The sequence below is a fragment of the Necator americanus genome, chromosome III, assembly GCF_031761385.1.
Source record: "Necator americanus strain Aroian chromosome III, whole genome shotgun sequence".
Taxonomy (NCBI): Eukaryota; Metazoa; Nematoda; class Chromadorea; order Rhabditida; family Ancylostomatidae; genus Necator; species Necator americanus.
In genome coordinates, this window is record NC_087373.1 from 24,693,297 (window position 1) to 24,834,915 (window position 141,619).

The 141,619-nt window shown below is 41.5% G+C and overlaps 17 protein-coding genes across 29 annotated transcripts; 5 read left to right on the top strand and 12 right to left on the bottom strand.

Moving 5' to 3' along the window:
• Nucleotides 1–543: 543 nt before the first annotated feature.
• Nucleotides 544–6,825, top strand: RB195_010808 (uncharacterized protein; the record flags this gene model as incomplete). Its single annotated transcript, XM_013445878.2, has 7 exons — nt 544–600; nt 1,026–1,097; nt 1,255–1,366; nt 2,516–2,675; nt 3,709–3,821; nt 4,287–4,388; nt 6,575–6,825. 7 exons carry the CDS (start codon nt 544–546, stop codon nt 6,823–6,825), a joined length of 867 nt encoding a protein of 288 aa, XP_013301332.2.
• Nucleotides 6,826–8,827: 2,002 nt separating this feature from the next.
• On the bottom strand, nt 8,828–10,472 carry RB195_010809 (uncharacterized protein; the record flags this gene model as incomplete). Its single annotated transcript, XM_064191964.1, has 3 exons — nt 8,828–8,885; nt 8,939–9,066; nt 10,386–10,472. 3 exons carry the CDS (start codon nt 10,470–10,472, stop codon nt 8,828–8,830), a joined length of 273 nt encoding a protein of 90 aa, XP_064049547.1.
• A 342-nt stretch (nt 10,473–10,814) lies between these two features.
• Nucleotides 10,815–16,261, bottom strand: RB195_010810 (uncharacterized protein; the record flags this gene model as incomplete). 2 transcript variants are annotated; one of them, XM_064191965.1, is made up of 11 exons in its annotated part: nt 10,815–10,907; nt 11,118–11,249; nt 11,313–11,450; nt 11,505–11,621; nt 11,774–11,867; nt 11,921–12,018; nt 12,105–12,266; nt 13,032–13,107; nt 13,168–13,234; nt 15,940–16,021; nt 16,100–16,261. In XM_064191965.1, 11 exons carry the CDS (start codon nt 16,259–16,261, stop codon nt 10,815–10,817), a joined length of 1,221 nt encoding a protein of 406 aa, XP_064049548.1. The 2 variants fall into 2 exon arrangements, with proteins under 2 accessions (XP_064049548.1, XP_064049549.1); XM_064191966.1 differs by having other exon boundaries at nt 16,100–16,243.
• Nucleotides 16,262–17,967: 1,706 nt separating this feature from the next.
• Nucleotides 17,968–23,747, bottom strand: RB195_010811 (uncharacterized protein; the record flags this gene model as incomplete). Of its 3 annotated transcripts, XM_064191967.1 has the most annotated exons (13): nt 17,968–18,156; nt 19,432–19,518; nt 19,748–19,811; nt 19,865–19,994; nt 20,048–20,096; nt 21,471–21,596; nt 21,660–21,768; nt 21,844–21,947; nt 22,004–22,095; nt 22,237–22,315; nt 22,375–22,500; nt 23,439–23,529; nt 23,665–23,747. In XM_064191967.1, the coding sequence occupies 13 exons, from the start codon at nt 23,745–23,747 to the stop codon at nt 17,968–17,970; spliced, it is 1,329 nt and encodes a 442-aa protein (XP_064049550.1). The 3 variants fall into 3 exon arrangements, with proteins under 3 accessions (XP_064049550.1, XP_013301334.2, XP_013301335.2); XM_013445881.2 differs by lacking the exons at nt 17,968–18,156; nt 19,432–19,518; nt 22,237–22,315; ... (1 more) ...; nt 23,439–23,529; nt 23,665–23,747 and having other exon boundaries at nt 19,736–19,811; nt 22,004–22,078; XM_013445880.2 differs by lacking the exons at nt 19,748–19,811; nt 19,865–19,994; nt 20,048–20,096; ... (6 more) ...; nt 23,439–23,529; nt 23,665–23,747 and adding an exon at nt 19,624–19,662.
• Nucleotides 23,748–23,832: 85 nt separating this feature from the next.
• RB195_010812 (uncharacterized protein) lies at nt 23,833–27,397 on the top strand (the record flags this gene model as incomplete). The annotated part of the gene is made up of 4 exons (XM_064191968.1): nt 23,833–23,940; nt 26,713–26,753; nt 26,811–26,948; nt 27,361–27,397. The coding sequence occupies 4 exons, from the start codon at nt 23,833–23,835 to the stop codon at nt 27,395–27,397; spliced, it is 324 nt and encodes a 107-aa protein (XP_064049551.1).
• A 1,651-nt stretch (nt 27,398–29,048) lies between these two features.
• Nucleotides 29,049–40,072, bottom strand: RB195_010813 (uncharacterized protein; the record flags this gene model as incomplete). Of its 3 annotated transcripts, none has more annotated exons than XM_064191969.1 (6): nt 29,049–29,099; nt 29,163–29,329; nt 29,387–29,524; nt 29,776–29,875; nt 32,175–32,286; nt 39,963–40,072. In XM_064191969.1, 6 exons carry the CDS (start codon nt 40,070–40,072, stop codon nt 29,049–29,051), a joined length of 678 nt encoding a protein of 225 aa, XP_064049552.1. The 3 variants fall into 3 exon arrangements, with proteins under 3 accessions (XP_064049552.1, XP_064049553.1, XP_064049554.1); XM_064191971.1 differs by having other exon boundaries at nt 39,963–40,042; XM_064191970.1 differs by lacking the exon at nt 39,963–40,072 and adding an exon at nt 34,157–34,215.
• A 4,906-nt stretch (nt 40,073–44,978) lies between these two features.
• On the bottom strand, nt 44,979–55,573 carry RB195_010814 (uncharacterized protein; the record flags this gene model as incomplete). Of its 2 annotated transcripts, XM_064191973.1 has the most annotated exons (25): nt 44,979–45,037; nt 45,102–45,124; nt 45,750–45,816; nt 46,242–46,375; nt 46,467–46,979; nt 47,078–47,191; nt 48,339–48,442; nt 49,098–49,253; nt 49,343–49,549; nt 49,608–49,716; nt 49,784–49,890; nt 49,943–50,041; nt 50,102–50,219; nt 50,308–50,379; nt 51,413–51,524; nt 52,425–52,554; nt 52,627–52,719; nt 52,771–52,854; nt 52,918–53,047; nt 53,249–53,359; nt 54,029–54,152; nt 54,217–54,284; nt 54,729–54,900; nt 55,276–55,371; nt 55,435–55,573. In XM_064191973.1, 25 exons carry the CDS (start codon nt 55,571–55,573, stop codon nt 44,979–44,981), a joined length of 3,141 nt encoding a protein of 1,046 aa, XP_064049555.1. The 2 variants fall into 2 exon arrangements, with proteins under 2 accessions (XP_064049555.1, XP_064049556.1); XM_064191972.1 differs by lacking the exons at nt 44,979–45,037; nt 45,102–45,124 and having other exon boundaries at nt 45,737–45,816.
• Nucleotides 55,574–56,937: 1,364 nt separating this feature from the next.
• Nucleotides 56,938–57,999, top strand: RB195_010815 (uncharacterized protein; the record flags this gene model as incomplete). The annotated part of the gene is made up of 2 exons (XM_013445885.2): nt 56,938–57,171; nt 57,364–57,999. 2 exons carry the CDS (start codon nt 56,938–56,940, stop codon nt 57,997–57,999), a joined length of 870 nt encoding a protein of 289 aa, XP_013301339.1.
• Nucleotides 58,000–62,528: 4,529 nt separating this feature from the next.
• Nucleotides 62,529–86,084, bottom strand: RB195_010816 (uncharacterized protein; the record flags this gene model as incomplete). Its single annotated transcript, XM_013445886.2, has 8 exons — nt 62,529–62,663; nt 62,728–62,791; nt 63,774–63,887; nt 64,124–64,210; nt 64,416–64,537; nt 64,639–64,704; nt 65,869–65,933; nt 85,970–86,084. The coding sequence occupies 8 exons, from the start codon at nt 86,082–86,084 to the stop codon at nt 62,529–62,531; spliced, it is 768 nt and encodes a 255-aa protein (XP_013301340.2).
• A 24,157-nt stretch (nt 86,085–110,241) lies between these two features.
• Nucleotides 110,242–116,179, top strand: RB195_010817 (uncharacterized protein; the record flags this gene model as incomplete). Its single annotated transcript, XM_064191974.1, has 3 exons — nt 110,242–110,302; nt 110,371–110,582; nt 116,111–116,179. 3 exons carry the CDS (start codon nt 110,242–110,244, stop codon nt 116,177–116,179), a joined length of 342 nt encoding a protein of 113 aa, XP_064049557.1.
• A 1,964-nt stretch (nt 116,180–118,143) lies between these two features.
• On the bottom strand, nt 118,144–119,016 carry RB195_010818 (uncharacterized protein; the record flags this gene model as incomplete). The annotated part of the gene is made up of 1 exon (XM_064191975.1): nt 118,144–119,016. The coding sequence occupies one exon, from the start codon at nt 119,014–119,016 to the stop codon at nt 118,144–118,146; it is 873 nt and encodes a 290-aa protein (XP_064049558.1).
• A 160-nt stretch (nt 119,017–119,176) lies between these two features.
• On the bottom strand, nt 119,177–119,609 carry RB195_010819 (uncharacterized protein; the record flags this gene model as incomplete). The annotated part of the gene is made up of 2 exons (XM_064191976.1): nt 119,177–119,281; nt 119,487–119,609. 2 exons carry the CDS (start codon nt 119,607–119,609, stop codon nt 119,177–119,179), a joined length of 228 nt encoding a protein of 75 aa, XP_064049559.1.
• A 31-nt stretch (nt 119,610–119,640) lies between these two features.
• RB195_010820 (uncharacterized protein) lies at nt 119,641–120,534 on the bottom strand (the record flags this gene model as incomplete). The annotated part of the gene is made up of 1 exon (XM_064191977.1): nt 119,641–120,534. The coding sequence occupies one exon, from the start codon at nt 120,532–120,534 to the stop codon at nt 119,641–119,643; it is 894 nt and encodes a 297-aa protein (XP_064049560.1).
• An 89-nt stretch (nt 120,535–120,623) lies between these two features.
• On the bottom strand, nt 120,624–121,332 carry RB195_010821 (uncharacterized protein; the record flags this gene model as incomplete). 2 transcript variants are annotated; one of them, XM_064191979.1, is made up of 2 exons in its annotated part: nt 120,624–120,926; nt 121,036–121,332. In XM_064191979.1, 2 exons carry the CDS (start codon nt 121,330–121,332, stop codon nt 120,624–120,626), a joined length of 600 nt encoding a protein of 199 aa, XP_064049561.1. The 2 variants fall into 2 exon arrangements, with proteins under 2 accessions (XP_064049561.1, XP_064049562.1); XM_064191978.1 differs by lacking the exon at nt 121,036–121,332 and having other exon boundaries at nt 120,624–120,902.
• A 3,883-nt stretch (nt 121,333–125,215) lies between these two features.
• On the bottom strand, nt 125,216–133,842 carry RB195_010822 (uncharacterized protein; the record flags this gene model as incomplete). Of its 5 annotated transcripts, XM_064191982.1 has the most annotated exons (8): nt 125,216–125,636; nt 125,689–125,783; nt 129,990–130,101; nt 132,723–132,895; nt 132,949–133,161; nt 133,226–133,363; nt 133,568–133,670; nt 133,775–133,842. In XM_064191982.1, 8 exons carry the CDS (start codon nt 133,840–133,842, stop codon nt 125,216–125,218), a joined length of 1,323 nt encoding a protein of 440 aa, XP_064049563.1. The 5 variants fall into 5 exon arrangements, with proteins under 5 accessions (XP_064049563.1, XP_064049564.1, XP_013293791.2 ...); XM_064191981.1 differs by lacking the exons at nt 125,216–125,636; nt 125,689–125,783 and adding an exon at nt 129,898–129,927 and having other exon boundaries at nt 132,723–132,835; XM_064191983.1 differs by lacking the exons at nt 125,216–125,636; nt 125,689–125,783 and adding an exon at nt 129,898–129,927.
• Nucleotides 126,985–128,844, top strand: RB195_010823 (uncharacterized protein; the record flags this gene model as incomplete). The annotated part of the gene is made up of 10 exons (XM_064191984.1): nt 126,985–127,053; nt 127,104–127,208; nt 127,260–127,349; nt 127,711–127,740; nt 127,806–127,910; nt 127,972–128,079; nt 128,146–128,217; nt 128,268–128,429; nt 128,494–128,625; nt 128,683–128,844. The coding sequence occupies 10 exons, from the start codon at nt 126,985–126,987 to the stop codon at nt 128,842–128,844; spliced, it is 1,035 nt and encodes a 344-aa protein (XP_064049565.1).
• Nucleotides 133,843–134,699: 857 nt separating the features above from the next.
• RB195_010824 (uncharacterized protein) lies at nt 134,700–141,326 on the bottom strand (the record flags this gene model as incomplete). Of its 2 annotated transcripts, XM_064191985.1 has the most annotated exons (13): nt 134,700–134,753; nt 134,827–134,886; nt 134,963–135,017; nt 135,153–135,251; nt 135,310–135,366; nt 135,430–135,569; nt 135,624–135,757; nt 136,546–136,615; nt 138,114–138,203; nt 138,259–138,328; nt 139,003–139,164; nt 140,945–141,077; nt 141,140–141,326. In XM_064191985.1, the coding sequence occupies 13 exons, from the start codon at nt 141,324–141,326 to the stop codon at nt 134,700–134,702; spliced, it is 1,311 nt and encodes a 436-aa protein (XP_064049568.1). The 2 variants fall into 2 exon arrangements, with proteins under 2 accessions (XP_064049568.1, XP_013299673.2); XM_013444219.2 differs by lacking the exon at nt 141,140–141,326 and having other exon boundaries at nt 140,945–141,048.
• Nucleotides 141,327–141,619: the final 293 nt, after the last annotated feature.

Sequence of the window (141,619 nt, forward strand, 5' to 3'; positions counted from 1 at the left end):
AACTCAGTAAGAATGTAGCTGAGGGGAAAAACCAATGGATTGCGAAAGTCGCTACTTGGAGTTAACACGAAATTGAGCGGTCCTACTTCATCAACGCTGGAAATGCAGAATTCGAAGAAATACCATGGTGGCAGACCTAAAAGATTTCGAGAAGAAGAAGAAATACAAGTTATAAACACAGAACGCGCTAAATTGTATGATTGCGTTGTCTTCGCACAATAAACGACATTGAATCAGGAAAACTCAGTTTTGTTTTCTAGATATATAAATTTCCAGGTGATTTAGATCGTTTTCTTCGCTGTTGGCTCCTTCTTGGAAGCATTTTGTGACTTTTGACAAAACTGTAAAGCAATGAGCACCTATCATAACGATAAAGATCGCGTAAAATGCGACGGCGCTCATAAATCCCCACAATTCGCGCATTCTCGCAACGAAAACGACAGATGGTTGACGTTTTGGCAGTGAAAGAAACGCAAGTGGCAGAAATGAAACACCCATTCACTTTCCCTACTCATTCATTACGGGTGGAAGTTTTTCCCAGCGATGAATCGAGGTTCCACGGCTGTGTTCTTACTTGTGTTGTGTACTGTTTCGGAACAGGTTAGTGCTGTTTCTAGTAAAGACTACTACGTCCCAAGGGGTGTACGGTAGCCAAGAAGATCTCCTTGGGAGTTCTTCGAAAGATTATCAACCTCATTTGACAACATCTCCTCTCATTTTATAGTTTGTGTCACTATCTGCACCACACACTCAGTAATTAAGTATGTCCTCGACATCATCTGCGCAAGGATCTGACAAAGAAGATTTAAACTGAGCAAATCCGACTAGATTTTATGTTCAGAGCATTTTTTCAGACATTTAAAACCAAGTAATCACCATTTGTCAAAGTGAATGCGCCGATTCTATGTTATTAAGCCTTGTTTAGAGAAGATTTTGAAAACTTCAGGAAAAAAGATCCCCCAAAAGTGTAAGAAGTGAAAAACGGTGCTCATCGAAGTGGAGAATTGATCGAGATTTTTTTTCAGAGACTACTCGATTGCTATTCTGAGGATAAAATTGAGTGCAAATGCGAATGGAAAGGAACTCACAAGATTGTGGTACGAAATCAAGTAGCATAACGACTTCACTAGGTCGAAAATAGTTCGGAAGCGAAATTAACTCCATTATAGTATTGCTCCTCCTAGTAGTACATTAAAATTCTATTTGAGGGCTTAGCTTTGCTAGAAAAAACCTAACAGCTATAACGGCTTTTAGCTGAAAAACTGCACAAGACAAGGAGGCTGGTCCTCGTGGACGGAATGGTCCTTCTGTGGACGGCGGAATACACAACGAAGGAGACGACGATGCGACAGTCCAACACCATTAGGTGAGCGGAACGCTGTGCTTGCCCATCATTCACTGCCATTTTCTATATAACGGCGAAGATGACGCGCTAATACGACGTCATGAATGTTGTTTCAGAATAGATGTATGGGGTTGCTGACGCACGCAGATGTATGCGTTCTTTACGCAGCAACGACTATTTCCGAAAGTTTTTCAAAAAAAAGGAAGAAACTGCAGCGAGTTCGTTTGCATGTGCTTTGTTCGTGAATCTATTTGCAAGTGAGTCGCAATGACGCAAATCGGGACTGACTCATCCACGAACTTCAACATTCACATTGCAATCGAAACATGTGAGGGAGAATGAGAAGGAGAGAGGGAATCTTTCCTTTCATGCTGCTTCCAGTTGCGATATCACAGCTAAACCCAACACATGCATTTAAATGTTCACTCTGGCAACGGTAACACTGGAAATTCCACTAGATTTCTCGGAGATTATCTAGTTGCCGCTTTTTTTTTTTTTTAGAAATTTAGGGGTTTACTGTTTTTCGCTGAGGTAAAAAAGACACAATCAATCAACATCAACATGCAAAAAGTAAATATCATAACAAATCCCGCGTAAGATATGGGAATTGTGCGAAAACAGCTGCAATTTCGCGAAAAAAGTGCAAAAATATTGTAGGCGCTTACTATCGGTGCTAATGCCCCATCAAAAATTCGTGTTCTTTTCTATGACGCTTTGGAAAGTTCTAAAAGGACGCATTCGCGGTGGGACTCCAACTCTGCTGCTTTGGAAAGATACGCATCCTTATTCGCTCTGATGATAATGATGTTGCAGGATCTCAAGGACTGGGGTGTCCTGTAAGTAAGTGTTTTCGTGTTGTGTGATAAAGCAAAAAGTTTTGATCAGGCGGTACATTCCCTTCATATCACGACGAGAGTTGTGCCTTCTTGTGATTTTTTTCTTTAAACTTTAATTCGCGGAAGGGGGAAAAAGAACACGAGCTGTGCAGATCATTCTATCTCACAGAACGCTAAGGATTTGATGATACCGAAGTGCAAGACGAGGTACTACTCAACTACGCACACAAAAAATACTATATGTGTACAGAAAACGAGAATCGCGCACACCTCCGTTGGCAAACAAAAGAATCTGAACATTCACGACCCATTGTGCCAAATACATCGATTTCAGGTAAAAATTGCGAAGGGGAGCACTTACAGTCGCAAAAGTGCAGCCATAGCGAGCCGGTAACGAACGCTTCGCAACTGAAGCTACCAGAATTTCTGTGGGGTTCATGGAGCGACTGGAATGAATGGGGGATCTGTTTATGTCCAGGCAACTTACGCAAAAGGTAGAATTATTTTCCTAGCCTTTGGATAGATATTTCTTCTTATCAGATTGGTTTTAAGAAAAAAATTATGCAAAAGAACCCATTGCCGAGCACATTCTTGTTCCAGTCCTCATACGAAGGCAAATTCCATCTCAAATGACCCATAATTAGTTGTTCTGAGGCTCAGTACCTCTAGAGGCATTCATTCCTGCCCCTTATTTATTTGTTTTTTAAATTATAGATCGCTCTACTATAGTCATTTTTCGCTAGTTTACCGCAGGTTTCTAAAGGCGTCGTTAGGGATTAGGTTAGGAGATGTTTCGGAGACCCCTGGATTCTACTCTTTCTATTTTTAGGAGATGTTTCGCATCTTCATTTTCATTCACGAGAACCATGCTCCGATTCCTACCTATTAATGGAGAGAACCCCCTCCCAGTTGCTGCGTTGACGCTGTAAGATCACTTCGGGAGAATCGTAGCCCCTGTCTCAAATTATCTGCCACAATCTTGTAGAGGAACCACCTCGAAGGGTGAAAACCACGTGAAGGAGGTCGCTGTTCTAGATAAACAGTTCTCCAGAGTACATCATCGGAGCTGACTGTGTTTTGAGATATACTTTGTCAACACAGAGAACAAGTAATTGTATAACAGCATCCGTGAAAGCGACAATAAAAAATTTGTGCAGTGACGCTGAGTGTATTTTGTAGTTCTGAAATCTTACGTCCTCTGTGTTTTCCCCTCCGACGGTCCACGGAACAATAATTGATTGGCGTTAGAGGTGGGGCTGAAAAAAGGATTTTGCTATGTCCCAAAGACTATGCTATGTATGACCCCAAAGCAGTAGTGGGCGTAACGCGCCAGGCGGACACAAAAGTTTCAGCCGCCATTGTATGTGGCGATAGATGAGATCAGATCTGATCGATCTAAGGAAGGCTATATTTGCAAGTTATCTCTCTAAAAATAAGAGGGATTCGTTGAAAAACTTGTGTAACTCTCTCAGACCTTGTCTCGCTGAGTTCCTAACAATCTCTACACATTTCCTAGAAACTGTTCAGAACTCGCCACTGTATTGGTTGGGAGTGTTCTGGATGCGGTGTCGACCATGGAACATGTGAACGACGCTGTGTAACTGAGCGATGGTGGAGTGACTGGAGCGAATGGTTCAGCGGTTGGTTTTTGCGATAATCGGATTTGTAGTGATTGTTTTGCAGCAGTAGTGGGTTTGAGTGCCCAATGAAAAAGCCTACAAAAAAACTAACTGGAATTTGCCGTCAGAACTAGGGCGCATCAAATTTATTTCGAACATCTGACTTTCTTTCTTGATTAATGGAGAGCTTCTTAGCAAATGCCGTCGTTTTATGACGTGGCCTGTAGTCCACGAATTTCACCTCTCACGCATGGATCTCGTCACAATGACCGTTAACGAACCCTCCATTTTTCCTCTAAATATACCATTATTTCGATTCTAGACTTAAAACCCTTTTTTCTTGTAATATCCGAGTATATTAGTTATTTTTATTATTTTCTATGAAACTATAAGGGGCTCTACGAACCTTATATGTTCTTGTTCTTATGAAGAAAGTCACACATGTTGAGATCTTTCCAATTACTCATCACATTAACAACATTACAGGGGCCTCCAAGGTTCGTCATCGTTCCTGGTGTTCGCTTGGAATTGATGGCAGATCTCTCGTCACAATGACCATCAACGAAACTCTCCCCACAACACCTTCGGGTAAATTTTTCTGTTGCAGAAAAGATTGTCAGGATTCTTTAGTCAATCTTTTTTTTTTTGCTCAGACAGCGTTCCAATAGCACTAAAAGAACGAACATTTGTTCGAATGTGTAGGAAGACATCCAAAACAGTACTCACAGTCGTCACCGAACGCGTTCAGCCGGACTGACGCGACGCGTCCGCTGCGGAAGGCGCCGGCTGGCTGCCTCTCTGACAAATCCGCAGATCGATCCTTCTCCGCGCACGCAGGCGCGGAGAAGGTCGCGTTAGAGCTTGAAGGAACAACACTATCGATCTTAAGCGCGTTCGGTGTCGATTGAAAACATGTCAGAGATGTTCAAAGGATCCTGATAGGTTGACCGTTATCTCTACTCAGTTTGTTTCAGTCTATGAATTAGATACTAAAAAAAAATCAAAGCTCAATAAAATCCAAGAAAACTAGCAGATAAGTGGACTTCTTCCAACTTAGCGAAATTACTTGGAAATTTGTGTGAACTGCACTGACTTGATTGGAACAAACAATCTTTTGAGGTGAAACCGTGTACAATTTCTGAACTCCACAACCATTTATCTACGAAAAATTGGAGCTACAGTTTCGTTGCGTTCATTGACTTTTAAAGGACATTCAATCATTCAGTTCAATCACTAAAATGTTGTTCCCACCATTAAATGTCCTCAATTTGCGGTTTGCGTTGCTTTCAGGAATTTACAACGTTATGAAAAAGGTAGTAACGTTCAAAAACTAACACTAAATCCTTGATCCATATAAATTTGAAATTGGAAAAATCCGAGTCCTTTTCCAGAATGTCGACGTTGAGCATGATTAGAACAGAGTAAGAACTGCCGTAAAAGGCAAGGAATCTCTCTGAGTGCTGCAATAAAATCTCATCCGGATTTCAATGTGAATGCACATACGTCAACTAACGCAAAATGCACGACCAGCCGTTGTTGAGGAATGGACAAAGGGGTTGAGTGAGCTAAGGATCGAAACTCCCCCGCTCGATTTTCATCTGATAATCAGCCCGAAAATCGATCGAAATCAAGTGCCCATAATTTCTTTTGTACTGCCCTGAAAATCAATAACCCCAGTTTAAATTCATAAGGGATGCTGTACCTTTGTGTCCTCCTCATTACCGAGCGTCCTCTGCATCATCTTATTTTTGATTGTTTCAAACATCCACTCAAAATCGTCGTCGCAGAGTTCTTGGTTTTGACCTCTTCTCATTACTGGGTATGATTACAGACGCAGTTTGCAAGTAGTACTGCAAAAATGATAAACAACACTAACAAAACCCCAGGACACCTACGGCACGAGCTATAAATTTTTTTCTTTTTTTTTCAATGAGACAATTCTTTAAATTCACCGGAACTTCCTCAAGTGTGGAGTTCGGGGAGGCATTTGGTGTCAGATTCCTTTCACTAATAAGTAAAGCTTGAGAGTTTGTTTTCAAGGGTTACAAAAGCACGAAATAAAAGAATGAAAGAAAAAGTGGACGGCATTGGTCAATCCCTACGGGAGCGCGCCTGCGCGTTCGACTCCAAAGCAGAATTTGTTTAAGATTTATGGACACGCTTGCAGCTTTGCAATGACTTGCGGGGCTAGTCGATGTATTATTCTAATTCAAGTTTCAGTTCAAGGTTTTTATGCTCCCAGCAATCCTGCTACCAATTTATCAACCCTGGAGGGATGAAACGCTTACTTGGCACCAAGGCAGACTCGAACCTCCGATCGATCGTGCAGCCACAGCGGAACCTCTTGCCGACTACGCTACACCCGTCCATAAAAAAAACATGTTCTATAAAACAAGGGATCGGATGTTTTGTGTGCAGCAGAGGTCTCAGTTTATTCGAGAAAGCAACTTTTCATACCTGTACGAGTGCTGAGATGAAAATATGTGAACCGAATTTCATCTCTCTTAAGGATGCAAAGAGTTGGGTCGTTAGATAAACTGACCCCGACTCTCTTTATAGATTTGTAAAGATTCTCTCTTACGCACTATGGATGTGATTCTTGTAAACCTCATTATAAATTGAGTTATTACCAAAGGGCAAACGTTGCTTTAACATCTCGGTCCCGGGAAATACAATGAAAAATAGATAACCGAAAGATCCCTGACAACGAGTATGATGAGCTCAGCTGTATCAGCAGAGAATGAAATTTTGGAAAGGAACTGTTTGCATTGCAGTGAAGTCAGCATGGAGCGAGTGGGAACTTCGGCCTGGTGTTGCCTTCCGCTACAGAGTTCCGGAAAATTGGATTTTGGACAATGGCTCTCCCAATATTCAGCACCAGCTGATAGCTTATAATTCATCGACTCATGTCTCTTTAACGTTCTGCTTGTATTTGAGCACTGTCACGATGATATCAGGCTTTGTCGCTCAGTGCTTCGTCTCTAGAATGTTCTCCTTATGTGCAACTAGGAAGCTAAGGTATTGAAGTCTAAGGTGAAGTGAGAAGTTGTGTCTAATGTCTCAGATTTCACAGCGGGACGTATCCATCAAGATTACTAATCAATAAAATAAGAATTAAATTTTTATTACATTCTAAGCTGCCGTGAAGCGATTTGTATCAGAGGTGGTTCAAATCACTAAAGAAGGTAAAGCAATTTGGTGCTGGTAAATCCATTTGCGGTGCGCCAACTCGCCAACCCAGACAAAACTGATACCGACTTAGCGACCGCTGAGGAATGAAATGAAAGGCTTAATTGTCTTCACGAGATCTCAACGAACGCAATATCGAATCTGCTTGAGCTCTGGTAACCTCTTACCATACCTCTTACCATGTCACTACAAGCTGCTGCTCAGGATGCTGACATCTATTAAACGTGAAATACTAATTTCTACTTATGTCGATGTAGACTTCCAAAGTGTTTCTACCAGTCCAAGATCAGCAGCATTCTTTAGATTACGAATGATCAACGCAACACAAACAAACAAACAAGCAAACAAACGCAACACAAACCACAAATAGGATTTATAAAGGAATGTCAGAGAAGTACGAGCCCCCTACAAAGTTCACATTTCCGAAAAATTTTTTAGCAATGGGAATTAATGTGGACCTGAGATCACGAATTCGCAGTTAACACTCTTTGACTGATCAGATTCTTTTGATTATTCTTCTTCTACGACAGAACAAATGAGGAGAAAAACAAAAATAATGAAAAAAAATCTCGCTAGGTCGTAGACTGAAGTTCTGCGGAGAAATCCATAAGATTAAAGGCATCACCCCACGAATCTGAGGTGCTACGGATTTCAGGTGGAGTATTCGTATACGGGATCGTAGATTAAGGAGAGGGGGTGGGGGGAGGGTGATTCCATCCATTTCTTTCTAACTGCCGTAAAAAACGGCCAGGAAGATACGGCTTCGGCCGTTCCGGCGTGCTATTTTCTGCAAGGAGTTTGATTGGAGCGCGCCAGCCTTTTGCACGCGCTGCATCTTCCGGGCTGTTTTTTACGGCAATTAGAAAGAAATGGACGGAATCATCCTCTCTCTCTCTCCTTAATCTACGATCCCGTATATGAATACTCCACCTGAAATCCGTACCACCTCAGATTCATGGGGTGATGCCTTTAATATATTATTCGTTATGCTACTCAAGTTATAGGAACCCAGGCAGGTCCCTAGACTGAAAATACTAACAAAAATATGTAACACTCTGAAGATATGGGATCAGAAGACCACATCTCTTCCAGGTGTTGCGTTATTTGATCTTCTGTATAACTTTAGAAAGCCAAAAAAGGTCCCACGGAGATTCACATCTATTCGCTTATGAACAGATCTAAATCTCCGTAAGATCTCCAGATCTGATCTTATGGTAGGTGAGGTCGTTTAGCAGCCACAGTATCGGATCGGTCATAAAACCTAGCATGGGCGTTCTAGTTCCTCTTTCCAGCATCTCAGTTAAAAAAGATGTAAATAACACATCATCTGAACCTACGTCAAATTCACGGAAGTTTTCTGGAAACAAACTTTATCGAGGAGTCAACGCTTAAGGTTAAAACGTCTGCGAAGATAAGAATAGTAACTTGATACGTTAGTTTGCCTTCGTAAGTCATTATAGACTTTTCATTAATGCTATGATTCTGAACTGAAGCCGAACGCATTGCCGTACGGCTAAGGAGCCGATTTACACCGTGCACTCCAACGTTCATCCTTTTATAGTGGCGAGAGTATAGTTTGGTCACAACGAACTGAAGCTCGGTTCAGTTGCGTGGGCGGTCGCCCTCGAGCCCGCGCTGTTGGACTAGTGGTATCGAGTTGGCACCATCGCTAGCTTCTCGAACTGCAGTTCAAGCGCAGTTGCACGGAGATTTGTCTCGTTTTGAACCGACTATACCACCCAAAGTTTACAACAACAAACTTGGTCCCATTTTATCAAAATAATAATGATAACACACAGGTTTTATCTACAAACACAAGAGATTTTGAGATCAATAGTTCAGTGGTGTCGATTTACGTCATTCCAATCCAAAGTCATCATAATTGTATCAGCAGTTCTGAACGTTTATCCGCATGACAGTGACCGACCGTAAAGAAAAAAGCGAGATACCTCAGCACTGCGCTATCCATAATACCAATCGGTGTTTTGAGTTGATCGACGATAAAATGACTGCCATCTCCTTTCATCGCCACCAGCACGCCGTTCACACTCGTCTTCTCATGCATCAACACAGTCACCTGATTAAACATTCTTTTTGCTTTGTGCAGTTCCTTCATGTGATTAACGGAGGTCTACGTCTGTGATTTCAGTTCACTCCCAGTTTCTAACGGAAACAGAATTCCTACCTTATTCACATGGAGATGAGCTCTAGTCATATTATTGGTTCTGGCACTAGCAGAATACTTACGCGGGGGCTGTGCTTGAAGCAGCACGGCGACACCAGCAGTTTGATGGGCCATCTCTACCTGTGCAGTCCGAGTGGAGTTAGCAAAGGTTAAACTCCAACCACAAGTATCACACTATTTGACAAAACCACCTGAAGCGGGATAGAAAGTCCAGTGAGGAACTAAGACTGTGAAAACCACGAAGGAAAATCACTTATTACCTAACTCTCTCGAAACTTCACACTTTCATGTTAGCTCGCACTATAGTACCTTTATGAAAAAGTAGACAATCCTTTGTCGATTACAAAATGAGCAGGTAAAATCCCTGCAGCACTTCACGACGTCAAAAATGTAAATAAATGCTCGTGACTTAACTTTCTTAATCACTGCATCAACGAATGTTTCTTTTTTTTTCAGATTTTTGGTTGCTGCAGGTAGGCAAAGTCTAGGATTTATCTTGCGTGGATTACGTACAGTTCCGTCTTTATTCAGTAACAACATTAGAAGTACGGTAGGGTCAAAACGAAATAAAGCAGGGTGCAATTGCGTAAGCACCATTCAATGACCATTCTTCGCAGCAGTTCGCGGTGGTCCCACTTCTCCAACTGTTTTCTCAATCGCACCGTCACGAGCGCACCCGCTTACGCAACTGCGCCGTGCTTCATGCCGTTTTGAGCACCGTACATACTATATACAAATCACGTCGGAAATCCGTACTCAGTTGTAGACAGCCGTGGTGAACATCTGCAATGGAGTGTGAATAGTATCTAACCAGGGACAGAAGCACTCTATGTTGTGAAGGAAAAAAAAACCATCGATAAAAACTACTCTACAAATGCTACAGCCTTCATACTTAAAAAAGCGCAAAAATTCCGACGTTTCCAAAGACGAAGGTGTTGAAGGACAATACAAAAGAAATTTAGAGTCACATATAAATGTGATACAACAAACATCATTTCCCCCATGTTCCAGTGGAGTCTTTATTTTGCATCAACACCAACATCGCCAAACTAATCCCTGCCTAAAACTAGATTTACCCTCTCCTGTCAACACACATTTCTATGACAACATAAAAAGATGTACCATGGCAAAAAGAGAGAGGAAACATAAGTTCCAAGTTTTCATATGTTGACCAGTCTAATCACATACAGTGAAGAAGTCCAAAAACTAACATTACTCCCAGCCGCATTTCCCATGAAACGAAGGTACCGTTCTCTAGCTTCAGCAACGTCTTCACAATTTTCATTTGTGGACGTCATCACATATGTTTCAATAGGTCTTGTAAAAGGCCTAAATCAATTAGTAGTCTTCTGGCAGAATTTGGAAATTCTGATTCAACATGAGCAAACAGTTTCGAGATTGTTTAAAATCGTCACGCATGTTAACAAATGTGTCGTTCTACACACATGATTTCAAATGAAGAACACCGTCTATCAATAAGAAGTCTTTCATTACTAATATATTACAATAAGGCACGGGACATAATGTAACAGAACAAAAATAAGCGAAAAGACCGGTCTACTTCAACTATATCTAGGATGCCATTATAGAAACTACTCTTTAAAAAAGCACAACAGCTGACTGGAAGCCGGAGACATGAATTAGTAGGCGTGTTTTGCAACGAAAAGAGATTCAGCGGCAGCACCAGCAGCATCTTCTCCCTCATATTTTCCTAGTGCAGCCATTCCATTTGCCTAAAATAATAGATATCATTGAAGAACAGTTATAACGACCTTGGATACAGAAAGCACACCGCAAGATTATAATAGAGAAAGACATTTTTGAGTCTACAAGCCCATATCAAACTTTGTTGCCCAACCTTTGAAAATTCACCAACTTCAAGAAAATCTTCAGGCGCAAGTGTTCCGAAAAGGAACGCCACCGTGAGAAATCATGGCCCCTACCTGAGCCCTGTGTAGTAGAACTTTTTGCGCGGCTTCAATATTTTCGTCCTTGCCTTGCCATGCCTTCAAGACAGATGCTTGAAGAGCACGTCCATAAGAGAACGTCAGCTTCCATGGTCTAAGCAGTTTCACCTAAAATATTCAAACCACCAATACATTAGACTATTAGTCAAAAGATCTTTTTAAGAAACCAACAGTGTTGATAGCGTTGAGATTTGCAGTGGCATCAAGTTCAGATTGACCGCCAGAAAGGAACGTAACTCCAGGGACAGCAGCAGGGACTGTGCGTCGAAGTGCAGTGACGGTTGCCAAACCAATTTCCTCAGGAGTGGCCTGGAAACCATCGAAATGAAATAAAAACAGGGAAATGATGGTAATTAGCGGTACCTTGTGGGGGCAGCTTTGTCCAGGAGTGACCATATTTGGCTTAAGAAGTGTTCCTTCAAGGTAGACATGATGGTCAGCAAGGGCTTTGTAGACGAAAGCCAACACTTGTTCGGTAACCTAATTTTGACTCTTTTATTTTACGAAATCAAAGTGAAAAAAATTAAACTCTAAACGATAGATTCTCTGGTCTTGCTTAAGTTTGATTACATCAACGTGTACCATCGGTGTCAACGTCATTACAGCATAAGATATGCGTAAATCGCTTCTACCTTTTGGGCTCTGTGAATATCGTGGTCTCCATCGCACAACACCTCCGGCTCCACAATAGGAACAAGACCTGCAGACTGGCAGATGCTAGCATATCTGAAAACACCTTTCTTAAGCATCGCACTTACTTAACTACATTCCTAACATACCTAGCCAGAACGTTGGCGTTCTCCAACATTCCTAGGTACGAGGGAGTGTGGGGTCCGATGGTCAAAACGCACCGCCACTTGGCAAAACCGCATCCTCCCTAAATATTTATTTATTATTTATTAAAAGGGCTTATGTTAGTAAAAGGATTTTTCTAAAGAAAAATGCACTCAGCTTCATTCCCACCTTCTTAAAAGCAGCTGCTCTCTGCGCTAGATTGTCCAGTCCTTGTGTGGTGCCCTCACCAATGGTTCCAGTAAGAGGAACAACACCTAGATCGACTTTGATCCCTGGAACCACTCCTTGCTTGATGAGAAGATCGACGAATCTTTCGCCTTTGTCAGTGGACTGAAACTGCATCATTCAAGACCGTTCATTCTTTACAAATGTATAGGAAGGTGTGTAAGTCGAAATTTAATCCAGGTTTGCAAAATCCTAGAGCAATCATCCTAACAGACACCGAACACTATCAAGTATAATCAAATACTTCACAGCATAGAAGAAAAAACAAATTCGGCACAAGTGTTTTGCAAATGTCAAAGCACAAAAACTCCACTAGCATGGATGGTACAAGTGCACCTTCCTGATCAATCAATTGCAGGGGAAAACAAGAGTGGATCTTTGAAACCATTTACTCTTTTTTTTTCACAAAAACGTGGAATATGGAGAGTAACGTACGCTAAAACACCTAATAAATGTGCCAGAACGTGCTATTTTACGTGATTGTTTACAGCTCAGAAAATCGGGAGACGCAACTAGTAGGACTGTTTTCTTTTACTCATTATTTGGTATCCTTAAAATTTTTGTCATTTTATCTATTTTACTTGGGGTCAAAGTATTGAATATGCGTATTTATTTCATCCAAAAAGAATGACTATTTTAGAAAGCACTCAGTGGCGTGCATTTTACTGGTGTTAGTAAAATGGCAATTCCGTTGATGTTTACACCACCGGTCTTATCTTATCGATCATACGACCAAATGAAAAGTAAACACCAAGTAGAACCATAAAAAAGTAGGAAAAAATCCAGCAAAAAAAATTCTGTGAATGATCGTCTACCACGAATGACGCTGCTGCATTATTGTGTTGTTACAATAGCAACATTATCACAAACCTGATTGAACGTTTCTTCGAAAAGGATCACTCCGGAGATATGCTCTCCAAGGCTAGGTGTGGTGAAAAGCAGCTGCCTATGAACAGAAGATAAAGATTGGATGTCGAATCTGACCACAGTAACAAGACAAACATACCTATACTTTTGCCTGTTTGTCTCGTTGTTTTCGAGGTTGACGGCAGCGAGACGTTTTCCAATAGTTCCTAAAGTTCACAAATTGAGACACCGAAATATATATTTGAACAGCACTTTCCTTTAAAAGCGGTCCTAACAACAATCACTGACTATAAATGGGAGTCTAATAAAATCAACCATTCCCGTGAATCTAGTCGTAATTCGTATCGTAATTGCCTATATGGCCGCATTTGCACTACATTGAACTGCAAAATATATCCGGATTACAAAGGTGACCACATGAGTTCTGTTGTTGTTTATTTAATTTCCGGAAGAGCTATGACGAATATATAGAAGAGACTGCTAGAGCCCTATGTGTTCGAGTTAAAGAACACCTGGACGGCAAAAGGAAATTACGTAACTCCACAGCATAAGGTCTTAGGGTACGGCGTCATAACGGAGAAGATATTGGCGCTGAAACCGTTTTGGATACATTCCTAGAGCCCGAGTATGAATCGCATAGAGCAAGGCCTCTATATTACACGAAAACTTCCTCTTTGGTTGCTATTTTGAGTGTGCTAATCATCTCAGACGGGTGTCTAGCCGAGACAAGAAAATCCTCACGACATTAAGGTACGCTTTACACTTCCGCTGGTACTATGAGATTCAACAGTAGGCTTAAGATTTTCTTTGTTGGGCAGATAGGGGTTTGAAGGGATAGTCACATTCAACTTGGTCTTTTCAAGCTCTGAAGAAGGCGATTTCGAAACATTAGCCAGCAATTGAGGGTTGTAACAACCTCGCGTACGGCTCAAATTAGGAACAGATACTGAATCATCATCATGCCGAGGTTAATTGGAAGTCGCACTAGGAGACCAGCATGAATCGTCCAAATCGAAAGTCTCTCGAGAATAATATAGAGATTTCTACTCTCAGAGGTCCGGTGAACTGTGGTGTGACCAATTGCTGTGGTAGAAGGACCCAAAAACATGACTGGCCTACCCGTCTGTTGCTACTATAAAATTCCAGATGACGTCTGTGACTAAATTCTTGACAACAGCAAAACCGCACGTAGCATACGGTCAGCCAACCTACGAAAAATCACTACACCAGACTATATATATATGCGTTTTCACGCTTAAAATGTTGTAAAGTATGTAAAGAAATATGCGAATTGCAGAGATGGGTGGCGGTAGCGAGGACCCTCACACGGTCCCAACCGCTACGCTCTACCGCTCCGCCTCGAGCGCAGCCGTCTGCGCAACTGTCTGTGCTTCATGTCGTTTTGACCCAACCATAGGAGAAGTAGCGGATTTAACATCGATGATCTGATTCAACGATTTCAACGATGAACCGACTCTTATCTACCATTTTGTTCCTACTTTTCCCTAATATTTTGTTTAGTCATCAGCTTTGCTCTGATTTTAAATCTCGATCATTTCGAGAATTCTGCTCAGATAATCGATGAATTCAGTCACGAATGGGATGGGTAAACATGATAAAGCATGCAATCAGAGCTGGCACAAGCTTACAGCGTTCTCTTTACTGAGTTTGACATTCTCTGCGCTCTTGCGGCTGTGCAGTGGTGTCAATACACTCGATAAGCGTCGTACATGCAAGTGTTGTGAGCGCCAATCAACGAAAGGGAAAGTGATTGATGCATGTGCAACGTGTTTTTAATTTTCGCCAAATTGTCTAAGCATTCCCGTTTTTGCAATGACGATTTAAGTGTCAATATCAACGGATTTCCCTGGTGAGAACGCATAGTTTACGAATTGATTCTAAACAGTTCTTCGTGAAATTCACGTCAAAATAGAGTGGTGTGCTCGTACTCAAGGAGGCATCAGTTGTTTTGGTAAAAGGTCAGCACAACGTTCGCGCATCTTAATTCGACACGCCCAAGGCCAAACAAACCTTTCATCCCTCCGAGGTCGATAAAAAGTCACTGGCGTATCAATCCACTTGGGATGCGCCAACGCGTTTTACTGGCATTCGTAATCGTTGAGATTTTGGAACGCGTGTTGGCCTATACAATAGGGCCAGCTGATCATCAAGTCAGCGTTCTTATCCTCCCAGACAAGTCTGGTACCAATCTATCGACCCCTGAAGGATGAAAGGGTTGGTGTGCACTAGGGCGGCGAGGTGCTATATTTGCCTGGAGATATAACAAGAAAGTCTAGATCACTGGTGAATCCAAGAAACTCACAAAGTAGCCTGCTTATGTCGACATCTCAGTCAACCCAGGACCACATATTCTTTACTAAATGGGGATGGGTGTAAGATCACTTGTTGACAAAAACTATTACTATTCTTCTGCATTTTGCATCGTAATTTTCCACCCTAACAGAAAAAACTTTCGTTGACAGTTATCTGCCAGGTCAATACTACACTCAAACCGAAATAAGCCAAAGAATTCGTTGCAAAATTTTATGAAAGACTTATGGGCAGCATGCTCAGTCGCACACTGCCTTCTACTAACTGAAGAAAGAAAATCTATAGGTTTATTCGTCATTCATTCAACTGGCTGGTGGTTTCCTCAGCAAACTCACTGCGCCGCCGTGATAGGCACATGTGCGATCTTCTCGACGCTGCCAGAAAAACAGTTGCTGTCGATAGCCGCTTAGTCAACTCAAAATATGCTGTTCACTGGATGTCTACCCAAACATTTGTTTTTCAATGAATCATGATAGACGAACAATTTTTGTCAAATCTTTCTAATATTAACAAAAGTTCTAATCGCTTTTGTTACGCTGAAGTGAAATAGATAACGACCTTATATCGGAAGATAGCTTACCAGTCGACTCGTCAGCAGCAAGGATACCCTTTCCATCGGCTACGATCTTTAAAGCGATCGCATGCAATTCATCTTTCAGTTCCTGAAACTAGTATTTCCGCTAAGAATGTTTCTAAAAACTCTAATAATCTCTAACTTAATATTTTGCCAACAAACAAACCTGAGAGAGAGAGTCCTTGTATGAGCCGCCAACCTCTGCCATTGTGTGCGTTACACTGTTACATCCATCCGAGGGGCAGGTATCGGCACCAGCCACATTGATTGATGGGAGGGGCGAAACGGAGAACAACGTGAGCAAGATCATGGCCGTGCCGCTCCTCATTTCGATTGCCCCTAAGTTGTGCTAGCTGGACAGTGTAAATGGTAGAGAGGTCGTAACAAGTTAATAAGTATATAGAGCTAAACGAGAACGAAACCAATCGAAAACGCAGTCATGTAATCCGCACAAGATTGCGAAATTTTGCTCGCCGGCATTGTTGGCATACATCCGGCGCGCAGAGAAAATAGCATCCCTTGCAGTAGAATTCGTTTTCAGTGTCTTTCACCGTGCAACACAGCCACAGTGAGTTAATCCCCATCATAGTTAATATATACTCGATGTACTTCACTATTTATTGAGATAGATTGCGCCCACTCGAAGGAAAAAACACTCAATGAACGATGCGGTCAGAGATTTACAATGTTACAACAATTAAGTCCCACAAATTGCTTACCAAACAGTTTTAATTTTATTCACATTGAATTGTACGTTCATAACTGTTCGTCCACATCATATAGATTTGGGAGCAAAAAAAAAATTACCAGGTGTCCATCAACGAATTGAGAGCATTTCCCATTTAAGCAGGTAGACGATGGCGTTAGACGCCAGGAGACTTCAAGGAATGATCAATCCTATCATATGTGTCATATATAAGAGGGAACCAACGTCGCACATCTATACACTGTGATGTCTATAGAGGAATTATTCAAGTTCACCAAAGCTTTAAAAGACGTTTGAATCAATTGTAACGACGCTTTTGTCTATGGCTAATTAGAATTATTATGTGCATAAAAAAGCCGACGTATTGAGTGTCAGCTTAATATGGTTCAAATATCAAAAACTTAAGTGTTACGCTGTTCTTCAAAATCTCTTTGAGTTCCCAACTCAAGTTCCGCATTCACTCTGCGGAGTGATGGAGACTTACTTGTAAAGTGGTCGTGTGATGAAATCTGTGATGGACCAACAGAAAAAAAAGAGGTGAAATGAATATAGAATGAAATAAAAATAAAAGGAATATTGAGGTAGATGTTAGTCATTAAATGAAAAGAACGTCATCATTAACGCATAAGTAGAGGGTGTGTGGTCACCGTTACTACAGTTACTTTGCACATACTGCACGCAGTATTTTGGATGCACTCTTGGAAATTGTACAGAAAAAATACAAAACCGAATCGTAACAATCATATAGGGGCGGGTGTGGCGCAGTCGGTTAGAGGTCCGTTTGTAGCCACACGGTCGAGAGTTCGAATCCGCCCTAGTGCTCACCAAGCCTTTCATCCCTCCGGGTTCGATAAATTGGTACCAGACTTGTTTGGGAGGATAAAAACACTGACTTGATCATCAGCTGGCCCCCACAAGTCATTGTATAAGCTAACACGCGTTCCAAAACCTCAACGATTACGAATTCCAGTAAAACGCGTTGGCGCATCCCAAATGGATTGATACGCCAGTGACTTTATCCTTTATCCTTTTAACCATCATATAAAATCATTTCTGTCTTGTTAGTTTCATTTTAACTTTTACAATTCTCTTCATTTTTAACTAGCGAAAACAATGGTTTAATAATTCATTTTAATACAAATCAAAGTACACCAGATCTGCACACTACTATTGCGGATTTCAAAACCTTCAACAACAAGCAGGAAAACAGACTACGGATACAAAAACACACCCATCACAGAAATTGTGGCTGAATTATCATGAACGTTTCAACAATAGCGTTCGCATAGAAGTAAGAAACAAAACTTTTGTTCACCTTATAACAAAAGCTACGAATGAACTTTCCGTTTAACTACAAAGGTATATTTTCCACTCTGTGAAATTGTGTAGAAATGATCTGGATAGGAAATAGTGAGTTGATTGAACTTGGTGTTCGGTAGCATGGTTGTATTCGGAACCCCTACAATCTTCTCGACAACGTGCATGATGCCTTCTCGATTGCTCAGATCGCCATCGGACTACAAAAATAACATGGTGTACAGGATGAAAGCAGCGTTAGAAACGAACTATATATGATCATTTGATCTAGACTCAAATTAGCTTTACACACTTCCCCAACCAGCATACAGTCCGGCAAAAGTAACCTGACTTTTGGTGCAAATGCGTATGCGGTTGCTCGCGACCTGCAGAAGTCAGGTCATTTTGACCCGAAAATACTTCAACTGCTAATAAGATTGTCAAAAAAAACGAAGAACAACAGGTTTTCTTACAACAGTTTTAGTGTTTCATCGAAAGAAGTAAGTAAAGCACAACTCTCTTAACTCCAAATGTGTGAAAAATCCACCTTCCATGACGGTCATAAAAAATAATTTTACATCCTTGGCAGAGCCACACATATGAACGGCGACGAAGCCGACGACGCCAAAACGTTAGTCGCAATAAAGATTGGTAACAATCCTGCTCTTACTTCATATTTTTACCAGCATCTTTCCAATGTTATGTCAAGGTTCAAGAAATGTCGAGCTTCCACGTTTCTGATACGTATCATCTCCTACATAGCTCGCGAAGGTTTTCTTACACAATCATACTATTTGAAGGTAGATTTGAAATTAGGTAAGATATCGGAATGCTTTTTCTCACTGACGCGTCAAAGAAATCCGACTACTCATGCCCCAACAAAAAAAAATAATTAATGCCCTGCCTTGATGTCAATTGAAACGTGACTTGCACGAAATTCAGAGTACAAAAGAATGCTGTGTATTTACTGCAATGTTACACTCGGGTATACAATAGACACCACCTTCTAAACACATCTGAACTTCACTTGCAATGGAATGCCTCGTCTTCCAAGAAAACTATTAAAAACTGAAGAAAAACCGATGTTCACAAGAAATGTAGAACATACCTTGATCTGACCTTCTTTTCTTGTCTGTCTTCGCCAATTGCAGTGTTGTCCAAGCAAGCAAATACACTGTGTCATGGGACAAAGTTTACTGTCTTACAACCCTTCCCAAACAAACTCTTGCCACGTGACAAAGCAGAATTTTTGCCCAAAAATGACTAGTCGAGTTGCTCATTCTTTTTGCTGCATGGCAAACAGAACAAAGAGAAATCACGTTTAAAGTGAAATTGTAGATTCACCCTTGAAAAAATAACGAATCGACACAGAGACAACAAACACGCCTACCATCCCCTGTCCAAAAGGAAAGAGTACAATTAACCAAAAATGTTAATAATCTGGTTTGTCGTGTTTGTATTCCCAGCAATGAAAGAAGGAAGAAAACCGGGATTACCTTTACAACTGCACCATCAGCGAAGACCAAATAGCCACACTGATCGGGAATTTTCGAAAGAAAGGAAAAACTGGTTTCAACAGTCATCTGAAATACCACGGACACGAATTATTGAGAAAATGCAGTGTTAAACACGCGACTATCCAAGACACAAATGGTTAATTAACTGCCAGTACTAGCGACAAAGCATACTTGTAAAAATTTTATGACTTTCCAGAGCAGAAACAACATTTCATAAAAATTATGAAGTGAAGAAACATAATTGTACATATCAAACTCTCTATTAGCACAATTTTTTATCGGACTATATGGTGACCGAACTTGAGTTCTTGTCTACCCGCTCTAGAAGAGATTTGAGCCCTTCTTCAAACTTGGAGCACCTGAAATGTAAGGAAATAAAATAGAATGCGTACAGTTTCTTCTTTTTCAGTACCTGATAGGCATATCAATGGCGTAAAAAGGATTTTTTAATGCATAATCTGCGTACAACTCGTAGAGTTTGTTAAGAAGCGATTCAACAGGAATACCAGTGGAAGGAGTTGTTACAACGACAAATTTCACCCCTGCAATATTCGCATTGAGCATAAACATTTCTAATGGAGAAAATCTTTCTTACCAGTCCGGCTTTGCAAGCAAGAAAGACGGAACTGACTTGTCTCCATGATCTGAACATAAAAGACAGAATCTAAGAACGACGATGACACTGCTGCTTATTTTATTGCCTACGCAAAAAAAGGTGTTCATGTCGTTGCATTGTTTGTGCTTAAAGGCATCATTCCACGAATCTGGCGTGGGGTGGATTTTCGTTGAAGTATACCTATATCGCCTCGTAGACTATGAATAAAGGGGACTAAGGGTGGTTCAGCTCATCTTTCCCTGCATCACTCTAAACAGACGGCTTCGGAACGCAGTTCCTGAAATGGATTATGAATACAGAGGAACTACCTCTGTATTCATAATCTACGACCCGATATAAATATACTCTAACGAAACCATACCCTTTAAGTGCGCTGCAATTGTTGTAGTTGTTTGCGGTTTGTAGAACCCACATAAGATATGTTTATCAGTTTCTAATAGCGTGTTGAAGCAAAGGAATGTGCAAGCCATAATATTTCAGTGAAGAAAACGAAAACAGGGCACTTGACTGGGCAGATTACAAGAAAAAAGCGCAGTTTCAGGGCAAGTCAGCCAGAATGATACGATTTGGAGGCAGTGGTGCTATAATTGTTCAAAAGCACTGGAACGTCCTTATCCAGATAAAGATTCTCTGATCATTTCTCGACTACTGACTGAACAGATACTGTATAAGGTCAGAAGAATGTCTAGCAGAACAACATTTAAGCTGCTAAGATCAGTAAGTGCATCTTAGTTGTGGGAAGCCATCCACGTATCCTAACTAAGACAACACAAGACAACATAGAGATTCCGGTACTGTTGTTGCGGTAATACGACGATGCTCATCAGCGTCTGGTGAGCCAAAACGATGACCGTGTCAATCTGTTATTTTCTTGCACCTCATTTACATACGTTTCAGTCGCTGGACGACACGAATGTTGTAGACGTGGATCTCGACTCTGAGGTTGTTCGTGACTAAGTGCGTACCAAAACCCGCATTTCCGGTGGTTTGGTGGACGCAAAGCTAGTTAGGCCGTGGGGTGGGTGACTCAACACTGGCTTTTCCATTTGAGAAGCCGATAGCTCATCAATCGATTGTTCAACGCTGGAACTGAATAGCCGAGTCAGCCGAGGCTCTACAACCTACGCATTAGTCTATGAGGATCTAAAGCTACTAAGAGAAGAAAGGAAGATAGATCTGGAACTATTAATGATTTAACTTCACCGAACTCTCAAACAGCCTTAATAGGAGTAAATAGCTGAGCCATATCATGTAGTACATTCAATGATTAAAAAAAATAAAAATGAAAGTGACCTGAGAGATAGTTTTTCCGCAATCCGCAGAAAAATCTGCTCCTTATCAGCGACGATATAACGACTTATGCGCAAATTAAAGAAAAAAAAAAGAAAAAAAAACTACCCACCTCGATTCCTGAGCTCCTAGCAGCTGGGCTCAGCTGTACTGCTATAGTGAACAAGGAATGAAACATAGATGACAAGATAATTTTTTCGTTCGTCGATACAGAAGGAGGCGAAAACCGTATGCTCACCTGCAACAAGAAAAGAAAGAAAACACTCTCAGAGAAAAAATCCGGAAAAGAAAAGAGACTTACAGGATAATTCGACTCATCTTCTAAATATTTGAAAATGCTGTGCTCAACACCATTCGAAAAGAACTTAGTTCCAGAGACTTTAAAGCCATTAACACCTGTGACGTAGTACCTGAAAGTGTAGTGCCAGTGGAAATATAGAGATAAATGAGAATGTTTAGAAACTGGAGTAGACAGACAAGTTAACCTCAATTTGACACCGTCCTTTTCTCCGAAAACCACTACCGCCTTCTGGTCAATTTCTTCCAGAATGATATCGAGTGGGTACTCGCATATCCTCTCTACCTCAGTCTGCAATTTATAAGTTTAAAAAACGCGGGGCCAAAGAAATATAGTTAGACACTCACCACATCTGACTTAGCCTCCCAATCGTATATCAAACTTCCAGCTCTACTTATAATGAAGACCTGTTGAATTGACATCAAACTGATCGAAATTTCTTGAAAGATGAAAGATGATCCAACCTATCACAAACTAATTTTATGTGATTTCTACTCAATAAAATAACGGAATAACACATGTGTCAGGCAAAACAAACTGGGGGGAAGAAGATTTATCCGAAAAGTTAGTTCAAACACACGATCAACGTAACAACTTGAGATCAATATCTTTGAAAAGTGGAACACTCCTACGTATTGATTGGTTTGAGCTCGAATCCCCTGGAATGGAGATCCTTCGAACATTTCGCTTTTAGCGCCGTGTTCAATTCATCCCTGACTTGCTTATTAACAAATGCGTAGTCATCTTCTGTCTTGTTCATCGAATCTTGAAGGATTTTCGAGCAGTCTTGAGTTGGGAACTCCATCATGAGACTCTCTGTGAGGGATATCCATGTGGTAGGCTCCTACAATAGATTATATATATATATATATATTATATAACACTGACAATTTATCGAATGTACGACAAAATTCAAATGTTTCAGCAAAGTCAAGACCATGACGAAAACTATACTCTTCGGAATATAATTACTTACTGTTATAATTTAATTAATAGTATAAATCTCATTCTGATGCGAGAATTACTTCGGTGTTCATGTTTGTCACTCTGGGATCGCATTGTGTTCGCAGAAACTCGCCCATTTTCTGTCTATCCCGTGATATGTACAATCGAAAGTCAAAACGAGCTGATCATTCATTCGAATTAATGTGTTCGAGCAACTCAGTAGTAGAACAGGTACTAAAGAAGTAGGAAGAAAAACTACATCAAATTGGAGTGCTATACCTCCTGATTATGAGCAGGATATCCCATCTGTTTGGGCATATACGTATGTTCTATTTTATTCTATGCTAAGGGCGAATGATTTAAATTGAATAGAACATATGAATACTTTACATACATATTACATATAAAACATTACACAGCAAAAATGAATGTAGAAGGGATAAAGTTACTGGCCAATCAATCCACTTGAGATATGCAACCGCGTGTTGGCGCATAAAATAACTTGCGGGCATAGCCGATGATCGAATCAGCGTTTTTATTCTCTCAGATAAGTCTTGTACCAACTTATCGACCCTGGAGGGATGAATGGCTTGGTTAGCACTAGGACGATCTCGAACCATCGACCGTGTGGCTACAACGGACCTCTAACCAACTGCGCCACACTCGCCCAAAATAAATGTAGAACATGGATAATCACTGTGGGGGTTCCATCAGCGCTAACGGCATTTTTTCGTAAAGAAATCTCCATCCTTATTACATTATTATGGCATTGCCCAGAATTGAAATATCCTGTATCATATTCAACCTTTATTTGTAAGTTACAGTTCAGAGCATTACCTGACGAGGATTTTTGAGAAGCCGTGATGCCTCTCGAATTTTCTGCCTTCGGATGTCCAACTCGATAAGCTTGGAAGTGTTATCCTGAATTCTGAAACAATTCACTGCAATGACCTTGATCACACGATAAAATAAAAGAGCAAAACCTTTGTAGTTACTATATTCTTACGAACGAAATGGGTTAGTTCAGAAATGGATACAAAAGAAGTACTAGGAACAACAGAACCTTTCTGAGGCCAGGCAAGAGTCTTCGAAACTTCGGAATACAGCAGAAAGGTTGCTCACTTCTCCACTAACCGTATTTGCCATTCCACTCACTGACAACACAAGAAAACTTGCCCTTCATGAATGACGGGGACCAGCTGCAACTGAGGCGCATTTTCTGCAATAGAGCATGAGAAGTGCTCGAGAGACTGCTGAGCACGATTTGCAGGACTTAGCAGGATCGGACAACATTCAGAATGGGGATCGTGGGACGGTGCTAACCTCAAACTCCATTAAAGTGAGGGAGCGAGAGATCAACGGAATGCGTACATAGCACTATCTTGAAAAGTAGATTCCTGATAGCTAATAATAGACCTACCACTGTGCAAATACGGACAAGTTCAATCACAAGGCCGACTTCAACCTCATCCTTTTCTTCTTCCTGTTCTTAAATGCGAAGTCTTCAGTACAAGAAGGAAGATCATAACGTGGAGTGAAATACTACTGATTACTCATAAGAATTCATAAACTCATTTAGAACTCTTTGCGAAAAATTACGTATGGTCCCACCGAAAACTGTTCAGTTCACAGTGGCATCGATGATGCATACATAATGAGAATAAAAGGTGTTCAACCGTGAGAGCATGGCTCCCCTTCAACTGGTGCAGACAAGAGAAAAAAGAGGTAGTTTTTCAGGGACCTTACCTTGTAGTGGACCTTTCATCGACTTGGGCTACAGCGTTAGGTCCTCCGATTTGCGTCATTTATATGCAATCAACAAGTGCACGACAAAACCACTGAATCCAGCACTTTTCATCAACCTCCAACGTACGCGCCATTTCCTAGACGAACGATTTCGTAGGCAAAGAGAGAACTAACCAGGAAGATGTTCTTGTCATTACCACAGAATACATCGAAGAAAGTTCCCTTGTACAGAATTCCAGATTGACGATACTGGAGTTTCTAGTATTCGAACTTAATTATGTCTTACTCAATAAATATAATTTAACTAATTACTCAATTATTTCTTGGTTGCCTGACTCAGATCAACAGCTCCAGAGCGGAAAGCTGCAAAAACACTGATCCCCATCACCACTGCATGGGCCACCAGCCACTTGGTCAAATCGAGAGAAGCTCATTTTGATCTTCTAACTAATGCCAATGTTTCCAACGTTCTTTCTTCTCAAATTTATCGTTTGCATCTGTCGAAGCAAACCTCTGTTCCGCGCAAGACCAGAGTTTGTCGAAAACCGAGGAACTTATAGACGTAATCGTCCAATCATTCAACGGGGGTTGAGTGTAGTATGCATCGCAGACACAGTAGGCTCAAATCGACGTAAAGAACAGTGTATTCGCCTGAGCGACTGCGCTCGAAGCGGCGCTGTGGAGCTAGCGCTTGGAATCGAGGTGGAAAGGTCAAACTTCAGCAAGGGATGGTGTCAGCAAGGATCCCCTCTAGATGCGAACCGCTATGCGCCGCCGCCTCCCTCGGAGCGCGGCCGCTTACTCGATTGCTCCCAGCTTCAGGCCCTTTTGACTCGACTGTACCACATGCATTGTATTGGGGTCAAAACGACATAAAGCATGGAGCAGTTGCGAAAGCGGTTGCGCCCGAAGCGGAGCGGTAGAGAAGTGGTTGGAATCCGCGTGGTGCCATCGCGGACTGAAGCAAAACGTGGTGCTAGCGTGAGTCCTCCCTCGAGTAAGCGCTGCGCTCTACCGCATCGCTTCGAGCGCAACAGCTTGCGCAACGGCACCGTGCTTCCTACTGTTCTATTATAGAATCTAGTAGATTTTATTTCGATATGGATTCTTCCTTTAACTCTAAGACACATTCTCGTCAAATAATATTGTAAAAACTTGAGAACAACAGATTTGAATTGCGAGGGGAACGGGATTTTACAGTTGGGTCAAAACGACATGAAACACGGACCGTTGCGCAAGCGGCTGCGCTCGGAAGCGGTGCGGGGGAGACAGCGGTTGGAATCGAGGTGGGACCATGCAGAACAGCAGAGGTGTGTGGCGGTAGCGTGGATCCTTACACGATCCCAACCGCTACGCTCCAGCGCTCCGCTTTGAGCGCAGCCACTTGCGCAAATGTCCGTGTTTCGTGTCGTTTTGACCCGACTATACATAGTTTCCTAACCTGACCGTATTATACAACTCCCGTCATACTAAGTGTTGTTGCATTCTCACGAACAGTTTGGAGCAAAGAATCACATTAATTTACTTAGATTGAATTTCACAAGCACATTATATATCTAGTCCTTTTCTGCCTTATATGCCATCATAGAATCTTTCAGTGCATTTTAGATCTATTAATTTGATCCATTTCTATGAGAATCGCTTCACTTATAGTAGTCAAAACGGCATGAAGCAGAGTGCAGTTGCGTAAGCGGTTGAACTCGAAGCGGTGCGCTGGATCGTAACCGTTAGGATTGGAGAGGATCCCGGCTACCTCCGTTTATTGCTGCAGTTTCCGATTGTCCCATATCGAGTGAAGGTGTCTCAGCAATGAATTCGCTTCGTCTTTTGGAGGAGATTGAAACAAAAAGTCCCGTGCAAGTCTTTGGAAAAACTGGAAATTTTGTAATTACTATGCAGAAACTACAGTAGGGTTAAAACAACAAAAAACACGTACGCAATTGCGCGGCTTTTTTCGAGGCGCTACGGTGGAGCGTAGCGGAACCTTTACTGGTCCCAATTTGCGGCGGCGCCATCTTGGCTCTAACTGCTGCCTCCACCGCACCGTTTCGAGCGCGTACGCAAATGTTCCGCAACTGCACTCGTGCGTCATGTCGTTTTACTGTATTATACTATATATACTATATTATACTATATACTATACTTACTGCAAACATTGCTGGGAGGGGCCATTTTCATTGCAACGCTGAAGAGAATCTTTTATTTACCAACCATGCGAGGAGCTACCAATCAAATACATGGGACCATCTATGCTATTACATTGCCCGAAGAGTTCTGGACACTTCTTTATAAAAATTTTATCGAGAATTTGGAGTGGAGAACGAATGTGCCTGCCATTATGGTTCACTAACCGTCCAATGCGCAGGCGAGCATTAGCCTACAGAACTTGGAATGTTATGAGGCAAAGTACGTTTTTAGTAAAACTTCGATTTGAGTATGGGTCTTGAAGTCCATTCCTTTCAGGAAACGAGTCAGATCCGAGAACAGTGGCACATCTCAGCGAGGGCTTTTTATGATTCGTAGCTTCACACGCCGCAGCTCCTTCAACTTGAGCTCTTATGGGGTGTACAGACCTCACTTCGTCATCGAGACTGTAGTCCAGTTGGTTGAAGCGATTGCATCAGTTAAAGGCATCACCCCACGAATCTGGGGTGGTGCAGATTTCAGTTGGTTTTAGTTCCTATACGGGGTCTTAGATTATGGAGAGGAGGGCGATTCCGTTCATTTCCTTCTAATTGCCGCAAAAAACGGCTGGAAAGATGCGACGCGTGCACAAGGCTGGCACGCTCCAATTGAATTCGCTGTAGAAAATAGCGCGCCGGAACGCTCGAAGTCGTATCTTTTGGCCGTTTTTTACGGCAATTAGGAAGGAATAGACGGAATCACCCTTCTCTCCATAATCTACCATTCCGTATAGGCATAACCCACCTAAAACCCGCACAACTCCAGATTAGTGGGGTAATGCCTTTAACGATGGTGTATCCAGTGCACGTTGCTTGTAAAGTTCCTTCAGTTTGGTTTCCACAACTTCTATGCTCGGCATAGAGTGAAGACGAAAGGTGGCGCAGATGCTGACGGTCCGCAGCTATGTCGACCTTCCTGCAGCACAGGAGAAGAATGGCTAATATGCTTGATTAGAGTGGCGTATTACTTTCCATAAGTGGAGCTTTATCGCTCTCTAGTTTAAGCAGACATGTCCAAAAATGTCCGAAAACTTTTTGGACAAACCAGTACACGACAAATGACAATATCAAATAAAGCGACAATTCAGACGTTTGTTCTTGCAGTTTTTTTTTTTTTTTTTTTGGGGGGGGGAGTCATGATAATTGTACGTTCAATCATACCCAAACCACGTAGCCAAGGCTATGCGGAATTCCGACTTCCAGAAATCTCAGCGTTTCTAGGCTTCTCTATCTCCAACTTCAAAAAAGTTAGGCAAAACTCGAAAGTTCGGAGCTCCCTTCTTTCTTCGCACCTTACTATTTATCTATACTGTCGTTAGAGTTTTGGGCTATTTTGGACCAATTAGTGAACGTTTGGTGCTATACATGACATCTTTAATTGGCTCGGGCATATTTCGTATTGACTAATGATGGAGCTTGGAGCTACCTGAGTTCCTTCTCTCTATATCTTTCGGAGTATCTTTATATCTCCGTCATTTCGGTTGTTTTTTCTGCATACTGTTAGTCCCTTCACCGTTTTCTTTGATCCCTACCTTGTTTGTTCTGTTAAAACTTTTGTTGTGAATAGATATTTTGGGATTTGGTCCAAGTATAGGGTTTCCCAAACTTTGCTGCATACTTACGCTGAGAAAGGATGACTTTTCATCTCTTTATCTCTTTTTTAACTTTTTAGAAACTTTTTATAAGCTTACTCAACACTTCTGTCACGATGACTCACACCACCATACTTTTATAGTTGGCTCAAAACGACATGAAGCACGGACCGTTGCGTAAGCGGCCGCGCTCGGAAGCGGTGCGGTAGAGACAGCGGTTGGATTCGGGGTGGACCATGGCGAACTGCAGAGGTGGTTGGCGGCAGCAAGGATCCTTTCACGATCCCAACCGCTACGCTTCACCGCTCCGCTTCGAGCGCAGCCGCTTGCGCAAATGTCCGTGCTTCATGTCGTTTTGACCCGACTATAGAAACATCTAGTGCAGTGGGTTTAAGCATCCGGATCGAGTTAAGTTCTGCACAGTTCTTGGACGCTCACAACGCTCACGACAACACACACTAATGATCCTTATGATTAAAATTACGTCACTTCACTCACAACATATTACAGAAATAATACTCTGTTAACTAGATTTTTTTCACCAGTAATTTTTCATTGGAGCTGGCCGTGAATTTCCGGTTATCTGTGATGTTACTGACCTTTAGTCCCGAACTTCCGAAATTTCAGAGTGAAATTCAGCTCATACTTGCATGGACCATACAATTTAGCACCTTTTTTGTGGTTCTGTGGTCTTGGCTTTACCAATTCTAATTACGATATCACTACAAAACTTGTACTTTGCGATCGTCAGGACAATCCTAGCACACAACATCTTCAGTTACTGGATTACTTTAGTCCCGAATATTTATTGGAGCGTATTATATGGAAACACCGGTCATAGAAATACAACATAAACACATGAAATTGAAACCGACAATTGGTGATTTCAAATTAAAGACTGCAACAACCATTAAAAAAACTTTATATTAGGCACCAAGCTGTTTGTAAAGGATTGGTACGTAATCGTCCCACTCAGCCTAGAAAGAAAACTCCAAGAACAGCAAAATTATAAGCCAACGAGAAATAACGCTAAGAATAACCTGGTAAAAATTGCCTGCTACGGGAGTACCTAGTTTGTGTTTTGCAACAAACTTCTCAGTCTTGAATCCTCCTCTTCCCTCCCCAGAACGGTTCGTCAAGTGACCGTGTTCAGAGTCGCTTATACGACCGGATTGTTTGTAGATGAGGAAAACGTAACGATGGAGCCCTCAAGTATAGTATCTGATAGACTTCGATGCAAGCATTTTCTACTCAAAATTCTCACCAGTCCCCTTTGGTGGTCCAGATCCAACATATTCGGAAAGAACATCGCCCTTGCCAATTTCGTTCCCAGGCACATTGGTGACTAACCAGTGGTGCCACTCACGGAAAGTAGCCTCTTTACGTGAAGGAGCATCAGGATCTGCAAGTAGGAGATGATAACTCGAAGGGAAAACACGCACACCTAAAAAATGGTTTTCGAAGATGAAATCCTGTGAAGCTGCCGTAAACTTCATTTACAATGACTCTGGAAAAATCCTTCGTCTCGATAGAGTTCTTGTAGCACATTCTGGGGCTGATGTTTCGTTGCCTCTATTGACTAACGAAAAAAACCCAGAACTTCATTGCTACTAATAAACGCTGGAAAAACAATAATAGATTGAGATATATCACCTGTCATGATGACTGTGTACAGAGCCCCTGGTTCGGCGTCCCACGTTAGCTTTGGAGGATTTTTCACTTGTGTTGGTGTCAAGACGTTGCCCAAAGTAACCTAAAATTAAAGCGCTCCACTTCGGAGTAATCATATCAATTTTATAACATGAGGTAGGTCTTGAGGAAATAATGAATTTCTGAACTCGTTTCAACACTTACGCTGTACTCAAAAGTTAGGCGTACAACTTTTCAAAAACTATTGAAATGATACTATACATTATAACCTTTTACATTTGGAAAGTTTTCACATGTTCTTTTGCAGTTGAAAACTTGAATTTTTAAGACAAAACATATCCGGTTATCTTCGCGAATGCTGCTTAGCGGGAAATGAATAAGTTTTGGGGAATAATATTTCCACGTGTCATAAATGAGTAATGATCGCGAAAATATCGCGATAATTTTCGTGCATAGACATTTTGTAGCCTAAAGGGCATAATAATGCTAGAGATTTGCGGTACTAACTATACGAGAATCTCCTGGTGGATTATGACAGCCTAATGCCTTTCATGACTTTTCTCCCGATCACATCTCTCCCTCCTCTGAGTCTACTAGTTTCCCATAAATCCCTCACCAAAATGGACTATCAGAAACAGTATTAAACTAAACCAAGAAAAGATTTTCTTGCACAGACGTTAAGAAAACCAAAAAATTAACAAAGTTGCATTACAAAACGTCCTATGCATGTAAAGAATGAAGTACAAAACACGGCACTGGCTAGAGTCCCGCCAGAGTAAAACAATGAGCATTTCTAGGCTTCTGTAATACTGATGTCTCTCTTTTCAAGTATGGAATTCTCCAAAGGTTTTTAGAAGTGAAGGACCTGTTTCTATAGATGTTCGACGTTTCTACACAACGGATTTTTCAGCAGCGAAAATGTGAGAAGGAAGTGCTACAACAAATATAACAGGACACCAAAGACATTTAACTACTACCAAATAGAGTAAGTGAGTAACTATAATTAGTAACTATAATTTAGTGGTAAGTAAAGTTTTTGGGTAAGATATAGTTGGGGTGGGCGGCGCACTTTGACGTGACAGAATCGAACTGTCCTACTACTGTAATATACTTAAAGGATGACGAGCGTTTGAGGAGTAGATTACAGTGCTTATTTTTCCAGGCTACGGAAGGAGGCGACCCGCCAAACGTTAATTGCCAAAAAAAGGCCCGGAAGAACAATCTTCGTTCGCTTAGAATTTGTACAAAATCAATTACGAGGCCAAGCTTACGAAGGCGAACTTGGGCCTTTTAGTAACTACAATTAGCAACTATAATTTAGTGGAAGTCAATCTCTTCGTAAGATATCATGTGGGGAAGCACTTTGACGTGACAGAATCGAACTGTCCTACTACTGTAATATAGCGTTAATATGGCGATTGCGCTACTACAGTAATAGTATGCACTCATCTGCACTCAGACCGCGAAAAAAGTCATGGTGCACAATAGGCGAGAGGACGCCCTTACTACACAGAAACTATTCTCGTCGTTAAATAATTTTCAAAATTCATTTACATAATGACTGCTGCTAATTTGCTGACTATAATGAGTCACTCTGGGGTCTAAAATCTGAGCGACATGCATGTTAAAGCTACTAGGAAAAAAGGAAGACAGAGCTGGAACTACTACTACTTTAACTTCACCAAACCTCCTAAACAAGCCTACTAGAACTGAATAGTAAAGTCACATAATGTATTACTTCTAAAGAAAAGAAAAAAAAAGAAGCGCATATGGATTCCATATAAATCCACTACCACCAAGCGTAGTTGGGACGGTCTATCTTACTTCTTTTTTCTCTCAGCAACTTTAGCTTACATGTCACGGATACTCTAATACCAGTGATTAGGTCTTAAGGCCCCAACAGATTAGTTATTCAATTCCAGAAATAAGGGCACCAGTGAGTGCCCCTCTTTCCCGCTCCCCTCAACTACATTTTACCCAAAATCATATTCACACATTTTCGATCTATATTCGCAAGCTGGTGACCTTAAAGAACGTCGTTTAGCGGGGTTAGCCTTCATGAAGGCTGTTCACATTCGTCTGATTCAAATTCTTCCTTGGACTTCGATGCAAGCTCCAGCCACGTAGTAATTAGAGTTAATAGCGACGAGTCAGCAAGTCAGCAGCAGCAGAAATTGCAAATGAAACGGTTTCAAAACAAAAATGGTTTCTGTGCTGTACGTATTGACGTCTTTGCGCCTCTTGTGTTAGATGACCGACTGATGCAGGTCAGTGCACGTTATTACAGTAGTAGTAGCACAGTCAATGCACACGCCATATTAACGCCACTTTACAGAAATAGGACAGTTCGATTCTGTCGCGGCAGAGTGTCTCCCTCACTACATTTCAGCCAACTTTTTTACCTCAGCGCCGCTGTCGTAGACTGCCTTCACAGTTTTCGAGGGTGCTGTTGCCAGCACGTCCGGCACTACCTCGTGCTTCTTGAACGCTTCCGCGGCCATAGATGCAATAGACCTAGAACAGATTCATAACAAAACAGTTCATCATCGCAAATCCTCCTATCCGGGTATGCCTAAAAAAAATTAGAAAATACGTTGACATGAAGGCAGACAAAACGCGGAAGCAACAAGTTGGAAAAATGTATGACTGCTTATTTTCGAAGGCAACGGTCAATGCTACATGTTAAGTTCTTGAATAACACAAAACATAGTATGTACTAAGTCATACCGTATACTTAGCCTAAACTCGTAACGCAATAGCAGAGGCAGGCGACATCCATAAATAATTTTTTTTCTAGTCAACAGATCTAGCTGTATCACCCATAAACGATTTTTCTTCTAGTCCACAGATCTAGCTATAGAACCGTCAACTTGAAATGAAGCACGATACAGTTGCGTAAGTGGCTGCGCTCGAAGCGCCGTGGTCGAGCTAGCGGTTGTGATCGAGGTACGATCACCGCAAAGTGCAGGGATGAGTGGTGCTAAGGGTTCCCCATTCACTTTTCGCTACTAGTAGCAACAGCAGTCCTACGGCAGCAACCTTACGCAACGTTTAGAAAATGAACATGCGCCGTGCACAAATCTCAGAATACATATCGTTTAGGACCAAATTTTGCACAAACACATCGCTTGAGAAATAAATTACTTCTAAAACTCCTGTCCCCACATCTCAGCAATGTCAGCAATTCTGAGAAACACTCTTGCAGGACCCTCCTGTGTGCAGTGGCGGCAGATTAACGACTGGGCGCTATCGGCAAAATGACTGTAATGATAGCCAAGCAATCGTGTCTTTTCTCTGAGCGCTGCATAACGCAAGCAGATTTATAAAAGTCGTCCTTTTGATGCATATTCACAAAAAATACACCAAAAAGCTCAAAGAAACAGATGTCACTCGCTCTCTAAGAATCTGGTGAACTCAATGCATTTGTCGATTATCCAAGCAAACGATTCACTACTCCCACTGACATGAAGGGTTCTGTTTCGTAGAGGGATAAGAAAACTCAGTACGTTAGGAACCGAGATGAGACCAGGATTGGAAACGTTAAAAGAACCAACAAAAACCAAGAAGACGCGGTTCCGAGATAAACTTCTCTGCAATGAGCGCACAATTGTGTGAGCATTCAAAAATAATCAATGAGTTTTTTAACGAAAAGTGCACCGACAGAATGCAGTCGCGTAATAGAGGAGTCAATAGATGGATAGTATACATGATTACATGGATATGACCACTTCTCACGTAGTGCGATGCGCACAAAAAGCACTTCACTCTTCTTCTCTTAAATGTTAGCCCCTTGATATAGGGCTAGAAAACGGATCCTGATTGGAATTCACCCTGATTATGCTGCATTTGAGAGAATTGGACAAATCACGCTTGCTTCAAAGCAGCAAACCAATCACCCCACGGATTTTTTTCTTGCAGGAATGAACGGATCTGCAAGCAATATTCTTGTGGTCTTTAGATAGTGTCGCTATTTTTTATAAACTACAGGGCGACACGACCAATTTCTTCATCCTCGATTTTGTTTTTGTTCCGCTTTTTCACAATAACATGCGCTTAATTCTGTATTCTTCCTGAAGAAAGTCATTTCCTTCAGTACTTCATCTCTTTCTGCAATTATTCCTGCTTTGAACTGACATTTCCGAAGTCGATTATGTAGAATGCATGTCACAATGTGTCAATGTCAACTCTGAATCACTGCAGTTGAAAACAAGCAACACAATTGATATAGCCGTTCACGGTTTCGTAGCGGAACGAGAAAACAGTTCTACTTATTTGTTTCAAATTACAATCCATGCTAGCTTTAATATACAGTCTACGCTGGGTGATCAGATAACTCCACTTTTTTTTTCAGAAATTTGAACATCTTATGTCAAAGAAAATTTACTCATTGCTGGACTGATCTTCCTCCTGAGGATTGTCTCCACCTGCTTTCGGAACACACATTCTCTAGAAGTAATTAGGAATTATTCAAAAGTTCCAGTCCTCATGATAACTACTTCCTTTCTAGATGAAATTAACGGTGGCGCGCTGAATCCGCACTTTCTAAGAGTTTTGTACGGTGTGGCCTTGTGTGGTCGTAGAGAAAGATAGTGACATTCATGTTCTAAACACAGAAGCTTGGTGATCATGCAACTTCTGATAACTGAACAACAAACAACTCGCCAACAGCAGAAATGACTTCCTTAGAACAGTTAGAACGCGACCAGGAGACAGAAGATCAACATGAATGCGAAATTCGAGTAGTGAAAGTTCGTAGCTTTGACCATTAATTAAGTACGCTTTGTTTCAGTAACCACAGACAGCTGTGGTTACTGAAACTTCAAAGTGTGTAGAGTATGAAAGTCACTGCCTTCTTCTACCACCACACAAGTCCACCATACAAGCTACTTAGAAAAGTCGAGTTTAACTTCCCACCAAGCATCTATGAATAGTCCTCATCATCCTGACCTATTGGCCCACAACATAAATCACATATGGGTGACTGGTAAGGAAGAGACGCATTACGCAATAGTTGAAGCCAAGTCACCGTGCGAGTGTGTGCGATAATACACTGGCATATACGTGGTAATAAAAGTAATTTATCACAACACAACAAATTGTGATGTAATAAAAGTAGGGGCAGCTAGATTTCATCCGTTTGCTGAGTTCCACTGACAAGTAAAAAGCAACAAAGAGGTAGTGGGCGATTGATGGGAACCAATATCTTGATGATGCACCATACACAATACACACTTCTGTTTTGAAGAACACGGTAAATGGAATGAGTATGGAACCAATATCTGGATGAATGGTGAAGAAAAACGAGCAGCAACTCCTTACTATGCCAACGGAGGGGTGTTATGCGACCTCGCTCGTTTTAAGAAACAGAATTTAGGTGACATGCAGCTCTAATTCCAAAAAAAAAAAAAAAAAAAAACGGGGCATCATCAACCGAAAATATCTCACCGCAGTAATAAAGGATAAAAGGATAAAGTTTTTGGCGTTAATCAATCCGCTTGGGGTGTGCCTCCACGTTCACTTCAATTCAGAATCGTTTGAGGTTTACGAACGTGCAACTGGCCTATGCAATGACTTGCGGTCGCTAGCCGATGTGTTAACAACATGTGTGTCAAAAACCGAGAACAAAAATTTACGAGCAAATCATCGCTCTAGTCAAAGCATGGATATAATGGGGGAGGATGTAAAAAGACAGATAAGCAACCCCGACAAATGTCCAAACACATGAAGTGAAATCTTTTCTTCGATTACGGTTTGCGCTTGTCTTTTCCCTAATAATGGGTTTAGATTTAGCAGAAAGACCAGCAAAAAACTTCAATAAAATAGTGACCTGAGAAAGGTTACTGAGAAACGTTCTAGAAAATCTCTGAATGAAACAAAAAACAGCATTCAAATCAATCGAAGCCGTAATGAAATGCTTGAGAAATACCAACGAAAAATATTCAAAAAAAAAAAAACTGGAGGATTGCTGATACTCCTACCGAATAAAAACTTTCTCGAAATATTTCTTCAGTATGTTCGAGAGAATTTTTGAATATTAAGTCTGACTTCAATATGTCTAAGACGGTTCAAAAGAATCAAGGGGTAACTAGATTCCAACGAGCTGGCATCACCAACGAATGTGGTGGCTGGTGATAAAAGCTCTTCATTCTTATGTGTAGTGCACACAAGACTCGAACTTCAGATCAGGAGTAATAGGACCTGGGAAGCAGTGCGAAAGGAGACGCGTCGTGCAGAGAGAATGTTCGCGACTGTGTTTCCCGCGACCGAAATCGATTTTAGCGCGTAAATACCCTTTCGGAGCAGAGTACATATAATTCTGCAAAGAAAATGCTTCTAAACAGAAATCTGGAAACTTGCGAAAATATGAAAACAAATTCAGTAGGTTTTGCGTTTACGAATTATTTGTGAAGAATAAAGACAACTACCACCTTACCTACAGCAATGTAAGCAATAAATGAGAAATGAGGGTGATAGACAATACTTCTTATAAAGTGGATAAGAATATCCATATACAGTCGAAATGAGAAACGTGATGCCGGATGGAGAGCCCACTGTTCCAATAACGCCTGACGTGCGGTCGTTTTCAGTCGATATCTAAGGGCGCTAGCATTTTCAACTCATCACTTCAGCAATATCGGTAATGTGTAATATATGTATGTAGTCAATTTTTGCTCCAACAATACATCCGCGCGCTTTACAAAAGCTAATAAAAAAGAGAAGAGGAGAAGAGGAGGATGGAGAGGAAAGGAGGAAAGAGAAAGAAGGGTCTTAAAGAAAAAAGAGAACAGAGCACATCTCCCACCTACAACCTCCAGTGTTTGATCTCCCACTGGATCGAAAATTTCGCAGAGCAGAAAAGAATCTAGAATTGCATCTAAAAGGTTTATAACTCACTACTACATAGTTTTCAACAATCTACAATTACATTTAATAACACCCAATAACTAAAAATGCTCGAATTTTAGAATCAGACCACCTCGAAATGGAAAACTTTGCGCATGGGGGTTTCCATAGGCCCTCTATCCAAACTTGAAATGCCCGACCATGAAAAAAGTATAATCTTAAATAATGTCTAATACCTCGGGACATAGTTGTTGCAGCGAAGTTCGGTTCTCAGTATGCTAGAGGGGATCTCTCCATCAGAGTAAACTTTACCCATTTCCCCGTTTTTTCCAATGATTATAAGGAACATAGGTAGCAAAAATGCCAACTCCCATCTGTATCTCATTTAGAATTCAAAAAACTGTAAGGTTCCAAAACATTGATTCAAACAATTTGTAGAGCAAGCTTCTACGAAACTCTTCTGTCCAAAATAGTTCACAACAGCATTACTTAGTTTCTTTGCTCCTTTGCAGAAATTTAATCCAACAGAGAGTCCTATTGCTGCCTCTGTTGACCTCTGTGTTTTCTTTCCTTATAATTTCGTAATTTTTCGGAGAATGGAAAGGGGACGATTTTCCGGGGGTTATGATCACCTATTCATTCGCTGCTTCATTGTGCTTATACACAACAGTAAGCAAAAATTAGCAGAATATGAAGAGATGCGCATAAAAATCTTTTTTTTTTTCGTTGGAAAGACTTTGTTGCATTCTACTACATACCCATCCTCAGTCGAATACACCTGCAGCAGTATGAGGCTCTCCTAAAGAGTAATTTCTCAATCGCAAGTGCTAAAAACCCCAGTTACGACCAGTGTCTTTTCCAAGATTTTGCAGGCGAAGTGAAGCCGCGTCAGGAAGAGACGTTACCAATGCGTTCGGAAGCAACTGTAACACGCAAGAGATGGATTTCAGACACTGATGAAAATTGATGGCTGCGTTCTAAAATATGTCAAAATTTATATTTTCATGAAATTGGGTTAGAAAGAACTATCCTCACTCAGTTTTCGCCAGAAAGTAGCGGCGCCTGGTGGAAAGAGTCCGACGGCGCCATTTAGAATGTTGGGGCCAGAAAACAGTGAAACATTCCCCATAGCGTCACACAGGTGTGCCAGCGCACTATAGTAGTGAGGTAGGATAGGATGGGTATTATAGGACGGGTATTACGACGTAAAGTTGGTGTGCGAGCATTAGAAAGCAGAAAAATGGGAAGGGAAAAGTCCGCCGCCGCCGCAAAGAAGCAAAATGGGGTGAGACGGACTGGTTGCGTTGTGTTACACCCAAACGTGCGCCTTCTATGACTAACTGCCTTCTATGCTGCTCTATAAGTTATTCGTTTGCCGGACCCTTTCTATCGAAATTAGATATTCCACCGACAGCCGCTTTGAAAATTATCAACAGTTTATGGGATCTGCCATAGGACCCCTATATTGAGTAGTGTGATGATTACCTATAGTCGGGTCAAAACGACATGAATCACAAGTGTAATTGCGGAGCATTTACGTACGCGCTCGAAACGGCGCGGTGGAGGCAGCAGTTGGAGCCGAGGCCGGACCGTCGCCAACTGCAGCGATGGGTGGTGCCAGCAAGGGTTCCAATGCGCTCCTAACTGCTTCGCTCCACCGCGCCGCCTCGAGAGAAGAGACGCAATTGCACCGTGCTTCATGTCGCTTTGACCCCACTATACGTTCACGTCGTAACATCATAGAAAATCATTCTAGGTTAATTGTTGAGCAAGAAGACGATAAAAGCTTCGATTTTGTCGCGACATATAGGGAATATAAATGTAAAATCAGGTTTGAATATTCTTGAAGCGTAGTACCGACACCTTTAGCAGGAAGACTGCGAAATTTTCAACAATATTTTTCTTCAAAAAAGAGTGAGGAGAATCGTTGTTGGAAAAAAATTCGTGTGGTAGAAATTTATGGAAGGTGTCCCTGCATAACATCTTCATTGACCGCTAAAGCGAGCACATAAAAAGTCTGAAAGTCAAAAGTGTTGGCGGAACTTTTAGACTGGCAATCAAATATCCAAGTTAGCTAGTACATTTCGATGATCTTCAAAAATGTATATCTTCGGAAATGGTAGTGCTTCAGTCATTAGTTGAACTCATCATTACTTTACCAAATTTGCAGCTTGATGGGATTGCTTGCATTTTTGTACCATTTTACAACCTGTACCATTTTTGAACACAGCTCTGCCCAACCTTTTCAATGTGCAGCGAAAGCTCGCAGAGAATCCATCCAACGGTCGTTGTTCTATTTCCAACGAGCCTTGATGGATTGCCTGAACTGTTTGTCAACGACGAGTTCGACAATGTCCGGCAGTTCAGTGTCGAAACGGTTAGGTGTTGCCATAGATTCCATTCTATGAATTTCACTTATAAGGATAGGGGCCTGGGCGGGAGGCTGTGTTTAGTATGGGCAGGTCCAGTCGCGACCGAGCGACTGACACCAAGACTTGTAGATGCACTCCATCTTTTCATTAAATCATCACTAATTCACTCATTTCGTAACAAAATTAGAGGAATCAGTTTGTCATCGTCCCTACCATTTCCTGTAAATGTTATACATTTCACGAAGCATAGTTATAACCTTTGTAGCAGAATTTTTTGAATGGTGGATTCGCTGCTAGTATTCGGAGGAATCAAAGTCCGTGTAAGATTTCCCACGTTAGATGATTTAGAGATGACCTCGTCGATAGAGGCATTTCAAAAGAAAGGCAAGAAAGATTTCTTCAATCGTCAACGAATACCTTTAGAACAATGAAAACACTTAGAAAAAACCTAAAGACATCCAAGCCTAAACCTGTTGTATAGTAATAACTATGGTTATATGCATGATCCAAATGAATAGCTCAATGGTGATACCTATGTCACCGCATGCAAGCAATAATATCAAAGAGCCGCTAAACATGCTCAAAGTCACCATCCTTCAAAGGCATCACCCCACGAATCTGAGGTGGTACGGATTTCTGGTGGAGTATTCGTGTACGGGATCGTAGATTATGGAGAGAAGGGTGATTCCGTCTAATTTTTCCTGATTGCCGTAAAAAATGGCCCGGAAGACACGGCTTCCGGCGCGCTACTTTCTCCAACGAGTTCGAATCGGGCCCGCCAGCCTTGCGTACGCGCCGCATCTTCCCGGTCATTTTTTTAAGGCAATTAGGAAGAAATGGACGGAATCACCCCCTTTCCAAAATCTATTATGCCGCATACGAATATTCCACCTCAAATCCGTACCACCCCAGATTCGTGGAATGATGCCTTTAAGATGAAATAGACCAAAAACAAGAAATAAACAATATTCCCACCTTTTTATCACTGAAGAACTGGCGACTGGATGGACGAGTCCTCGAGAAACGCCTTGAGCAAGCCGAATTAAGGTTGCCATCAAAAACACAGAATTAGTCAGCATTAGCATTAACCGCTCGATTCAAAGGTGGTCAACCAAATGCTTCACTACACCACCAAACGTGGCCAGAAAATACAACACAGCGGACACAGCAATCATTCATCGCGTCGCGTCAGCTGTCGAAGAAACAGCTCGCATAATGAGGCCAACATCTTATAATGGCGGAGAGGAAACAAAAGAAAAAAAGCAAAAAAAGAAAAAAAAAAAAAAAGAGAAAGCAACTTCGGAGGAATTTCATTGCTACTTATACATCAATGAGTTAAACATTCTTTCCCATTTGTTTTTAACTGCAGAAGAAGATATTAAAGGCAGGATAGCGCGTAACGAAATATCTATGCTAACGGATAGGAGCAAAAGTGTCATTCACGAATATAAACGAGCACGCTCATAATAGTAGTTCACGAAAACGCGTCTGCAACAGCCTTGGTTGCACCCGTGTCGTCAACGACGACTTATTTAGGGTAGTAGAACGATAGTAACCCGCAGCGGTACATATGCGTTGCTGGTTGTGCGGATAGGCGAGCTTCTGCTGCTTATTTAAATTATATAAGTTTAATTGCGGACGTTGAAAAACGACGGACTTGCATGCGTTCATAGCGTAACAAGTTGTTTGGGAGACAATCACACAAGCCTTCTGCATTACTAAGAGGAACTGAGTGCGATCATTTTCGTGAACTGCATCATTGCTACCTACTACATAACTGAGTTCGAAAATGAAATGTTCGATATCCGTAGGTAGACCCAATTAAAGACAAAAAAAAGTTTAAGCGTTGCCGAAGGTATACTCCGTCTATGGTTGAGCAGATACCAGATATCTGTACATTGAAATTAAAAAAGAAAGCTCCGAGAAGTGGAAATGTCTTATAGAAAGTTTGCACTTTCAAGAGGCCAAAACGTTTCGATATCTAATTATATCGTCGAGCCATCCGATGCAGAAACAGAACTCGTGTACAGCAATACTAGTGATGTGACACCTCATTGAATATGGCAGGAAATTTTTAGGGCTTTATAGAATTGACAGATGAAATCGCTGTTGGAAAAAAGAGGTGTTTCTGGGGACAATTCAACAATAGGATGAAGGAGATAAGCGTGATAAGCAACTACGTGAAAAAAGTAAGCATGCATTACGACATCATTACTGAATTTGTCGGAAAGCAAGGAAAAAGTCACACCCACTTCCCTTCAATTTTTCAGATAAAACACATCTCCTCATGTCGATTAACCATCCATTTGGAATTTTAAGGAATTTAAAAGTATGTTGAATCGCCAAAGGCAACAAAATGTGAACCAAAAACCTGTTCATTTTCAATAAGCAAGATGGCTGTCTTGAGGAGTATTTATGCGCTACCTTGCGGTTCGGCACTTTTTTAAGTTCAATTGATATCAATTCCAACATATTTTCCCACCTATTGTATCTTCTAGCTGGATAATACAAACTCTAGAAATAGGTGACCGAAACGCGCCTGCCGCGATCAACTCACTTTCTCTGAATGGAACTCTTCACCCTGATCCTGATAGGTTTACTATCCTAGGTTTTCACTTCACGTCCGCTTAACGAGTCTGAAAGTGTTTCAGTACTTCGGAACCTGTGAAAATCACACTCGGAATTTAAACTAAGGGGTCTCTCAAATGTGCTATATTCGTTTCACCAATATGTTTTTGGGTTTATAAGCAGAGAGAAGAAATTACTACGTCTCCCACTGACCAAGCGAGGGAAATTGGATCTGCAACAGTTCTTAGTTGTTCGTAATAGCAATGTAAATGTTGTCAATGAAAACACCAAAGCCAGTTCTTCCGAAATAGATTCTATGTTGAATTTTGTATTCCGCAATACTGCGTAGTTGTTTCGTTTGACCAATCTATGTGGGAGCGGAAGAGAAGGCGATATTGCGATGGTTGAGAGTAAACTCCCAAATTGCAGACGCGATGTCTTACGTACTGGCAAGAACGAACGGTGGATGGACGCATAATTCAACACGATGCTAAAAGAAAAACCCCTTCAACTGGAATACATGAAACGTCCTGAGGTTCCAACACAAGGTGGAGAGTAAGAACACAATCAAAGGTGTTCTTTTAAGTGAAACACTTTTTCTGAAAGGAAGCCATGTGTTATGCAACAAAAATTCACTTTAAAAGGTGCTTCACAGTGCAAAAATGCTTCAACGCAGATTCAGTTTACAAGAATAAAACTAAGGAGCAGCACTCAAAATAGCATCAAAGACAGTGTCGTCTTCGAGATACATAAATCGATTAAATGCGATACGAAGTGATAACCTGCCGTTCCACGTTGCTTTTTTTCTTCACTTTTGCCCTTAATCAAATTCTCTCCACTTTTGAAGTAAACATCGTGATTAGAGTTTGAGCAACTGCAGCTTTGATGCACAGGAAAACACGTGTTTTTAAACTTTTGATTTAGAATTTTCCCATTTTGTCAATTAGTTATCCGCGCCAAGAGTCAGTAAACTAGATTGACCCCTCAATGATACACTGATTGGATTAGATCGATGAGTGTTCCTGCATTTCTTTTTTCTTTCGGGTACTCGAACGAGAGCAAACTGCTTACCTTCGCTGCGCAGACCTTCATTACCACGAACTCATCCAGCTCTGTTTTTACGACGGAGGAACATACACTGAAACTTCATGTACCTATGCGATTAAAACGCTCTTCAACATCAACTTAGATGTGCATGCTTCGCACAAACATGCATTCCAACCAACCGTCGCGTTGGGTTTATTATAATGACTCGCAATTTTTGCAAACTACGCTCAATTCTTCTGTTCAACAGCAGAAAAACTGCAGCTTTTAAAAAGAGGAGCATACTGCCGGTAAACCATGTCCACTAGTTACCATGACCCACTAACTATGGTTCTCACTACCTCTTCGAATAAAACAAGGCAATTTCCTGCTCGAATGAAAAACACATCTCGTGACCATCAGATAGGTTAGCGAAGCAGCATTTCACAAAGCGTATTTCCGAAGAAGATCGATGGCTATTTCCTCTTTTTGAAGAAGCGAGAAGAGATCCAAATTTTAATTCAAGAAATAAAAAGCAGATAAGATCCAAGTAGGTAACTAAAAATCACCAATTTCCAGTAAGTAGTGAATGGCTTTCCTTTTAACCCTGGTCTGCAAGACTGTAAGTGCACACTCACGCTCCAGCTCCAACTACATTCAGTTCAACTCATTCACTGAAACCGTAGGTGTGGCGGAAACAAATTTCCTAGTTTTGTCGCCAGAACTCGAGTCTTCCGGCTACGAATTTCACTAAAATGATGGTGAAACGAATCGAAAGAGAGGCATGTCAAGAGCGGCGAAAAGAGTACATAAACTAAGAACTACTTTCAGGACTCTTAGAAGGACGCGACATCAAAGTTTAAAGCCAACACAGCGTTTCATAACAATTAGGAAAAAACAATATAATCATTTCAACCACATGTAAAGTTCTAATGAAAAGAGTTCGGTTCTCTTGTTCTGGTAGCTTGACGATCAAAACTAAACAACAGCTTTTTTTAGTGTTTAAAATGCCCAAACAAATTACTATACATATCTTTCGGTGCTGCTTACACATTCTTCGACTTCGATAATAGCAGCTTAAACAAAGAAACAAGAGTCAGCAAGCGGAATAGAGTAGAGATGAGCCAAACCTATGCGCTGCAAAGAAGTTCAAGGCTCAGGATATTTGGATTGCGACAATTGTCAGACAAAAACTCGAGGCCATCGACCGCATCCATCGTGCTTCCAGCGGATCTACAACACACCTATGTGCCGCCAGTCTTTCAACCCCGCCTTCTCAATATAAGCCAGCAATTAGGTATGCTGCAGTGATAATCCAACAATGATCTGCACTGTTGCTGGTATGTAACATTAGTGCTATGTTGCACCATAAACCAGAACTATTAGGCTAGATTGTACAACAAATCTTTGCGTAATTAAATGCATCACCACACGAATCCGTGTTGGTGCGGGTTTCAAGTGGGTAATGCTTTTACGGGGTCGTAAATTATGGGAGAAAGGTGATTCCATCCATTTCTTCCTAATCGCCGTAAAAGCGGCTAGGAAGATGCGGCTTCGAGTGTTCCGGGGCGCTATTTCCTAAATCGAGAACCATTGCAGCGCACCAGCTTTGTGCACGCGCCGCATCTTTCGGGCCGTTTTCCACGGCAATTAGGAAGAAATGGACGGAATCACCCTCCTCCCATAATCAACTTATTCAAACATAATCAGATTCTACAAGATGCTACAAATAGCGAAATATTTGGAGATGTAGAACATGTTACCAGAAGTGTTGTTTGGAACCAAGTACCTCTCCTGTTTGTTTTATAACAGCGCCTATCTACACATAGTTCCAGGTCTATGACCATTGCTCTGCGTGTACAGACTAGCAGCTTTACACATGAGTTCATTCGAAAACTTCAACATTTTTACAATTTGCAGCTTTCATTAACGATCAAATAAACAATGTTTTAGTAATAGTTGGGCAAAAGAAAATCCAAAGACTGCAACGCGACGCCCCAAAGGTACATTTAAATGTTTGTGCGTTTACACGTAACAACAAAGCGAGGGGAAGAAGAACACTGGCGTAGACAGCGTCAAGCGCAAAATAGGCTACTATAAAGAAAAAGGTTTTGCCACATAACAGTTACACAGTCTTGGGAAACAATCCTGCTTTATACAACAACTACCAGCAATGCCTTAATATCTGAACATCAACAATTTAAAATAAAAACAAAAGGTTGCACCATGGATCCATCCAGTTTACAACGAATGAGAATACTGTACAAACAAAGAACACATAAAAACACCGAAATAACATCAACGTGCTGTTATTCTTAGGGCACAATTCAGTGGGTAGGGAACTCCGCAAGAATGTATGAAACTACTTGATATAAACCCACTCCTGCCTAAACTTTCCTTTCAATGCTCTGCTTGCTTCAATACACAGTGAGTCGTAAGGAACATACCGACGAAATGTTCTAACAGTGGTTGCTATTATCTCAATTTCCGAAAAGAAAATAAATGTTAAACCAAAAAACCAACCGTAGAATAAAATTCCGAGAGGTCTACAATACTTTGGACAAGCCGTCTAACTTCGCGAAAGGAACCTTCACAGAAGGCAATTGAAACTGCTTCTGACAATCGCTCTGAAATTCTTCCTTTCCTACCCTACAATTCCAGACCACTGCGTACCAATGCACGCTCAAATAGGTGTATTCGTAGATCATCAAAATTAAAACTAATACACATGAAAGCTCCAAAAGGCAATAACTACTCAAACACAAAAGAAAACTTAGTGTGACTAGATATTACATAAAAGAGTGCTTAGACAGAGTGCTGCGAGAGAATGTATAGTCGGATCAAAACGACAGGAAGCACGGCACAATTGCGGCGCGGTGGAGAGGGCAGTGGGAATCGATGTGGATCCATTGTAACAATGGTGCAAGTAATGGTCCCCACTGGATACTCTGCACCGCGCCGCTTCGATCGCAACCGCTTACACAACTGCACCGAGCTTCATTTCGTTTTGACCCTACTATAGTTCATTCTTATCACCGAGATCATAATAAAGAACTATGTAAAACAGCGGAAATTCCTTGCTCCCTTGCTCCATTGCGGTGGCTGCACTCTCTTTCGAATTTGGTAAGACCATACATCTCCATAAGATCACAAGAATATCAGTGAGCATACACAGTCCTAGCGGATGCCTGGAGTAGATCATCGGAATGCCGCCTAATGCGACTTTGCGCAAAATCAACTGAAACCAAACAATTATCTGTTAACACGAAATTGCAACAAGAAATCAAATGAATAGCGGTGGGAATAAAAATGGACAACTGTTACAACAGAAAAGCCACCAGGGGCACAAAATACGATTGCACCCAAGAACTGCTGCAGGGCCTCTCTAAACCGTAAGAGAGCGAAATTAAAAGGCAAAGTGAAACCAGCATGTGTAGCACTCAATAAAAGAGTAACTACATCGAAATTAGACTATTCTACATTGAATAACACATGATTTCAGACACGAAGAAATAAATCCATACCAAATTTTAAACGTTTAAAATCTGAAGTGAGACATTGGTAGCAGATTCAGTAAGAAAATTTTACTCGTATACTCATAGATTCAGGAGAAAAAATATTCTACGAATCTTGCCTTTTCTATGACTTGAAAAACTATCCTACCCTTAGTCAACGTTGCAGTCGCTTTGCCAACATTCCTTGCAACTTGAAACATAGGAGGTAAGCTGGCACGAGACCTCAAAGTCCGAGTCTCACTCAACTCCGTGTCATCCTTATTTTGCATGATGTTGCGCAAACTGTAATTGCATCCATGAAGCAAATTTCAACATATGCTGTCTCCTTAGTGGTGTCCAGCTCCTATAAAGAGTTTGCTAAGAAATACAGCACCCATTTGTTGAGTCCCTGCTCGCATTTTTCATCGTTTTCGGGAGTTTTGGCGTCGTGCCTTGCTTTTCTGTGGAACTTCTAAGACGTTTGCGATTATCAGTACCGGCACTCTCCGAAGAAGTTTTTGCTCTAGAAGCGAAACGACCACAGGTTTTCCTCTCAACATTCTTGGGTAGGGGAGATTGTAAAGGAGGAAGGACATCAGCATGATTGATGAATAGACCGGATTCCTCTTTTCTTAAAACCAATTCTGAATGCGAAGTGGTGGTACTTTCAGCAACTTTCGTCGAACGCAGAATTCGAGACGACGGTTCTATCAGAGCAACGCATTCGCGGGGCTTTTCATCACTTTTGCTATCTTTCTTAACATTTGCATGGCGCAAACTCTCTTTTCTTGCACGATTCTGTTCTTCTGTTAGAGCAGATAGTGAAATCCTTCCGCTTGATTCCTGCACTGGGTGATGTGGTCTAAGTATCGAAGTTCGACTGTGTGCTGACGACACTGGGAGTACACTAAAAATAGAAATCTACAGAAACTATCTTATTAGAAATTAGTGGCACGAGTCCTCTCCAGCAACAACACCAACGATGGAAAAAAGAGACCCACTTACCCAGCAGCGAGCTTTCCTCTATGTTTTCTTGGAGATGATGTTGAAGTAAGAGAACTATGGTGGCACGGCTCAGAAGAAGTTGATGGAGTAGGCTCAAACGATGAGGTGCTGCTTCTAAACCATAAAATATCGTCTATTCTAATAAATACTGTTAATTAATATTATTACACCACTTTTTAAATGGCAAACACCGCTTCATCATGAATTTCTCGAGAGCAGAAAAATGTCTATCTGTATGGCTAGGAAGAATTCCTAGGAATGCGCTGCCTCTGATACTACGTCCTGAGAAAAAGGGGGACGCTGAAAGTTGCAACTTTTATTGATAACTATTCGCACTCTATTTTCCCGCTCTGTAAAGTAAATTTCTGGTCGCTGCTTCCGTTGTAAAGATCCATAAATCCGGCGTCCGGAATAATAGTCTAGAATCCCAATAAAATCTCATCATTATTGATATTGATATTATCATCATTGTTGATAACAGGAAAACAACTTTTTGGGTACTTTTGTTGATTCCTATTCGGACCCATTTCTACGCATTCTGTGTTCTTCCTGAAATTTCACCCATTCCCCATAAAAGTTAAAGTTTCTGGTGTTAATCAATCCGCTTGGAATGCGCTCACGTTCACTTAAATTAGAATCATTTGAGGTTCACGAACGTGTAACTGGCTTGCGGTGGATAGCCGATGTGTCAAGTCAGTGTTTTTATCCTCCCATACAAGTGCTACCAATTTATCAACACCGGAGGGAAGGCTCGGTGAGCACTAGGGCGTTTCCCATATATATATATATATATATATATATATATATATATATATATATATATATATATATATATATATATATATATATATATATATATATATATATAATTATATATATATATATATATATATATATATATATATATATTATTATATATATGTGTTTTTTTGTTTTTTTTTAAAGTTTTCTATACGGAACAGCAAATTTGTATTTCAAGAAATTTCGCTGCATATCCTAAAACTACACGAAACAAAACCTTTACGTATAGTTTCCCAGTCATTTCTGTGCTGCAGTTCTTCCTATAGTTCTTTTCCAAAAATTGGAGCAGAAACTACGAAAATAGATATTAATTTCCATACACGAGTACACAAGATCTGTTTTCTGCAAAGTATTGCGGAAATTCTACGTGTCCTTATTGAGCACATCGCCCACAATTCCAAAATGTGTAAACCAGCTAATTCTTCAACAGAATTTTGAAAATCAATGACTGCGAACTTACGCTGCCATGCTCGGTGATGCACTTGGTGAGGGAGGTTCTGATAAACAGCAAAAATCCTCAGCCAGCGATTCGCCGTAACTCAACACCTCCTTTGTAAACAAACCCTAAAATCCAAAAATTAATAGCGCTTTAAATAAAAAAAAAAACAGGATCTAAAGAAACTTGGTCCTAAATTACCAAACAATTCGTTCTGCCTGAAGAGCTCCTTGTGCTGCTTTTCAGAAACAGAGTTATTCAAGGTGTTTGAAAAGCAGCGCACACAGAAATTTTCTACCTTGTGTTCTCTCAAGTAATAAAATTCGTAACGTAGTTTGCAAATATCACAGAATACAAACGCGGAAATGAGAATCATCGAGACGCTGTGCATCAGTTTGCTCAACAAGACAATTATTTACATCTATAGAATTGACAAAATAAAACAGGGCAAAAAGAAATTCATTGTTCGTATGGGCGTTGAGAATGCTTGCCCTCTCGACCAATTTCACCACTGATTCATCATGCGGGGTCTGGTTTTACCAATCCTATGAATGCATAATTGTATTTGTTGGTTGCCAAACTGGTGCTTCTAATTCCTGGACTTGCAGGTTTTCTTTTTTTCACCATGATATTTGCAAACTACGTTCTGAATCTTATCAGCTGCTAGGGAGAACCCAACAAAGAAATTTCCCCAAATGCAATGTTTGAACAACCTCTAAGGATCATAATACCGAACGTGGAGCTAATCGCACTACAGACTGTAACTACGCACGAAATTCCTACCTCTATACTTTCGTTTAGATAAGTGACAATACGATGACTGAGAGGCACAGGCCGTGAAATATGTTCAGCGATGAGCAAAGCTGCACCGCCACTAGCATGTACGTAATTCCGTTCCTCTTTAATTTTCTTCAAAAACAGACCAAGTAGATCATGTCCCTAAATTTTCTTAATACATAAAGTATAATTTCCAAAACCTTCTTTCATTTTAGGAATGCAATCAAAGCAAACATGGATAAGAAACTAGCCTTGTGGAGGGAGTTGCACAATCTGACCCAAGAGCGCACCGCCTTAGTCATCCTCTTAAGGTCACACGAACTCGAAGGGATTACTACAGTGTTACTTTCGGTGTTTCGTGTACGCCCACGACCTTTTCTCGATGCAGGTTGCGTTCCGCAATTAGAAATTTCAAAGAAATCAGGAAGCTCAAGTTGTAACGATTCTGGGTCATCGATCTGGAACGCGTAACATCTCGGTTCACTGGATTACCATAAAAAAGAAAAAATGACTTACCATGACCTCGTCTTGAAGATTTTCAATTAGAGGTTTTCCATTATTATCTAACCTTTTCCTTTTCCAGTACTCGAACACATCAGAAACGTACAAATGGTCGAGCGACAGCCTTAAAGAAGAATAAAGATGCTAAGCGAAGCGATACTGTTATTTACCCACAACTTCTTTGTGATTACCTGTCTGCAATCTGTTTGTAATCAACAAACTGGTAGCACGTCTGCTCAAGCTTCGCTAGAGGTCCAGAAATACAGTATTCCTCTGTTTCTTCATCAGAACCAGGCTGCTGCAAAAGAACGTTTTCTCTATTTAAAAAATACCACAGCAAAGATACTCACCTGATTTGGGTCACATTTGGCATCGTCCGAATCGAAAATTTTAACCGAGCGATGCCTTGAACATAATGAAATCATGTGTACTTTGTCATCGTCAGAGTCCTTAACACATACTGCTCATATCCCCTGTACTGAGAGAAACAGAGATCCATAAAATATCACCTGTTCGATACGCATTTCTAATCCGCTTCGCAGAGCACATGTAACATGGAAAAATACTTTGCAGGAGCTTACAGAACACTTTATGCACGCCCCCTGTCGAGTATCACATATAGAACACCTAAAGCGAGATTTGGATTGATCATCTTAATCGTATACAAAGTTTATTCAAAGTCCAAGTAAGAAAAAAAGCTGGATCTGTCACCTACTTTGCTGCCCATCTCTCCTCTTGTATCTCACCAATACACGTAATCGGTTCGCGTTTCTCAAAATCTCCGAATCTGAAAACAACGAGTACAAATATCATCACTGGAAACTGCTATCACATTTTTAAATGGAAAATATATAGTACGTTTCCAGTTACCCTTTGTTTACATAGACCCAGAAAGTGAAATTATTTGCTTCGCTATTTCAAAGAGATAGTCGATGACATTTTTCACTACATGAAGCAATGTCTTCTCAGTTCCTCTTATCCAATATTTTTTTCTTCCAGACGAAAAGACCTGTGGTATATGATCCTCCATAACCTTCTCAGGAGCCGTATACTGAATTCATCCAAATAAATAAGGAAATTTTCGTTGTACACGGCGCTCATTCGCGTGCGTCAGATGGCTGCGTAATTGTCTGCTCTCGTATTTTTAATTTATTCCTACTTATCTCTCTAACGCTCCTTCTCCTGTCTCTCCCTTATCAAACTCGGTGCAATCTAAGATTTTTTTTGTATAACCATCATTCTTTTTTCGACACTGGTAACGAATGTAGAATGTAACGAATCGCATTGACTACAATGTGTTCAGTATGTAATTGCAACTGAGGATTGACATTTAGGAGAAACAAAGGAAAGGAAGGATACAACTATTTTTCTCTGCGTTACCAGGAAATAAAGCAATTGTTACAGATAGCGCATGATCACGATAAGCCTTCACAGCGACATCCATTCCATAAATCATTCGTAATGTGGATTTTCAGAAATATTGAAGGAAATGAATAGATAAAGAAAGTACTGCCGAAAAGGCTATTTTCGTACGTGATTTAGAAAGTCAAATTATGCTATTCCGAAGTGACATCTATTACATTCCTTTAAATATAAAAATATTCAAATTTTGAAAGTAGAAACTTCGCAACTTTTCGACGATTACAAAACAAAATTAACGTTAATATTAACCAACACATGAAAAAATTTTAAAAAAATTAAAGCATTAAAAAACTACCTATTCCTCATTTGTGTCTACGTCCGTTTCCACAACATATTAATATGGTAAATGGACCCACACACACATCGACCCATTTTTGCTACCACTACAATACACCTACCTGCACTCATGTATCCACAAAGCACAAACCACATGTGCCCACTGATTCTTCCTATCTGTGCACTTCAGAGCACCGCCTATCGTTGGGCACAAAATGCATGGCGGATTCCTTCCTTAACAGTTGAATTAACACTTTATTCCCTCGAATTGAAATTGTCTAAGGCATGACAGCCGCCACTCCTGTGAACTGCACGGGAACGGTAAAGAGGGTCCCGGACGGATTCTCCGCGAATACTATCGAGACATTACGCGTCTCGCGGATATGCCAGGGGATACCTGAACATACTTCGATGAAGCCACGCTTCTGTCGTTCACGTGGACACAGATAACCGTCTTAGAAGCTCTTCTGTCCATAGAGACACAAAGAACTACACAGTTATGGTCACTCTGTCCAAAAATAAATTTGTGTACAAAAAAGCCTACAGGATAATGATAATCATCATTCTCCTTATTTTTGAAAGCTGGATGTTCCGTCTTTGACGAAAAGGTTCATATTTTAAGCTACTAGATGCAACTTTCTCTCACATATCACGTGATTATTTCTCTTGCCTCTAGTACGGTTACGAATTTGAGATCACCACACATCACAAAATCCTAGTGCATGTGTCTTATTGTCTTAAACAACTTAGTATCTAGTGAATTATATCCTAACCGGTGATCCAGCGTATGAATAGCGGTAGGTAAGCAGAGTCAGCCATTTAGGTGCAACGACGGTGTATCTCTTCAAGATACGCACCATCTTTAATTGCTCTGCTGAGGGATGCTCGAAAATCCGTCGGGACCCTCATTACACGCACCCTGAACTGCGACCTCTCAGAAACTCCGTGCGGTAGCAAATGTCGTCGGTGGACCAGTATCACGTGACAGTCACGTTGTTTGTCGATTGGAGCGAACCACATTGCACCAATCGATCGTGTTTGCAGCGTCGTTAAGATTTTGGTGCTAGAGCGCAGCGGATTCCGCAAATGTTGGGAAAATAGAATGTTTCCCCGCATAAACAAAGGGAAACTAACCAAAACAAAAGCGGCACTTCATGCAGAGCCATTCGCCGGGAGGCAAAACTTGCAACCCATAACAGGACATGTGAACGCAGAGATTGCACCCATCGCAAAAGACCATTTCATCGTCTGGTTCAGATTCAAACTGAAATTCACATGAATAGATATCTACTACGCATGAAGACATTAATGAGCCTACAAGCTGAACAATCCTCACCGCCCGACAAATGTCACATGCAGCCTCTTCATCAAACTCGCCCAGACGTGAACTAGGTGAATGTAGAGGTTCCAGAAGCTTCTTATGGATATTCTAGACAAAAAGAACTTTCTGCCAAGGATGTAATGGAGGGAGAAAAGCTACCTTGTAACACTCGATCTCGAAAGCATTCATGATCTCTAGAAACATTCCCATAGTTAAGGCCGGTCTCTGCATCTCAAGACGCTGCTAAACCGGAAGATATATTATGGAATGGATAATACACAGAACCAGCATTTTCTTTCAGTTTACCTCGTTCAATAGTTCCAACCACTGTTTGTCTAATCTTGTGCTTTCATAGAGTCGTAAAGATTCCCTCGGAAGCTCTTCGTAAGGTTCGGAGAGGAATTTCTTCATCAATGCACGTCGCCCTTGCTGTATACTAAAGCTAGGCAGTAGGTGACAGAGAAAAAGCTAGCAGGAATACAGTAAATCCAGAAGTACATAGAAACAAATAAGTGATATGGTGGCATCCGTAGCATGATGATCATCATAATATCTTACGTAACAATTAAATAGACACAAAGACGGCTAACAGAAAGTGTATGAGAGACTTTGGTTTATGCTTATAAGAAATACTTACCGACGTATGCCCGAATGTCGGGAGTTGACAGCAGCTTTACGCACTTCATTTACATACACACAGTTCGGCTGTAAAGGAACCTGTGTGCCGTCGCTCCACTCCGTACGCCATCTTAAGCAAGCGGATTATTTAAAAAAATGCAATAAAAATGCAGTCTATACTGAAAATAGTTTTAAGTACGAAGTCAAAAAACTCGTTACTCTCATTCATTGTAACCAAAGTGAAGGTGGAAAAGACCCTAAAACTGCAAAAAGAGTCGGAGGACGAGCATTATAGTTTCCGACCACTATTTCTTCTGTATAAAACCTGTAATTTCCTTAACTAAAGACGGAGATACTGAGGCATGCAATTTTCTGGCAGCCATCCTAAGAACCTTTGCTTTTTGGTGGCGACTTTCGAGAACTCTGCATTTCGTCATTCATTGTAACCAAAATGAAGGTGGAAAGGACCCTAAAACTGCAAAAAGAGTCGGAGAATGAGCATCATAGTCGCATCGCAGTAGCACGATAGAACGCATCACAAGAGAACAGGAAAGTTAGATAAAATTTGACGAGAGTGGAAGGAATGACGGTGTTCATCCCATAATCTTACTGTGAATCAATTAGTTCCTCGTTATCTCAGAACGCAAAAAAAAAAGACGTAAATTGGTAAGACGCTGATAGAAAGCACTGCCCTTTTCAAATGTCAATGTGAATGCAATAATGTCAAATGTGAATGCAATAATGTCAAAAAAAAACAAGTGAATAAGTGACCAAAAAGAAATAGAAGATAAATTTCCACCTGTCTGTCATACGTATCAAACCACATCCTGGAACATCATCATCGTCGCTATCCACGTTGGTATCGATCCCTCTGCGTAATCTATCGAGTAGGTCGGTGCGAAACATTTCAGCGGGTCGTCCATCTAGAAGAAAGTATGAAAAATAAGGAAACAGGGATAAAACATCATAAAATCCGAAATACTCTACCATTCTGAACAATGTAGAAACTGCGTTTAGTGGGAGTTTGCAAATCAGAACTACCACTGACATTTGACCTGAAATGAATTGATAAGGAGCTTATAAATTCAAAGATTAGGAGATCTAATAGAAGAACTGAAAAGTACGAAATTTTTAAAGTCAAAGAGCAAAACAGAAGCCTTGCAAGAAAGGAGGAAAAAAGTAGCAATAAACACTTCCATAAAGTTAAAAAACCAGTCATAAAAATACACATGATTGATGAATTAGATTAACTGTTCATGCGTTTCTAGCTAGAAATTCCAAAAGACATCGGGAGCAGCAAAATTTAAAGCTGCAGGTTTCGATTATCATTATGCTGCACAATATTTATTCCGAAAAAATAATGTTAATGATAAGTTAGAGCCCTTCTAAGTCATTTCCCATTAAAACCACAGATATCACATAAAGATCATGTAGAGGGTTCGAAGTCAAGTGAAGAAACAACTCCGACTCCTTTTTCTCATATAACAAGTCGCACTCACTGTTCGTCTAAACACTCAGTTTTAACGTGTCGGTGGTCGTTGGGTTTAGCGGTGCTGCCACCGGACTTGCTGAATCTGCATCCACGGGAAGAAAGCACTTCTTCGGCATCCTCATCGCTAAATTCCACGTGGTTGTCGCAATGCAGTTTGTTAGAAGTGCTTGGAGATGAGCCTAAATGTTCCTGTGAATCAAAGCAATCTTTATAAGAATATTTTGAACCATATTTTAAATGTTTTTCACTTGATCTAGTTTAAAATTGTACCAGATAGATGATAAGACAATAAGATAAATTGATGTAATATTTTAGAGCCTCTACGAGAAACTAAGATGTAGCATAGTATAGGACAGGCTAGAGGTAATTTATAAGAATGCCCACATGCAAAATTATCGTCAAATAAACTTCAAATTTTCGCAACCCGTGTTGGAGCCGGAACCCCTACGAAGCGAAGAATTATCTGCACACAGAAATGTTGTGATTGTCCAAACCATATAAATTTCCAGACTGCTAAGTAAGTAACATATGATGAGAAAGAAAAATAAATTTACTGAAACGATGATTAATAGGCGAGAAACGTTTCCGTTTCGGAGTAGTATCTTCGTCGTCACAACTTTCTGCGTTAGAATTCGAAGGATTCAGCTCCTCTGTAAAAGAAAAATAGCGAACAACCGTAGCAGAACAATGAAAGTAGATTGTTCGTCACTCACTTTTCTGAATATTTTTAAGTTTCGGAGCTCTTTTAATTCCGTTCATCGTTAGCGGTTCGGCGCCAAATGAACGCCGCTGAACGCAACGAAACTTTGCCTTTGGAGCAAAACCGTCGAAATTTGGAGCTGCAGGCGTCATTTCGGAACTGTCATGTGATCACACACTGTAAACTGAGAACAGTTCGAAAGATTTGAAGTTATCATTGATCATTCCATCAACGCCGTCAAATAACAAAATAACAGTGAAACAACCAGGAGAGAGGAGGAAGAGGGAACACAGAAAAAAACCACATCACATGTAGCGCCGCATTCAGCCAGGCAGCTTCAGTTTCAGTAGCAACTGTGATTGAAACAGACAAAAACCACACACCCGAGACGAAACTCCCGAAACAGGACGCCTCTGGGAATAAGGCAATTATTTGATCTCATTCTGTGACCTCTAATCGATGTTTCGGATACCAACGAGCTGAACAACACAACACAAATATCTCCCGGGTGTTGATAGGTCGATCGCGAAACGATGCCGTATGTCGAATTCAAACGGCGAGTTGAGCGCCAGCGTTATTAAAGGACCCGTTTGGAATGGATCACGTGCGCATCTAAGGACGCGCTGCACAGCGTTGTCAACGCAACGCGAATTGATATCGATTTTGCTCACTCGGGTATCCTTTTGCTTATTCTTCGTCTCCTTCACTTTTTACCCTGATATTTCGTTCATTTGTTGGTTATTTTTTTTCTCATTCATCGTGGTAGTATTTCCATTTCGTTCGGTTTGTCACTCGTTTGCCTGCCATTCCTTTCTTTTCGCTACATAAAGCAGCTGAAGATGCTCACTTTGATTCTTTTGATTCCTGCTTGCTTGACTTCTAAGGTTTGTCTGTTTTGATTCCGTAGGAACTCGTCAGTGTCAGAGGATGAATATGTTGCGGTGACTTCACCGTCGAAAAGACCTTAGGGACTAAAATAGAATTAATTCAATGATAGGCAATTACGTGGCACTGAAGTCGTAGTTTGCAATGATTATACTGAAAGCATGGGGTATTTATGAATTAATCTACGAATAAGAAGGGTTGAGAGAACGAAAGTAGCACGAGTTCTTATTTCGCCTAACAAAGAAACTTTTTGCACCGACAAGATTGATGGAATGAAGCAGGGCAAATTACGTACCACACTCTATCCACTTGAGAGTGTGATGTCGAGGATTTTTTCCAACGCTAAAGTTTTTTTTGTTTGACGGGAATGAAAAGGTTACTGAAATGACTCTTACCCATTAAACGGGAACATATAGATGTGATCTCATCCTAGTGGTAGTGTTGAGCACGTTTCGAATTCACTTTTGGCTCAAACAGATTGAAACTTCTCACCTTTGATTGTTTTTATTATAGTAAGAGTTGTGGTACCATCACCGAATTATTCTCAAATTATGGAACTTTCGGAGCTGCATTGTGTTATGAAAAGAAATCTAATGAGTCGCAGATTTCCCTCAGAAAGAGTTTTGCAGACATGAGTGACGACCGTGCAGATGCCAAGAAAGAGGATATGGAATCGAAAGGCGCGAACGGCGACCGTGGTGGTAGTCCCGCTAACGAGAACGGCGCTGAACGTGAACAACGCGATGACGTTTGCCGCGATTTCCTTAAGAACATATGCAACCGCGGCTCACGCTGCAAATTCTACCATCCCGCAGACAGCAAGCAACGCACTGAAGATATGATCAATTTCTGCATTGACTTCCAGGTGTGTATGCGTTTCATGAAGCTACTAGGAGGTAATCATAGAGTTAGCCCTGGCAGAATAGCAGTACTGCATAGGATGTTTATGCGGTATTCATATAGTTTGAGCGAATTTGGCTAACTTTATTTAAAGCGAGTGTTTAAAAAATTTCTGTTTTTTAAGCTGGAAATTCGTTAACTGACTAAGGCTTTTTAGAATCGCGGCTGTATGCGCGACAACTGCCGCTTTGTGCATGCGTCGCGCGAGGAAGTGGAGCGGTACAAGCACACGCGCGAAGTGACGTTGCCACTGGCGCGTGCGATTGCAGCGGTTACGCAAGGTGACACTATCGCGGGAATTCCGGTCTGCAAGGAGTTTCAGTCTGGCAAGTGCGCTCGCGGCGCGCAGCGCTGTCGCTATTGGCACGTGAACGTAGAAGAGGAGCGCGAACGACGTCTGCGTGGTCTTCCTCCATCAGGTGGGCCTCTCGGAAGATTTGGTGGTCCATCTGGAGGCCGTTACGGTGGTCCTCCAGGTGGTTCATTGTATGGCTTAGCACCTTTGGGTATGCGGCGAGCTGGCCCGCCTCTGGATGGTCCATACGAGAAGAGATCCCGCATGGAAGAAAGCCGTGTCACTGAGCTTGAGCGTAAGAATGCAGAACTTTCGAAGGAAGTGGAGACACTGAAGAGAGAGTTGCAACGCGAGCATGAGCGTTATGAAGATCTTTATGCGTTATTTCGCCAGCAGAGTGGAGGCGCAGGTGCGGCTCCCTCGAAATCCGCTGCGCAAGGTGGCTATGGCGGAGTAGGTGGCTATGGCAACTGGAACACAGGCGGCGGTTGGCAGTAGTTCATTTTCTTTGCTCTGAAAGCAGTTCTCATTCCCGTATGATCTTTTCTCGCAAGCGTGTTGTTGTTAATTGTCATTGTTGTTTAAGCACTGGCCGCAATATGTAATTAAGTCTTCTGCGTTCGAATTTTATTTGCGGCGTGGGCTGCGAAGTTGCGTTTATTGTACGTTAATTTTAGACGATGCTGAAAGCAGTTTATATGAATAAATTTAATATTCCGTCCAATTCGCGCAGTGTAGTGCTCCCGTTCGTGCTGGTTCACATGGAATTGTTCTTTGGGTGTAGTATCATATATTATTTGGAAGTCTGTTAACGTGTTCATAAACGTAATTGTGGCCTTGTTTGTCAGTATTGTGGAATATATCTGCATGTGGTACACGTTTCTTCAGAACTGTTGGGTTAACTTAGAGGGATATGTGATATTCATAGCAATGATTAGTTTTAAGATATCTGATTTTCTGAGGATTTTCCGTTCTTGGCAATTTGTTCAGCATGCTTATGACTGTAAGTTATAGACGATGGTTCAACTAATGTGAAGTTGAAAAGCATGGAAAATGTCACGTTATGAGAAAATACCTCTTTGCATTGCAGAGATGGGAGTACAGACATTCACCGTTTAATATTATGTTGAAAGGATTTCGGTGCACATCAATGTAAAGCATTGAGATTTCCAATAGTGATGGCGACAACATATTATGTGTAGAAAAGGTGTGATTCACAGAACTATACCTGACTTTTTGCAGCGAGTAGGTGGGAATATTTGGTTTTGTGCACCGCATAGTGAGTGTTTCACTGCATCTAAGAATTTGAACTTTATGAACTTCAGATAGTATTTTGTCGAAATATTTTTGTGGGAGTAGTTATCAAACAAGAAGAACGACAGTTCGCTGATAAACTGTTGCGGATAACGTAGATCCCATCAACTACAAAAAAATCATAAATTCTATATCTTGGTAATGCTAAGAAGGTGAATGAGGAACCAAAAAAGGAGCAAATTTATCAAAGTATATCTCCAAGGCAGGAAGTAACTGAGAGTCTGGTATTCAATGTTCGTTCGTAGGATCTCTCCATCGAATTTAATCTGGAGATGTGATCGTTGTTCACTTGTTAGGCTTCATACCACTGAGTCAGATTAGCGGCAGATATTGCCCAGTTGTCTCCGTTTTAGCTCACACAAGTAATAGTGTAACAGGGTGTGGCGCTCCATCAAAACACCACACCTGTGGAAAAGTGTAACTCAAACAAATGTATCGTTTATGTAACCAAGAATTAATTGACGAATAGCAGTAGCAGGATACTGACAATGTGCAGTACACTTAAGAACTGCCTTTTGTTGTTGTTCTGTTGGGAAAACGATATTAGATTTTTTGGGTTTTTGGGACTTTTTCTACTACCAGAAGCCTGGTCTCGGGGGTTCGTGCACGAAACAGACACTTGAAGGTTGGGATAATGGTTGAGTTAATACATGGTGGTGTGAGTACCTCCAACTATGCAGGACGAAATGGAGCTCGCATAGTTTGATCACTCCTAATCTCGAGGATCTTTAAACTGTTATTGCCTGATACAGCAACCGACTTCGTGCACTCTCAAAATCAAACGTTACGCGAGCACATCGGTGCCAATGGTCCCCACACTACTTGCATTCGTTGGTCCTCGCTAATCGTGCGATCGTTGCAGCTCCTGTCATCACTTATCATCACAAAAAATGACATATGACTCCTGTTACCAGGAAGATTTTAGGATTGCAGAACTTCTCGTTTTTCATTCAATAGAGTTACTTGTTTGGGACGTCACATGTAGCGCACATATGGCGTGCGATTTGTTCATTTTAATAGGCCCCTGTTTCTTGTTTCATATATCGACCTGATTAACAGTAACTCATTAGATTAGGGCTTGATTATGCATAGCGGTTGATGTCGATTAGTTCTGCATTTTGGAGGGGTATTCATATCTCTTTCAGGTCACGAGAGAACAGGCGGTCTGCAGAGTTCCACTAAAGGCAGTAAAAATTGTGCGTATCTAAATGATGAATATCGAACGAGGGCAGTGCTTGCTAAGAATAGAGTGACCTTTCTGCTGTTCATACTCGATTACATGAAGTTTACATACTCGATATCCGAGTGTGTGTACTATGTGACGTTTTAACCATATTTTTTCTACGCAGTGTGACTAGGTCGTATTATCTTCTTATGTAATTTAGATCCATTCCGCAAAAGACGCGCATAGAAGTAGGTTTTATTTATTCCGAAGCATGTTTCGAAACTTTTCTGTCCGCTCATTACTAAGTCACCCGGATCTGCTTGACATATACGTGGTTTCATCTTTCTTTAGTTCGTCACTTCGGTGAAGCTGTTAAAAGTAATACGCCGAGGGGAATTGATCACGTTAGAAGGATAGAGAGTCTACCGTCGATCATTCCTAGTAGAAACCGTAGAGTTTTAATACGCCTTTATGGCGCATGAATGACTTGCGGTTATAACTAACGCATCAGCTTGATGTCAAAGTTGCAAACGCACCGCCATTGCTGCTAATAAGAAATTCCTTCTTACATATGATTTAAACGTTAACAGAGCTCAAGATGTGCGTTAGGTTTTGTCTCATTTCTTGCCTCATCAAAGTCAATACGATGCCTAAAATAAATCAAGCAAAAAGAGCTGAAAGATGTTGTGATTGTGATGGAGATAGGTTTAACCAGTGAGGTGAGTTGTGGGCTAGTTTCATGGAGTATATTGTGTGCAGCCAACATGACATGAAGTTTGCAAGGATAAGTTTTAAAAAATTGAAAAAAAAAGTATATGTGTGGTATGGCATTCGCGTGAGTTAGCACAGCAAATGCGCACATCGCAGGGTTTGAAAAAGACAGGTAGAAATGTTACGAAGTTCTGACAAGTATTAATTGAGGTGGAGACGACCGGAATTGAGTAGAATCAGACGAGTATGTCCAACTAGTATGAAAATAATGGGTGACCTCTCTTTATGAGTCAGTCTTCAGTTCTCTCCAAATGTTTGCAACGTAAACGGTTGGATACAAAGCGGAGCAGCTTCTAACAGTGTTGTGTCGAGCAGGGCGACATTAGATCCATCACCATAGCGGAATGTAGTATGAGTATAAAGCAGGATTTTGAGCAGGCTTGTCACTGGAGTGTGACCGCGTCATTTTCGGGTGTTGGGCTTCACCTCCGGATGTGTCCGACGTTGACGGTTTGGGAAGTGTCAACACTGCTCTAATCGAACTGTACATGAGCTGCGTCTAGAGTGCAAACTCGTTCATGGAGCACAAAAACCATCCCTAACTGTCGATTGGCTTTTCCATTTAAGAAGGCGATAATTCATCAACCGTCAACCGTCAGTTCATCACTGAAAGCAAATGGCTGCGTTAGTCACTGAAGCCTAAGCATTAGTCTTTGAGGATCTATTACATGTAGGCTAATGCTACTAAGATAAATGAAAAGGAAGATAGAGCTGCAACTATTAAAGCTTAAACTTTACCAGACCCTAAACACATTTGTTAGGGCAATATTATCTTGCTAATCAGTCTAATCCGTTAGTCACTTTCTTAAAGGCAGCGTATATGGCAATTACTCTTCTCAATTTGCAAGTCATTTTATCGGATGCGTTTTCGCATACCCCGTGCGGTCTCGTTGCCCCCGACTGCTGCAGATTCCTTTTTTCCTATATTCCTAGATTTGGTAGGAGGGCTTATGCTGTGACGTTTGTTATACCGAGATAGTTGTAAACTATACTACCGCCCAGTGCACCCTACGTGGAGGGATTCCAACCTCGTAAATCCCGCATGGCATGTACCACATGTAATCTGTGTTAATTATCTGCTTATTCATTCACGTGGGAGAAACAAGTGTATTTCTTCTTATTTAAGAAGATAAATGGAAACAGGCGAATGCAGCAAATCCGACACTATCCATCTAGTGTCCAAGCTGAACATCATACTTCGGTTATAAATGTATGGTGAAATTAAATAGATTTTCACATTGTTCCTAAGTGGGACATGAAAAATATAGATGCGCTTATTTTGCTGTTGTACAAAGTTCTTTTTCTTTCAATTTTTTATTATGACAAACAATAATTTACTTTAGTACTTATTATGCACAAGTTTCTCGATCGATAGCGGTTTGTATGTTTCGCGATGTTGCGACCCGATAAGGGCTGATAAGGTCAGCATACTCAACTGTTCGATACAATAACATCGAGTATCGGTGAAAGAAGTTCATAAATCTCTGACAAATGACTAATGCGCAAATGACTATTAGCGGGAACGATTGAACGTTGCGTAGAAAGGGAGCGAAAGGTTCAACGACGTTGGTATGTGGATAAGGCGACAGTAGGCAATGAAACACGAGGCAACAATGATAAGAGAGGACAACGATACACAGACAGAATCAGCAAAATTGTCAGATCTCGACGTCATGGACGACGTGATTCTCAGCTTCGGAGCGTAGCACTGGTTGATTACTGATAAAAAAAGATGATTCCAGCACGCGAAAAAGGCACCGGTGGGAGACGACGTAGTTTACAAAATGGAACACAGTTTCTTTAAGCCTCCTTTCTTCTTGCCTCCGACTTGAGCATGATCGAGGCCAGCAGCTGATGTGCCCATCGGTCCACCCTTCCGCCGCTTAATTTCGCGCATCAAATCATAGAACACCTAAATAAAAAGTTGAGACAACGACTTAGTTACAGCAACGTTCGCGTACATTAGATGGACTGACCTTATCCACGTTTTCTCTTCGTTTTGCAGATGTTTCCACATAGGGTACACCCCACCTCTCAGCTCTAAAAAATACGCTGTGTAGAAAGTACGGAGAAGGAGAAACGATACGGGACAATATACAATGTGAAAACCAAATACTCATGCACTGATTTCGAAAACGACTTATTTCTGTGTTAATTCTTTTCAGAAGGAATTAATAGTTGTAGATTTTCATAAAATTTAGTAGTTTTTGTTAGTATTCTTCGTAAGAAAATTCTTTTAAAACAGACTTCGCATTACTACTTACATAAATTTAACTTTTGATTTTCATTTCAACACGAAAGAAACAAATGCTTCTAAAAATTTGAGGAATTATCACCAACCAGATGACTATGGTAAGTTCCTACAATTCATTCGAAATACGCAACCCCCTCTCTCCCCATAATCCCACTTCTGAATCACTGGCAATACGACAAAGTCTGTAGCTGTTTCTTGCACTCTGTGAAACCCCCTATTATGGTTAACAGACGACGTAGCTTATGGCGTAGCTTATGCAATGTGTGATTATCAATCGGTGTCTTTGATCCAGCTGGGTTTTAAGCTACAGAACCGCGATTTCACTAGTCATACATCATATAGTCACTGAATCATTGATAGTAAAACTATGCAGTTGTAACAATTGTTGGCTTAGATAGTGGGAATGAGACCTACACAGTGCTGTGCTCCGACTAGACGTCAGAGAAAAATTTATAACGTGAAATGAAAAATGAGGCAAGATTAAAAGGACAAAAACGCCATATGGTCTCTGTTTCGTAATTCTAACAATTTAAAAATCTAGTCTACATTCCTAGTTTTTAAAGGGGACAAGATAATTCTTAAATTTTCCGAATAATGATATTTTGTCTCCATTTTTTCTTAAACACAAATCAGTGCGAACTTTAATATAATATCGATAACATGGTACTCTGGAGTAAGTGTACTCTGGAGAAAAATGAAAAACATATGAGGAAGAGTAGGCAATAGAAAAAAAAGAACTTGAAACATAAGAAATAACTCCGTTCCAACCTCTGTCGAGCCATTTCCAGTGGCACTACGCGTTCTTCGCGAAGATCAGCCTTGTTTCCCACAAGCACAATAGGGATTGAGTTGTCTGAATTCTTTACGCGCAGAATCTGTTCCCTAAAGCAAAGTACGTGTACATGTTTGATTAATGCGGAATCATCATCATTGCACCTATACAGGGTATTCACAATAGATGACTTATATCTCGATTCAATCGAAAAGGTAACAAAAAACGTGACTGTATATAAAGTATGTAGTAACTGTAAATTCGACATTTACATAAGCGTCAATACGCAGTCATTTGAGGCTCAAATGATCATTTCTCTGCCAAATTTCCGGAAAAAGTAAAGTACCTGAATTCCGTTGTTGCATCGAATGAATCCATATCCAAGATGGAGAAAACACAGATAAATCCCTCACCACTTCGATAGTAGTTATCTCTGTAACGAAGTCATAAATGTTGACGGATTTGCGTATGTTCATCACTTATGGAAAGAAAAAGGATAAAATATAGAAAGAGAAGCCCTTATAGACATGAAAGGGAGACTTCACAGAAAGGGGAAAAACAAAAACAATCAGCTATGACAAGATTGATCGACATCCACATTGACGAAGTATTGCATCGTTATGTCAAAATCTACCTACCTTATAGCTGAATAATCTTCCTGACCAGCTGTATCCAGAATGTCAATTGAACATTCCTCTCCATCTAGCACCACCTTCTTCCTGTAGGAGTCTGCTTTTGTTGGCTCATACTCTTCCACAAACTAAAACGTAAGTAATATGAGTTGAGTCTGGAGGTGTCAGGTTTAGCTTGTATGCTTTTCAAGAACTGGGGAGAAGACAATTTCGGGCCGTTAGCACAAACCTCATCATACATGAACTGAAGAGTTAGCGCTGACTTTCCAACGCCTCCAGTGCCAACCATAATCACCTAAAAAAACGTACTTGAACACTATGGAAATACAAATACCGCAATCAATAGGGCACAGTTGCTCAAACTTACGAAGAAAAGCCTCTACCGAAAACATATAAAAAGTTTACCGACGTGTTTTTCTCTTTCTTTCTCTCTAAAAAGGAATATGGTTGTTTTTTGAAATGCATCAAAATGCTAAACATTTTGAAACGAGAAAGTATTTCATTAACGATGACCCAGCCTTATTATCGCAGATTGGAGATTAGGATTAGTCGGCCTTTCTTGGAAGCCTTACACTGGTTGTAAACTTACAAACTATTTTGCATCGCATTCTTGTATAATGATAATGCTGTACACTACAGTAAGATGAAATAGAAGAAAAAAAAACGGCTAAAATGTCGTTTTGTTTAAGTGGAGCTTATGAAATTGAAGTTAGGATAAGAAATGTGTTTGTACCTTTGTTAAACAACTTTCCTGGTTCAAATTTTGTGACCCTGAGAAATACTATAAAAATATGGCAACTCGAATTCCGCTCAGAACTTGATGAAAAGTTTGATTGTTCTCCTGCATCCAGAAACGAAAATACTTTCATTTTCTCGAAACTGTTAGAGATGTTCTCAAAATCGTTCATAGATCGACTTTTCGTACTAGTTATTGAGAATTAAGGTCTCTCTCCCGTCATAGTTGATGGAAAACATACAGATGAAGTGAAATGACACAAATTTGTTTGTAGAAGCAGCTAACCCATGCAAAACATACGAGATGTGAGTAGTTTGATCAGCCCGGTGCAAAAGTGCATAAACTGTTCGCAGGAATGGCAGTTTCCATCAAAATTTGAACAGATGTGTCATCAGTGGGACTAATGTTTTGCCATGTAACGCTAGTGAATCCGTTAAGTAAATACTTCCATCTTTTTTTCCCAAAACAAGCTCTTCCGTATTTTGGAGTCTTCAACAAACATGAGTGGTTTTTTTCTTTCCAGATGGTATCACTTCGCGCAAAAAAACGTCACGTGGTAGCATAGAGACTACTTACTGAATATCTGTATATGGATTAAGTTGTCATTGGAAGCTCCAGTTGACAGCACTGGACTACTTCTATTATTTCGAGTATTTGTAAACGTTCAAAACACAACTCCAAAAAACTCAGAGATACAGAAAAATGAAAACAATGCAAACATACCTTATGAACTACAGGAGCAGCATTCGCCTGCTGAGCTGTACTTGCTTTCTTTTGTGCGGACATACCTAGAAATTGAGAATTCAATGAAGGAATTCCAAGAAATGGGAGTCTCAACTGAGAAACATAGGCCAGGAAAAGACAGAGAAAACGCGCGCGAGTTGTGTTGCGTGCAATGAGAAACGCGAGCGGAGCACGTAATCCGTTCGATAATTCCGCGATCACAGAGAGGATTTGGGTGAATTCGATTGGTGGAGCACATGATATGCATGATGAGGACGAGGAAAAAAAAACGAGGTTTTAAAAGTGCCTGCAGGATGCTGCAAAGTTCAAGGGCAGGTGGCCAGCTGCCTTTTTTCAATGAACACCCAGAACCTGGAGAAATTTCTAGCAGTTTGAGATTACAAATTCCATTTCCCAACTGAAATCACGTTTTTCTTTCCTGCTGCACCGAACTAAGTCTCAATAAGAAAGCACAGCAGAGGCTAATTTGTCTTTTCTTCTAGTCAGAAGGACGACGCGTCCACATTTAAATTACACATATCTAAAATATGAGACGCGTCCACATTTAAATTACACATATCTAAAATATGATAATAGCGAGATTTGCGGAGAATACAAGGAGTGAAGAGGGAAAATGCTGACATGAATGGTTTCAAAATGAGATCTACTTCTGTCGCCCAGAGGAAGGTAATGGAGATAGTATTAGCGGAGCGATTGCTCCACGCGGATATCCGCTAACATCACGGCAACGCGGCTACTGAGGTAGGCACAACGATTTGGGCTCTTTTGGTTTTAGTTCCGGGTGTAATATCTTAGGGGATGATGACTTGTTTTGGATGAGGCATTTGAGGGGATATATTGCAAATGTTCTTACTTTTCAGGCTCCGACGAAGGCGACAACGCCGAAACGTTACCCGTAATAAGGTTTGTTAACAGTCTTGACTGTTGCTTAAATTTGACAAGGTTATGGAGTCGTTCGTTCCTGTCGTGCTATAATATATTTAATAACAGACATTTTGTTCCCATCATACGTCATAAATGTTAGAGAAACTAGAACTCTATCTTGCATTGCTCGCTAGATAGAGGTAATGACCGAATGAGAACGACAGAGTTCGCAAACCCGTAGAGTGTACGTAGAACAATCGTAGGTGAAGAGAGTGAGCCACATGTCCTAGCTGAGAGTCGACGTAGAAAAATCCCAGACCTGGTCAGTATACAGAGGATGCGACGAGATACCAGTCCCCTCTTCCAGAACCTCTCTATATAAGTAAGAGTATTTTACGCGAACAGATGTGCAAATTTACAATACAATCAAAACTTTCTGATTGATGGTGCAATGTCGCGTGAGCAGTTACGTACAAGGCGACGCAGTTCTCAAGCGTTTGGATGTGGCCGCAAGCGCACTGTTATAATGCAGCCACTGGCCAGCTTGCGGAGTTCAACGAAGGTCCCTCTGCGCAAACTGATTTACTGTAGGTGGCAGTTTTGGAAAGAGTGTAATGCGGATGCGTGGGACCCGAGATAGATGTTTCCAAGTGATATAGCAGCAATAGCTCACAAGTGGATGTTCTCAGGAAAAAGGATCGACCCAGCAACCTGGTATGAATCTCATTTTTTTTAATGACGGAAATTCAGGACAAAGGAGAAGAAGAACAGAATTATGATGGAATGAAATGTGAAAATGGGTGGTTCTGGACGAGTTGGGGCAGAGCAGCATGAGCACGCCAGCTGAAGAAGGCGCGCAAGGGGGATGGGAATGGCACGCGCTTCGCTGATGAGTCACTTTAGCGGCTCGGAACCTCCAAGGACAGCTTCACATCGCTTTTATTCGCCAACGATATACTTGTCAGAAAATCGATGCTGACGCGAGCGTGAAAAAACGGTGAAACGGAAGTGCTGGATACCGTTAGCACGATCTCTAGATTCTACCTCACACACCCAATCATTCCTAACCCATGTCTTTACGCAGACATATGAAATGAAACAGACGGAGCTACCACGAATAAAATGGTTCATGTAAACTATGAGTTCACCAGGATTTCGTCTCGTGAAACTGCACAAAATGAACAACGTACGCGTCATCGACGCGGACGCTGCGTCACCGCACGTAGGCGGCAAGAAACGGGCTCGCATGCGGCGCTATAGCCATGTTCACATGCAAACAACTACGTTATATCCACCATTATCTTGGAGCAAAGTCAGCGTATAAGAAAGTTCTGGAATTCGGCTCCCTTCCGCTGGTAAGGTAAAGTTCAGAGCGTACATATTTTAGAAATATAACAGCGAAAACACAAAATATCACTCGCCAATCCAAGAGTCCAAGAGTCAGATATCTCACGAGCATCAGTTTATCCAACAAAACAACTCTTTGCACTCACTGGATTGAAGAAATGAAATGTCGTGGAACCATTGGTCGCATGATTCTATCAGTAGTAAACTTTATTCAGTCTCATTTCGTAACTTGATCGAGCGTGAAGTGTTGTGTCGCTGGTCAGACAGAAGTGACGGTCGCTCCTGAAGCCTCTGCTCAACAGATTTTCAGGAGCTTCGTGTTTCCGTTTCCTTCTTTTTCTGGGCACATCGTGCCGCAAGTGAACGGACTTCGCTTATGCGATAAGCGCTTTTGCTAATCGCAGGCGTTATCAAAAGAATTCGTTCTCTTTGGAGAATCAGAGCACATTTGGTGGGGATGTTTACGAGATAATCTATGAACTCCTCTCGGGATCCGAGAGGAAGAGGTCTTTCGGGGTATTTTCAGACATATTTCAAAAACTGTTCAAATCTTTTTTTAAACGAAAATTGTCCCCAGAAAGTTACGATATTCCGTGCCCTGAGCTTTTGCGGTTTTCCCATTTGAGAAGGCATAGGTTAGCCACGAAAAGCAGTTCTTGATGATTTCGATTCTTTTTCGAAAACCGCCCACCATTTTGATTAATATGAAGAATGGACGAGATATTGGTCCTCGGTGTGTGAAATAATCGTGAAAGTGGTTGCAGACGGTTCAAAAATTGAAAATTTCGAAAAATCGGGGTCTCTCTCAACAGCTATCTTTGCACCGAGGAGTATGACCTCAAATATGGAACGGATGTGAACGTTATAAAAGAGGAAAAAAGGCGGAAAAAAGAATATTGCAGTGGTTTTCCTAGCGTTGGCCGGAATCAACGGGAATTTCCCAGTGAAATCAATGGTGCAGAAAAATTATATCAACAATACCGAATGCCTATGCGATTCATTCAGGATCGTTAATACAACGTTGCCATTTTGGAGCATTCATCATATACACAACAATTTATTCAAAGTGAAAAAATAGAACAAGCTTTGGTAGAAGGAAAAAAATGAAAGAAAGGAAGTGAGGGATCCTCTCCTCAGTTCTCTTTATAGCATTAGACAAAAAAAAAACCGACCTTTCCTGAAGCAAAAATCCTTTGGATGGCCGACTACTTAACTTAGAAATTTGCTAAGTGCTAACTCCTTTGTAGAGCACAGTGGGAAAGAAAACTTGAAAAATGGAAACCCGAGAAAGTGGTCCCTTTGTCTTTTATTACAGTGTCGTGATTACTTATTGTTTTTGCTCTTTTTGGGGGAGGAGGGGTGTTAGCCTACCTCGAAAGGTCAAATCCTATAAGATAAATATATCTGATAGATCTCAAGTGAGAAGACGAAAAGTTCTTTGGTTGGTTTGAGATGCTAGTGACCGATGAGCGATTCGATCAAGTTTTTAGCGCATGACAAACGGACTCGGCCGTCACCTAACTTCAGGGATGAAGACAGGGTCAAGGACGCAGCAGAAGCATACATTTGAGAAGATAAACAAAACAGTGGTTAGAAAGAATTAATGATCCGATAAAAAATGGTGTAGGAGAGACGGCGAGGAACGAAGGTGAAAGCGCAAAGCAAGCGAGGAGAGCCCGGATGCGTTGTTGCCTGAGTGGATCGTTGTCGAAAAAGGAGAGAAAGGATGGTAGCAGGCGGCTGCGGCGGACGGGTGGGGCGACGTCCAACGCACTAACGCATGCATCGAAAACGACAAACTTGATTGACCCCATGAAATTGAGGGAATGGCGGAGATGCCGCTGAAATGGATGATGAGATCGGCAGCGAAGCAAACGAGGCTTCCCGTCACTAAACTTGTACCCTCTACTATCGATGTATGCATCACGCCCTCATATCGAAAAATCCCTGTGTAGCAAAAGAAAATGCTTATATTCGCTTAGTCGCAACTCTGAAGATGATGATCCTTTGAACACAAAAAAAAGAAAGAGAAAAAAAGAAGTAGTGACAGCAAACAAATAATCGGAAATATTATGCTAACCAGCGGGTACGTCGTGGTTTCAGATTTCTTGTTGTGCACTCTTTGTCTCGCCTTCGGCGGACAACAAAAATTTAAGGAAGACGTGCTTTCTGTAAATTTCTGCCACAGAATTATGTCTGTTGAAAGATTTAGCGATTTTCTTATTAAAGGTGTCAGTATTACGTTTTAAGAGTAGTCGAACTTGATTTTACATCAACATTAGTTCGACACCGCTACAAAATCGAAACTCTTTCCGTCTCAGTCCAATAGTTATCAAAGAATTTTCTTTCCGTTTTTTGGAGTAATTTCGCGGCACACACACGCATATGTACACACTAAGTTCCTTATTATATGGCATGATGTTTCTTTTCACTTCTCACTGAAATCTTTTGACATATGTTCACCTCAGTATTTCCTTTCATACAAAGAAATTTCCCTCAGCAAGGGTCTGAAGATTTCAACCTTTGTAGTTTTTTTTGCAAATCACTTCTTCAGCTTCATTTAAATATGAAATAAAGTTAATTTTTCTTTCTATGGCAAGAGTTGTTAACATACCCATATCCAGAGACCAGAGTCAGTACTAAATGTGATGCCCAAGATTGAAGGTATCTTCTAACCCCTCCTCATAAACGAGGTGACAATTTCGAGACAAAACGTTCAAAATTGCGTGCAATGTGAAAAAATAAGAAGCAGTGCTTTCAGACAATCTTAAGATTTCATTTGCTCCATTTTATAACGCGAGTCGAAAATATGCGAGTCACGTGGAATGGAGGTGGGGGGCAGGCAGATGAACAATGAACTAACTTACAAGGAACTGAGAAGAATAGAGACATCACCAAATTTGTGAGGTTCAGAATTCAGAAGAGCTGTAAAATTCTACCGCAATCCAGGTTTGAACTGGAGATTTTTTTGGAAAAGAATATAGTGTGGATCCCAAAAGCTTTCAAATAAGTATTTTATTTTTAGCGGTGCTTTTCAAATCAAATATTTCCCTCATTAGAGGCATTTGGAAATTTCAAGGTAATGACTATCACTCAGATTCCTCTGTTAATAAGAACAAAGGTTATGGTTCTTTTGAATATGATGCTTTGAGAATCTTCGCGTGTAAAGGCTCAGAATATAGCTTGAAATGACGTTTTAACGCTGATGATGAGTTAGGCACTCTCTGCATTTTGGCTACTACCCAAAGAGTTTTATCCAGGAGCATCGGCCTTAGTACATAGTTTCATCGCTCGACTCTTCCTTTTTCAAAAACGCGCACAAAATCTGCGGGTTTTTCGCCAGAAGCGTATGGCAGCGTACCAGCGTATCGTAGTTGTCCCCGAATCTGTCCAACAAGCTGAGCTCAATACACTTTCGATTGGTGCAGGACAGGGGCAGGAGCGCGAGTCCCAAGCAGAAAACGAGTGCGTGTCGCGGCAGCGTCCCGTGTATGCTCGTCGCGAGAATATTCAGCAGGAACTATGGTGCTGTTTTCCGGAAGCACTTTGCTGTGCGTGCATGTAAATCCACCCTTTTGGAGGTAATTGTTGGTTCTACGCAGCGTTTTAGATACCAGATTTCGAATCTTCCGAATACACGTCGTGAAAGGAGTGTTCTGAAGGCAGAACAAGCAGGTGGATTAAATGATGCAGCTATAATGGTACTACAGTTGTTCTCACACGACATTCACCTAAATAATGACCAAAAACATAAGTATGCGGTCAATCGATCGAACAGACGGGCAGGTAAGACCTTCTCTCCAAACCAAATCCGAAATGAATTGAGGAAAGTAGGTTACTAGAGTAGAGGTGTTCGGAATTTGTTTAGGTGATCTCAAATGACGATCTATTTCCGATACACAATCCAAAACACAGAATTATCGATTGTAATCCGTTCAAAGTAAGATTAGAATCGAATTCTCGTGCATTCAAAACATACCGAAAGCCTGTTTTGCGAGCGAAACACGAAATGACAAATAGCTGAAGCGTCATTGAGGGTTGGGTGATGAATTCGAGAAGTTTCGCGGGAGAGGGACCCTTGTTTAGACCGTATTTCACATCGCAGAAAGCAGCACAAAAGTGCTGTCTGTAGCGGGCAGCAATAACGGATATGTTTATATATATATATATATATATATATATATATATATAAACAAACGGTAATTTGTGCTGCTTGGTTTTAAGAGCGAAATGAAGCCCATCCAGAGTTTTCAGTTAGCCTTGAGAGTTCCAATGTGAGCAACCAGCACTGCATAGCTTACATAACGCGCGGCTATTTATCTCTTTCCTCACGGATCTGCACATAAAAACCACCAGCTACATATAAAAGAAGGTAGCGGCAATGACTAGCGAACAGTGAGGGATTTATGGACTTGCACTACCACCGCTTTTTGCAACTCTATAGACTACATGAACATGCAGGGTAGGCATTCCACAACGACTCTGTGCAAATCGGCAGAGTTGAGGTATACGATGAAGCTTAGAAATTTCAAATTTTACGACAGAGATCGATTAGCTTCTGCCTTCTGTTTGAACCCTATATGAGAACTTGATGGCAATTTCAATTTCCACAAGCACTGATTAATAGTATAGAGAGGACCTCACAAATACGTGGAAGGCTGGAATGTCACCATCGCTGTCGCTACACTAATCTGGGCGGTATGAAAAGCAATAGATTATTTGTGGGTATTTAAAATTATGAAGAGTATACATATGGGAAATAGAGAACGATCCAGAAATCCGAGAAGTTTTTGAAAAATGAGTTAGTAGAATAGGAGAATGCAGAACGCTGGGTTCGTTCGAGGCGACGTGTCTCTCTCGCTGCAGAGTCATGCTCGGCATCCGATCTACAAACAAAAAAGCACCCGTGGAAGGGCTTATCTTGGAACAAACGACGAGGCGACAAAAAGACGCTTCCATAGATGACGACAGCCAATCGCCAGCGAAAAGGGATGGAGAGCAGAAAAAAACGTCGAGGGGACACCGCTAAGAAATCACCACTCGTTCACGTTTCGCCGACTCAAGGACATTTCAAAAACACATGTAAGGTTGATGAGCGATAGAGATAGACAGCTAAAATTGATGCTACAAACGACAATGAGGGAAAATCAAGAGAACAAGCGGTGTGACCTTTCGAAAAAACAAATATCGCCTAGGAATGAAAACATTCCTTTCCTCATCCTAGATGAGATATACAAAGAAATAAAGACATGATTTGAAAAAAAAAACTCAGAAGAGGGACTGAGTTTGCGTAGAACAAATTATTGGACGACCAGCGAAACTTTCAGAAATCGAAACCGTTAGAAAAACAGCCAAATATTCAAAATGCCACTGTCGTCTTTTTCTCAAGTAGTGCTTAGTTTTCTGCTTTCTTCCAAACAGTTTCGTTTACTCAGGAAAAAGCGCCAAGTATCACCAGCGAGTTCAACATCGAAGAGCTCTGCTAAGTAAATTTACATAAAATTATACGATTATATAGATATAGGTGATAATTAGAAAAAGTAAACACACCATTGGAACATCGAACAAAAGCCAACGTAATCCGATGCAGCTGTATAACTCTCGGCGAAGCGTACTGTTGGATGGATGCAAAACAAGATGAGAAGATGAGAGCAAAATTCCGTTTCTTCGTTTCAAAAGTATTAGTGGAATTGCTCGAAAGAAAAAAAATCAATAAGGTAAGAATTAACATCGAGGAAGAAGTGTGGTGCGGTTCTTAAGGACAAATTGATTTTCATGTGAAATTTATCATCTATATCGACTATATATTAGATTGGAGTACTATAGTTGTCATCTAAATGTCAGATGCATTTCAATAAACCGAATGCTAAAACCGGAACAGCATCCAATTCCGAGCCACTAACGCTATAAAACCAAGAAGATTTCTTTTCCGCATATCTTGGTGCGAGTCTCCCATTTAATTCTAATTTATCGAATATAATTTTCGCCGCTTATTCACTAAAGGGAAGGAAATGTTCACTGGTTATTTTTGTGTACTTTTAGCTTCGCACTTCGCCTTTCTATGTTGATTTCCGACTAACGTTATTTGTCCTTAATCGATTTGTCAAGAATGAGGGAAAATTGGCACATTATACGATATCTAACGAATTTGCACTGCTTTGACAGACCTTTCTTCCCAAATCTGGCAGCACTTTCCTGTACGCGACTCATTTCGTGCGCTTTAGTATGTATGTGCTTAGTTGGTCACGCCATGTTCACTTGAAAACAATATTTCGTGAACCTGGTGCAGACTCAGTGCACAGACGAGCCAGCAAGGGATGAAATATTTGATGGTTCAAGTTACGACTACAACAACACTTCTATGCCGGTGAAGAAGAAATAAGTGACGAAAAGTCGTTTCGAGGCATAAAACTTCCATTTGTCATCCTATGAGGTGCTTTAAATTCGGATTCGAAATACGGAGGGTGTTCAGGTCCAATGATCAGAAAAGATATATCTTTATGCTCATTTTGTCGCTTTATGTAGAGTTTAAATATTTACTTTCTAGGAGACTGTTGAGGAAGTGAGTGGTGCAGTGCTAGGAAACTACCTCTATGCCTCCGCACCATCAATAGTTCGAAGTCGCTCAATGCCAGCTAAGCCTTTCGTTTCCGTTGCTCGAGAAGTAGGTACCAGATATGATATGTGGGAGAATACTAAGTCCATTGGTCAACGCGATTCATCTTATAATCCAATCTAATAATTAGAGGGGTTCATAAACCTCTTTGATTCCGAATTTAAGTCAAATGCGTTAGCGCATCGCAAAAATTATTCACCGTCAAGCACGTTATCGTCCTTTCGTTTTTTTTCTCCTTCTAAAAGTCATGGGAACATATGTGGAGAAGAAGAAATTCCAAAAGAAGGTGAAATAGGTAGTAAAAGTGGTTTCAAGTGCTCGTTTTGACTCATGTATATCTATTTTGGTGCTCTGACGGAACTGGTTGACTCACGCAAAAAGCGAGTTCGCCTCGGAACCATTTGTAGTGGGGTCGTGAGTCATAGGATTGGGGTGATAAGCAGAGACGACTACTTTGATAATGCTGCAGTTAATGCGGAAGTGAGGATGACTAACTGCGAGTCACGTCGAGCAGAAACAGTGTTTCCCCAGGAAATATTTAGATAACCTCGGGAATTCAGTAGGACATCTCGTCCTTCCAGTGGAGTAACTTAGACATGAATATTTCAAGTCATCATAGTTAACTTTAAAAGTAGGATCAGAAAGAGGCCACTGGTAAGTAGGATCTACAGCGGTTCTGTTCAGGAGCTGCGGCCCAGGTCGCTTTTTTGAAACATGTTCGGGAACTTTATGTTGACCTCATCGCTATATCCTGTGGTAGAGTTCGAGCATCTCAGGGGTCTCCCTTTTCCGCTGCCATCATACGTACCTCTGGAAATCTCCTGTACCAAATTTTAGACCAAAACACTGACGCATTACTGCCGTTATAACTGAGTTTAAGTCTTTTGGGCCATTCAGGTTGTTTTTGATCACGTGTGGAGCTTCAAGCGATTCAGAAATATAAAAATGCCTTGCCTTGGTCCTTATCAAGGGGATGTGCCAATACACACGACTTCAACTTAAAACCATTCGTGGTTTACGAACACGTGTGCAGCCTTCCAGTGAAATGCGGGAGAAAGCCGTTCTGTCAAGTGAGTGGTTTGTCCCCCCAGACACGTCTGCTACAAATTTATCGACTCCGAAGAGATGAAAGGATTGCTTGGGCCTAGAGCGATTTGGAGCCATCGACTAAGTCACAGTCAAAACTCTCACCGACTGCGCCACGACCGAGCAAGCAAATAAATCAACAAACTAAATAAATAAGCAAGTGAACACCTGCATCTGCAGTGTAGCAGATATTAGCGAAGCCGCACTTCGAATTCTACACATAAAGTAGATTTGTCAGTCATAACCGACGGAAAACCGGTTACGAATGGAATTATGGCATTTCAACGTAACTGGAGCGGTTTCTGAATGACTGGGAATAAGAGTAAAACACTGTTGAAAATTGAAAACGGTTGTAGAGACAACCATAAACTACACTGAAATCCATGAACAAATAGTAATTTTGCGAAGAAACCGGAAGAAAACTTTATTCTGATCCTTCCAATCATTCTTGATGCAAGAACACGCGCTATTATTGTAGTTATGTCCAGAAGCATTAAAAAAACCTCCCTGGCAGGTGCTTTTTCGCAGTAGGCAACCAATCCCGAGCAGCGATCGCATTGGCCATCTAAGCCTGATGATCCCTTCGGCTTTCCCTCATCCCTCGGTGACCGTCTCAGCCATACCCTGTGCTTGATGCTTCGCTAAGCGCGTCTATCCCAGGCTACGAAAACCTGAGTCCAGTCCTAGGCGTGTAGTTCTCAAGAGGTTTGAAGAAGTGTAAGGAACGAGCCGAAAAAGATCAGTTGACAACTTGAGAAGGGGCTATTTTGCTGCTTATAAGCCTAAAAACGTTAATGGCGAAACAGATACAAAACTGGAGAATAGAGATAAATTTATGTGGTGTGGGGAATGGGGAAATTTCAAGAAGAAGAAGAACACAGAATGCGCAAAAATGGGTTCGAACAGGAATCAACAAAAGTACTCAAAAGGTTGTTTTCCTGCTGTCAATAAACAGTTTTTAAAAAGAAAGTTCACAGAGGAGCAAATGGGACAGACGTGGCAGTCGAAGGGACCTTTTAGCTTCGCGTCAAACGACTAATAGGATAAGTGGTTTACGGACGATGGATAATAGCTTTCCTCGAAGCATCGATGCCTCTTATTCTATGTGTAGCAGGCAAGTTGCAACAAGAAATGTCTGGAGTCGCAGAATGCAAGGAGAAATTCCTTCTGTATGCTTCCACAACAAAGAAATATCAGAACCTTCCGATAAAATTGCATACTTACAGCTCAAAATGCTCAATTCAATGAATGTATACAAATTTACATTCCAAACTTCCAAAGCGCATAAGGACAAGCCTGAAGTCTGAAACCATAAGAACCTCCTTGAAATACAGAATTTAGGTGTTCCGATTGCTGTTTCTAGCCATCTCCTAGTATAAAATAATTCCAATAAATTATCATGGATTTGAACGTCCACATGTGTACTACACGAACATAAAGCGGTTCCGTACAAAACACTCTCAAGCTGATGGAATTTTTCTGAAAAATACTGTTAGAGTGCACTGACTGATTGGAAAATCTTAACGCGAAATGTCCACCAGGTGTGCAATGGCGCTCTCAAATAAACAACGCTATAAACTCGTCCATGCAGCTCGGAATTACACTAGTTTCCACATTGACAGCTATTCTCTGGGCACTTCATCGTTGTTCGGCGATTTCCGGTTCGTATTTGCTCTACTCGGTTCAAGTAATCGGTACCTGTAGAACACTCAGGACCTCCACCGTACCGGGTGCTGACATTAAGAGACTATATGTACTGGACGAACAATTCTAGAATTCGTCCTCGGATCTTTCCTGGTAGTAGATGAATCAATTTGGGAATAGTGCTACAGCATTTTCATTTTTCCGCCTTACTTAGCAATTATTCAAAATAAGAAAATAAGAAGTACGATAACAGGCAACTGGTTCATTTTAGTTCTATCTAAAAAATTCCAATTCTTCCGAATGAATGACCTCGTCCCTTTGTCGGCAGATTGATAGAAAAAGGAGCTGTACAGTGTCAAACGAAGCGTACAGTACCCTTTTCGAAGGAAAACGTCCTCTATTGTTAAGTGCAATCGACTTCTCCTACGACAGGAGAAAATTCTTCGGGATGTCTGTAAATCGATCAGTGCTAAAAGAGCAAGGGGTTTTCTTCTTGGACAAAAGGAGGGGGTTTTTTTTTCTCCATTCCTGGGATAGAAGTGACTTGAAATGTTTGGTCCTTTTTTCAAATCAGAGTACTATTTATCTATTTATTCGTTTATCTTTATCACGAACGTGATACTACTTAATTAGCTCAATAGCTGCCTTTTTGTGTCTTATAGCAATGCTTATCTGTCGATGATTCATAATGTAACTTAAGTTAGTGCAGTCTGGCGGCCGAATTTGTAGTCCTTAGGTTCGCAGTAGCAAAAAATGATTCATTGGACAAAGATGTTTACAGGCCAACCGAGTACTTCTTTGTGTTAGCATGTACAGGACATCATAATAGTCTACTCTGCCCTCAATGTACCATATAAATAGCCGTAGGAAGTTCATTGTGCCATTTTTCTTGCTTTTCATGTTGTTTATAATTTTGCTAGCTCTTCTTGCCTTCATGTATTGCTTGCCTTTATTACTGTTAATCATCTGCCCGCTTTGCTTGCCTTAGTTACTGTTAATGTTATGCTTTAATTACCTAAGTTTGAGGTGGTGCTGAATAAAGTTGCTGAGTAATATCCCGCGTGGCACATAATACGAGACCGTCAACTACCGAAGCCCAATACAAGTCCTTCAACAGTACAATCTTATCGTTGCACTTCTGCTCCCGCTTTTCCACTCATTTCATCATTATTCTTCTAGTAAAACCAGGTGTTTTTCAATGGTTCCCTGCATAAATCCAGTCACCTCAGTGTTTGTCCACTGGTTCCAGTGTGTGCGTGACCCTCACGCAAACACACGTCCCATACCATACTATTACCAGAGCCTCTTTGAATGGCGAACTCATAGTACGCAAGGACGTATTTGAAAGCACAATTGCATAGGGATGACTCATTTTTCGTGCATTCACATCCAATCTCCTTCTACAGATTACATTTTTGTAATATTCAATTTTTTATTTGTATTTCGCACGGTACGATTGCCTATTCAAGAAGAGTATGATAAATTTAATTGGATACGTAACCACTAAGAAATAACATGTAACCTCTACTTTAACACAATATCAAGTAGAATCTCGTATTTGATACTATGTATAAGCTGACTGAAAGGGAAGATAGCGTGGGGAATTTTAAAAGGAATAACGAAAAATCATGGAAGGTTCTGAGGAAAAAAAAACAATGAGGATTCCTCCCAGATTCCGATTATGAATCTACGAATAAACTTGGTGTCGACGTCATAATGTCCTGCGAATGACAGTCGCTCAGATCTTCTGCACGTAGGGGAATGCATAATTCAAATCCGTAAGTTTCTTGTTCTTATAACCCTCACCAATCCAATAATATAGTGTGTATGAATAAGCGAGGAAGAATTCGAGTAGTCGAGCGACGTTTTTTCTAAGTCGATATTTTTTCTAGGAGTATTACCCGAAACTAGTCCGTCTCTCACTCGGAACGATGTCGAAGAACTCATCTAAGAAACACGTTGAGGGCCATAGAAAATTGCTTACGATCATCGCTGAGACGTCTCCAGTTAGCTCCAGTTGTTTTTATCTTACGATGGTGAGGATATCCACCAATGAAGAAGATGAGATCTATGGATGAGAATCGAAATCATGCTATCCGAAACGACAGTGTCCCCCTCCCCAACATGCATTTCTCTGCCGTGCAACATTCGCTTTTGAACAGAAGTGTATCGCAATGGTATTTTTAAAAGCTCAATTAGGCATGGAAACTACGTGTTTTTTAGGAGCCATACATGCTTCACATTAGCCTTTCCTAAAGAACCTCACATTCTCAACGCATGCTATTTTATCGCACAGAGATCTGAGGACCGAGAAAACCTGCTAAACTTGTTTCTCCAGAAACTGGGCATATTCTTACACTTTCGGTCGAGGATAATTGAGGATCGTAGCCGTAGCTTCACCACTTCCGCAATTCTCAGCCAAATTTTTCGTCGTCGAACGTTCGAGTGCGATTTATTTCAGCTCACATTTCACGTTCACAGATGAGCCAGAAAGCACCGTTAAGAACGAAATTAGCGCAATCTACGGGTATCCAATTTGAGGGGAGGAATTGAAACAGCAGTTGAGCGAGCGAAGCACGAGTGAGTGCCGGAATTGACCCACAAAGAGGACAGCGCGGCATCATGGAAACATTTAGCGACGGAGTTCGGAGTGGAGCCGGACGCTAAGAAAAAGTGTTGGGTGATTTCGGGTAAGACGCAATAATAGGTTGAGTCGTCATGTTTCGACAGAACTTTCTCGATGCAGTCATGTACATGCACAGTACTCTTAGATTCAGTTAAATTCATTTGTTTTATGGTTTTAAGATTTTGTGAACTCCAAAGGATAAATTATTGTGTACCGACCTGCTTTAAAATCCGTAACCGACAAGAGAAAACTGTGGTAATCGACGAATAGGAGCAGTTCTTTCTCTGGAGGAGAAAAAAACAATCGAACTGCTTTCTGCTTTACCCGTAATAGAACCACAAAGCCGCTACTATCAATCTATCTGTCATCTTTAGAAAATTTCCATACTGGAAAAACTTTTCTAGAGATAACATATCCAGATATGGAGTCAAACTATTAGATCTGAAAGGATAGTCAGGGCAAAAGGGTGCGATCCAATAAAAGTCAGAAAGTCAGGAATAGACATGACATTAATTCAAAGAGGGATGAAATTTGAGGAAGGAACGTAAGGAGATCTTCAAATCTTTCAAATTCAGATCCTTGCTTAGAGAAAGGCAACGCGCAGCACCAGACCTCATTGTTCGTGAGTTCACCAGAAGCGAATTCCTGGATGAGAAGAAGAAGGAACAATTACAAAAACTAAGTTCAAGCTAGAGTTCAGCCTAGAGCACTATAGGGCCACAGCCGGCCTACAGTGTCCATTGGTTTCCACCCCCACTAAATTAATAAATATGTAAACATAATTGTTTCTATAATTTTCACTTCTTTTACATGCTAAAACCACTGCCGGTGAAGAGAAACGTTTCGCATAAAAGTGAATGTTCCATTGACGGCGATGTGAGCACATAAGCTTTTGTGATTCTTCTGTTAAGCAAGCACCTGACGTTTCGCATGATTCCCGCATCGATCTTTCGGGAGGGAATCGTGTCGCACACTTGACGGCTAATCTATGTGGAACACTAACCAGCGCACATGCGATGAGACGTACGTTTGTGATCGCGTCCGCGATAGAGAGCTAAGTGAGTTGTTTGGTGTCCATGAAAGTTAGTGGGGTAGGAAAGTGGTCGATGTAAAGCATTGCTAAGGCGAATAAACCCTTTAGGAGGCTAAGTACATTAGACTGACTATTCCTCCAGAAGACAGGAAGAAGCGGTGTTTCATCGCTGGCAACGGTGCGACATCCAGGTGCAAGCTCTTCAAGTATCGTTAAACTTCGGAAGGTTCAAGCTCTTCAAGTACCGTTAAACTTCGTAGTTAGGGCATACTTGCGTTTGTCCAGGCTTAGGAGAATTGGACGCATTTGCACCGAAGAGGAAAGGGTGTGAAAAAATGAATACAAACTAGAGTTGTCGGTCATTACTTGTTCCCCTGTCGAGAAACAAGATCTGACCTCTCACCTCTTCAGGACTACATTTTCACCGTGTGAAGGGAGTTTGGGATTTTCGAGTTAGTTTCAGTATTTCAAAATTAGTTCAGATTTTTTTTTCGGAATTTTTGTAGTGAATGTGGCACATAAAAGAAATAATTGACGTCATTCACGAAACTACATTGACCTGAACCTGTCTGAATGCGCTTCCCGAACTTCGCTCAGTGGGTCAAAGCTTTTAGAAGTTCTATAATAGTAGAAAGAAGAAATACAAGAGAAAGCAAACAAATAACCTGGTCAGGTAAGGTAGTAGCGCTTGCAAAATCTAAACAGTAATTCAATTCAAAAAATAAGATATCAAACGCTGAAAGTGGTGTAAGTTTTTTAGATGGTCCCTTCTTTGAGGTAATAGTTCTGAGTGGGAATGTTAATGAAATATTCCCCATAAGCGCAGTGCAGCCGTGAAAAGCCAACTTCGCGATCGTTTTTCCTCTAATTTAAACCGGAGACGAAAACACTAATGGATTTCTGAGCTGAATCGTTAAACATTTTTCGGCTCGCTGATAGGATTCTCTAATATTCTCAAACGACTTTTAAGAGGAAGACGTGACATCCTTCCACAAATCAATAACGATTCTTCTTTTAGAATCGGAGATGGAGCTTCAGAAGCTGTAAATTAGACTGTGCTTTCAAACTATGAGCAATTTTTAACGAACAAACAAACATACGTTATTCGTTTATTTGTTCGAATAGGCCCACAAGTGCATCAAGAGGAAGGAAAAAGATTCGTAGTCTCGAAACATGCGGCGGGTTTCCGATGATTTTGTTGCTACAAAAAGTGAGAAGTCCTGGAGAATGACATTTTTCTGAAGTTCAGCACGCTATGATAAAATGGGACCCTACCGGACATGGAAGAGTAACTTGGAGAAAAAAATGGGAGGGGTATGAGCAGCATAACTTATTAATTTGGCTTCATTCGCTACAATTTGCCGAGCGATAGAAGCATGTCTTTATCCAATAATAAATTTTTGGAAAATGAAGAAAGAAAGGAAAGAAAACCCAGCTATTTATTTCTTTGTTTGCTTATTTTTATGCAGCAAAGCTATGCTATAGATAGTAAAAACAGGGAAATTTGATGAAGTAGATATTTTATCACAAAAAAGTTTAGTAATTTCGGTTAATTAAGGCCTGACGAAGGAGAACCATCCAAAAAAAAAACTCGCCTAACATCTGAGAAAACAGACGAAATTTGAAGGAGCGCTTCGAGAAAGCTGAGCTCTCTGTTATGAGCCTCGACACTTGCAATCTAATCCTCAGCTCCCCGACTGCACAAGAAAAAAATCGTACAGCTGACGTGCAGCAGTAAACTCGTCCATAACCGCATGCCGCCATTACTTCCTCGCTCACAGACTCGAAACGATCGAGGTCACGGAAGAGTGCGCGACACTTGTCCAAGGGCGCCGCGCTGCTCCGCGGTAGGGTCAAGTAATTTGTTGGTAAATGGTTCAGAAATGCTTTTGTCAGACGTGGGAATGTGCCGATTCGCTGTTTCATTTCATTTCTGCCCCGAAAGTCCCAATAAGGTGCACGTTGAGGGCGGTAAAAATGCACCTGGACCATCAGGCACTTCCCCAGTGCTGTCTCCTCTTTAAAAAACCATTTAATGCGTGAAACTGCGTTCTTTCCATTGCGTGACCAACATTCATCATGGCGTAGTCTATCAGATATTGAATTTTTTTAAAAAGAGTTGCCTTGAGGCTATCTGTCTTTCATATGAACTAGTCTAAGGAACTCTCGATGTGATTTTTCCGTTTTCAGGTGTGTCACAAGTGAATCCTCGATATTTTGAAAAAAAAGACGTCAAAAACTAGACTGACTAGAACCCCTAACGTAATTCCCGCTAACTTTTGTAGGACTAGTTGTTTGCTGGTTTTACTAAAATGAGTACAACTTCTGGTGCGCATAAAAAAGCGTTTAATCCATCTTCAATTTTTCAACGAGGACAGTAGGAATTCACTTTGAAGTCATCTCTCTTATGAACCTCATCCAGTTACCGCGATGAAATATGATTTTTAACCTAACTAACCTTGATCCAGTTGAGTCATCGTCATGGAACGGAAAGAATGCAACTTTGCGCGCAATTTGTTCTTTTTTTGAAGAAGTAGAGGTTGCATGTGCGAAGTTAAATCATTGGACAGTGTAGATTCGATTCTGATCACTCGACATCTCATACATCAATGGGCACTAATTCCCAAATTGAGGGTCAAGGTCGTGGATGGAGAAGAAGCCGAGTGGGTTGCACAGGCAGAACTTTGGATTGACTTCAATGTTGTCCTGAGACGACCATAAAAAAGGAGACCCGTTGATGTAAACTCTTCTCCGGTTGTTTGTTGTACTGAGACAGAGAAAAAGTGGAAGAACAGAATTAGTTCTTTCTTTTTTTCTAGTTCTAATTAGTGTTTCTGAGGAAAATAAGGGTCATTCTGAGTTCTATAGAACGTCTATAGAATAGACGTTCTATAGAACTCAGAATTTTCTATAGAAATCTATAGAAAATTCCATAGAACGTCAGAGAGCCTACGAAAGTATGATATCTCTTCTTTTTGAATTTTCACATATTTCTCTTCTTTCTTTCTTGTTCTATTTATATTCTTATCTATCTCTGTGTAAACATGACAATGTCGGAAACGGCGCTGGCACCAAATTGTTAGTTTCATAGGTTCAGGTGTTGATAACTGCTAAACAGCAATTTCCGTTATTGCTGTCGAAGTGGTGAGAAGCGCCTAAAGTCATACAGAATCGTTCTTTAAGCCGTCGCCCAGACGACCGCACAAAAGTCGCGAAACTGAAGCCGTCGATCAAACATCAAATATCCCGGCGCTGGGAGTTGAAATGCACGTCCGGAAAACTGCAAGGAGCAGCAACAGGTTGCAAGAAATGTTCGGAGTGACAGACAACTGAGTTAAGTACATGTCAGGCACATTTGAGGGTAAGCATGCCGAACGAGGTGGCACGAAAAGACTTTCGGTAGACGAAAAGAGGAGTGCTCTGTGAATTCTGTGGTCGATTTCATTAAAAAGTGAATTCAAACGCAAAATCCATCAATTATAGAGTGAAATCCCTGCGTCAGTGTTTTGTTCAGTGTTCTGACAAGGCCAGTTGCCCTCAAATGCAACTGAGATTGGGAAATGTGGGAGTAGATGGATTAAATAAGAAGTAACTAGTAGTGACGATGTCTGTATGAGTGCAAAGGAGGAATTATAAAGAAAAGTTGAGGACCAACAATAGCCCCGATTCCGAAAGTAATGGATTTCTTTTGGAATGCGACAATAATCGAGAACATTGCAAGAATAATCAGATTAACGCGGACGAAATGGCTTCCAGCAAAAAGAGGCATTTAGAAAGTTTTCTATTCAACACTAGAAAAAGAAGCAATACTGTCGTCACGACCTTGAGTTCAACGTGCATCAGTTTTGACATCTCAAATGGAGAACGACGCAAAATCCCTCCTAAAAAGCGGCAACCAGCAGCTAACGATGAGCGAATCCCGAATCCAGAAAGGTACTTTATGCAGTAAGATTCTAATTTCTGAACGTACGGTGGATGCCCTCTATGGCTGAGAATTCTTGGTAGAATTTCCAATCGTAGAAGCTCAAATTAAGGGAAATAGATTTGGATAAAAAGCGAGAATCGCTTCGTTCTTTTCTCACTCAGGGATGCGCTACGATCCGGTTCTGGATTGGAACATGATGACTCACATATAGACATAACAGTACTCTGACTTTTGGCCTTTTGTCACTACTCGCTTAGTTCACAACTCGAAAACAACAGAATAGTTGTTTTCAGGATGGCTAGTGATCCTATTCTTATTCCTGATTCTGATTCTCTCCTCCACTCATGCAGGGACCATTGTGGTGTTAAAACATTTCAAAAAAATGAAAGCAACACGAAGGACGAGGTTGAAAATATGAAGCATTAATCGATTATTAAAAAAGGAACCTTCCAAAGATTTGGACTTTCGATAACACTGGAAACTCTGCTACTGCTAGAACGAAAAGAGATACATGTTTTGGACAAAAGGAACCTATATGGAGGGAAATTTTGCAGAAGTCAATTTAATTTTCATTTGTCATTTCCTCTAATACAGCGCTGTCGAATACGTTAGTTTTTTTTGCGTCAAATGAATGACGCATACATACATAGCTCTAAATATTTCTTTTTTTTTAAATAAAAATGATGGTATAATCCCAAAGGGACCCTGCACACTCGGCGAGTTTGCGATCCACAAATATCCAGGTAGTCGAACGGTACTACTGCACCAGTACATACCAAGAGCAGAGAAACAACAAACAAAAGAAGCTTATAGAGTCTTCTAGGCTTTGTCAGCTGCAGTTCGAATGAGGCAGAGGGAGAGGAGAGAGTAGCGAGAGTAGCAAATCAAACAAAAGCTACGATGCGTCCGCTAAAAGCAAAACGAACAGTCATTACCTACCTTCTAAGTCCTTTTCGCAGACCCGTTCCTCACCAGAAATGAAATCGATCAGCCATAACACTCTGATCTTCAGCCATGACCAGACTCGACGGAAGAAATCCACGACGACGTTCATGTGGTCAGCTGATCAGACGAAAATGATGGCCGAGTGAAAAATGTCTCTCTTCGAATAACGACGGTCGAATTTTTCGGACGGGTTGTAGGTGTGATTAGTACGAGAATCCGTTCTCGATCAGACCTACACGTTCGCAGTATCTGGCAACGCGTGACAGACGAACACCCAGACGTGGTGCCGAAGTGGGGCGGGGACGTCGGAGCGCGGAAGAGCGAGCGCCGCACGCGACCGTCCTCGGAGTGACCGTGCGGGAGACGACTGTGCCGATCTAATCAGTGCACATCTTGTTCGCCTGTTGTGCGCTTGGGGAAGTTGTTCTCGCAGCTCGGAAGACGATATCGCCCGTCTATCGGATATCGCTCACGTCATCGGCTTACGCACCTACGTACGTCGCCTAGCGACCACGAACGCTGAGCTGAATGTTTGCCAATGCTTTGTTTGGTCTCGTAACTAATCCTAGCCCTTAGTGGCGAGAACTCCTTGAGTGGCTCCATTCTCTGCCGTGCCTCGAATCCATTTCTAAACATTTCAAAACTAAAGCACGTCAACGAAATGATTCACTTATTACTCATAGAACTTGAATGACTCTATTCTCTTAGGATCACATGCGAATGATGGGGAAGCAGGATATTTCTAGAAGTCTTCTGAAACAGTGCGTGCATGGTTCTGAAGGATTTCCGAACGTATCTTTTACTTTCGCAGCCTTAACATTCACAGTATAAAATATTTCTCACCATTCCTCCGTCCTACATAAATGCACCACCTTGAAGCTTACCCACGGAACTTTGTCTGCCCTTAGGTTTATGGATTCTTTCCACGCTGGAAATTTATTTTTAGTTCCAGCCCAGTGCACTTGAACAAGTAGAGAAGCCCACGATAGTACGTCTAAATAGCGCTACGATAACAGATGTAGTAGACCATTTGAGTCCGTGAGAGAACCACGAACGGTGTTGTATGGATGCAAAATCGGAAACACACTCAAACAAGTCCTTAATGGAAATAGAGTATGCACATCGGAACGAACATTCGAATTTTTTGAACAAACTTTCAGAAGTCCCAATGAAACAAGAAGAAACCAATAGAAAACGTAACCATAGCCTTTTCGAGGAAGACTACGGTCGCAATTTTCCTTGGGATAAGATGTAATGACACCATACTTTATCGGAAAGCAGATGTCACTTCTCAAATGCTTCCCAAATAGTTCCTACTATCATGGGGCAGCAGGGGAAGGAGGAGGATCAGCGCATGTAGCGAAGATCCCAGTTTTGTCAAAGGACTTTCCTTAGATTGACTTATATGACCTAATTGAGCAATCCAGAAGAAATCAGAAAATTACGAGAGATGATCGAAGCTGAAGAGAAAAACGAATTTGGATGGCGTATTTCCCTGAAATTGATTTTGATTCATAATTGGAGAGAAGCTTAAAAAATTAAGCATTTGTTAAGAAAAAAGGATGATCGTTTAAATCTATACGCAATCTGCTAACAGAATTTTCTCAAACATTCATACTGTTCTGAATGGCTTGACTCAGAGAACGTCTTTTCCGACCAAGGACAACTTTATATAAACAATAGCAATGTCTAAATACTTGAGTGAGAAATAGGTTTTTCTTACGCGGATTATGACTGCGACTATGGGATTCAAGGTTGGATGTTATTCGGCTTAAACCGTAAATGATCAGTAGGGACGGGTTTCGAGGACGTAATCGGCTTCTCCTACGCAATCACGACAGAAGTACTGTGTTCTTCCTTAACTCATCCAAAATAGAACAATGCGCGTCTCCGTTAATTGCACACTATGTTTTGTTCAACCGTTCGAGAAAATGTAAATGTGCTACTTTGGAGCAGCGCTACCAAACGCCGAGCAATTGACGACTTCTTCTTCCGTCGGAACGACGTCCAGACATCAACCCTCCAAACACAATCTAGAACATGGCACGTTCAGAGAGAGAGTTATCTGCGAGGAACGTGATTTATAGAAACCAGTCCTGCTTACGCTAATCCGTTTCGGACACACATGACACTACATAGCGAAACAAAATTTCGAATAACAACTACTCTGGCGTTTCCCCAGTGTTGCACATGTCTGTGTGATTACATACAGCTTTGAAATTGAATTCACATAGAGTATTCCAGAAATGGGACAGCCGCAGTCCGAAGGGGAACTGTTTGGGTCCATTTGACGCAGATAAAATTTCTGGAATCCAGTTATCCAAGCGAAATAGCATGTGCAGTTCACTGCGGATGTAATCACACAATCTTTGTATGGGAGAAGAAGGAGGAGTGGGATGGAAGTAAATATACGTTAGTCAGCGTTATTCCGAATTCGTTATTCAGTATGTACTTTAAATGATATTATTATAGTTTAAACCTTGTTTATTGTTTTGCACCCCTCATCTACGTATACTCTTTGCGAATGAACAAACATTTCTCCTCATAAAACAGAAATAAAGACCCTGTATGGCCACACTCTTCACCTACGCCTACTTTCGTACACCTTTGCATATTTACGGTTTCCGTCGGTTTTTTTTTTGGAGGTAGATTATCGAGAGATTCAACATGATCCTTCGACAACACTGGTAAATGCGTTCGCGCGCTACTTCGAGAGAAGTTTGCTTAACATTCGCTCATGAGCGACAACATTAGTGTCCTAAACCTTCAAAAGGGCACTACCTAAAGTATGGGAGATGCTGCGCACACAACTTCAATTCAGAATCGTTCGAGGCTTACGAGCGCGCGTGCAGCCTTCACCTGCGTGGGGAAGTCAGTGTTTTTTACCCTCTGGGAGAAGCAGACACCAATTTCTGGAGAGACGAAGAGCCTGGTTGGCCTTAATTCGATTTGGAACCGTTTATCGTGCAGTCACAGCTGAAGCAAGAGTTTTCCTTTGAGTGGGTAGAACCTTTGAAGTGCGATGGTGGTGAGCGAATGGAGCCTACTTCGCCATGTCTTAAGCACAAATCTTCCTAGTAATTCAAGTAGTTGGATTCCATGGGCAGTGCCTTTGCGTGCTCAGAATGAAGTTTAAGAGTTTTTTTTTTCGAGGCCTTCTGTTACTATAGAATTGTCACTGCAGAATTTTCTGTGGCATTGTGTGTAAAATCAGAAGAAATTCAATTTCTTACGGTGAGTGTCTTTGCTATTGAAGAACGGAGAACCATTAAAGAAAAACGAAATAGTTTGATTTTATTGACTTGTTGCAGTTTTGTCTGGGAACGGAAAATATGGATTTTTCCATGACCCTGAGGGGTGGATGAAGACATGAGTCTAAATGAATGGCAACAGAAACAAATCCAGGCCTCGTCGGAGTAAGAAATCCGCAGAACAGCGGATCACTACCATTATCTTCTACGTCGACTAGCATTTCTAATAGATCTGTAGTGTTAAATTTCAGTAAGTTAAGCGGCAAAACAGCTTTGTTAGCCGAATAACTCATTACACGCTCGAAGGAAATAAGTACGCCGTCGCAAAACAGACGGCACCGCATGGCCTCGTTAACTCGCGCAAGGTCACACTCTGATGACTTCAATTCTTCTTACACGACTTCTTTTGACCACTGACATGACCTTTCGCGACAGGAGGCGACCACAAGCAGATGTTAAGAAATGGATAAGAGTTCTCTGGATGTTGGTTGCGTTCTACGGTCGGTACTGAATCTGAAATGAGAAGTGAGCTGAACTGTCGGAAAGAATAGACATAGTGCGTGAAAAATGCGACGAGGTGTTAGATTTCTGGAAGGGGGATCGCGCCATCATTGTCATTAAAAAAAGAGCGATCGGATAAAAGATAAGGAAGGTGAGAAAGAAATGGCAATAAAAATTTGAAATAAAAATTAAACTTCCCTATCCATTTAATCTTTACCTGATTCCTAAATTTAATTTTTTCGACCGATTCATTTGTACATAAGAAATTTATAAGCTGCTGTTTACTTATTTGTTTGTGTGTAACCACGGTGATGCACTGACAAAATGAAATCCGACCAATATGAAGAGTCGAAAGAGAGAATTGTTAAAAAAAAAACCTCTTCGAACCAACAATGAGATGTTGCAGAATCATGTGGAGAGTACCATAAGTAGACACACTGGTGAGTTTAATCCCAATTTATCGACGGAAACCTACTTTCATGTTAATAAAGGATAACTTGCACTTTCATGTACCACCATCTTACAATAACAATATTTTCTTAATGAAATCGTCCAGCAACGTTTTTGATGTAAGGATTTCGCCGGCTGTGGATAGGGTGGTAACAGAGGGTAACACACCAAAACACCTCCTAGAAACTGAGAAATTAATCCGATCAAGAGCAGTCGGACTGATCTGTTCTCCAACCCTCTATGAGTTATGAAAACTTGTACATGAAGTGCACAAGGTGTGACTCATCATTTCAGCAGATCTTATTGCAATCCGAGAATCCGCTGGATTTACTTAATGCGGTGTAAACTTGCATGCTTTCGTCTCACCACCCATGAAAGTGTAAAAAGTTGTTTTATAGGGGGAAATTGATCAGTTCGGTGCTCCTTTTCCATCGGTTTTTAGGATTTATAAGCAGAGTTTCGCATTTCCGCTTTGATGCTCGGAAATTACATCAGGAACCTTGACCACTAATGGACGTAGTCAACATTAAGACAATTCCAACAAGATAATGGCGTTTATTTTTTATATAATTTAAAGTATGTTATATTTTAGTATTCGTCATATGTAGTTAATATGGTTCACTGTTTGGAGGTGCAAAAAAATTGAAAAGTCGAAATTCGAACCACTGATTTTCTTTCTTCCCACTCTTTTGCCACAACAGCTGACGTGACCTCCTTGAGCTTCTCCTTAACTTTCTGTTGACGTAGGGAATCAATACGTAATCGCACTCAGCATTGATTTCACTTCGATATCAACAGCGTCAAAACAAACAACGCTAGGTGCGGCGACTGATTCAAGACGAACTTCTTCGTTGTTCCAAGAATCACCCATCATAACAGACCATCTACAGTTTCAGGCAAATCGGGTTGCGCACGGTCGATTTTCCTCGCTGTGTCCAGGTGAACACTAACAAAAACAACAAAATAGAAGGAAGTAGAGGTAGCAACACCCACACAAAATGCAGAAAAACACTGAGTTGAGTGTTGTTCAAATAACTGCTGCATGGTAGCATTGATCCGATAAGATGAATGAAAACGTTTGAGAAAAATTCTCCAAAGGTTTCTACCCTGGTCAATTCATCAAAAATCTGTGTTTGTCTCAATTTTAGACATCATTTCCTCTATAATTTTCTTACAGTCATCTCTAATTATTTAAAGTAGTCCTTCATTTCGTTCAAAAGTTTAGTGAAGATCATACGTCTTTTCTGATCTGCACTGCTCTGGTTGCAAGTAAAATTTCTGCAATTCCTACTGCATGGTGGGACGAATGGCATGTTGCTGTCTACGCAACTCGTCGTAAGTACGTAAAAACGATTGCAAAAAGAGGGGGTAGTCCTTTAGAAAGCAGCAGAATAAATTACACCAATAATAATTTAATTAATAAAAATAACTCAAGTGATAAATCAAAAATACAAATACAATTAAATAATTAATTACAATAACATTCTTACAACTAAAGATACATTCTTCTGTAGGATAATTTTTGATTACTTTTAAAAATAGCGATAACCAGCTAGCAGTTCTGTTATGTGAGCGCAAACAAATTGCGTTGATTCGGAAAACTCATTGAATAAACGATAACGTGTGAGAACGAAGAGTGGGTCGCAATCACCGGAGAGCTGACACCGTTCCGAAACCTTGCAGCTTTTGAGTTACGCGGTCAGATGTAACTGGGGTCGTTCTTACTCACTATAAGTGACACTAAGAACTCTAACAACCGGTGGTACACTAACGTCATGGCTTACGGTTATAAGGGTTAACATCATTCGGGTCTGGTTCTCTGACCCGAACCGGTTTGCCGAATGATATCTTGAGGGAGGACAGCGATTGAGACGTGCCTTGATTTTTCCAGGCTCCGAAGAAGGCGACGACGCCGAAGGGTTAGCCAGAATTAAGACCAATATCTATATTGGTTTTGCTCAAGCAAGCTACAACATGACAAACTGCTATTTCCATGGCGTGCCATAATGCTAAAGTAGCGCGAGAAGAGCCGGAAATTCGAGGAGATCATTAACGTGGAAATTTGTCGAAATACTAATCCTAGGAGATGTGCCGCTTGACAGGACAAGCACATTCGATATTCGACTCAACCTCTGTTTAGGCCTCTGATGAATGTGGAAGAAGTGCAGCCAGAGGCACGTAACAATGGTGCCACTTAAAAGTAGTAGGTAATCTAATAGAAAATATAGTATGAGAGATAAATCAGCCATAATTTTGATTGAAGAATGAGATATTCTCCTTGCTCGTTGGCGCTTCCTCGCTGTAATTTCTTGTTTTAGAATACATTGAAGAAACCAAAATATTTTCTGACCTTAAGAGCTGAACAGAAGGAAGTAAAACAGGGTGCATCGAGAACTAAGCGACTTTAAATTTGTGGTTTGAATGAAGGAAGGGAAAGGACTCACGAAAGAAGAGGTGAACTATGCTGATCTGCTAAGGACTAGAAAAAAAAAGATATTCAATACTCAACACATTTTTCCAATATTGCGAGCTTTCATCCAAGAATAAAAGTGTTTCACACAGCCTGAACACATGACTGAATGTGAAAAGAAGAGAAAAATGAGGGCTAGTATTTTGTTCTCTGTACTAGGGATTTTTCTCACACATATATTCGGTGTCAGTTTTGCTGTAACTGGTATGTAGACAACTTTTGACGTTGACATTCCATTCTTATCTTCGTGGTACCTTCTCTCCTCATTTTCCGTAAGAGGGTCTCAACAGCTGGATTACTACGCTGCGCTAATAGGTTTCAACTACATAGCCCGCCATCCTCTACTGATGAACATCTAAAATATTTCACGGCTTGGTTGTAAATCTGCAGACAATGACAATATGCAATTCGGCCAATACGACGTGATTTATGGTGCAATATTACGTAAGCTGTTGTGCTCCGCTCGTAGCACTTTTCGACCAGTTGTATTTGACTGCGTAAGCGTATGATTGGATCGGAGCCAGTGGCTAGCTTCCGACCCGAGGGCAGACTTGATCCATGCGGTCGTGTACTGCACGGATCAAATCTGCTTAGTGCATCGATAGGTGCGGTGGGGAGGAGCCGAACATCCTTTAAAGGCATCACCCCACGAATCTGGGGTTGTGCGGATTTCAGGTGGAGTATTCGTATACGGGATAGTAGATTATGGAGAGGGGGGTGATTCCGTCCATTCCTTCCTAACTGCCGTAAGAAACGGCCCGGAACATACGGCATCGGGCGTTCCGGCGCGCTATTTTCTATAAGGAGTTCGATTGGAGCGCGCCAGCCTCGTGCACACGCGAATCTTCCGGGCCGTTTTTTACGGCAATTAAGAAGAAATGGACGGAATCACCTCGCTCTCCGTAATCTACTATGCATTATACGAATACTCCACGTGAAATCCGCACCACCTCAGATTCCTGGGGTGATGCCTTTAAGTGAAGGAGATCTAGCTCATGAGGTGCAGCTTAAGTGATCCTTTCGTCACCCTCCCAAAAGTGAAAGGACCGGAGCACCAGTTCCGACTATAGCATCTATAAGTGCATCGGAAGCAAAAAAAGTATGCAACTTTCAGATCACCAATTTTCATGGCAGGAGGTGCTACCCAGGAAATTGTTCTGTTTTTGTGTAGATGGACACTGATTGTTGAGGATTCTTTGTCTTTTATTTTTCCATGACCCGTTGTTTCTTCAAGGAGAATTATGGGTAGATCAAACATCAATTCCGAGCTTCCCTTACCAAAGATTTTGCTTTGCTCTAAGTGTAATTTGTAAAATGCTATTGTTCGACAAAGTCCATCTGTCTCTTTTCGTGATCACAAGGAAGAGAATTGAAGAATCAGGGAGGTGGTACGTTGAGAGTACACCTTTCGGCATGAAAATCTTAAACTTAAGGGCAGATATGAAACTAGATTCTTAAAGGTCAGCTATCGAATTATAATCAAATTTAATGGAGCGAATTCCAACAAATTGCAAAGAGAATGGTTTTATGCATGTGTTGATGCCTATTTCAGTCGAAGTATAATCCTTAAAAGCAAGAACAGAGACAAACAATTATAATCATAAACCACAAAGACTGATCCAAACTGAATAAGATAAGTAAAAATGAACGAATGGTAAGAACAAGTGGAAGCAATGTGAATTATAAGTGCATAGGAACAAGGAATTCGAAGATGAAGACGTTCCATCTACGGACGGAATGGACACTTTATGTTGTGATACAGAAGGGTACAATAAGCTGTAGATTTCACGGTTCAGTTAAATTAGAAATAAAATCCAGGAATGATTGCTTCATAATTAAAGGCAGCATACCACGAATCTGTGGTGGTACGGATTTCAGGTGGAGTATTCGTATACGGGATAGTAGATTATGGAGAGGGGGCTGATTCCGTCCATTTCTTCAAAATTGCCGCAAAAAACGACCCAGAAGTTGTGGGGCGTGCACAAGGCTGGCACGCTCCAATCGAACTCCTTATAGAAAATAGCGCGCCGGAACGCTGAAGCCGTATCTTCCGGGCCGTTTTTTACGGCAGTTAGGAAGAAATGGACGGAATCACCCCTCTCTCCATAATCTACTATCCCGTATACGAATACTCCACCTGAAATTCGTACCACCTCAGATCCAAGGGGTGATGCCTTTGAGGAATGCACCTATTAATCAACTACAAGCGACGAGTTCGTGAAGTGGTGACAAAAAGAGCCGAAAATCCAAAACATGTTCGAGAAACCTCTTCTTCGCGTAAAGATCAACGAAAGATAGCGCTGCACAGCGCCTCATCGGCTCTTTTTCTGTTCCACTTTCAGGTCGTTGTTTCCACGACCGTAAGATTCCAGATGTGGTTCATATGCGGCATCTCGGATTAGCATCCTTCACAAACATCTCATCTTTCCCAGCATAATGGTGATCATTCAACGCTGCACTTACGAAAGGCACTTTTTTAATACACTGGTAGAGAAAAAACGTGGGTGAAGGCACGGAGTGAATCAGTGGAGGTTTTTTGGGCACTGGATTCATGACTTTTCAGGAAGCAAGAAGAAAAAAAGAATTATCCCTTCATCATTTTTTTCATTTCTTTAAAAAGCTTTCGTGTTGTTCATCGTGTTTCAACTAGCATCCACTGTTATGCGACCCCAGCTTGATTCGCATTGAGGAATGTCCGAGATTTTGACATGTTCCAAGATTTTCTATTAATGAATAAAAACACTTATCGTGAAAAATTTTCAACCTTCTTCCAAATATATTGGAGTATTAAGGTATTCCTACTAAAAGTCGTTCCTTTTCTCTTTCAACGATTGTCATTTGTGTGCGTATGTGTCTGGTTTGAATTGAGAGGTGAATACTACCTTAGAGTTTCCGAGTATGAAACCAGTTTTTTGACCAATCCCTGTGAGGTACGCTCATATGTTTCAGCTTTGGAGGCAGCACGCCACAAGAAATTGACGATGTTGGGATCACTCCAGAAAAGAAATAGAGTTTAGACTACGAGTGTGAGTGTGACTACGCTCAATTCCGAGTTGTAATCCTGAAAAACGGCGTGGGAACTGCTTTCTCCCCACGAATTTCCTTACGAAGCACCTTATAGCACGCCAACACTGCACGCGCGCTGCTTTTCGAGGGACCGGACGATAACGAATGAGGTTCCCCCATTGTCTGTTCAGGCAAAGCCAATAAAGGCCGTGCCGAAAGAACCAAAGTGCATGCTAAGGTAGCTTTGTGGGGTGCCTCGTAGAAAAATTGAAAAAAAGGAAAAAAAGCCGTTTCCCACATTATTTTTCTCAAGACGAGGGAGAGGAGGAATTGAGCGTGGTCACGCTGATAATCGTAATTTACACCCGCAACCTTACCCTTTCACGGAGAAACCTAACTTTTCAAAAACCGAAACCCCAATTTCGTGCTAGGCTACCTTAACTCACAATAGAAAGGCTGTTGAATGGGTATTTGACCTACGCAAATATGCTTAGCCTGATTTTTTTTTTCGAATTTTCTTGTACTTAGCTTTGAGTGGTAAGAATAAAATGTAGGAAAACTATGTTGTCATTGATGCCAATTGTCGACTTTTCCTATATTTGGATTGTGCTTATCATTGTTATTTCCTCTGTGCCAGATTTGTTCTTGTAACAGTTCTGATGCGATTTAGGAAAAAAAAATTAGGTTCCCTATGTTCGAGATGTTCCCCAGAGGAGTCCGTGGTCCAGAAGGAACGCACGAACCGCGAGCAAGTGATCAACTCGATTTCGCATCCAGTGTAATTGAACTGAGATGAACTCGTACAAGGAGCATTGCAGAGTATTGAAGAAAAAAGATATTCGGAGTCTGGTAACAGTCGAGCGCCAGCAGAAACTTGAAGCGTTCATGGGAACTCATAGCTTCAATGTCGCGATCATGAAAGCGTGCGTATGTGCATCAGGTGATTACTTACTACTAAGTGACTTATACGGAGTTATCACAAGAATATAAAATTTTGTTTCCTAGCTCGTATAATCAGATTGAAACGAGCACGTTCTTAGGATTTGCTATGTCATCTTAATGAAAAACAACAATAATCTCCATCTCCACCACGAAAATTTGCTAAACTGAAATAAAGGAAACCTACCCCTTCGCAGTCCTCAAACAACAATGAAGTAACACTTTTCAGTCAACAATTGAAAAAAATAGCAGATGAAACGAGAATGATGCCGAATGCAGTGCAAGTGAAGATCTTCAATGTCTTAGAATATTCAACGAATCTCTGACTTTGTCTCGGAGAAAAAGCTGGAAATGAAGAGCTGTAAAAGCCGGATCTGAAGCACCATTAGTCACTCCGCCGTAGTATTCTGGTAGAGACTAGCATGTCGGACTGATAAAGGCTTTTTGCTTCTATGATTGCTGTTTGATGGCATTCTACATGTTCACTTTAGAAGTGTTTGCACTCGTTGCATTCGCTCGTATTCGAAAAGTCCTTATCACGACGTAAGTGTAAATGTCGATGAAACTGATAACGTGATTACGATTTCGGAAGAATTAAACAAAAATGACAGACACCAGGGATCGTCCTATTCGGAGTGGCGAATAGTAATTGACTTTCTTTTCAATAGCAATTTTTACGGAAGCACAAAGTTTTCATGAAAGAAGGTGCTTTGAAGTAAAAAATGCGGGAACTCCGCTACCCAGCGTAGTCTTCTGGGCGAGAAGTTGTGGCAGTGTTCAGGGGAATTTCAGATGTCTGGTATTCTTTAGTCGAAGACAAGATTTGACCCGCAAGCCATGCATTATCACTGCACGACATCGGCAAATTACTTCGTGAACCTTAGAGTCAAATATTGAACTTTTCGCAAAAACCTCACAAAATGAGGAATTCCGGGATCCGCAACCTAGAAAAGAAAAAAGATTGAACCATAGGAGCTCACAAAGCATCAGCAATGTACTGGAAACTCGAGAAGAACGGAAAATCTCATCGTTCCGTGTCGATGGTTTGTTTAGTGAGAAATGAACCGTCGTAGAACAGCACCAGTTGGTATTTAATAGTTGAGATCACCTATGAATGAGGACAGCAATCACCATGAAATCATTCACTTTGAAAACTGTGAACCAGGAAGTTCGTGCGACAAAGTGGTACCAATCGAAGGCCAGCTCAACTCAGTTCGCTTGAGTTCGTTGCGTACGAGGACTGGTCGTGTCAAAACGATGAAACACAACGCAGTTGCTTTTTTGCAGTTGCAGTTGCGTAGGTGGCTGCGTTTGAAGCGAGGTGGTGGAGCGTAGGAGTTAGGGCCGAGTTGGGACCCTAGCTAGCACCACACATCGTTGCGGTTCGCCAGTCCCCGCCTCGATTTTAACCGCTAGCTTCACCGCTCCGAGCAAAGCCGCCTACGTACCTGCACCGTGCTTCATGTTGTTTTGATCCGACTGTACGAACTGACATTTTCTCACCTTTACCTACACGCAGTGGCATGTAAGGGATGGTGCAGCAAACTCGTTCAGTCAGTTCTTACTTGATGCAAGCGCTCCCGGTGACTCCGTTTCCACTTTTTTCTCTCTAAGCGACAAGGCTACTTGGTGCATCTGAGCGGTCGCTACTAGCTCGCACCGCAACCGATACGGTTAAGTCAAAATGACCTGAAGACCGCTGCAGTTGCGTAAATGGCGGCGGTCGAAGCGGGAATGTGGTATGAATATGGAATTGAAATTATGGAGTTGCGACCGAAGTGGGACCATACCTAATTTCATTCGGGCTGCAGCGTGTTCTTGATTCACACCGTTTGCCTCTCCGGGTCCCGTTACCGCTTCCATGTTTTTCATATGTGAGATGACTAATGTTGTGTTCCATTCAAATTATGTTTGCGGTTCGATGTAGGTACATAGGACTTTAAGCAGGGAGATCCTTGAGAAGGGAGTGTGTCAATGTCATGCAAAACTAAGACCACAAAAGTCAACTTGAGTGCTTCCTTTAAGAAGAGGCAGAAAACAGAGATACCGAATCGAATGTTGCTCAATAAAACTCACAATTTACTGAAAAAATACTATGTTCAAGACATAACAATAGGACAACGATAACCGAAGGACCGACAGTGATGACTCTGACGGTGTTGGGGAGTATAGGTCTGAAAGTAGTCTGTCAGAGGAAGTGCATGCGTTGCGGAGGACACGTTGCGATCGCTCCCAGCAAAGAATTCCGCTGCGGAGTGTAATCGAGTCAGCAAAGTGATCGGTCGTATCGGTTGATTTCATTGATATTCAGAAAACTCGTGATCGCTCCAGCCGTAACCACAACAGAAATGTTACGTAGGAAGTTGCAGGACAGAATTTTGCAACAAGGAGATGCGAAAGATTACGATGTGACACACTGCTGTCACTGGGGCTTAAATTTGTTGGAAGAGAGGCCAACATAATCTGTGGGATTGCATCGTATAAACGAAATGTGGACATAAACAAAGTGAGTATCCGGAAAAGGACTTTGTGCTCGCTCTAAAAAGCAATCGATATTCTCTTGAACAATTTCGATGTTCTTCTAGTGAGAGATCGCGTACATCTGGGGAAAAAAATAAGCAAGCTAAAAAATCGAAAAGCAAAGATATTGGGAAACGGTTAGAAATGACCTCAGAAAACCCAGAGTTTGAACAGATTTCCGAACACCTCTTGAACAGCCGTTGATTTTTTCTCATCGCACGGGTAATCACGACACAGCAAGTGTATCGCTTCAAAACAACATTCGAAGGCCAGTTTTTCAACATTTAAGACATTTTACAGTAGCTGATGCTCTCTCTGAAACACACAATTCTCAGAAACGCAGAATGACCACCTTAACCCTGTTTTTTTCTTGCTTCTCACCGGGACGCTGGACCTTCACTAGTCTGCTCAGCGCGATGACGCAGAACAGCGCCCGTCATTGCAAAAAGACGGGCAACTAACTGTTGGAAAAATGTTGACCTTACTTACAGCAAGAACGAAAACCTTGATAAACACCTGGAATTGGTGATTTATTGGGGTACTAATTTGATCTCGAAGACCATTGCTGGGATAGACGCGTGCGTTCAGCGCCTACGGTTCGGTTGTACACGTTTGGCGTTGACTACACAGCAGAATACAGGCGTACAGTGCCTGTGACTACCCTGTCTTACTTTGCGTCATTTCTTACGGCCGTCGTCCACTTCATTTTCACTGCGTTTCAGTTCCCCACCCACTGTGTAAAACTAGCCTTTTTCAAGGAAGGAAACATATAGGGATACACCTGCTGATGTACCGAAAAGATGCAGGATGAGATTATTCTGCAACGCGGGAATTAATAGCAGACAGATCTTCCAGTGATATTCGCTGAACTATTTAGTTTAGTAAAATTCAAAAGGGAAGAATGTTGGGCAGAAAACGACATCACTTGATAAGCCCACTAAAATGTAAAGTGTCTGGCGTCAATCAATCCACTTGTAATGCGCCCCACGTTCACTTCCATTCAGAACCGTTTGAGGTTTATGAACGTGTAACTGGCCTATACAATGACGTGCGTGGGCTACTCGAGTCAATGTTTTTATCCTCCCAGCGAAGTCTGGTACCAATTTATTGACCCCGGAGGGATGAAGGGCTTGGTGAGCACAAGGGCGAATTCGAACCACAGTGCAGGAAGCGGAACCTCTGACCGCTACACCACCCGCAATTCTTTTCGCACGGATTGCAGACAGAGAGAAAGACAGCCTGCCATCGAACAGGAGGTGCAGAGGACACGTCGCGGTCGCTTGGTGAATCACATATAACGGAACTCGGGTATTTCTTCCAACTCTTCACGTATCTCTCCTGCATTTGCCAAAACTTCCACTAGTTTTCTTTTTGAATCTTCGAACATGAGTAACCTGGTTTTTGTGGCAGTACAGCACCTGGCCAATGTGTTAGAGTCGGATCAAAACGACGCCAAGGAGGACGCAGCTGCGTAAGCGGCTGCGCTAGAAGAGATGGGGTGAAGTGGAACGGTTAGGAGAACGCAGGACCCTTTCTAGCACTATTCTTCGTTGCAGCTCCTGATGGCCCCACTCCGATTTCAACTTTCTTTCTCGACCGCGCCGCTTCGAGCGCAGCCGCTTTCGCAACTGCATTTTGCTTCATGTCGTTTTAATCTTTCTATGGGTCCCTGGTTCGTCATTCCGATACGAAGAGTAGTAATGGATTCAGGACAGAGATGCATAGCTATTTATTTGTTAGGTTCTATCACGTATTTCATAAAGTGCATGCACGGTAGCCAAAAACTTCACTATTGTTTCTGAACACTATTACTTGCACGATGTTTTTTCTTTTTGGATCTGTGCAAGCGAAGGAGCCTGCCTCTTCGAAGGGAAACACTTTAAGAAAGCAGAATGTGCTAGGAAAATCTTGAGGAAATGACCTCGGATAGAGTTTTCCGTAAGGGATTTTTTTTTACGCTACGTAGAGGGAATCAACTCTGAGGAAAGAAACACACATTCACCAATACGAGAGTTTGGAGAGCCCTTTTCACTTCACTGTGTTCTACTGATGTTCTTATTGTAGTCTCTCCTGATAATGCATCCACGTGGGGAGTTTTGTCTTGCGAAGAAAATATGCCGCTCATTCAAGAATTATGTCCGAGTCACAATTTAGAATTTACTAGTGTTCACTTCAATAGCCAGGAAAGACGTAAATTGCAAGGACTGCAGCGAAATCGCGAAACATTTCACATGATGAAGCAACTTTTTACACGCGTAGAAATAATGAAATGAAACAGCGCGAAGCAGCTTTCGTTACAGGCACCGATGTGGAGATTTGCTTCGCCTGATTCATGAAATTGAAGCAATTGCAAAACAAAGAACTTCTTAGATGTGTTGGTACCATTGCGGATTCTTGAATCAGAATAAAAAGTCAGTGTAGAATATGCACGATGTGACTGTTAGGCTTCATTTTGAAGTGAATTTTCTGGTGCCAAAAAAAGATAGGAAGCAAGATATATTTCCCTTTATTGCCTACCATACCGCTTTTGTTCCGCGAATATTTAAATGAATTTTATAATCACATCAACTCGACCTCTGCAAGATAATATATTATGATGGGACCAAACATGTGCACGCGTACGTAGCTGCGCTGCGTCGAGCAGCCGCGGCGCGCTTGACACAACTCCTGACCTGTCCCTGAAGCTTCTATCAGTGCTCGAAGCCGAAGCCATGAGAATTGTATACATACGTCGAGTGCAGCGCTTGCACTCGACATTTGTATACAATTCTCATAGTAAAGTAAACAATTCTGAATGAGAAGAGATGTAACCGAGGTGGGGACAGAATAGGAAAACGACCATAGAAAGAAACAAATATAGGCTAAAGTCGGGAGAAAAGCGACCCTGGAGACGGGCTCACATTCACGGTCGAATCAAAAAGACGCGATGTCCTTTCGTGTTCCCTAGTCGTGCGCTTTGATGAAACGTCACGGAATCCCATATTAGCTGCACTTACCCGGGCAAAATCAGTCATCCTCAGTGTGATCTACTGATTTGGAAGAAACTGTTCTGAACGCATTTTTACAGTGAGGTCATAGTTATAGTCATGGAAAACACGACTAGAAATCGCTGAGCCTAACTTCGTACGCAGTTGTTCGCGCCGTATTACACCACAAATCAAAATTTTTGACTGGATTGTAAAGCGAAGCGAAGTGCACACAGGTGGTGTGGTCCTACCGCGATGATACATATGTTATGAGCTAAATCAGTAAGTTATGTAACTTGTAAAACAGAGTGCATCAAGCTGTTTCTGGTCATAAAGCAGTCAATTTCAAAAGACCGTTAATTCCAATGACTGGAGAAGAAATGCTGGGAAAGAGGCTTGGTAGGAGGAGGTTGAAAGTTAACGCATAGGACTGTAAAGACGGATAAGTGAGAGAAACAGTAAAATCCTACCAATAAACAGGTAAATAGATGGAATGTGTGCAGACTACAGAACAGCATTAACAATTGTAAACAATAAAGCAATGTAACAAGCAATAAACACGGGAAAAGGTTGACTTTTCGAACACAAAATAATTTGAAAACTTTCAGCAAATCCTTAACGATAAAACAGGAAAACAAAATTCTTACCTCGTCTTTTTCGCAGATAATGTCTGATCGACGACATGATGGCGTACGATTCAGCAACTGAGGAGGCAAGCGAATGAGAAAAGTGTTAATGAAGAAACGAAGGGGAGAAATCAGTTTAAAGCTACGCCTATTGCTAAGTGCAACTTTGCTTGCCCATCCTTCCCAAAGTTCTCACGTGATTCATGTGATCCTAGAGATAAATCCAGTAGGAGTGTATGTTTTCAAAACAAAAGTGACTTCTTACAATTTTGTTGTTATCGGAAACGGTTCGAACTTCTACTGTAAAAGTACCGACTTTTTAACTTAATTTAATCTATTTTTTTTGTATCTAATTTTTTGTAAATAAGGTAGTCCATTAGCAGAATAGAGTAGATCAGAACAAGGGGAAGAAAGTGAATGGACTGGTTTACCAGGAAAATACTAGCGTTCAATGAGGAAAGTGCAGTACAAATGGAGTGCACATGGAAAACAAAAGATTCTATACGCTACAAGGAATAAAACGAATTATGAGCAGTATGTTGTAAGGATATTTCAGCAATTCTACCGTTGCTGTAAGGGTGAATCAGACGGAATTACGGCAGAAATCCTAGAATTTCATGTTCTTATAGTCTTACGTCTTAGTCTTCTGAAGCTAGGGATAAAATGTATTGTGACCAGTATACTGTAGGGATATCCCAACAATTCTACTCTTGCAAAACTAAAAAAAAACAGTTTCTTTTTAGAAGAAGTGTTTTCCTTACCCATCTCCTGAAAAGGTTCGCCTAAACTAAAGAAGGACACATACTGTACAGAAAGAACGGACAAATTTGAAGGAGTAAGTGATCGTTATTGCGACTTGACAACCTTATGTTAACTTGGAAGGCAGTCCGATGACAAAGGTGTTTTTCTGTTGGTGTCATATTAGATATTTCTCAGCGTTTTTGATCTTTTTCAAAAATCTAATGTAAAAAACACAGGTACGTTACTTTGCAATACATACTGAGCCAGTCTGCATCCGTATTGGCGCAGAGCAAATGATTTAGAGGGAAAAAATTGCAATCAAATGGAGTTCATCGCACACAACATTACGTAGGTTTCATAAAAGGAATGAATTCTGGAGTTTCTGAGACCACCTGAGGGAAACAATCCAAGATTATTAACACGTAATAAGTGACACTTTATTTATTAATACTCTAGAATGAGAACGAACGCTAGAATTTTTTCATTTCTTGGCAGAACACAAGGATTTGCACTCTGCCAAGAGGTGAAAAACTCTTCAGGATACTGTCGCAGAGCCCTCGATTATGAGCTCGCGGATTATCCAGTATCCTAGAGTTTTTTCCGCTCGTTTTTGCGTGAGGTATCACATTCTGCAGCATGGAATGCGAATGCTGTGTGTTTACTCGAGTTCCAGGAGGAGACGACCAGCAAAGTAATCATAAAAAGATGCAGTAAGAGTTATGAACGACTGCAGCAAATGTTTTGTAGTGATCAGCTGACGCATAGTCGCAGCGGAAAACAACAGCACTGCAGAAAAGGCTGCTCGAGCAGGTACGAAGTGACAGCACGTGCCTCGAATATCGGGCTCATATTCGGAAGGAAACTCTCGGACACTGTATAGGGAGCTGGTTGCACATCTGGAGCTCCGATAAACGATTCAGCTTCGTGGAGCATACGGGCGCGTAGCTTTGGCCTCCTGAGTTTTACGAGAGAACAATGAACGAGCATATCGTTTGTTCAATAGTTATCCTCAGAATTATCTGTTTCACTCAGCTCCAAATTCATCAACACTTTTCGTTGGCGTGGTTAGGTTTCTTCATTGATACTTAACTCTTAAGAGTTTTCTGAATACTTCCAAACTGCGAAATTTTCAAGTATACAGAAGCGTCGTAGAACACCTGTACTACTTATTTCATTCAGATAGGATCTTGGTGATGAGTGAGTATTTAGAAGGATGCTAACGCTTTTCACCGCACAGTTAATTTCACCTCAGAACTCCGTACAGGGAGCCCCATAGTATGTATAACTAGTAACCATAGTATGTAAGGAGCAAGTCAACTCCAAAAAGGAAAACTGGAGAGGAAGGGCGTATCAAGCAGAAAACCATCAGACACTGTATCGCAAAAATATCGGGTTTTGAAAAATATTGCGCTCGCGGTGAACTTCACCAACTATTAGTTCCAAAGGAATGAAGTGTTTATTAAGGCGATGAATTCTTTATGGTTTTAGCAGAAATTTAAGGGGCTGACTACAGCTGAGGTATGATAATGGCGCAATGAAAACTGCCCTGAACTCTCCTTAGCAAGTTCTTCACCTAAAAAAAATAGAAAAAAGAAATGTGATGAACCTTCTCTGCAGTTGTTGATGAAGGATGACTTTTTAATGGAACTACTTTCTCTCCAAAAAAGAGGAAGGACGAGGTTCGCTAGGATATTCAAGTGCAAGAATTGCTCGAAATGATCTCCCGCTACTGAGGTGTTTAGTTTTTATCATGTAACGTAATAGAGATGTAATACAGATGGCACCAAGATCAGGTGTTAGGTTTTTTTTTATGATTAGTTTCAGGCGCCAAATTTAGTCTCGAAAATGGAAAGGATCTGAGTTGCTTTGAGAGGGAATTGATAACGAATCAGCGGGTCCAGAAACCGCTGCCTTAGGAAAAACTTCTTATGTGGAGCTGAAGCAGACGGAACTCAGTTCCGTCGCCAGTAGTCTTAGCCGCCTATTCATTGGTTTCACTTGAAATGTTAGCTGAGAGACCTCATTAATCTGCGACCGCTCTCTCGTGGACGCCGCGCGTGAGCGAGGGTGGCGCGTTCTAACATATTTCGTATGAACTAAGGCAGTTTCAGTGCCATTTTCCAGAACGGTTAGGGGATCTCAGAGCTGTTGAATTCGGGACGTGCTGCAAGTACAAGTATCCTGCCCGCCAATAGGACATACTAAGGAGGGATGCTAATACATCTGATCTGAACTTCTTGACTGTTACCGATTTCTTTCTCGAGCCGTCTTCTCTGGACATGCCCAAAAAGCGCTGCTTTTTATAGGAGGTAACCAGGATGAACTTCCTGTCTTGCTCCTTGCTTAGGTCGAACTGTATACTAAAGAAAAGAAAAGGTCATTGTCCCGCTTATCCTTCTTACTGATGGTTACCCGAAACCTCTGGATGCTGGAAATCTGCCATCGCTACTTGATTTCTGCACCCCTGCATCAAGTGAATGAGAGTTCGGCAGTGAAGGCAGGTCCTTCTGACTTAATAACGCTTGAAACAAACAAAAAACCCGAAGATGTCAGAAGTTCAAGAGGCTTGGAATCTAATCCAAACTTTTCAAAGCACCTCAAAATGAACTGGTTGTATGGCAAAAACGGTGGACAAACAGAGGAAAGAGCAAAGATCACCAGCTCGTCGCTGGGCTGCAAATGTCTTGCATTTCACACTAAATTGGCCTTAATCAAAATAGCGATGCGCCGAAGACTGACACACGTCGTCTTTCCGCCGAGAAAAGCTCCTGCTGAAGTGCAGCTGCCAACGACGAATTCTCATGGGGGTCAAAAATCAAAAATTGAACGAACCAAAAAAGGGAAACAAATTCGAACTGAGATTTGAAACGTCGGTGGTTTCTAGCTAAGCTCACTTTCTGAACATTTTGAACAGGAGCAAAATTTTGATGTCAGCATAATCGACGAGACTCTTGAATGGTTGCCACATAAGTCTCATACTGACGTGGAACTGATTCCCTAAATCTGCTGATGAACTCTTGGAGAACGTGGCTAGAATGACCTCAGAATACAGCATAAGCGAAGAAGGAGAACACGAATGATTTCCAGGGCTCGAGAAATTTTAGGGACCTGATCAGAATTTCTCGCCGTCACCGGAAGACCAAGAAAAGCCTTCTAGATCTCTTTGCCGCACATCTTTCCGAAGTCTGGAAATGTTCGACTCCGTTTCTGGAAACGTTTTTCTGTTTCATCTTCTCTCTGAATTTAAAAGTTTAGGAATGCTCTCACAAAGCGCAAAGCAAAGAGAACAAAAGCGGAAAGATGGACCTGATTCTCAAATTCTGAGAACCATAATGAACTAAGGGAGAAGAACGGAAAAGAGCGAAAATTTTCAACGGGAAATTTTGTAAGTCGTTTAATTCCACTGCAGCAGTGAAATATTTGAAGAAAGCGTAACACGTTCCGCTAATTCTTTTCTAAAAAGTTCTAGAAAGGTATAGAAACGAAAGTATCGGAATAGGAAGGAGTTGTTACGTACTATTTTAGCCTACCTGTTGCTTCTTTCTTGGGAATAGCAAACACGATTAAAGGCAGTTCCTTTTCTGCTTTATTTAAAATATCTCTTCGAATTATATCAGAACTAACCCACAAGTAGATTTCATTAAGTTCACTTTCTGTTGTTAAATCAGCAATTTTCTTAAAGTATTTCCTGGCGAAAAGTAGGGTTTTATGATGTTGTTGAATGATAGAAACAAGAGATGCCGAAGGGGTACGATGTGGATTGTACCTTTCTATCTCATGAAAAGGAGATATCTGAGGAGGAGACGTTAAAAGCAATCTGGATTTCCGTCCTTCCGTAAACGAGCAGCTTTTAGGGATTACAAGTAATTTCATGAACTCTGTTGAACCATAAGCAAACCATAAGTTGACTATAAACTATATGTTAACTATGGACCATAGATTGTGGCGCGACCAGCTTCGCAGCATTCCATTTAGGAGTCACTACTTGTGGGTTACCGCAGATTATGTACACGGTTACGGAACAACCTGGCAGTCCGATTCGTTACACGAAATTATATTGCACCGGTATCTCCTACATCCGTCTCAAGTGACAATCTGGTACTATTTTTGTGACTAGTAGCTTGATTGGTTCTTCTTTTCAACTTTACGTTTTTCTTCTATTTGCTTCTGCTTTCCCATCAGTCTAATGCGTTCTAATGCATGGTTCCTTTGATCTTTTGTTTGAACCTTCTCTGCACTGCTGTTATTCCCCTTTACTTCTTTATCTAGCCTATAATATTAGTGCTTCCTTTTCTACTCACCGGTTGAGCAGGGTGAGCCAGTATACCCGTTTGCCGAACTGCTGGTGTTGTACCAATTAATTCTGTTATGAGGGCATCTTGCTGGCTGATGTGATTTGGAAGCAACTAATTTTTATAGCCTACCTATACTTTCTTATTTTCCAAGAGTCTTAATTCCCACCCTGCCGAGTCTATGTGCTTTTTGAAATTACTAAATCGCCCCTTGCTCTACTGTTCGCGTGACTTATCCCTGCTTATTCTCATTCTAGTCTTTTCTCGTTGCTGGATTTCCTAGTGTTTATTTGTATTCATTCCTTGCCTCTTACTCTGAGCACGCCTTTGAGCGTAATAAATAAATAAATAAATAATAACGTGGAAATGACCACAAGCAAGAGTAACAATCAAAAATAGAACCGCTAGATCTTCAGAAGCACACCAAATGGGAAAAAAGGTTTGGGTTTCCATTCCTCCCTATATTCATTTATTTACTTCAAAAACATCTTTACGTTCCTCAAAACAGGAGCAAGAAAGAACAGAGCCCACTCGAATATCGCCTAAGTTTTATGGAGCAGCGTTTAGCATACTGTTGGTGGTGAGACGGGTCATTCTCCTGCCATAGAAGGGAAATCCTCGCGCGGGATCTTTTTTCCAAACCCATAACGCTACGGTACGCTCTCTTTATGACAATTCTTTCTGAACTCTTTTCTCTTCTGTGACCTCGAAAAGACATTTTGGTACCAAGTATCTCTTAGTTCAAAAGGAAATTGGTAAAATAAGTGGAAAAAATGGAAGAAGTATGAGATTCATTGAATTCATAAAGGAATTTTACGTTTTTTTTCAGCAAACTTCTGGTGCGAGGTAATGGCAAAGACGAAACGACATTCATGTTCCGCAGCAATGCACCTTTTGAGTGGAACAAATTGGACATTTTAGAATATTTTAGTTTTTCCTACTGCTTATTGCACTGACATTAGCCGCAGTTTCCCGGACGGAATCGTCACATAAGTGAGGGCAGAATTGTTCGACATCGAGTCAGTTGTGCGTGGTATTTCCATTCTTCTATGACTTCGTTTCAAGTGCTAAGTAACCGCCGAATTAGTTGCCATTACAAAGAATTCTTCAAAGGAAAAACACACCGCGGCAAAAATTCAGTAGAACGCTAAAAATTCCTTTCTCTGGCGAGAGAGGGGCAAAGGGCAAGGGTAGTAGATCATTTAAGAGCTGGCGCAGATGGTCTGCAGGATCTGTCCAATCTACCGCCCGTATGCACTACACGTAAGAAGTTAAAAACCGTTCAAGGTCAACCAGTCCCTTTATCATTGTATGGAATTAGTACCAGATTTGCGTGATAGGACGGAAACATTGATTTTTTCACAGCCTGGATCCGCAAGTCATTTCGTTGCCGGTGTACACATTTATTGGCGTAGCACGACTCTGATTAAAAGTCGAAAGAACGTTGAAGGCATCTCAAAGAGATTGCTCGGTGCTGAGCATTTCCTCTCAAGGATAATGAAGTTCCTTAAGTTCTTCATCCAAAGTCGACCAAGGTATGTTTGACCAAAGTGAATTCGTCCGCTTAGAATCAGGTTGGCCATCAACGCCCCGAAAAATTTTTTCGTTCTTTTAACGCTCTGATTTGGGGGTGAAGTACTTCGCAGTTTCACAAGTAGAAAATCCGATTGAAAACCCACCATGAAATCTGAGAGGACAATATAATACTTCCATTTATAACATATGATAATTACACCACAAATGTGCAAACTTGAAGTTCGATTCATTTTCGATCTCCGTTTTTTATCGCGCACATTAATCTCCGTGGAACTAAATAAATATCGCAAGATGAATCAAGCTGAATACACAATTTAAAAGAAAACCTATAGGAATCGTGTAAGCAGTTAGTTTTGTCTGTGAGTAGAGACTAAGAAAGCGTAGTACCATTTGGATTGCGGATCAGCATGGAGGCGAAAATGCCCGAATTACTCTCGAGAAATGTCGTGATGGTTTTCTATGAACTGTACACGATGTTGCTATTTGGTTATATTGGCTGACGTTTCGGCAAATCAGCTTTTTTGAATCTGAAGCAGGCGATGCCATTCACAATCTAAACGACCAGAACTCTCCACAGCTAAGCAACTAAGCAGGTAAACTCCAAACTTGGCCTACCAACCACTAACGCAGTAAGTGCACTAAGTGCTTATCTTGGATTGGAAAAGTCTAGCAGTGATCGCTGACCAATCGATCACGAGAACGATTGATTCGAATATCTCATTCAAATCAGAAGAGCCACCCGTGATGTGGCCCAAGTTCCCGCGCTAACCACAAACATTCACTCCTGCGACTCACCTTAGAGTTTTTGGCGTGAATCCAAATTGTTTCTTGCAATTTTCGAGGCGCTTTGGATTCGTGCGCTAAGACTTGAACAATCATTTCAGAAGTGACTCCGTCGTGTTCTTCATGGGCGCCTAAAGATGTCGCTTCCCGTGACCTGCTTTTTTCCAATTTTTAAATGCTTTTTGATGCGAATATATGGCGGTTACGCCGTTTCACCAACATTCTTCGGCTCGTGCAAGAAACCAGGTAGATCAAACCGGATCTGATGCCTCCTGTCTACCTATGTGACAAACAAAACACTTGATGTTGTACAGATGCTATAGTACAAGCGGTTCCGTACCAGCTGACGCTTTCAAATTTCAATTCAAAGTTCAGTGGTATTTCCACAACCGAAACGGAGCTTTCTGAGTCTGCTCTCACGCCTTGGCTCCAGAATTTGGTGTTTCTAATGATTATGAGATTCGAACTTCTGAAACAAGACGATGCCGACTTGTGCGAGCACGACAGTTGGAGACTGCCAACCCAGGTAAGATACCTTCCTGCTTCCCTTACATCTCCGGTGAATAGATCTCTGACATTAATCAGTGTCTGAGGTGTTAGAGTTTATATTTAGTTGTTGATAGATGTGGTCGTTTGGATTGTGCATCGAATCCGCTCATTTAAAAGCAGCATACCACGAGTCCGAGGTGGTGCGAATTTCAGGTGGAGTATTTCTAAACGGGATAGTAGGTTATGGAGAGGGAGGTAGTTCCGCTCATTTCTCCCTGCATCACTGCAAACAGCCGCCTCCAGAATGCTGTTTTGCACGACGCCATCTATTGCAACGCTCCACCCCTTGTGCCGCCTCCGCCCTGCGATTCGTCGAAGATCAATCTGGACTCCCCCGATAGGCAGTAAGGGACGTAACGCGTGCAAGGGTGGCGCATTGCAGTAGAAGGCAACGTACAAAACAGCACTCAGGGGTCGGCTGCTTGCAGTTATTCAGGGAGAGATGAGCGGAACCACCCCGGTCTCCATAATCTACGACCACCTAGACGGATACTCCACCTGAAATCCGTACCACCCCAGATTCGTCGTATGCTGCCTTTAAGGCTCCCAAGAAGGTGATCTGGCGAAAAGTTATCCAATAAAGCCAGTTAACAACCCCGTGTACAGCTCACAAAAAATCAATATGACATCTTAGTGTGCTGAGGTTCACTGAAATTCAAACATTCACAGTCAGTCACTGTGAAGAAAAAGTGGAAATCGGAAAAGTAGAAGTAAAAGTGAAAATAAGATCGAATTTGCTCAAAATCTCTCCATAGCAGTGAACCATACGGTTTGACATTCATACTGAAACAATGATTACAAAGGTGTTTCCAACTAACCCCGTCTCACTTGACGGAAAGCTCTCTTATTTTTTGAATCAAAGGCCCGCAAGGCGGAACTGATGATGCTGAGATTTCTTCACGAACACCACGGGATAAGCATACAGTCCATGACTTCACGGCGTAGCTTATTACGGGTGAATGAACGAGGGGCCTACGACTGCGCGTTTGAGGCTGTTCTGCTGCTTATTCAAGTTATATTAGTTGGATTGAGGACGTTGGACGACGACGGGGTTGGCCGCGTTGCATCGCGTAATAGACTGCATCGTTGGGGAGGCGGGATCACACTTTGCTGTCTCGTGCGCCTTTTCTGCATTAATACGCGAATTGAGGTCGGTAACACTCATACTCGCTAGCTACACCTCTGTACACCTCTAACTTCTTATTCATGGAGAGATCGCAACAGCGTCAATTTCGTGAGTTTCGTTTTCTTTGCTGCCGTCAAAGGCAGCATACCACGAATCTGAGGTGGTGCGGATTTCAGGTGGAGTATTTCTAAACGGGATAGTAGGTTATGGAGAGGGGTGTGAAGGTGTGAGCACACAAGGCTGGCGCGCTCCAATCGAACTCCTTGTGGAAAATAGTGCGCCGGAACGTTCGAAGCCGTATCTTTCTGGCTGTTTTCTACGACAATTAGGAAGAAATAGACGGCATCACCCTTCTCTTAATAATCTACGATCCCGTATACGAATGCTCCACCGGAAATCCGTACCACGTTCGTGGGGTGATGCCTTTAAGCATTGATAATTTACCCAAATGTAGGGGAGTGGGAGATTGTTGCCTCAGTTTTTTTTAAAAAGATAGATCGATCATTAGTGGATGCAGTTTTTGAAGAAAAAATACAACGATTGCCAGAAAAATTCGAAATCTTCGCACTAAATCAATAATATAGTATAATTAATTACTGTCGAATCAGGTGCTTAAAGTATTGCTGGAGACGTCAGAAAAGATGCGAGCTGTTAATTTTAGACTCACGCATCACTTCTTTAAGAATAACTCTATCCTCACCCAAGCACATGAGAGTTCAGTGCAGAGGAAACGAGAAACAAAAACAAAGCTGAACTAGAGAAGGCTAATGAAGTAAAGTCGGCGCTGGCTAATTTTATAAATTAGGAAATAAAACAAGGAAAACTAATAAGGAAAAGAAGAGAAATCCTAAAATGTGCAAAGTGTACAAAAGTGAATGATGCCTTCACTGACTATCAAATATCCTCTACCTGCAGTAGGAATAAAATGTTGAGTCATCCAACCTTTACATTGGTACAGACATTTTAGCGCAGAAAATTCGAGAGAGAGGGGGGATGACACCCGGTTGGCTTGTGACGATACGAGCATCGATTATGTTGAGTAATAATTCATGAATAGTTTTTTTTTTCAAATTTGAAAGTGCACGCAGGAATGAAAGTCGACAGAGAATCCTTTTGTTCTACTGCTGAAATCTTTTCAATTATAATTATTCGTCAAAGAGGATACAAATGTATCTCAATGGATAAAGTTAAAGTGAATAAGTTTTCGTCCTAGCGTTCCTTCCGTTAGGAAAAGTAGCGAACAACGGCGAAGAACTTCCAAACAGATCAAAAGGCACTAAGATCGTACTGAAGCACAAATAATCTGAAAAAACAAAGATGTGATTTCTATCCAGAACTGCTATAGCATGGAAACGTTTACACTCTAATTCCTAAGTCATTCCACCTTGTTTACTTTTTTCTAAGTCATCCTACCCTGTTTGCTGCAAAACATCACTGGCGACAATACAGCAAAGGGCACAGAACACAAATTTTTGGGACCTCAACTGAGATTGAACTTGTCTGAGTCCTCTTTTCTCACCTCTTTTGTGGCGTAACCTTTCGCACTTCTCGATTTCTTAGTTACAGACAGTCGTTCAAACAGGCTGAATTCCTTCAATCTACTGTAATGATTTTTTTTTATGTTTCCCAAGCCTCTAACAGCATCTGTAGGAAAAACCGCAACAGCAGACACCAACGAGCTCAGTGAACCCATCAAGTAAAGTGCCAGAAGGGCCGGTTTCAGACGAATTTTCACTGTCAATACGAGTGTCGATACTCCAAGACAAACCTTTTAAGATCCTCACATTCTCTAAATACGCATAAGTTGGGTTTTGTTAAATTTCGAAATCTTAACTATCGAAACAATTTTGTAATCTTGACTGTGATAATAAATTTGCAATGAACTTCGGGCTTTGAATGAATTAAGGATAAAGGATAAAGTGTCTAGCATTAGGTCAATGTTTTTCTGTCCACCCAGACAAGTCTGGTACCAATTTACCGATCCCAGAGACATGAAAGATTTGGATGGCACTAGGGTTGAATCAAACTTCCGATCAATCATGTTGCATGCACAGCGGAACCTCCCACCGACTACGCTACACCTACAGGAATAAAAGAAAAATGACAATAAAGGAAACACAAAAGAAAGGTAAAAGTTAGTGGGAAGCCAAAATCGTTTCAGTCAACGAATTAAACTTTCTCTTCGATGGAGGGGATTAGTTGTCACCGCCAGAGACTATAGAAGGTTATATCTCAAGAATTAAAGGAGAATAAATGTATTCTTGGCTATTGATCTGGATGCACACACTATCGAAGAACACCGGGAAGCAGAGGGTGATGTAACGCGCTGTTATTTAATTCGAAACACCTTCCTTGTCGTTGCAGAATTTTCACAACCGTATTGTCTACAAGGCAGGAAGTTTCAAAGAAAACAGTGGAAGCAAATCAAAGATCGAGAAGTCGAATTATTATTTATCGCATTTACGGTAAGATTTAAGGGTAGGAGGAAAAGAGGAAACTGGCCAGCATGTCGACTCTCACATCTTCATGGCAATCACTAATAGCGCGCCGACGCTGATGGAATCCGTGCAGGAATGAAGTGGAGAAATTGCCTGAAAAAGTTGTTCAACGAGCCGTTGCATCAGAGAACTACGTCCTCGTTCGTACAAATCGCCGTAGTCGGGTTCTGACCATTCTTTCAAACGCAGAGTTCCCTCACAAAGTGTATCTGTGATATTGGCACTTTTGCCAATCATAAGCATGAAATGTAATGAAAGTATATGAAGCTCCCTTTCCCTTTTCTTTCGGTTTACCTTAAAAGGGAGCACTCACTATCGCCACTGCATAAACCAAAGCTATTTTATCCGTTCGACTGCAGAGAATAAGATATGCACAATCAGCGCCGAATGTAATCACCGGGCGACCACTATGCGCGGCCTTCAACTTCACTTCAAGAGCAACGAGAGGAAATGGTGGGTCTGAGGCAGTAGAAAGACGTGCACGTCGCATTCACGCGGTTGAACACATCTGTGGACAACTGAGAAGTATGGTAAGAAACGGCGTACGCTTCTTCCACACTGTCGACCACACGCTTCTTATCTTCTTATCTTTTCATAGGAAATAAAAGCGTTTTTTTCGCCTTCTTCACATGATAAACGTTTATTGCATTGTCCTCGAAGGTGGCATTTTTGTATCACTTTTTTCTCTTGTTTCTTCATTTCTTTTTAAAGTCGAATAGCGAACGAAAAGGTTAAATACGGAAGCGCACCCGCAAAATTTTCGATGTTGAGTCGTCCCCTTGGTAGTTGGTGGATAGTTTAGCGACATCATTTCCGAACACCGCTGCAAAAACGAGAAACACTCGTTACGAATCCAGAAAACAGATGGATAAGAGGCTAGAAGTTGGTCAATTTACTCGGTCAACAAGGTTTTTGCATGTGATGGATTGACGAAGTGAGACTGCGTGAAGTGCAGTAATAGTGCCTGTACGAGTCCAAAAATCGCTTTATCGAGTAAATGGACCTCTGAAACACTTTACGTCGTTTCGATCAGTCACTTCTATGAGTGTGGAGAGCTGCTGCACCTTCCAACTTGAGCAGTCCACTGCTCCTGATATGTCTCTTATATTTTATATATTCGTGGGAGTGTTTGACGTTTTTGCTCTGTGATAATTGCCTGAATCCTACGTATATAGAAGAGGGGTAGAGTTCAATGTCGAAAATCTGTGGCGAATGCTATCTTTGGCGAGCTATGGCTGTAGAAACTTAAAATTCCTCAATATTTAACTCTAACTGGCCGAGTCTTTGGTATTTAAGAGCTTGTGTGCTACTCCAATTAACTCCTTCTAAGAATCTAATTTCTTTTAAGAAAAACAATCTCAAAAACATAAATTGAGGTGGATTCTACGCATATGGTATCTTTATTTGATACGAAGAATCTTCTTTTGCTGCTCAGAAAACACAAAAATCAGGTTACTCATGTTCGAAGATTCAAAAAGAAAACTAGTGGAAGTTTTGGCAAATGCAGGAGAGATACGTGAAGAGTTGGAAGAAATACCCAAGTTCCGTTATATGTGATTCACCAAGCGACCGCGACGTGTCCTCTGCACCATCCTGTTCGATGGCAGGCTGTCTTTCTCTCTGTCTGCAATCCGTGCGAAAAGAATTGCGGGTGGTGTAGCGGTCAGAGGTTCTGCATTCCATCCGCCGTGGATTCTTACATTTCATCCCTCTGGGGTCATTTAATTGGTAACGGACTTGTCCGGGCATCCCAAGCGGATTGATTAACACCAGAAACATTATACTTTTATCCTTCATTTCAAAAACGAAACATCTGCAATTTAAACAATTCGTCGGCTTACAGACATATTAAACGAGCATTATAATTTTATTAATTTTCAGAAACTTGAAAAATCTGACCCTGGAGCTGAGACTCAGGCTCTCTGTCAAGCTCAATCCTCTGGAGCTTGACAGAGAGCCTGAGTCTCAAAGAAAATCCTCTGTACTTAAACATTCTATCAATTTTCATAGCACTTAGATAAGACGTCACTCGGCAAAACCGTACATGGCCATATGGAATTCTAAAATTTCAAACAAAATGATAGCTAAAACAAAGTTGAAGCGGGGATCTGGTAATATTCCGTTAAAGGCAGCATACCACGCTGCGCGTGCAAGCGTGGCGCGCTGCAATAGAAGGCATCGTGCAAAACAGCATTCTGGGGCCGGCTGCTTGCAGTGATTCAGGGAGAGATGAGCGGAACCACCCCGGTCTCCGTAATCTACGACCCCGTATACGGATACTCCACCTGAAATCCGTACCACCCTAGATTCGTGGTAAGCTTCCTTTAAGGCCCACCAGCTACTGACGAGTGTGTTGGCGCCGAAACCTTAGATGTTAGTAAAGACCGATAACAATCCACACAGGTCCAGCACAGCTCGATCTGTTTGAAATTTAGTATTTTGCATTGTTATATTTTAAATATTTATATGCATTAAAGATTACGAATGCCTTAAAATCAGCAACGTTTTCCCTGATCAATCGCACTGCGCAGCATAGAATATGATTTATCATAAAAAGATGTGGCTGATGAATGCAATTACAAAATAGCAGTTAAAACAGAAGTAAATTTAGAACTCAGAAAAAAACGAACAAAGAGGACCAACTTCCGGAAGAGGTAGTAGCAAATCTTCAAGTGAAAATCACAGTTGCGCTGAAGACAGAAGGTATTTTTAAACGATGACGGAAACAAAACCTTAGGAAAATCTTTATCTCCAATTGGGATAAAGCAAATATTGAGAGAATATCTACTGAAAAGAAGCTTTCGGAGCGAATTCAACGGAAAAAAATTACTGAGAAGTGTTGAGTGTTGACTAGGGACGTAGGAAAAATTATTTCACAACTTTCATACATGAGCGAAACAGGTGTGTAAGCATCTGCGCTAAACGTGACGTGTTTTGTTCAGCGGGTGATGAGGAAGAAAAAATAACCAAAACCATAGCGCTCGACATGGTGATAACAAATACGGTCATGCTCTCAGCTGTACAAAAGGGATTCAGTTGTTCGGCGACAGTGAAGAGGCATACGGAGTCACGAGTGAGTCAGCGCGAAAATAAACAGATGGACAGATATCTGCGCGCGGCGGTAAAAAAGCCGAATCTTTGCTTAATAGAAACCATGGGAGTTCACAAACGTGCCTCTGACTGAGATCAGCGGTTTCTATTGCGGATGCTACATACAGTAAACTTCCAATTGTTCTTCACAAATATTGCGTGAGTTGAATAGTACGAGTGTGTAAAAATCCTCCTTCTTTGGCATACTAAAAATGATAAGATTTTTTCTTTTGCTTGAAAAAAAACTAGCGCATGTTGTTTGCATTCCTTTTCAACGCTTCATTGTTCGAAATTTTGCCTTTGCATCAACTTTTTTACCAACGAAGTGCTTCTTTACTTCCAAGAAAGTGTACTTGTAGGAGATGAACAAAATAATTTACACACTTCACTTTTGTCATGGAGTTCAAATTCACTTGGAGTTATTGCGCGCTGCTACAGCAACGGTTCACATGAATTCAACTCTGCGGGCCACTTCCCATCCCTTTTACCGCTTTCTGGCGACGTCGGACCAATACAACGCCGTGGGACCCGACCAATCTCCTCTTGTAGGTTCCTGCAGGTGACACACCATTTCGACGCCGTGGGACCTGTTTCACTTTGTAATTATATAACATGATTATAGCGTGATCTATGCTATTTCTAAATCGGGTTTTGTTAGAAGTGTTTGAAACAAAATGTCAGTATTACAATTTCAAAAAAAAATATTTACTCTGTTTCCATATCTATATTTTGCTGATGGCAAATGATTTGCAAACATTCTGAGTACGGACGGAGCATCCGAGTTAATGCTATCTGCTCGTGGTGGCCCCGCTTGTTTACCTTGATTACCTTGACTCCCGTTGATCTTCAAACTTATCGAGCGGGCGCCAGCAATTCTTCCATTTGTCCCGATCGCGTGCCAGAGTAGCCCAATAGTTCCTCCTTTCGCGTGGGACACGAAGAGCATCATACTTTTCTTTGAAGGACTTCGTGAAGAAATCTGACCATCGGGTCGGCGGTCTTCCTGTAGTGCACTTAATATCGCGGGGAACCCAGTCGCTCACAGCTCTGGTCCAACGGTTGTCATTAAAACGCATCACGTGTCCGGCCCACCTTATTTTAGCGGCGGCGTCTCTAATTTTCGATCGCTGATGTAGGGGAGAACTTCGAATCCCGTCCCTCACTTGCATGAAACGGGATACTCCTAGCATCACTCTCTCAATTGCGTGTTCAATGACACTCACCGCGTTTTCTTCCTGCTTGCGAAATGCCCAGGTTTCCGAAGCATAGGTCAAAGCAGGAAGTACGGTGGTGTTGAAGAGGTGAGCACGGAGCCGGGTGTTCCTGGTCTTCTTCACTACATCCTCGATGCTCTTGTACGCTCCCCAAGCCGCTCGTCTCCTCCTGCCCAGCTCGGGGGTCAGGTCGTTCATCATGTTCAGTTTCCGACCCAGATAAACGTAGCTGGTGCATTCGGATATGTTCGTTCCGTTGGGCGTGAACGGAGCATCCGAGACCCATCCGTTCCGCATGAACATCGTCTTTTGTAGATTCAGCTGAAGACCGAAGCATCCACATGTTTCGTCGAATTCGGTAAGCATTCGTTCCGCTTGGCTTATGTTAGGTGTTATCAGTACGATGTCATCAGCAAAGCGCAAAAGGTGTAGCGGCCGACCATCAACCTTCACTCCTATGTCGTCCCATTCCAACTTTCGCATTGCGTTCTCGAGGGTGGCTGTGAATATTTTGGGTGAGATTGCATCACCCTGTCGGACCCCTGTTCGCGTCAATGAAAATATTCTTGTGGAATGGCGAAATTCCTGTCGTGAAGTTGCTGTACAATTCTCGAAGTACCTTTATGTACTGAGTAGGAACGCCTTAGTTGTCCAAGGCTTCCATGACCGCTTCCGTCTCAACTGAGTCGAAGGCCTTCTTCAAGGCGCTGAAGGTGAGACAGAGCGGCATCTTGTACTCTCGTGATACCTAGATGAGTTTCGAAACAGTGTGAATGTGGTCAGTCGTGCTGAATCCTTTTCGAAACCCTGCTTGCTCGCATGGCTGTCCTTCATCCAGGACTTTTTCAATCCTATTAAGAATCACTCTTGTAAAGAGCTTGTAGATGACGGACAGTAAGCAGATTGGGCGATAGTTGCCGATGTCATCAACCACACTTCCACTGTTCAGGAACCTTGCATTCCGACAGGTAACGTGTAAAGAGCCTCGCCAAGCTGTTGAGTACTGGCGGAAGGTTCTTCAGGTGTTCTGGTGTTACTCTGTCGGGACCGCGTGCCGTACGATTTCTTCCGGACATGATCGCATGTCGTACTTCGGACGAGAGAACCTCAGGTATGACATGTTCGTCTTCCTTCAGATGGCGAGGAGGCAAGTGGACATGGCTGTCGAAGAGACCGGAGCAAAAATCGTAGATGATTTTCTCCATTCTCCTTCTCGATGGTTATCCGGAGAGCAGTCATTCTTGTCTTGCGACTGGTGAAGTCTCGACGGGCATAGCGGATGCTTTTTACCACCTCTGCAGCTTCAGCCAGCACTTCTGCTCTACTCTCTTTATGGTCTTCCCTTATCGCCTCTCTGCAAAGCTTTGCGAGTTCTTGGTTCCCTGCAGCTTGTGCTGCTCTACGCTGGCGAAGAAGCTCAAGAGTTTCAAGAGACGGGCGTCTCTTGGTGGTTTTAAAACTCTCAGCCTTCTTCGCACAGTCGTGAAGGTGTTCAACGAGCCGGTCATATTCCTCGTCGATGTTGTCCATTGCGGAATCTTCCCAAAAGCCGGCTAACGTAGCGAAGAGATCCCAGTTGATGATAGTCCTGGGATTTCTCCCTCTGAACTTGGCAGCTTTCTCTGCTCTCCTTGTGAAGGAAAATCTTCCTCGAAGGAGGCGATGGTCCGATCCCGTATTGAACTTTGGTACAACAGTGACGTCCGTCAGGCAGAACCTTTTATTGACAATGATGTGGTCTGTTTCATTACGGTACCCTCCACCGGGTGACTCCCACGTCCAGCGTAGAGAGGAGGGCTTCTGGAATTGCGAGTTCCCATGAATGGTCTTAGTCGTCATGATGAACTTGGAGAGCCTCTCTCCCTGGTCATTCCATTGTAGGCCATGGGTCCCGATGTGAAGTTCCTCCGGCGTTCTTCTTGGGCCAACTTTGGCGTTGAAATCGCCAATTATGACCTTGTAGAAAGCATGATCCTCTTGGTAGAACTTCTCTAGGTCCATATAGAAAGCTTCGACTTCTTCTTCTTCGTAGCTTGATGTTGGAGCGTAAGCGACGAAGATAGTCAAGGCTGGTGTTGGACCACATCTTCTCATCCGCAGACGTCCGATTGGGTCATAAGTTGTTCGAAAGAGTCGATGTTTTTTGCCGTTATAGTGTTGACGACGACGTCAACTCCACCAACACCTTTACTGTCGCATGTTCCTAAGAACAGTTCTTCTCCAGTCTCATATACGGCGTTGAGAGGGTGACGTCGTCTCGTCTTGGTCAGTCCGATGACGTCGTACTTGATCCTCTTGGCTTGCATCATCAGATCTTCGATGGCCGCTTCCGATGCAAGCGTACGTGCGTTATAAGTACAGATCGCCATCCTAGTCCTTTTCGTTTCGGTAGCCTACATGACTCCTGCAACCCCGTCCCACGTGGCGCAGGCGTACCAGGCTTTCCTCGGGAATCAGGACTCTTTTCTATTACTGTGTTTTGCATAAAATTTTAAAACCCACGGGCAGGTTGCAAGCCTCTAGTCCCATGAGTTTCTGGGAGAACTTCTGTTCTCCCGGAGTGGACATGTGGAGCTTATTTGCTGGAAGCGACTCCAAACCGCCTCCCTTGCACCTCCCAGTCACTTGATTGCAGGCTTTTGGCCGGACTGACGTGCGGGATACAAGGATGTCATGAGTCAGTCCTGGCTCAGCAGAAACAGAGAGTCCATCCCCTGAATCCACCTGCGTCTCTAGGCAAGCACAAGGTCGCTTTTGGTCCGCGATTGGCCCCTTATCCGCCACCCGGGGACGCGCCATGTAGCCTCGCGACTAACCGGCTCTGATCCCTCTAGTGAGGGAGATCCGCTCCGCTTGTATTAGACAGAAACAGGCATTGGAGTATTCACTTTAGGCATTTGCGAGCCAAACAACTTGCACAATTATACGGCAGAAGTTACCAAAATATTGCAAAAAGCTCACCGCCAAGATGCATAGCTTGATAGATCAAATGCATGAAGGAATATTGAGAAGCAAACCTATGTTCCATTACGTTGAACCGGACATTGCCGAGTTTGGCATCGATTGAGACTTCAGGCGAAATATCTAGTGAGAAAAAGCTTTACGAACTTTCTTATGAGGCACCTTTTTAACCGCCTCGGTTTCCTCGGCAGCCTATCCATTAACTTTGCTCGGATATGCCGATGAGGAAACCACGTTGATTATCGTTCACCCATTCTCGTGAACAGCACCTGTAATCCGATGTTTTTATGGAGAGATCTCATCATCAATTTTGTCGTGTGCTATCATCAACTTGAGTAATTTATTGTTGTTTAAATGCATCAAACGACATGGTGAGATAGTTCACAGAAAAAGCTAGGGATCGGATTGGAGATTGGAGGATCCAGGGTTGTTCCGCTCATGTCCTTCTAATCGTCTTAAAAACGGCGTGGGAACCGCTTTAGTTCCTACGAGGTACGTTAGAACGTCAATCGATTTATACGTCCCATTCCCCTCAGCAGCCTATTCATTGGTTTCACTTTAATGAAATGGGCTAATGATGAGAAGACATCCCGCTTCGTCCGCTTCGTCCGCTCGCACCTGGTTGCGGTGCGTCCACAAGGGTGACCCGTTGCAAATGAAATCGTGGTGAAAACGGCGTCTTCCACGTCACTTAAGGAGAGATGAGCGGAACCACCCATGCTCCCGCAACCTACGAGCTTATCTCTAGCTTTTGCTGTGGATTCCCTCGCCACATCAGATTCGTGTTATGCTGCCTGAACAAGAAGTCCTTTTTCTAGATTAACATATATACAATTAAAACTAACCCCGTCATGTAGGTTACGACGGTGTACATGTTGACGGTTGATCAAACTTATATATATATATATATATATATATATATATATATATATATATTGCTTCCCTACATCGGGAAACAAAGCTATTGCTGCATTGAATAGGTATGATCCTGAATTGGAGGTGTTCAGTCATAATCCCCTAGATGTTAGTTTCAGAGCAACAAGTTGATGGACCTGACCAGCTTCGGTCAGGTCCATAAACCTGTTGCTGCTTTCGTAATAAACAGGCTTACTAGCGAAACAAGTAGTGAACAGTAAGGTGAAGCTAACTTGTCTCACGACGGTCTAAACCCGGCTCACGTCCTCTGTTTGTAGATGTAGAATCTAACGCTTGGCGAATTCTACTGCGCAATGATAGGAAAAGCCCACATCGAAAGATCAAAAAGAAACGCCGCTATGGACTCTTGGCTGCCACAACCGGTTATCCCTGTGATAACTTTTCTGGTAGCTCTTTCCAGAAACTATCTCTATTAAAAGGATGGATAGAGCACGCTTTCTCACTCTGTACTCGTATCGAAGATCAACATCAAGCGACCTTTTCACCTTTTCCTCTTTTGTTCTAAGAGAAGTCTCCGTCCTATCCGAGCTAACCTCAGGACACACAAAGAAAAAAGAGCTGAAACTCAATCCTCTTCTCTCCAGATACGTAAAGAATCGATGAAAGTGGTGATATAACATGACTCCTAACAATGTCAAACTAGAATCAGGCTCAGCGTGGTCTTTTTCCCGCTACTTTCCCGATCCCGTTTCCGCTGCTGTAGTTTCGCGAGATAGTAGTTAGAAACAGTGGAAATCTCGTCAATACATTCATGCGCGTGGACATCTTCCCCAATTCCACGTAAAAATCTCTTACTGTCCCACCTATATTATTTGTGGAAACGCCCTAGAGCCGAGAAAAGAAAATTTGTTACCTGATGGCCTCGTCCTATTGCTACGGCTACTGTTTGCACTCAAAAAACGTTTTGAAACAGTGGTCGAAGACCAATTCCACCGCAAACCTTCACGCTTATTGGCGGGTTAGAAGTAGCCTACTCGTGAATAACACTAAACGACCCCTGAGAGTCTCGGATTACGCAGCTATTCTTTCTTCTGTCCAGCCTTTCGTAGTCCTTGTCGAACTTTCTCGTTGTTACCAGTTAAGCCTTTATGTAACACGAGCTTTCTTCACCGTACCAATGATAACTCCTTCCCAGCGCACCAACTGTCGTCCTTCCTGCTTTCGGCTCGGGCTCTGGGCTGTACCCCCAGATCCCTTCATAACCGGGCTACCGCTTACCGATGGATCTAGCTACGCCAATGGTCGCAGCTTCTCATCAGCACAGAATCCTAAAGTGCGACCCTTTTCTCTTCAGCTGCTTACTAGTTGGACAGATGACATGTGACCAAACTATTTGTACCAGCACTGCAGCTCTTTCCATCCTCTCAATCAAGACATCCGCACTATCAGGAAGTTCTAAAGCTTGGATATTCTTCCTTAGGTTGGGTTTTACTTTACCACAGATACAGAGTAGGATGAAAATAACATCTGCTCCACATTTTCCGTCTTTTTGAAGGACAGACTTCAGATTATACCCGAGATATAAACCATCTGCGAATGTATCCTCGGGTAAAGTGCTGCTAATCGAATATGTTTCAACTTTACTCTTTTCTTGTGAGGGGACGCAGGTGAACCATGAGACCGAGATCTCATTTAACGAGATCCGCTTATCCACTCTGTCCCTGATAAAAAGGTCCGGTTCATTTTAGACTAGTTGTCCACTTGTGAAGAGGGGACCGTTCCAGTGAGCAAAGATATCACACAAATCAATGGCGTTGTTCATGTGTGTTCACATGCATCCTGATGTGCGCTCATCTGACCGGCCATTATAGTACACGAGCTACATCATCCTTCCTCTCGACCATCATGAAGGTCCTCCAAGAACTACGTGCAGACACTACATACTCTATAGTCTTCATTGCGCTAGCATGTATTCGAAAGACCCCTCTTGCAAGGAGCATGCAAACCCTGCCAACCCCACTGTTTATTATAATTGAACGCCCTTGGAGCTTCCAGAAGTTTCTCAGTACTTCTGGCAAGAACCACGCCTTAGTAAACCACAAGAACGAGTCGTTCAAGGATACTCCCCTGGTTATTGCCCATTTCTTCCCTGTTCTTGTATGACGCGGCTGACAGCTTCCTTGCTTTTCAAAGTTGTTAGATTGAGTTCAGCCCATCTGACTCGAAACAGTGCAGTCACTGCCCTAGCAGCCTTAAACGCGGTGAAGAATGTCTGCGTATCAACCTCTAGCGTCGAAATTATAGTCCGTCAAACTCTTCCTTCGGGTCCATTCGCCTCTAGCACCTTGTGGAAGCCAGAGGTTAGTGAACTTTTACGAATTGCACGAAGACTCCCTGTGATCTCATATGAGACCAGAAAGTCTGTGTTCACAGCCAGGGAGCATCACAAACAAGCGATGTTCCTGTCTAACTCTTCGTCAACCGACTTCATGCCAAATCCTCCGAGCTCTCTGTCGATTCGTATAGCGACTTTTGAATCTCATTAGAAATTTTTTGGACGCCACTATGAAATCGGCGTACATTTTTCTTCAGCGTACTAAGTTTGTCTGTATGTATATATGTGTGTATGTGTGTATGTGTATGTGTATGTGTTGTTGATCCAACTATAACTATGAAATGCCATGCCATGCAATCACAAGTGGATTAATCAGGAAGCATTTATGCTATTATAAAGCAAATATCTAGAAATATGAAAGGTGTGTTCACCAGTTCGACAAGCACGTATCCTATCGGGGAAAATTTCACTCGTAGAAGTATCACAGTTCTCTCAGAACAACTATATAAGCTACAAATTTTCTAGCCTAGTTCGTTGATTTTGATCACCTCGACCTCTTGATCCGTCTCTTCTCCAACGGCCGCGGCCTCTCTGATGCTGACGAACGGCACTGCTACCTTTTGGAAACCTGTCAGCTCGTCTAACTTCGACAGATTGTTCAGGTTCACATTCGGCGGGAGCGGAGACCGCTTCAGTGTTTGGAATGGCGTTCGATGAAGGTGCTACATGTACCTTTTCTTGCACATCTCTCCTCTGTTGCGAACGATATTCGTACCGTCCACCCTCATGCGGTCGCCTTGTATATGTCCGTCTGCCTCCGCCTCCACCGCGACAACGACAAATGTTTTCCTCTTGATATCTTCGAAACGTATTGGATGTTGCATTGGCTTGGAGAGTGTTCGCAAGACTCGGGGGAAGATCCACATCTGCACTAAAAAGCAGAAAGTCTGTGGCAGGGAAAAAGTTAGTGAAAACAAATGTACTTTTGCGTAACAGGAAATTCCGGTGGTTGTCCAGGCTCGCCTGTAGAGAGCTGATCCACATCCAGATTTCCCATCTCACTGCCCAATACGACCACCTAAACCAATATATGCTATCAACAACGCTTTACCTCTCTTTTCGAAATGTTCGCACTTATAAAGAACCAGTCTGAACGTCCGGCTAAAGCCGGACTTCAGACTTTCTGTGGTCGAGTTGTACAATAATTGAAAGATAATCGGCAGAATAGAAATTAAACATGGGAACACAGTCCTATTTTGACAGACATAGAGCCAACAAATGTAGAAGACATTGATAAATAAAATTCTGGACAAATTGAAAATCTAAGTTTGGTCTACCAATAATCAAAACAACAAATGCCGCACAAATTCTAATCTAAGTTTTGTTAGAAGCTTTTCAAATGAATGTTTAGATCATCTCCTGTAAATATATGCAGCAGAATCAATACTATACCAATATATGCTATCAACAACGCTTTACCTCTCTTTTCGAAATGTTCGCACTTATAAAGAACCAGTCTGAACGTCCGGCTAAAGCCGGACTTCAGACTTTCTGTGGTGTTCGCTTCGCTCCCCTTCACTGATCAATGAAAATTAATGTTAGTTTATTTGTTCTCTATCTCTCTGCAATTTTCTGAAATTAGATTTGTGTTGTTCTAACAACGCTTTCTTCCTCTTTTCCTCTTTTTTTTATTATAAATAAAGGCGGGAGGTTTCATAGTTTCTTTCTAAACGCGTCAGTTCTACACTTGGAGAATATTCAAACTTTAACTTCAAACACGCCTTCGTTCCCAACACAGTGTAGACATGATTTGAAAGTACTATTCGAAGTATGAGTTTTCCTCTTGTTTCACCTTAACAGTTATCGCAGAGTAATATTTTAACATGAAATGACGTGGACATCATCTTACTGATAAAGAGAGCGTTCCACGCCAGATCATATAAACAGCTTGCTACTATTTAAGCAGCCCATCGCATCCCCTTTCGAATTTCGTGACTGACACAAACACACACACACACACGTGACGAAATAAGCCCGTTATTATATATCATGATCATGACTTTTGTTATTTCTAAACGGAAATGCTTAGCCATGGTTATGTCCGGCCAGTTCTCCTGCGAAAACCGTGGGGAAGTCATACTCAACAGAAATCTTAGCCCTCCAAAACAGCAGCTCAGATGAATCTTATCTTATCATATCGCTCATTTCCCAGAAAAGAATGTTACGTGATAGGTAGCACCTTCAAATCAGTTGTGATCTTCTCAGCAGCGTGGTCGGTCATGGTTTTGTTCGAGCTTACGACAAAGACTATGTACATTATTGTAATAGTCAGTTTAGTGATAGTGAAGGTTAGCGATTGTCAGTTTGAAAAAACTAGAATAACAGATCTGATTTTCAGTTTTGCATCACGTTTACTATAGTGGCGTGGATCAGAACCAGACCGAAGGCATTCATTTCCAACGTGATCGATGACGCATTATCGACGTCCATGTCAACTGTAGTGGTAAGCAATCTGCGCATCTGCATAAATATAAGCAACGGAATCATCTTTCAGCTGTTTCGAAATGATTCAAGATCTCGGATGGAGATCCTGGACGAGATGAAAGAAGTGTTATCTTCGCAAGGGCCAAAAGACCTAAGCGAAGTGAGCTTTTATGATGGACGGTTACGTTCACAGTTGACTGGCCATGCCCGCTTGAAATGAGATGTTTCCGAATCTGAGCACCGCCGAACTCTTCCTTTTCTGTAAGTGGGGGCCTCGTAGGACAAACATTAGTGGAAGCGAACAATACAAATCAACAAATCGGTATGCATTATTGTCGCTATCTCCGTTGAGTGGCTCATTCTGTACTGACAAACGACCGATGCGCCCTATGTAGCTGACAGTAACACAGTAAAGTTAATGAGAATTTATTAAATGGGGGAGGGAGGTTGTGCCAGACTTTTTCTTAATATAATGTCCCATAAACCACTCTTCATTGCAAACGTTTATTACTGTACTTCAGATTGTATTTGAAGACACCTTCAATATTGAGGTAGGAGATTCTTCGTACTATAGCTGAAAATCCTGTGCCTCTCCTTGAATGAAATGAAATTTCAGTTTCTAAAATATTTGGAAGATTGTGAACTTGAAATCAGACGAATAGACAGTAAATGTGGGAAGAGACCGGCGTTCAAGGCAAATAATGCAGCAAATAATTCAAATGTAGGCTCTGTTATGATGGATTCTGAAATGGTGCCATATTCGAACAAAATAATTGATTTAGTGGGCAGCATTTGAGGGATTTATCTACGAATGTCTTGGTTTGAATCGTGAAAATAATCTCTTCCCCGACGCTAACGCCTTCTCCAAAGTTGAATCCCTCATTCAAATGGTTAGTTTTGAACCGATTGAAATTTGCCTTACAGAACTTTCAAAAATTAGCTGCTTTTATCTTAAGCATCGCAGTGGTGAAAATATGTCAGAATGGTTTGAAGAAAATAAGAAGGAAATTTATTCGCTATACGATAAGGCGAGTTCACATCTAGTTCGCTTTCATGATTTTATTTGCTTCAATTGCAGACGTACAGTTTCATTGTTGGTGTGAATGAGTATCATGACCAGGAATCGTTGAGAACGAAGCAGGGGTTTCTTATGACTAGCATCACGAATGCTCTGTGGGATCAGTGGGAAGAATATGAGAAAAAAAAGCGCATCGAGAAGAAGTTCATAGCTTTCTCCATGGTACTGATGGAAAATATCTTCTGCATTTAACTACAGAGAGAAAAAAAAAGATTTTTCTTTTAAGCAGGATTGGTTGCTGATGGCATTTCTTCATTCACTTGGGTGTGGAAAAGAAGCGCTAGGTTCCGCGACCCCAGATAATAATGCCACAATATTTATTAGGTTGTACGAACGGAAGAATAGACCGTTTGTTAGGGTCAGCTCTACTATGCAGTAAAGCGATTGTTATTTTCAAGCAAATCTGTAATTTCAGATATTGTACAAGGATAAAGTAACGGATGCTAAATACGTTACGAAATGTGTGCGTGGTTGCTCCTTTGAGCCAAAATACTGTCATCTTGTTGAGCTCGCCATGTGCTGCAGATACTATGTGACTAGCGATGCAAAGAAAGCTTGCGATCCTGGTTCAGTATGATTCTCAGAATGGATATGAATTTTATATTTTGTACCAACGTTTTTTTTGCAAACGTTTTTTTTGTTTCAACAAAAAAAAACTGTGTAATTCTCGTTATTGATGTCGATCGTCACGTTAATTAAAATTGGATTGAAAGGATCTGACATATGGAGCAACTTCCTGGGTGGTTGAACTGTAATGGGGATTTCGTAAGCTGCAATCAAGCTGCGGTACTGAGCGGGAGTTCCATCGCTTCACCCAACTACTTACGCAGTTGCACCATAACATTTTCACCCAGCTGTACCACAAAAATATCGTAGTGACGATACGAAGTGGTACACGGATTCCATGCCATTTCCACATCTTCACCCCGACATGAGCATTTTTATTTTGTTGTTAATTGTAGTTATAATCATCACTATTATCATGTACTGCACAATCATCATTACTATCGATGACCTTCCATTTGACAGGTAACTCTTTTGTCCAGGTTGTGAGGGATTATGAAGCCGAGAGGTCAGTGACAACATCCAGGTCTTTGTAGTTGATGAAGGTGCTTCTCGCAAGAACTGCTTCATGGAAAGGAAAAAGTGGAAGTCATGTGGCGCTAGATCGGGTGAAAAGGAAGGGGTATTGATAACCAATAGAGTTTTACCAGTTTCTTCTAGATGATACTATCTGATTTCATTATCATTTAGGAGTTCGATAGGTAGTAGCGATAGATTCCATAAGGGTCGATAGTTTTTTGCTCTTCCTGCCCCAGTAGAAATTACTGGGCGACTCCAGCACGCGATCGGGGCAAATGGAAGCTTTACTGGCGCATGCTCGAGCATATCGACAAGCAATTGGAGTCGAGATGATCAAGGTGATCACCCATAAATTCAAGGCTTGATAGAATTACCTCTACCCAAGAAACTCCTCATTCCTTGGATAGCTGTTTTAAATCCATAACATTATTATTCAATAATTTGCATCTGATCACGTCTACAAAGGATATGTAAAGGTGCAATAGGATTCGAACGAGAAAAGCCATTGCACACAAATCAAGCTCAACGAAAATTATAAATTTCAAAATTACGCAAAAGACATTTCATATATTGAAGACTTCAAACGATTAATAAGAAACAATGTAAAACAGGAAAAATAGTAGATGTTCGGTAACTCACCGTGTCTTCCGTTATGAGGTTCTTCTTCCGTTCTTCTTCTAAATCAATTATGCCACCTTTCTCTTTTTGTCGCTGGTAGATTTTCATGAGAGATTCTTGCTGTTCACGCCACCTGTATAAAGTGAAGCTCTGAGCAAGAATAGCGCTAGTAGGATTTCTCCAATAAGAAACCAAGGATGTGAGAAGGCCTAAGATATCAATAACATACTGCATTTCCACTACCAACCATTTGTGTCCAAATTTGCGACTCTGTAGTGATAATAATGTCTATTTTTCCAAATGCGCTGGTAATGCAAATGGAAACTGCGCAGAGTACGAAATTTTTTTGACTAAGTACAAATAACTCTAATGTTCAGGGGAACACCCGACCACATCAATCTCCACAGTGACAGATTTCTTAGCAAAACAGAGGAAAGGACTTTACAGAAGATGACTCCTTTTTCAAATTTAAAAAAGAATAATATTGGAAAAAAACACCATATTTCTCACATCCACTTTCTAAAGAGAGAAGCATTTCTGAGTGGAAATCACTATTCTGAAGGAGAGAATCCTCTCCTATAGTGTACTTTAAACCGAAGCTCTTCATAATATGAACGATTTCTTAGCAAAACAGAGAAAGGACTTTGCAGAAGATGACTCCCTTTTCAAATTTAAAAAAGAATAATATTGGAAAAAAACACCATATTTCTCACATCCAGTTGAGCTACTAGACATTGTTCGAAGTTTTGGACTTTTTCACTCTCAACGAAACTAGCAAATTTCCCCACAATCTTTCTTACAAGAATACGGTACCGCCATCGAGGAATTCATTAATGTCGATAGCTGTTCTATGAAAGCTTCCATACGCATAGTTTTTCCTTTCCAGTTTCCCTGGTTCTCTTACTATCTACAAATGAATGAAAATAACCGAAAATATATTAGAGTCAAACGACATGAGGCATGGTTCAGTTCCGTAAGCGGTTGCGCTTGCAGCATTGCGGAGGAGTCTAGCGGTTAGGATCGAGTGAGGACCCTTATTACTACCGTTCATTGCTGCAGTTCGCAACTGCACCGTGCTTCATGTCGTTTTGACGCGACTATATGTGTTAATCTCTCTTGTCCAAATTTCAAAAGAAAAAAAAACCAATGATGTTTAGAGGAACAAAAATTTCATTGTTTCGTGTAGCGAACCTTTTTCAGCAAAGCACAATCAAAATTGTTTCCCAAGGTGCTCTCTGAAACTCGCAAACGTTGTTTTGGACTAAACAAAATTCACAAAGTTAAGCTCTCCAGGCAGACCACTGTCAATGGCGAACATTAAAATCACTTGAAAACGGTTTTAAAAAAACAGTATTGCACGAATGGTTCTTTGGAGTTCGCGGTAGTTCTTTTTTTTCTAATTTCCCCAACATTTCGATCACGTTCTGGGAGATTAGAAGATCGAACTTTCAGTCGTCAGTTACGCGTCGAAGAGTGGAATTACATCTGAATGGTAGTCAATAGGAGTCCTTGAGTAAATCGAAAGTTCTCCTCTCGGCTCTCCACACCATTTTGCAAAAAAGTTAGGTACCAGAGTGAAGCTTTTCAAGCATTCTTTTAAGGACGAATTTTTGTATTAAGGTCACCAGCAGTGATCTTGTAAAAGGGATGCTCTTCTCTGCAAAACTTCTCTAGGTCCATACATAGGAAGGATTCGGATTACATATCATGATTAAGGATTACATATCATAATTTTGGATGTTAAGCAACGGAGATAGTCAAAGCTGCTGCTAGCCAACATCTCTTCCGTAAACATCTAAATCGGATTTCTTCTACTGTTGCATGTTCCTAGAAATTGTTCTTTTCCAGTGTCGTCTAAAGCGTTCATTAGCACGCGCCATTTCGTCAGTCGGATGGCGTCGCACTTAATCGTTCTGGCTTACGCCATAAGATCTTCAATGGCAGCATAAAATGCAAGGTTATGTGAACATACATGTATGTTGTATGTACAGATCGTCATACTAGTCGGTTTTCATTTCAGAAGTCTCTGACTCCTGCAGCCACATTTTTCCTGGTGCCGCCGTACCAGACACTCCTCCGCAACACGAAATAATAAAAAACTCTACAGAGTTTTTTATTACTTCGTGTTGCGTGTAATCTTAACACCCAGGGGCAGGTTCCAAGCTGTTAGATCCACCAGTTTTGTGGAAGGCGTCCTCCAAAACGGACAGATGAGGGGTATTTGTTGGAGGCAACTCCAAATTGCCTCAATTGCTCTTTTGATTTACTTGATTGCAGGCTTTCGACCCTACCGAAATGCGGGACACAAGAGTATTATATAAGTCATTTTTTGCATTGCAGAAGCACGGTGTTCGTCTCCTGAATCCACCTGCGTTTCAGGGCAGCCACAAGGCCGTTTTTGGTCCGCAGGTCGTGTACAGCTTTTGACTCATCATGCGCATGCTTCTTCCTTTTATTGTTTATTTTATTGTATTTTAAGTTTAGCCAATTATGTGCCTCGTTTTTGGTTTTCAAAAGTTAGTCAAGTTTCTTCCAAACAACTTATAACCTGGAAAAGAGATTTTTTGAAGCAACTAGTAACAGAGTACAGAAAGTTAAGAATCAAGAGTATAGTCCTGTGTCTCAAAGTTGCTTACTCTCAGAATGATTTCGTAATCGCATATTCTAACGTGTTTGTGTGCGTAAATGTATGTGTCGAAATGAAGCGAACCACATTATGGATGTACCTCGAAGCTCTGAAAACTGCACCATTACCGTTTCCAGTCGAAATCGAAGTCGCATTCCGATCCTTGATGAAAGAGATCGCAAGGTGTAGTCTTGCTTCCATCCAAACTGGAGTTGTTTTTCCGCCTAGGTGGAGGCGAGGGCTGCAGTAGAGGCTCGATTTCTTCTTGAATCACTTCGCGACAAACTGGACACCGGAGTGACTAAACTCCGACGACGTTCCTTCTTAACAAAAAGTTCGAAAGAGTGCACGTACTCTGTCGAGGTCGTTGCACATTTTGAAGTCTCTGGCTAATAATTTATCACCAAGAATTTTTCGAGTGTATTCCACATATAGTTCATAGCATTCGCTGTGGACATAGTGATCGCACGGAGTCCCAAAAATGCTGGTGGATGTCATTGGACACAGACAGATTGGACAAGGAAGTGAAGACGAGTGTTGATGTTCCAAGATGAAGTCAGCACAGTGCTGGAAAGAATTCTCACCTGTAGAACTATATTCTTCTTCACACCTGTTACCTTATCATTCTCACCTGTAGAATGTCGTAAATAATAGGCATTCCAATATTTTCAGAGAGAAGTTGACGAACTTCTTCAATCAGTCGCTGGTGCGACTGCTCAGAAATTCCCCGCGGGTTCAGAAGGCGAACTGTAGGTGATACTTCAGGATACTACAATAGTACTTGCACTATGTACGATACCACGCTTATACTCCCTCCATATATATATATATATATATATATATATATATATATATATATATATGTATGTATATATATATATATATATATATATATATATATATATATATATACGAGGAAATTCAAGAGCAAATTCGGAAACCACCCCAACGATGCTAAAAACAATTTACCAACCTCCAAGCTCAACTCGAATTCGGCAACAACCGAAGCGGACGATACACCCTCTTCGCCGTTCGGGCGAACTTTTCTACGAACTACTGTTACTGAACGGTCACTGCTGAAAAGAAGACTGAGCGTAGTCTCCGAAAATGCAGGAAACAGAGCAACACGGTCTTGAACCAACACTTCTTCAATCGCTTCGTTCTAAATAGAGCAACTCACTTTGCTTCAACAGTAATGTCGTCTCCAAAGATTGATTGCAACGCTTCAATCTCCGCTTCTGCCTCCATATGCTAGTGGATGAAATTTTTATTTTTCAAGCAAATTTTAATCAACTACAATTACGAACGGGTACAATTCCCTATGAACATGATTCGAGAAGAAGTCAAGCATATTTATTGGTAGTTCAACAAAAAAACAACATTAACATAACAATAAATACAATGAAGACAAATCTACAGAGGAGAACGGCCGCATGTTAGGAGGAATGAGAGACCGCAAAGACGGAAAAGAGAAGATAAGTAAAGAATTTCACTTACCTATGACGTGGATAACCCATCTGACAACCAGCCTGTGAAACATTGATCGAGCGAAGGGGTGGACGCAACACACTTCTTACCTCTCAACCAAAACTGTGAAAATCCAACAAGTAACAAACCTTTCATAGGATGGACTTGTTGTACAAGAAGAAGATCTACCATTAATCCTCATTCGCTCTTATCTCCTCGTTTCACACATTTCTTTAACAATCTATCAAATTTACTTCGTAACTTCCTCTGCTAAATTTTTTTCCTCGTCCACGCATGTTGACTTGAAGATGTATGTACATAGCACGAGAAACGGAAATGTGATGGCAATCGTTACTGAGAAACCTACGTATGATCTTCGTCCTCCGTGAATCTGGCTCTGTTGTTGACTGACTGTTGACATGTATAAATCCACTTACCGTACAACGCACATAAGACGAGCGCACAACCGTAGATTGGAGAAGAAAAAACATAGAATTGGAAGAAAATGATTGAAGAGAATTGTGTCGAGTATTACGCGGCGTTTGAACAAGGAACCAACGAGACAGGAGAACCGAAGAACAGAAGATAGTAGAAGACAGTAGAAACTACTAGAAAAAGCTCATGACGAATACATTATCTTAGTTAATGCCAAATCTTTCAAGCCTCGCTTTCTTTTTCGCTTCCATCTCGCTCTAGAATTATATTAAATAAATGACGATAAAGAAACTGTGAATTATCCAAAACTGAATCCATTGAGAGACCCACGTCGTCAATGGTGGTCGTAGAAGCTAATCCAAATCGTTTAGCTCGAGCTTCCAACCTCTCCTATATGAAATACAATGAGAAGAGAACAAACAAACTTAAAAGTGAGTAACCAGTGACATCTGCTGAGAAACCTCACCTTGGAATGCAGAAATGAGTGTACCTTTCCATTTTCGTTCACAGGGAGACCGAACCTGAAATATCCAGCTATCAGATGCTTAACAGAAAGGAAGAACACAGAATTGTGGCAAGAAAGAAATGGAGATGGATAAAGCAATGTGTTCGAAATAATGATCCATGGTAGCAGGCAGAAAACTGGCTAGTTTTACCTCTGAGCTCTGTTCAATAACTTCTTCTTGGTTTCTTCGTCGGAATGAGAATCGTTCTTAACACTGGCAATCGTTACCGTTTCGCCATTTGTTCCAAATCTTCAAGTTCTAGCATCACCAAAAAGTTTAGAAAAAAAAACTGAAATAAACAACCGACCTTGCTGCACGTTTCACCTTCAGATCCTTCTCGGCAACCATGGAAACTACCCCAAATCTTAAGAATCCAATTATTAGGAAAAATAGAAGAAAAAGTAGATAAATTGCTCATTAAAAAAACCTTTGAGCTCTCTTCGCCTTTGCCAGAGGGTCGGTGATGCCAACAGGCAAGCCGAAACGTTGTGCGCGCTTCAATTTCGCGTCAAGAGCGAGAGGGTCGTTGGCGTTGGTAGAGGCAGATGTCGCGTCTACCTTTTGATTCTAAAAAGGAATAATGATAGTTTATTTCATAAGATAATGAGTGCGGAAAATCACCTTTTCAGGCTCAGATTCATGCGCGGCTGTTGATTTTATTTCATCAGGGCCTGCTTCTTTGGCAGTTACGGACTCATCATCCATAAGCTTTTCAGGAAGCACGTCGTTAAGAACATCATCGTTGAGAAGATCCTCTGTAAAATTGAGTTTATCTGGTTTATGCATGAATATAAAAGTCTGTTTAAGTTATTTAAATACGATGAAAGGTCAGTCGTGTTTTTTTTTTTAGTAAGTTTTGTGTAGGGCCAGCTACAATTTTAATTTCTTTCACTTCTCAAGGAATTTCACTTATCTTACAATAATCACAGAACTATTTACAAGTACTTACAAACAATAGGCTATAATAGTAGTACTAATTCGTAGAAGTTACAAGCATTAATTTATCACAAGCTAGTGGTCAGACATATCAATGCGATGTTCTAAGGATATGCTTTGTTCTAAGGACTTGCGATTTTTGCTTCCGATAACTATAAAGATCATGTATGGATTTAAATGAGGTTGGTCTTCACAAATTTCGGACGTTTCATTCCTATCTCTCTCTCAAAATCTTTGTCATATTTAATTCTGTACGCAATCTTGAGCGAAAGAGAAATAAGTGGCGAAACGATAGATAGTAGTTTAAGTGTCTCGGTGTTTTGGAATTTCGGTATACTTGTCTGTTTTGTATTAGTATTGCATTCTTGATAGAATAAAAGTACGTTGTTCCAATCAACCTCTATCTGGGGCTCTGAAGACTGCGAAAAAAAATCGAATGAAGTGTTAAAGGAAAGCGTACCTGTTTGTGAGACCTAGCCTGTTTGTGGGACTCTTAAAACTCAAGAAAGAACCATCTAGACTAATCTTACTACTACCATTGCATTTCCTCTGTCCTTTTCTAGACAATAAAAAAACAAGGTATCAACCTAAATTGCAATTGACTCACCATCGGGTGTTGACAAAGGGTCACCAAAAGCTCCATCGTCACTATGATTAAGGATGGCGTCTTCTTCAGCCTTAAAAATAATACTTCTCAGTAAAAGCTCTGACAAGAAATGTTCGTCAAGATTTTCTGCCGCTAAGTAAACCAAGCACTTCCTAGACCAACATTTACTTTTTTTTTGCTGTTGAACATAAGACCTGAATATCTCGAAAAACGAATCGGTGGGAACTTTCGGCAACACCTTGTGTCACAAGGCTCATCCGAAATATATAAGAATGAAGATGCTAAATCGCTGCTACGTGTACTGGACCACTCCTTGGGAACTGTCCTAGTTGCGTAATTCTCGCTAAGATCCACTCAAACTCGAGTTACATTCCTAGTTTCAACAAACAGATATCACAACATTTAAAAAAAGGGGCAAGAAGAAGTGGAAAGGCAAGACTAATGGTGAGGATATAGTATTTCTGGATAACTGTTCTGTTTACATTGAAGGATTAAGATAGCAGTAAGAAATTGTCTACTTGTCATATTATGCTCATTTCTGACCTCGTTTTCGTCTTAAAGTTATTCTTGACGCAAACAGTTTCTCTGATCGTGGAGATCACTCAGAAACTGGTAATTGTGGCGAATCGTTAGCTGTACTTGTCATGCCACGAAAGAGCAGATGCCTGCCCTAAGGCAAATTCTTGCACACCCAAGGCAAAGTTAGAAAGTCCCTATGCATGAGGCACTCTATCGATGAGAGTAATAGACAATAATATCCATGAAAACAATATATTTACCCCGAGCACTAGGAACGAAGCAATACCCCTCACATGATTTACATTCCACGTTACTATCGTCGTCCAACTTCCTAGATTTTCTGGGAGAAACAACATAGTTCTCTTTTCTGTAAAAATATATTGATATACATCTGACTTCGTGGTGCTTCCTACTTTTTAAAGTAAACTGTTTCAATCAGCACTATTCAAAAAGTGCGCACATATAGGCCAGAAGAACATTAACATTCGAAAGACCATGCTGTTGTGAAGTAAAATGTAGTTGGGAGGGGGTGCACTCGTTGATCACCTTATTCCCGCAAGTAAATAACTAAATCATTCGGGCCCTAATAACTAAGCATTACTTATTAGTGCCCTCGAATAATAGCTTACATAGATAGACTTCCACAAAATGGATGAATGATTGCAGCTTTCCTTATACGAATCTCTTATCTCCACAGTATTGTTCGCATTATTTTAGGTAAGCGTGAACTGAGAGGAGATGAAAAGAAGAGTACACGCGGGTCAAAACGACATAAAGAACGGCGCAGCTGTGCAAGCGACGCGGTGTAAGTGTCGGTTGGAATCGACGTGGGACCATTGTGAACCGCAGTTATGGATGGTGCTGGTGAAGGCCCTCTCTCAATCCTAACCGCTGCACTCCGCTTCGCTTCGAGCCCCAACTACATTTTCGCCCTATTTTGTAAGTCTGCTTGGCTCGTCTCTCAATCTTTGGCAGGTCACTAACAAATCTGTGTTATTTAAACGCAAAAGTTCGACTACTGACAACAAAATTGTTTTGAAAATGCCAACCTTCTGCAAAAGTTTAATCAGTTCACTTTTCTTCGCTTTCGCATCTGGAACTACTCCACGTTTCGACAGCTCTTCTTTTATATGAGCAATCTGAAGTAGTAAGAAGTATTTCTACTATCGAAGAGCTTAGCAAAACTGCACTTACCGTCATCTTCTGATAGTCGGCTTCCGAGTTCATTGTGCGAGATGAGGGCTTAACAGCAATATCGTCCACTCTGTAGCAGGTTACCTAATAATGAAATGTGATCCAACGGATGAGGCAACAGTGCAAAATACTTCTGGCGAACGGCATGTTCGATAAATTTGGAGTAAAGGAAGTAAAATAGTAAGTAGATCGGTCGAAAGTATGATCATTCCGCTAGGAGTAAAGGGCAGAAATCAGATTTTCTGAAGCACAAACAATAAAAAGCACTTCTTGAAACGAATGGGGACTCAACGTACATCGACAGGAAGGTTAGATGAAGTCCTACCCGTCGCAGCAACCGTCAAAGTCAATTTAAAAAAGAAACACTTGTCTCCAGTACCCAGGACGCGGTCACCACGTCGTGCGGTTCTTCACGGCCGGAAACAACACATAAGAGGAGAAGTCCCTAGTTTTCACTAGAAAATTTGGAACAAATCGACACTTGGAAACAAAAATCGAAACAAAAACACACGCCGCGAGCAGCAGACAACCGATAAAGTCGTTCGCGCAAATGCGTTGCTGTCTAATCGCGTCAATCGTACGTAAGCGCACAAACCGCACACTACTACATTTGTTTTTCCAGTAGAGGTCCATTCAGGGTTTCAATTTTTTTTTGGTCGCTGAGATAGTCCTTTTGTCTAGAGAGGTTCTATAGGAGTTAGGTTAGTACCGTCTAGCGTTCATCTAATATCACTTGACTCTCACGGTTTTGCTTGCGGATGATCTGCAAAAGAACTGTAGAGGCCATCACTGTTCGTTCTCAGCAGGAACACGGTGAAGTCATCGTCACTTTTCTCTTTTGTCTTTTTCTGCAGAGATGCAATATTGCAAGGCTTACATGACTGTTTATTTATTCCTTCAATGATTCTGAACAAATACATATTGTATATGTAATGTATGTGGTAAAGTTTTAGAAATTCCCTTTCCTTTCTTCAACTGGTCGCTACAGATCTCCCACAATTTTCACAAACGAGGTTATGTTTAATACTTGCACTGCTTGCAGAATAGTAGGAGAAAGAAGATAAACCGTTTTGTTAGATTGGAATGGTCCAACATGCGCTCTCTGGACGAACTTCTGCCGCTGTGATCTCCAACCCAATCGCAGTCGGGTCAAAATGACCTGAAACGCAACTGCGCTTGCAGCCTGAAATGTGAAGCGGGATCCCTATTCATCTCTTCGGCTCCCACCGCTTTCGCGATTGCAGAAGCTTTCAGTTCCTTTCGACCTGGCTGTACATTTAGTCCTGCCTAACTTTACTTTGTGTGCTTATAGTCCTGTTTACGCTATGTGACGAGATCCGCAGGCAGTAGAAAGTGGAAGATGTCAAGAAAATAGCTGATATGCATGGAGAAGCTGAATAATCTAAGTATCGTAATCGAAATGTAGATCTGCAATGTAGAATTGTTGCAAGGTAAGGGTAACATTGTTGACATGATTAGTAATATTGAAGCAACAACAAAAGTCGAGGAGAATACTAATGAAGTCACGCTCCTGTTACCCTCCTTTTCGGTGTATGGTGCTGTTCCAATTCTGTTTGCCGCATTTCAAACAACTGATGCTTTGTTTTGTCTAAGTTTCTAGCCACATGCTTGCGGAACAGGAGCCGGACCAGAGCGGCACTACGCAGCTCTTGTGGTCTCACTCATGTCCAGACAGGCTCAAGTGAAGCGCATCATTACCTAATTATTTAGATAATTAGATGGTCCATCTTTACTGAAGCGTCAGCATCTTTTCCAGTCATTCCTTCTCCTCGCCATCGTCATCCAAGATGTTCACGACTTTCGTGAGTGACCTTTTGTGTTTGACAAGGTTCTTGAACCTCATCCAGCTGACGTTTTAGCCGTGCAGCAGTATATTACCCGATCTGGTTTACCTCCTTCGAGGACATTTAGGATCTCTTGGAATCCATTCTAGCGTTCTTTTCGTCCATCTATCGTTGATTCTCCTGACGTGACCGGCCCATCATTGTTTAGGTGAGCAAAAAATAGCTTCTTAGACGTGAAAGCGGTGTCTGCCCATGTTTCCGCTGCCTAACAAACCGCTGGAAGAACTGTCAAGTCGAACAGGTAGGCACGGAGCTATTGGTCTGTCATAGGTCCGTAGCTTCCATGACAGGTACGAATGCTACCCACGAGAACCTCTAATGGTCTGCCATCCTTTCTTTCTGAAGATAGGATGTCGTGTGCGCTGCTAGAATTACATGAAGCACAGGTACGATAGAGATTAACCGGAGCGTCCTCAGGTTAAGGGGTCTAGCTTATGCGGTGCAGGTCGAGTGATGAGGATCCTTTGCCAACCATCCAAAAGTGAAGGGTGTAGCTGCACCGGCTCCGACTATCGCGTGTAAGGTATGAAGCGGATGGCCAGCCTGATGAAAGTCTACAGATATAAAATCAGGTCCGGAGGCTGCGCCTGGTTTGATCGCGACTCGTACCCTCAAAGGGAGAATCAGTGGCGGAACTTCACCAGTGGAAATGATAGAGATTGAAACAGGAGTTGACGAATGGAAAAGGTTCTAGTAGGACGTCTTTGTGATGATTTCCATCTTATGACGAGAAGAGGTGCGAATCCCGTCTTCGTTCAGCAAGAATGCTAGTGGAATATTATATTATCAATATGGTGCAATATCAAGTGTCAAGGTCCTACTTTCCTTGGTGGTCTTCGAAATCCAATCCAAGTTTTTTCGTGTGCCGCTTCGAGGCACGTTCAGCACAGGGTTGCAGTCCTTTGAGCAGCAGGTCGTAATCCATGTTTGGGTCTTCCTCGTTGTGCCAGTTACCTTGAGGCAATAAGTCTTCGAGTATGCAATTATTGTATACGATTTCTTTCCTCCTTCGTAACCGATAGCAGATGGGCTTTTCCATCTTGTGGCTAAGTCGTACTTTCGCGCGGAATACTCCACCTCCGTTTGGTGAGTATAGTCAAAATAACATGAAGCACGGTGCAGTTGCATAGCGGTTGCGCCCGAAGCAGTGCGGTGAAGCGCTGTGGTTAGCATCGAGTGAGGACCCCGACCACCACTGTTCATTGCTGCGGTTCATTCATGGTCCCACCTCGATTCAAACCGCTGCCCTCACCGCACTGCTTCCAGCGCAAGCGAGTACGCAACTGCGCTGTGCTTCACGTCATTTTGACCTGACTATATGTGGTCGAATTCCGCTCGATTTGAATGAAGTTAGAAAGCACCTGTCGCAGTGCAAGGACTGCTGCTAGCTTTGAATTCAGGTATACGGAATTGTGTAAATTTGTGTAGAAACTGCCTCGACGACATTGTTGTTGGATATATATGCTATAACAAGTCGATTTTTTGTAGACTATATA